The sequence below is a fragment of the Eublepharis macularius genome, chromosome 7, assembly GCF_028583425.1.
Source record: "Eublepharis macularius isolate TG4126 chromosome 7, MPM_Emac_v1.0, whole genome shotgun sequence".
In the NCBI taxonomy this organism is placed as follows: domain Eukaryota; kingdom Metazoa; phylum Chordata; class Lepidosauria; order Squamata; family Eublepharidae; genus Eublepharis; species Eublepharis macularius.
This window is the reverse complement of record NC_072796.1, coordinates 21,043,587-21,187,765: the sequence shown is the minus strand read 5'-3', so window position 1 is coordinate 21,187,765 and position 144,179 is coordinate 21,043,587. Positions and strand designations below refer to the sequence as shown.

The window sequence follows — 144,179 nt, the reverse complement described above, 5'->3', positions numbered from 1 at the left end:
GACTTCAAATCTGGGACTCCTACACCAACAAAAATTAAACTTGTATGATGTCACAGGCAGACTTGGTCTTGGGAAGCATGAGATCAAATTCCTATGACCCACAAACCTCGTTGAGTAAACTTGGACAAATCACTGAGCCTAGACCACCTCCCAGAGTTGTTGTAATGATAAAATGGTATAATTCCATCTATGTGCAGTCTAGAACTTAGACAAAAAGCTGGGAAACACATGAAATGAATCTAACAAGTATTGTCTACCACTAGGACCACTGTAAGTGATAACTGCTTTGCAATATTACTACTGCTCCTTACTAATACTCCGGACCACAGCCAAAAGACGGATGTAACCACATTATCAATCAAAGGCACAATCCATTGAGACATTTCTTCAGCTGAAACCTCAATGAAGTTCAGAGGAGCTGTGCCACAGGAGTACAACAAGCCCATTTCTTTTCAGTGGGACCAGGACTGTTGAACTTCCTGGATAAATTCGATGACACCTACAAGGTTTTGACCTCAAGCAAGAACTCTAAAGCTGAGCATTTACTGAAAGTGAGTTAATGATGTAGTTAATTATTCACCATTCCCTTTTCTCATTCATTCTTACAAGAATCGTCAAGGCCTTTTCGCTCATGCTGCTCTCTGCCTGCTAGAGTCATCAACTGCCCAGAAAAATGGCTCGATGTGCCCTCATGCCATTAGCAGCATTGTCATGTGCAGGAATACATACACGCTGGAATGCCTGAGTACACTCTTCTGCCATTCTTACCAAAGGAATATCAACTGTGCAATCCTGTGCAAAGGTATTCCCAGTCTAAGCCCATCAAAATGACTGGGATCATACTGGGGAAACTCTGAAAAGGATTGTATTGTTAGATAAACATTTGAACCGAGATTCAGTGATAACCAGAACAAAAGTTAAACAGGGCTAAACAAAATGCTAAACAGGGCTGTTTTCATACACACACATGTAAGATTGCGTGAAATTCACTGAATGAAGAGTCTTCCTAGCGTGATTTCCTGGCATGATCTCTTTAATGGTGCGATGATATCAGAAACCATGCCATTAAACGGAATTGTGCCAGGAAATCGTGCTAGGAAGACACTTCATTCCTTGAGTTTCACGCGATCTTCTGGAGGCTTTGGCCGTGTGAAAACGGGTGAGCTTGTTCTGTTACTTATTTTAAAAGGGCTATTTATTTTGCCTAAGATAAAGTTAAAAAATTAAAAGGCACAAAATGATCAGAAGCATGTTGGCAAATCTTTTCCACTTTGCGTTCAGAGTGAATTTCCCCCCCAACAAAAAAGGGGGGACCACCTCCTGCAATAAATAAAAGCCACTTTCCTCTGAGGGTTTTACATGGCTGTACAGTGACAACATGTGAGAATTTGATAGGCCAAAAATATCCGCTCACTTCTCAAGCAACAAGATTTGCCTTATGCAGCAAGTATGAAAGTTTGAATCTGCACATTTCCTGTAATAGAACAGAGTGAAACGATGACAGAGGAATGTTATTTTGCAAACACACGTGCATATATACACTAGGTATGCTCAATCCTTTGGGTATACTTAAAATAACTCTTTGGATCTTGACCTCAGAGTCCTATGTGAGCTGGAGTAGAGATGGGCTCGAACCGAAATACGAACCAAAATTAAGCACGAACCACGCCAGTTTGTGGCGCATGAACCACAGTTCGTCAGATCCCATTTCTGATGAACCGCCACGAACTTTTAGGCCAGTTCATTTGGTTCATTTTTTGGTTCATCACTGCAGACAGCCTGGTGCCAATCAATCAGTTTCCTAGACAACAGGGAATGGACTTCCAGCAGACCTTCTGCTGGCCCGGAAGTGACCTTCTGCTGACCCGGAAGTGATGATTTTCTGACCTGGAAGTGACATTTTCACGAACCAAATGAGTCAGTTCGCAAACCAGGGGCAGGTTTGTGAAAGTTTGTGGTTCGTGAAATTTGACTAACCACATGGTTCGGGGGGGTTTCAGTTCGTGCCCATCTCTAAGCTGGAGTAGTAGTGGCAAGCGTAGATGGCCCTCAGGATATGTTTCTTACATTCTTAATTCCTAGAACTAGTTTGCTATATCATGCCTCAACTGATTAATTTTTGCCAACGTGATTTTTTTGTTGACATAAGCTAACCCCTTGGTTATTATCTAGAAGAGAAAGGCAGGATATAGGTTTTGAAAAAAGAAATAAATTGAGACTGCTCTGCTAATGCAAGGAGAAGTTACTGAGCATGCCTAGAGTGTCCTAAAACAGAGTCAGTCCTGTAGTGTCTGAGGGCCAAGCTACACATGACGAATGACACTTGAACAGCAAGTGTATTTCTCCCTGTTCACTTGCCCTCCACTCAATCCACTTGCCGTTCAAGTGTCATTCGTCATGTGTAGCTTGGCCCTGAGATTCCAGGGTTATGTTTCCAGGCATGTTTCTGCACCAGCTGCTCTTTTTAGAGATCAAAAATGGCGGCTTCTACAAGAAGGTATCTGGCCACCTTGGCTTCCAAACAGGAGTGAGTTGGGTTTTTTTTTAAAAAAAATCTTTTTTTATCTTCTACACATGCAAAAAAACAGTGCAGTATGTCCGGGGTCAGCAGCCCAGCCCCCGGACTTGCTGACAGGCAGCGGCAGGGGGCAGCCAGGAGACAGCAGTACAACCACTCTGTCTGGCAAACAGAGCCAGAACCTGCCTACTCCAGGGGGAAGGGGCGAAAGGCCAAAGCCTCAGAAGGCTGGAGGGAGCAGGGAGAAGCCAGCTAGTCCCACCCCCCAGGGGGAAGAGAGGGGGCTAAGCAGGCTAGAGGAAAAGGGCCAAGGCAGGGGGAATAGGGACACAGCAACAACCCAAACAGAGCCCTTACCTTCCAAGGAGGAGAAGCAGCCACTACAGCCCAGAGCCACCCCCTGGCTAGAGGACAGCAGCCTGGCTCAGGAGGTGCTAGGAGCCAAGCCCCTCCAGGTGGAGCTGCCACAGGCATTCTGGGGGAGGAGATGGGTAGCCCCGCCCGGCATCAGTGAACAGGCAGCACAGAAGCTGGCCAGGGCAGCTCCTCGCGAGCAAGGCCAGCCAGGCTCAGCAGCACATAAGCCGGCTGGGGCAGCTCCTCGTGAGCAAGGCCAGGCAGGCTCAGCAGCACAGAAGCCGGCTGGGGCAGCTCCTCGTGAGCAAGGCCAGGCAGGCTCAGCAGCACCGAAGCCGGCTGGGGCAGCTCCTCATGAGCAAGGCCAAGGAGACCTCAGCTGGGGATGGCTCGCATTCAATCCCACCCTGCCAGCAAGGCAAGGAAGCCAAGAAGGGATTAGTGGTAGGAGGGAAACACCTGAGGGAAGGCCCAGCTGGGCCAAGTCAGGAGATGGCACGAGCCTAGAAGGAGGGCGGAGCGGGGAAAGGAAGCCCTATATAAGGTGGCTAGGAAGAGCTCTGAGGTGGTGGGTGTGAGTGAGGAGTGATGATGTGGAGTGAGAGCAGTAGGATGCAAGGGTGGAGGCTTGGAGGAGAGTGCTGGAAGGAGGAGATGAAGGAGGATGCAGGGGGTAAGCAGGCCAGGTTGAGCAGGCCAGCGAGTGGACTGAGAGGGAGTCTGGGTGAGGTATACCGCCCCTCCTTCCACAGAGCAGGGTCCTGCAGAATCCCTGGCCCCCCTGTGATGTCAGGTGCAGACCGCCCAGTGCCACGCCCAGCGGCAGTCGCGGCAAGCCCTGACAAGTTGGTGGCCCGTACGGGGAGGGTCGTTCCCACACAGGCGCCAGGCGAGGGGATGCATCCCAACGCCACGGCAGAGCTCAGACCATGGCTAGAGGCACACCTGGATGAGATGTGGAGGAAGCTGGAGGCAACCTTCCAAGCAGCTCAGGTGGAGCTAGCACAGGCAGTGGAGCACCAGATGCAAGCCTGCACCCCTGCAGCCACCCCACCAGTGGTGTGCGCATTTGCGTGGGAAATTAACCCACCAGCCGGCAAGGCGGTGCAGGGTCTGTGCGCCACTGTGAGAATAGGACGGCAGACCCTACAAGCCCTGTTGGACTCAGGGAGTGCAGTATCAGCAATTCGTTCCCAACTCATCCCTGCTGACACCCCAGTGCACCGCTGGGTCCCGGTGACAGATGTGATGGGCCGCACCCAGCCGTACCCTATGGTCTGGATCACAGTGGAATACCTGGGAGCGCTCCGCCGCCTGGAAGTTGCCAAGGTGGCCCACTTACCGCTCCCTATGCTGCTGGGGAGAGATGCCCCGGGGTTCTCCAGGCTACTTAGGGAGGCAGCCGAGGGACTGGCAAACCCACAGGTCGCCCCAGCGCTGCAAGTGGAGGAGGCCCCCGACCCGGATGAGGGTCCCTCTACCAGACCAGGGGCAGGCCCGCTGGCCAAGGACCCAGTGGGACCCCCGGCCGACCGTCCCTTCTGCGAGGCCCAAGGGGCAGATGAGTCCTTGCAGCGCTTGCGGGAGACAGCAGCTCGTGAGGAGGACCGAGTACAGGATGAGCGGAGGTCCCAACGGCTTCCCCGCATTGAGAAGCAAGGAGGGGTGTGGGTCCGCCTAGCCCGTGCCCCAAATGGCCAGGGAGAGATCCGCCAGCTACTGGTGCCAGCAGCTTACCGGGCAGAAGCCCTCCGCACAGCCCATGAGCACGCTTGGGCCGGGCATCTGGGGCACCACAAGACCCTGAAGAAGATCCTTGAGCGGTTCTTCTGGCCCTCCGTGAACGCGGACGTGAAGGCACACTGCCGCTCGTGCCCCACCTGTCAGCGGGTGGCAGCCCGGCGCCCACCAAAGGCCCCCCTCTCCCCGCTGCCTGTCATGGAGACGCCCTTCCAACGCATCGCGATGGACTTTATCGGCCCACTGCCACGCACGCCCCGGGGCCACCGCTTTGCCCTGGTGATCGTGGACTATGCTACACGATTCCCTGAGGTCATCCCGCTTAAGACGATGCAGACCCCGGGGATGATACGAGCCCTGTCCAAGCTTTTTGCCATGGTGGGACTGCCTGATGAAATCTTGACAGACCGGGGGGGGCCGTTCCGGGCCAAAGCCATGCGTCAACTCTGCCAGAATTTGGGGATCCGGCAGGTATTCACCTCGGCGTACCACCCTCAGACCGACGGTTTGGCAGAGCGTCTGAACCAGACCGTCAAGGAAGCCTTGAGGAAGATGACACGGGACAAGCCTCGACAGTGGGACCTATACATCGACCCCCTCATGTTCGCCCTTAGGGAGACCCCGCAGGCGTCCACCGGCTTTAGCCCCTTCGAACTGCTGTACGGGCGCAAGCCGCGGGGGATGCTCTCTCGGTTGGCAGAACGGTGGGGTCCCCGCACCAGCAGCCCTGCTCCCCCCATACCGGAGTACATGAGCCAGCTCCGCGAGCGGGTGCAGCAGTCCCAGGCCGAGGCCAACCGCCAGCTGACCCACGCCCAGACAAAGCAGAAGGCGGCCTACGACCGGGGCGCAAGGATGAGGACCTTCCAAATCGGAGAGAAGGTCCTGGTACACCACTTGGTGTTCCCACGGGAGGAGGGGGACCCATGGAGGGGCCCTTACCAAATTCGGAGGGTGCTGGGCCCCACCACCTATGAGCTGCAGTGCGGGCCAGGCCGACGCCGACGCAGAACCCTGCACGTGAACCTGCTCAAGCGGTGGCATGAGCGGCCAGAGGACAGGTGCGTTTTGGCTGAAGACCCCTTAGACCTCCCAGACAGCGAGCTGCCATGGACTGCGGACGCCCCAGAGTTCGAGGAGCCGAAGGTGGATCCACAGCTCAACCCTGCTCAGAAGGCCCAGCTACAGGCCCTGTGGAGGCAAGTGCCCGGGGTCTTTTCAAGACGCCCTGGGGTCACGAACCTGGTGCACCATGCCATCCCCACCCAGCCGGGGCAATCTGCACGGGCAACCTGGCGACCCATCCCCCGGAAGCAGTGGGAGGCAGTGGATCGGGAGACGGAGGAAATGCTGCGCCTGGGGGTGATTGAACCGTCCCAAAGTGAATGGCGCAGCCCCATCGTGTTGGTGCCGAAGCCAGACGGGTCGACTCGATTCTGCGTCGACTACCGTGAGCTGAACAAGGTGGCCAAGTTCGACGCGTACCCCATGCCCCGGGCAGATGTTCTGGTGGGGCAGTTGGGGCCCGCACGGTACCTATCCGCCCTCGACCTAACGAAAGGGTACTGGCAGGTGCCAGTTTGCCCCGAGGACAAGGAAAAGACAGCCTTTGCCACCCCCCGGGGCCTCTTCCAGTTCCGCCGCATGCCCTTCGGCCTCCATGGGGCAGCAGCTACCTTTCAGCGACTGGTGGACCAAGTCCTGGGGGGCTGTCGGGACTTTGCAATGGCTTACATTGATGACATCGTCATCTTCAGTCCCGACTGGCCCACCCACCTGCAACATCTGGAAAGAGTCCTCACCGCGCTCCAGAAGGCAGGGCTGAAGGCCAACCCCAAGAAGAGCCACTTGGGGTTCCAAGAACTCAAGTACCTGGGGTTTGTCATAGGGGGTGGGCAGGTCCGCCCTCCCCCTGAGAAGGTGGCCTCCATCGGGGATGTCCCCCAGCCTCAGACCAAGCATCAGCTCAGGCGGTTCCTGGGGCTCCTCGGCTATTACGGGCGCTTCATTCCCCATTTTGCATCCTGCGCAGCCCCCCTGACAGACTGCCTGAGGAAGGGCAGCTCTAGTCGCCTCAGCTGGACGCCAGAGCGGACGGCCGCCTTCCAAGACTTACGCACCGCCCTGTCAGACACCACAAAGCTCTGGAACCCTGACTTTGAGAGGCCCTTCATCCTGGCAACTGACGCGTCGGCCTCGGGCCTCGGGGCGGTCTTGATGCAGGAGCGAGACGGGGAGAGGGTGCCCATCTTGTTCTTAAGCCGCAAGCTCCAGCCAGCAGAGCAGAAGTATGCCACCCTCGAGAGAGAAGCCCTTGCCATCAAGTGGGCCGTGGGGGCTTTGAGATATTATCTGGCCAATAACCCCTTTACGCTGGTGACGGATCATGCACCGCTCCAGTGGATGCACCGCATGAAGGAGCACAACCCCCGCGTCCTGAGGTGGTACCTGTCCCTGCTGCCGTACCGATTCGCCATCACCTACCGTCGGGGGGCCAACCACATGGACGCAGACTTCATGTCACGGCTCTTCGAGCCAGACCCCCCCGAGCCGACGTCCAGGCTAAGAGGGGGGTGTGTCCGGGGTCAGCAGCCCAGCCCCCGGACTTGCTGACAGGCAGCGGCAGGGGGCAGCCAGGAGACAGCAGTACAACCACTCTGTCTGGCAAACAGAGCCAGAACCTGCCTACTCCAGGGGGAAGGGGCGAAAGGCCAAAGCCTCAGAAGGCTGGAGGGAGCAGGGAGAAGCCAGCTAGTCCCACCCCCCAGGGGGAAGAGAGGGGGCTAAGCAGGCTAGAGGAAAAGGGCCAAGGCAGGGGGAATAGGGACACAGCAACAACCCAAACAGAGCCCTTACCTTCCAAGGAGGAGAAGCAGCCACTACAGCCCAGAGCCACCCCCTGGCTAGAGGACAGCAGCCTGGCTCAGGAGGTGCTAGGAGCCAAGCCCCTCCAGGTGGAGCTGCCACAGGCATTCTGGGGGAGGAGATGGGTAGCCCCGCCCGGCATCAGTGAACAGGCAGCACAGAAGCTGGCCAGGGCAGCTCCTCGCGAGCAAGGCCAGCCAGGCTCAGCAGCACATAAGCCGGCTGGGGCAGCTCCTCGTGAGCAAGGCCAGGCAGGTTCAGCAGCACAGAAGCCGGCTGGGGCAGCTCCTCGTGAGCAAGGCCAGGCAGGCTCAGCAGCACCGAAGCCGGCTGGGGCAGCTCCTCATGAGCAAGGCCAAGGAGACCTCAGCTGGGGATGGCTCGCATTCAATCCCACCCTGCCAGCAAGGCAAGGAAGCCAAGAAGGGATTAGTGGTAGGAGGGAAACACCTGAGGGAAGGCCCAGCTGGGCCAAGTCAGGAGATGGCACGAGCCTAGAAGGAGGGCGGAGCAGGGAAAGGAAGCCCTATATAAGGTGGCTAGGAAGAGCTCTGAGGTGGTGGGTGTGAGTGAGGAGTGATGATGTGGAGTGAGAGCAGTAGGATGCAAGGGTGGAGGCTTGGAGGAGAGTGCTGGAAGGAGGAGATGAAGGAGGATGCAGGGGGTAAGCAGGCCAGGTTGAGCAGGCCAGCGAGTGGACTGAGAGGGAGTCTGGGTGAGGTATACCGCCCCTCCTTCCACAGAGCAGGGTCCTGCAGAATCCCTGGCCCCCCTGTGATGTCAGGTGCAGACCGCCCAGTGCCACGCCCAGCGGCAGTCGCGGCAAGCCCTGACATAGTAGTCAAAACTATCTAAAATGCCAAGGAAAAAGCAGATGCTTCTCAGGATCCAACCACTGCGAGCATCTAGCATTTGAGCTTACAAAAACCAAGGTGATAGCTCACGATGGGTAGCCATGTTAGTCTGTCTGTAGCAGTACAAAAGAGCAAGAGTCCAGTAGCACCTACAAGACTAACAAAATTCACATTAGGGTATGAGCTGTCATGGTATCGGAAGAAGTGAGCTGTGACTCACGAAAGCTCATACCCTACCACAAATTTTGTTAGTCTTGTAGATGCTACTGGACTCTTACTCTTTTCTAAAACCTAGGTGTTTCCCAGAGCCTAAAGAGACAGCTACACCAAAAGAGAAACTTGACTGTCACATCACACAACCGCTTTCCCACTGCAATAATGGCATATCCTTCAAGTAAAAATTCTGAATGAGAGGGCCACTGCCTTAAAACAAACCCTGCCTTAAAACAAACACGGAGGTGAGATGAGTTAAGTAGGCATGAAACTTAAACATAGACGAACACGACAACAGTACAAGGTAGCTGGTTAGTTCACCCTATTGAGCTATGCCTGACTGAGGCAGTAATAGTACAGACTCAATTGCCTGGAGAGACAAAGGCATGTAAGTAATTAAAAGCTGAGCTAAGTAGGAATGTTATTAAATAGCTTTACACAACTCACAACAGGCTATTGTGAAGACAGAGCCAATTTATAGAAATCAGGAGAACCAAGCAGTAAAACTGTTCCTGTATTATACCCTTTCAGGTTGCAGGAGTGTATTTAAATGCCCTTCGGTCGCACCAAAATGCAGGTTCCTCTTGGCTTTCTCCCCGAATCTTTCTTTTTCCTATGCACAGTCCATTTTATTCCTCAGGAATCATTCAGAGAAGCAACCCTCCATTTGCTGCCTGAAATAGTATGATCCAGGAAAAATACCACTGGATACTGCTGAGTCCCCTCAGAGGTTACCTGGATAACTAGGGCCATTTCCAGATGGCTTACCTGCCACCGGAATGTCGCGCCACGTTGCGGGGAAAACGCAAAATATCGCGTTTTCTCACACGAGTTTTGCATGACGTCATGTGACGTCATGTGACGTCGCACAAAACTCGCGTGAGAAAACACGATATTTCGCGTTTTCCCCGCAACGTGGCGCGACGTTCTGGAGGCAGGTAAGCCATCTGGAAATGGCCTAGGTGTTTCATATGGAAGGGAAGGGTAGGCTCTACAAAGCATTTCTCTTATCTTGCCTAGAAACATAAATTAATGCTTCCCGTCTTTCAGAATTTCTAGGCCATCTCTCCTAACACTTCCGAAATCACTTCTTGTTTGTTCAGCTAAAAAACACAGTTTTTTGTTGGGTTCTCCTCTCAAGAACCTACAGAACAAGCATATACCAAAACACATATACACCGTTGTTTACACTGTTATATGCACCTATGTCGTTTCACTTACATGCCTCTTCAAACTACAAGGAGTTCGGAGGATCCTTTCCACAGTCAGCTGCTTTCAAAAGAGAGAGTGCCGGAAGCCTGGATAGGCCATAATTCAACTGAGGGAGCTGATAGGAGAACTTCACCTGCTGAATTGACACCTCTTACAAAAGTGTTAAAAGCAGAAGAACCTCGATAAGAGTGATCAAGAGATTTGGCTCATTCACAGAGCAGCTGTCTGCGAATCCTGCATTATCAGCTTGCTCCACCTGCCTATGGGTATCCTGTAGCCCCACAACTCTTCAGTCATATTTAATGTATGTCTAGCTGCTTCCACACGGTGCCATGAAAATGCACCCCTGTCATGGCAGGTGTGGGAGTGAATAGGGGCAGCATCCACACACCGCACTGCTCATTGCTGCTGCCCCCCCCACACACACACACCCATCCTTTTCCCTCTCATGCCTGAAGGAAAGTGCACCATGATGGCAATCACTCCAAGTCCACTGATTTATTTATTTATTTTATCCAGCTTCTATTCTGCCCTCCCCACAACACAAAACCTAATTAAATATGGCTTCATAAAAAAAATGTATTATAAAATCATCCAAATTGATACAAAAATTACAATAGTTTCCCCAGTGGCAGCAGTCACTTGTTAGTTCATTTTAAAAACATGCGCACAGATCAGTGGACAGATCTGATAAGGAGGTTTAACTCAGAGCAGAACTACAAGTGACAAAAGGCACAGGTTGGACACTTGTCAGCTTCCCTCAAGTTTTGATGGGAATTGTAGGCAGCTTGGCGGAATGTTGGACAAGTGACAGTTGAAAAGTCCATTGGACAGCAGACAGAGAGCCAAGCTGCAAGACCAGGACGCCTACATTTCCCATCAAAACTTGAGGGAAGCTGACAAGTGTCCAACCTGTGCCTTTTGTCACTTGTAGTTCTGCTCTCATTCACCTCCTCCTCCTACAAAGCTGGTAGAGACCTGGTCCAGCCTCAATAGGCTTGTCATTCCCCTCCGGGGGTGGGGGGTCCCCTGCTCCCACCTCCCCTCCCTCCACCCCCACTTATCTGGCCAGTGGGGGCGCCCCCTGGCGGTGCCCCCTGGCAGCGCAGTGCACCCCAGGTGGTGTGGTCCATTCCCGTGTCCTGCAGCAGTACACTCTCATGCCCTGCAGCGGGCCCATTTTGGGCAAATCAGGCTCTGCAGAGGGGCAATTCAACTCTTGGGCAAGCACAGGAGCACTCCCAAGCCTCCCTTTGACCCACATGATGATGTCACAGGAGAAAATAGGAGGTAGGAACTAGCATCCCAATCTCCCACAAGGAGAGTGAAGGGACCTAGCAACCCTCAGCCTCATCCATATGCCAGACGGAATATCTCTATCTTACAGGCCTGGTGGAAAGATAACAGATCCTGCTGGGCCCTGGTTTCAACAGACGGAGAGTTCCACCAGGTAGGAGCCAGGACTGAAAAGGCCCTGGCTCTGGTCGAGACTAGGTGGGCCTCCCTGGGGCCAGGGACCGCCAATAGTTTTTTCTCTGCTGATCGAAGCATCCTCTGGGGTTTATAGAGAGAGAGGCAGTGCCACAGATGTGCTGGTCCCAGTCTGCATAGGGCTTTATAGATTAATGCTTGAACTCCCACAATAACACATGCATCTGCATTTTGAGATCCAAAAGTCCTCCTTTCACCTCACTCCCCCCTCCCCCCGGTCAAATCACACTGTAACTCTACGATGTGGCTGAACAGGGAAAGCAGAAAAAGTCCTTTAAAGGGCTAAAAAAAGTGGGGAAATGGTGCACCTGTCCCATGCCATTTTGGAAAACACACACACGCCAACAGTGGCAATGAAGAGAGCACCCACACAAATATTTTCTTTGCAGCCACTCTGAAGACAGGGGAAAGCCTCAGGAACTCCACAAGTCATGCTCCCAATGAGCACAAGGTTGTGTGAATGTTCCCCTTTGACCCAGGAGGACCATGCGGTTCTTGCTGTGCACCATGTAGGGAAAAATCCCCATGTGAAAGTGGCCTGAGCCAAGCAGCAGGAACAGCAGTTCTGTGTAATGTATCTGGTAATATACTGTGCCACTTCAAAGAGCAAATACAGAAATCAGGAGTCATCCTACAGAATGCACATGGGAATGCAGAAATGACAAATGTTGTGAGGGAAGAAGATTCCATTCCTTCAAGTTCCGTCTTGCTCAACTCTATTCCCCTGTTATCTCAAAGCAGCAGTAAATTCAGTCCCTTCCCTCAGGCAATAAACACGTAGCCTTTTGATACACTGACCAATAATCTAATCAAAGAAAATGCTGATGTGCCCTTTATTTCTGCACATTTCAGCTCTTGCTCAACTGACTGGAAAACATTCCAGTGCTTCAACACATTCCAAAATGTGCCACTGTTTAGAAGCTGCAATTCCAACAGTTCGCATGTCAGGGCAAATGGGCTGCACCAAAGCCAGTCATGATGCAACCCTACCAACCTCCACAGAACTGTCCTACATTCCATTATACCAGAGGCTGTGCTGGTATGAAATTATGTCTAATATAACACATGCACAAAAATGCAAGGCAGCTCTGTTTCATTTCTGCCACGTACAAAGATTGACGCAAAGGCATTTTCTCTTTAGTCAGCTCATTACGGCATCAACCTGTACGAGCAATGGCAGGAATACTTCAACAAAAAGCCATACCAAACACGTTAACGTCCAATTAAAGCTGAAACATCACCCAGCTTCAGAGAGACTGTTTTTCCCATCACTCCCACAGAACACGCCAATTGCTCCACCTTGGAATGCAGACATCGTAACAAAGAACCAGAGACTGAGGGCCAAGCTACACATGACGAATGACACTTGAACGGCAAGTGGATTTAGTGGAGGGCAAGTGAACAGGGAGAAATACACTTGCCGTTCAAGTGTCATTCGTCATGTGTAGCTTGGCCCTGATTCATATTTATCTACCATTTGGTATGACAGACATAAGTTTTCATTAACGCCTCAAAACTTCATAAAGCTCTTTGCTTCTGGTAACTGTCAACATGTGTGCCTTTGTTCTGTATCCTTTTGCTACATCATAAGATGCATTTACAAAGAAACTGTGTGTGTGTATCAAGGCTTATGAATAGCCTCTCTCCAGCAGAAAGAACGAATTCTGGCAGCAAGCAGTTTTCAAATCACCCCTTCTGGGGTACGCGAGCTGTGTCTGGAGGCCTCATCCTCTCTAACAGTCAGACATGGGTTTCCCCAATAGGCCAAACAGCTGCCACTCAGCCATTTCAGATCGGGAAAATGGCACTCGAGAGTAAAACAGAAGCCCTCTCTCCACACACAGGCCATTTCCACACAGCTTACCTTGCTCCAGAAAACAGCAGAATCTCGCACGAAATCATGCGAGAAGACGCTGTTATCGCACAAGAAGACGCTGTTATCGCGCAAGAAGATGCTGTTACCGCACGAGAATCGCACGAGAATTTCGCGTGAGATTTTGCTGTTTTCTGGAACAAGGTAAGCCATGTGGAAATGGCCAATGTGCCATCCAAATCTGAATAGGGCCCCGCACATGGAGTCAAAGAAAACCTGTAATTCAGATCTGACACAAGACGAGGACTCCAGAGATACTCTGCAATGTGTGAACTGGCTTGTTATAAACTGAAAGTTGGTTCCCCAGTGAAGCTGCTGACTTTTGAGGGCACCCCCCCCCCAAGGCTGATGGACAGAGCTTGGAAGAATCAAACAGATCAGAAATAAAGCCAGGGCGGAATCAAATGGATCAGGGACAAAGATGTGTAGGAGATGTCTGTAGCCTGGTAAAATGTTGAGTTTTTCAGCCCCAAGTACTAATAACCTGGCACCTCCATCGAAGGAGAATGTTGCTGTTGCTGCGTCCCATTCAGTCTCCACCAGAACTTCCTTTTCTTGCACAGAGAAAAAAGGACATCATACCCCATTTGGTGTTCTTACCTAAAGATGGAAAGAGCATTGGGGAAGGAAGAGACAGGCATCAGCCAATAGAATAAGCAATAAAAACAGGTAATGATTTTACTTCATTATTCTCATAAAGGCTACCATCATGATGAGGCACCGTAACAAATTTCTTGTTGCTCAAAAAGTGAGGGTTGAAATGTGGCTCTTCACCATTCATACCTGTAATGGCTATCAAAATGGAGCCACTGCAAGTTCAAGGAGGCTTCTTTACCTCCTTAAGAGGCTACATTATGAACTGAGCTCTAGGGTAATTTAATTCCAACCCTGGAAGTGTGATACTTAATAGCAAATGTCAGTGTTAGGTATCAGCATATGTTTATGGGGGGCGGGGGGAGAAAGATTTCTAAACCAAGTATTCCCCATGGAAGAAAGCAAAAGACTTTATACAACAAATCTGCAGGATTAAGGCCTGCCTCCTGGCTGTGATTTGGGGCCAGTATATGAATGCATTTGCTTTCCTCTCCAAAGGCTGGCAGCCGAGACAATTCATAATTGTGATGAATAACAGAATGGTTCTAAGCTCCACTTGGGGACTGCAGTGAATGCTGGGAAGCTGAGCCACAGAAAAATGTGCCTCATGACTGAATTAGACTACCTTTATGAGTCACCTGACCTCAACACAAGAGCCGGCCAAGGCTGGATTATTTTTTAAAAAAAAATAACTTAAAAAAAGAAATCTGGCTTTATTGTTTCTCAGGTTTTTACACTGCTGAGATGCCATTCTAGAAAAGAACAATGTTCTTGACAAACAACATCTTCTAGGATCCTGCCAGTGGGTGCTCCGATAACACACCGTAAATGCCTTTGTGGCTAAATAAGCTAGGCACCTCCACAGTAAGCATTCGCAGAGCTTTGCAACTTGTTATTAGATGAATTGACGGCTTTTGTTTTCACACAGTCTCTAAAACCACTTATTTTATCTCAGGCACCAACACGGTGGAAGCAAGAACAAATGAATCAATAACACGGAGCTGAATTATGACCGTAAAAATTCCACTGCTATCAGGAAATGGCTTTGCTCTGGCCTGGCGGGTTATTAGCAGCTATGTATCCCTTGTGTTAATGGGGCACTGGGCTACAAAATACCCTGGGAGTTTTCCAAAGCTGTGTGACTTATGGGAAGGCTGGCTTTGCTTCCAGGAAAAGGGAGGCATTGAGGCATTATCTATTGACACTAATGAAGAAACACCAAACGTTAAATGGGGGCTAACAGTCTTCCAGAAAAAACGGAGGCAAGAGAAGAGAGTGGGGTTTTTTTTTTTAGCCCTAGCAACAAGGAGAATATTCGCAGTTTATTCACATCTTTCCTTATTTGTTAAAGAGTCCCCAAGTCTTGAGCCAAGCTTCAAGATATATACTAGCAATGAGTTTATTACAGAGGCATTCCTACAACTCTAAGTACTACTTTTCAGTTTCTCCCTGCCTTACTGAAATTCTTCAAAGCTGTTAAGCACTTTCTGGAAATTCAGGGAGTTACCAAATCTATCTAATGCTGCAGTAATACTCACCCCGTGTTTAAAAATTCTTTTCACAGTCATTTTATTTTGTACTTCTACTAAAGCAAAATCACACTCTCTAATCCTATAAAGGAAGCGGATGACTTACTGGCAAGCTGGGTTGGCACCGAGGGCAAGACGGAGTGGAGGCGGGATTAGAAAGGAGGAGGAGCATCCATCCTGCACTGGCCCAGCCGCATGGTCAGCGCCATTACACCTGAGCATCCGCAGGAGCAGCTGCTCACCCTCCGCTAATTCAGGACTATTGGGGGGGGGCACTGTCACAACTTTATGGGTTGGTGGTTTTTGAGGCATTGGGCCGGATCCCAATAGGGTGAGTGGGCCTTCGGGTCTGCTCACCCCAACGGATCTGGAAGCAATGGTCGCCAGGCAGGGCCGGCGATGGAACAACGTGTGCCGAGGTGCCAGCAGGAGGCTGGTGGGTGGTGCATCGGTCGGCAGCCAGGCCTACGATGCCAATGGGGATCCGTGCCCAGATGCCAGGCCAATGCTCCGTCCAGCTGTAATCAATAAAACTGTGGCCATTTCTAACCCAAGCAAGTGTCTGGTGCGATTCTTAGCCTCTACGCAGTCTGACATAGCACATAGGTGACAACATTGCATATGATACCAAGACACGATTAACTGTCTCTCTCATTTTTATCTGACCCTTCCTCCAAGAAGTTTTGGTTGTTGTACAGGGTTCTCCCCTCTTCCATTTTAATCTCACAACAGCCTCTTGTGGGGTACCTTAGGCTGAAAGAGATTGACTGGCCCAAGGTTACCCAGCAAGCTCCACGGCTGAATGGGGATTTGAATCGGCATCTCCCAGATCCCCATCTGACTCTCTAACCACTACACCATGCTGGCTCTTACAATCTGGATGTTTTCAATTAAAAACTGTGTTGGCAGCCCATGATGTTGGGATAGGGTTGCCAAGTCCCTCTTATCTCCGGACAGGAGGTAGGGACAGCTGGCATTTACCTTGTGCTGTTCACGAGGGTCCTCTTCACGTGCGCACAAAGCATGCGCCCCGGAGCTGACGCAATGTCATCAATTCCAGTAATGAGGTCATCGCACCAGCAGTGCGAGTGCTCCCATGCTCTGCATGGGGGTGATGCTGTCCATTTGGGGCCCAAATTGGCCCCCAAAGAAGTGTGGAAATGCTCCCGGGGCTGGCACAATGATGTCACATCCAAAAGTGATGTTGCCACACCTGTTGGGAGTACACGCATGGTGTGTGTTCCCAGGGTTCCTGCCAGTGGTGGGCAACCTCGGAGAGCTTGCCACCTCCTGCCGACCACCGGCAGGTTGGCGGGCAAGGTGGCAAACACCCGGGAACCCTATGCAGGGACCATCGACTTCACCGCTATGTTGCCTTACATATTATCTGTTGCTTTAAATATGTACTCCTATGTACTACCTGTTCTTCATGTTGCCTAATGTCAGTTCTAGAACTGATTATGTTCAGTTTCAGCATTTCTTCAACTCTGTATTGGATTCTTGCTAATGCTCTGTCTTTGTAAACTTGTATTTATTTACCCTATGGCATTGCTTATGGAAATGTCCTTGACACTGTATAATAATAATAATAATAATAATAATAATAATAATAATAATAATAATAATAATAATCAACAACAACAACAACAACAACAACAACAACAACATTTGATTTATATGCCACCCTTCAGGAAAACTTAACGTCCACTCAGAGTGGTTTACAAAGTATGTCATTATTCACGCCGCAACAAAACACCCTGTGAGGTGGGTGGGGCTGAGAGAGCTCTGAGAGAGCTGTGACTGACCCAAGGTCACCCAGCTGGCTTCAAGTGGAGGAATGAGGAATCAAACCTGGTTCTCTAAATAAAGGTCCTGTGCTCTTAACCACTACACCAAACTGGAAATGTCCTTGATACTGATTGTACTGATCACACACTGTATAATCCACCTTGAGTCTCAGCATGAAAGGAGGATTATAAATGACATAAAATAAATATAAATAAATAAATAAATAACTTACAATCACATACATATACAATGAACTCAGAGCCACATACATACACACTGAACACACTAGCAGAGCAAGCATGAAAGGGAAAACACACAACGCTAAAAAAAACTGAATCACAGGACTGAAAGTGACAAATTCATTTATTGCTTCCAAGAAAATGGAGTTTGGCACAGAATTCTCCATACAGAAACTCTTCATCTCAATCCTAGAAAGCCTATGATTTTCTAGATCAGTATTTCCCAACCTGTGGATCCCATCCCACCTCAAAAGTAGGTCATGAAGCTTGTGAACGTGGGTTGCAGGTTTTTGTAGTTTTATTTATTTATTTATGTCATTTATGTCTGCCTTTCTCACTGAGACTCAAGGCAGATTACATAGTATGAGATCAGTATGATCAGTAGCAAGGACAAGGGTAGGCATTTCCATACAGTGTCAAGGACATTTCCATAAACAGTGTCGTAGGATAGATGAATACAAGTTTACAGAGACATAGCATTAGCAAGGATCCAATACAGGGTTGAAGGATTGCGGAAACAGAACATAATCCATTCTAGGATTGACATTAGATAACATGAAGCACAAACAGTATATATGAGTACATATTCAAAGCAACAGATAATATGTAAAGCAACATAATAGTGGAGCCCATGGTTCCCAGCTCATTGGTGAAACATCCGAGACCCCCTCCCTACAATACCACCCTCCTATTTGAGTAAAAAGCCTTTTTGAATAATTCAGTTTTGCATTGTTTGCGGAAAGCCAACAGCGTGGGAGCTCTCTTGACCTCCTCAGGCAGGCTGTTCCATTGTTTGGGAAATAGATTTAATGAAAGAGATTTTATGTACTTTATGTGCCTTCTATCACTGTTATGCACTTTTACTATTTTCAGGAGCCAATGTAGTATTTGTAACACAACTTGAAAGAAAATGAAACTTGAGCCAAAAGACCAAAGCAGTCTTTTGTACAAGTAAATCACTGTGAGAAGTAAAATCAAAGTAGGGACCACCACAGAGAAGGCCCATGTACGGGCTGCAGTTGATTCTGCCCATGTGCAGGCAGGCACCTGCAAGAGACCGTGTTTGGATGAGCAAAGCTGCCATGGAAGGACATAGGGAGGGACGCGGTCCCGTAGGTATGTCGGGCCAAGGCCATGAAGAGATTTGTATGTAATAACCTGTACCTTGAATTGAGCATGGTAGCTGATAGATAGCCAATGGATTGAGTGCAGGATGGGAGTGATGTTCATGCTCCTGCTTGCACCTGCTAACAGTCGAGCTGCAGCATTTTGCACCAATTGCAGCCTCCTAGTTAACTTAGATGGGAGACCAATGTATAATGCATTACAATAGTCAAGTGTTGATGTTACCATAGCATGGATCCAGGTGGCCAGGTCAGCTGTGTCAAGATAAGAAGCCATCTTCCAAGTTACAGTGAGATTGTAGAAAGCATGTCATGTATTTTTTTCAACTGAATCATCATACAAACACACCACGGCCGTTTTCACATGCCTGTTAATGACTCCAGAAAATCATGCAAAACATGTGGCACGATGGTGTCTTCATAACGCAATTTCCCGTTTAATGGTGTGATGATGTCATTCTAATCATGCTATTAAGCGGGAAATCATGCTATGAAGACGCCATCGTGCCGTGAGTTTCACACGATTTTCTGGAGTTTTTAGCAGTGTGAAAACGGCCCCTGTGTCTATCTGCCCCCTGCCACTCATACACATCTTGCTCGAAGGGTATCCTGTGCCCTTCTATGCTGCCTAGTGCCAGGCAGTGGCAACACTGTTGGTAGCCTTGCCCAACATACAGCTTAAAGTATTAAGTAACCCAATGAATGCAAACAGTAAGAGCAAAAGGCAAAAGGTGTTGGCTATTCTATAGAAGTGTTACCAAGGATCCCACCTCCTTTGTAATTACAAGGAACTAGTTTTCCCTAAGCCTATATGTCTATTGATACTGTGAACACTAATCCTTTAGGGACAATAATTGTTCTGACCAGGGCTTTTTTTCATCTGGAACGTGGTGGAATGCAGTTCTGGCACCTCTTGAAAATGGTCACATGGCCGGTGGCCCCACCCCCTGATCTCCAGACAAAGGGGAGTTTAGATTGCCCTCCACACTGCCAGCGGCGTGGAGGGCAATCTAAACTCCCCTCTGTCTGGAGATCAGGGGGTGGGGCCACCAGCCATGTGACCATTTTTGCCGAGGGTGATTTAAACTTTTAAAACCGCCCCCCCTTGTTCCAGCTGACCCAAAATGATGTCATTGTGCGGTCCTGAGTTCCACCACCTCTTTTCACAGAAAAAAAGCCCTGGTTCTGGCATTTCTGACACTAGTCCTTTAGGGACAATGATTGTTCTGGCTACCGCCTACCCCAGAATAAGTCTATCGATGAAAGAAATCATGATGCTTTTAAAGATGGGAAGGATGCTATTTCTAAACAGGTATTAGAGCATACAACAGGAACCAGTGTTCCTTGAGTAGTGATGTGGAGGGAAGCAGTTTTAGGAAGCACACAGGAAAGAAGAGAGAGAAGGGCTTCTTTTTTAGTACTGAATGCTAGTAATTAAGCAAAGTTCCATTTTGCATCGTTTATAAAGCCTGCCACAGCAAGCAGCACACATACCCTCTATGTTTCCCAGGAGAGAAATAAAATTTCATGCAAGTGATGCATTTCATAACGACTAATAGAGAATTCTTTTCTTAGAGAACTGGCTGTTTTTTTTCTGTCTTGGTAAATCACCATCTTTAACTACAAAGGCCCATCGAGCCCCCTGCATCCCCAAAACACTGTTCGCTGCACTTCTCGCCTTGAATTGGAAACAACAGCTCTGGGAGCACGTCTACAGATCACAGAGACCGGAGGTATTGCTCAATAAAGCTTAGTCTCGGCAAGCCATTCCTGGTTCTTGTTTGAAAAAGATAAGGCTTTGTGTGCTTTATGCAGGGACAGAGGCACACAGCCACAATTACTCCCTCTGTATGTACCTTACACAAACAATACAGATGATATCTAGTATGATACCTACTTTTTCAGATACCAGAAGACTATCTTGTTCAGTGCTTGTAAAATTCATTTACAACAGTGGAGCTTTGCAATAATTTTTTTTAAAAATCCACCCTTCGCACACAGCAGCCTGAAGAGAACGCAATGGGTATAGTGACCAAGCTCAAGGTGGAGCCTAGAGTTGTCCTGAAATTATAATCAGTCACCAGATTACAGAGGTCAGATCCCCTGGAAGAAATGGCAGCTTTGGAAGGTAGATTCTATGGCATCACATCCCTGCTGGGCTTCCTTCCCAGCACCGCCCCCTAATCTGCTGGAATATGCCAAGCCATAGTTGGGAGCTCTAGCAAGGGTGGCAGGAGGCGCAGATGCACCCTGTGGCCTGTCCAATGACATCACTTCCTCTTTGACTTGGAAGTGATGGAGTTTCAGCTGGGCTGATTCTTTAGGAATTGGCCCAAAACACAGCGTTTTTGCTATGTTTTAGGCCCATTTCTAAAATATCAGCCCCACTGAGACTCCTAGTGATTCCGCACACATTGGATAATGCACTTCCAAAAACGGATTTTTTCGTGTGCAGAAAAAAAATCCACCTCAAACGGTTGATAAAGTGCATTGGAAGTACATTATCCAACGTGTGCGGAATCAGCCTGCGTCACATCCAGTTTAAATTGAATGTGATGTCATTGGGGAAGCCGTGTGCTCTGGCCAGCCTCCCCATACCTACCCCTGTCACTGGTCAGGTGAGTGGTGCCAGGAGGTGGCAGCAGAGGGCTGGCAACCCTATGCTGGTAACAAAGTAGACCTCTGTTCATTCAACCATACATAGTGACTAAACAAACTCCAATAATTGATGATGATGATGATGATGATGATGATGATGATGACGACGACGACGATGACGACGACAACGACAACGACGACGACGACGACGACGATGATGACGATGACGATGACAATGACATTCAATTTATATACCGCCCTTCAGGACAACTTAACGTCCACTCAGAACAGTTTGCAAAGTATATTATTATTATCCTCACGACAATCCCCGTGTGAGGGTGGTAGGGATGAGGGAGCTCTGAAGGAGCCGTGATTGACCCAAGGTCACCCATCTGGCTTCAAGCGAAGGAGTGGGGAATTAAAAGTGTGAGATGGCAAGTGTATTTCAGACATCTTCTCCAAGATCCATTTCAAATCTAATCTCAGACTTAAACACGTTTGACCCAATTCAAAATAGATCCATAATTGCTTCAAACCCTTTTATTACTTCTGATAAACGGGAGAAGGGGACAGAAGAGTCTCCCAAGAATGCCACGACAGAGCTTTCAGACCTGACTCATGACCAGTGCTATTCCTGTCCCACACAGCCAGCAAACTAATTTCAGGGAGGGAGTCGTTGCCAGTAACTTCTACCCGCTATTCTCACAGAATCATTTTGCTGCAACCCTATACTTGCATAACATAATACAATATTGCACTCATTAAACAAGGAAACAAGAAATTACTTGATTTTTTAAGGCAGTTAGATAGGCTGGGTGGATCATCTTTACCTGTCCTAACATAAATGATACTTTAGCAACACAAATTGGGCTGACCAACGCTTTTGGGCCAATAAGGACTGTGCATTCAACCTTTTTTTCTGTATATTGCCCACTTCATTTTTAGAACCTTGGGGGGGGGGTCACCTTTCTTTCTTCCTTCCCTCCCTATTTTTGTTCTGACATTCCTAAGCTAATTATCTCATCACTCTAAAAATAAACGCAAATGTCCAGCAATTACACCCCAGGCTGCCAAAGCTCCCTGTGGCTATAATGAGCAGGTCACCAAGTTGCTCAAACCAGCAGGCAAGATGGACGCAGAAGCTTTTATAGACATCAGAGAGCATCACGTGACCTGACCGGCCTATTAGTGCAGACAGGTCGGGTAATGACTCCTGTAAAAGGAGCCATCCCTTTAAGGACGTGTGGAAATGGTCAAATTCATGAAGATCACAATTAATGACTCGGATGTCATATCAACTAGATGAAAGACTTACTACTCTGCAAGCAGCAGTGATACACCAGATACTTCTTTCCGTCTTCCTATCTGATTTGAAAAAAATCTGCCTGTTTTCATTCCATTGTGTTGTTGCTCCACCATGTAATCTTGGGCGACATGGATGAGATCCACCAGAAGGTGTTTCCTCATTTCCTGCTTGCATTGAGACTTTCTGGGTTACTTCTTGAAGATGCACCGTACAACAGTCTCCTTTATTTAAAAAAAATCAAATACGTTCTTTATTTTAAAAAAATCAAATACGTTCATTGGCACTATAATTCCATTAAGAAATAGCACTATTTCTTGTCTCTTTTTTTTCTTTTTGCAGCCTGCAATTAGTGCAGTGACAACTGCTGCAGTCATTTTTTTAAAAAAAACATTAGGATGATAATGACATTAAGAAGTAATGCTATTTCTCCATATGTCACTTTTGAGATAAAAATTAAGTTCAAGAAAGAGAGCTTGGAGTTTCTAGCTAGAGTTAGCTAGAAAAGGGGTCCAAGCGTTATAGGGCGGTATTGTATATGTTTTCCCTGGAAATTGATTGCAGGTTACCGAGCTTGCTGCTTAATATTGATATGGTGCCATGCATTGATTCAAAAAAGGGTCTCCAGGCATGGAGGGAGGGAGGGGTGGAGATGGGAGGTAAGAGCTTTGTGGGGATCCTAGCGTATCACGCAACATAGTGACGTCACTTCTGGTTTTGTGCCCCCCCTACCATTAGTGGAAGGTGGGACATCTCTTACCATGGGAGACCTGGTAAGCCTAGCTCACACCCTCTTGCATGGACAGAAAAATCCAGAAGGTGAATGATTTTAAAGATGCAGTATTTAATTGGTTATTAGATTTATATCTTACTTTTTGACCATATGGTCCTCGATGCAGTTCGTAACAGGGTGGGTTCACGATGGTTCGACGCTTGAGCATCTATTTTGCATGCAGAAATGAACAGGTTCTGTCCCTGAAATCTCTAGTCGAAACAGGTAGCAGGTGACATGAAAGACTCCAGAGCTGCTGCCGATCACAGGGGACAATGTTGACCTTGATTGATCTAGGTAGGGTCAGAATCAGGGTAAGGCAGCTTAATGTGTTCAAAAAGAAATATTGTCTTTCTCCTACCATTCCTGCCTCCAATGTAATTACTTTGATGGGTTTTGGATTATAGATGCTGTCTGATATGCCCTCCAACTACAGATTTTTAATGTCCCGGGATCTAAGCAACAAGGATCCAGGGTGTATTTTAGAATGCGCCCTTATGTGAAAAGTTCCATGCAAGCAAACTAATAGGTTCTGTTACGACTCACCCCTTGTGCTTTCTCCCTGCTACTATGGGGGGGGGGCAATTTTTTGTGAGGTGTACATCAAAGATATAGAGGAGTTAGCCGTGTTAGTCTGTAGTAGCAAAATCAAAAAGAGTCCAGTAGCACCTTTAAGTCTAACCAATTTTATTATAGACTATGAATGGTTATCACATTACCACAGGTAACAGATTCTCTTTACAGAGGCGTGATCTGGGGGAGCCCAGTGACGCCTGGTGTGGGCTTTCGGGGACCACAGTTCTCTTTGTCAGATGCAACTGGCAGGGAGAGCTGTGGTTACCGAAGGCTTATACTACATAGGAATTGGATACCTTCACTGCTACAAACTGACTGCACACCAAAAAGGAGATGTTTACATTTCCAAGCAAAGGAATGTTTTGATTGCCTCTATGCTAATTGCATTCTGCCTTCTTGTGATTTATGCCCCCTTCCTTCCCTCTCTTTCCCCCTCCTCTTCTGTATCTGCCCAGTTTTGATCAGGCATCTGATGAAGAGAACTTGATTCTCGAAAGCTTATGCTATAATAAAATTGGTTAGTCTTAAAGGTGCTACTGGACTCTTTTTGATTTTGCATCAAAGATATGAGACACACCTCTGTGGTCTGAACAGATACAGTCTAAATGGCCACCAAGGATTCTGCCACCACTTTCTGCTGAGTGTATGGGCCAGGTTTTATAGGAAAAGGAAGAACTGGAGCAAACCTTGATGGGATAGTATAGCAGCTTCCTGTTTAAAAATATGTATCTTCCACAATTTGTGTTTATTTACATTATTTATATCCCACCTTATCTCCTCTTACTCAATATAGTCTTTCTGCTGTTTGTGTTAAAGGCAATTTGATACATTATTATAGGAGGGATTTTTAATATATATGTGAAGGGGGGGAGATATTAAAAATAGCCTTTCCTTCCAAATATGAGTGGTCATTTCCTTTATTAAATCACCTGTTGTCTTACACTTAATACAAACATTGTTTTACCCAGGGCTTTTTTTCTGGGAAAAGAGCTGGAGGAACTCAGTGGGTTGCCAGCACAGGGGGCAACTCTTAGTGGGAGGCGGTGCCCCTGGTACCACATGTGCACGCACAAAGTGCACGCATGCTCGCAGGGCCAATGACATCACTTTGGGTCAGCTGGAACAAGGGGGGAGTTTTAAAAAGTTTAAATCGCCCTCGGCAAAAATGGTGGCTCCGCTTCCTGATCTCTAGACAGAGGGGAGTATAGATTGCCCTCCGCACACGCTCCAGCGGCATGGAGGGCAATCTAAACTCCCCTCTGTCTAGAGATCAGGGGACAGGGCTACCAGCCATGTGACCATTTTCAAGAGGTTCCAGAACTCCGCTCCACTGCGTTCCAGCTGGAAAAAAAGCCCTGGTTTTACCTTTTTGAGGATCCTCTAGGGATCTGCACTGATGTTTTGCAGTAAAGGATGCCGTGTCCCTTGAAACAACTAATAAATCAAGCGCTTAAAAGCTCGGTAATTGATTAGACATTCTGATAGATTGACAGTTTCACTTCAAAAAAAAGTCCAAGAACCTTTCCAGATATGCCTCAGCCATATCTAGACAGTTGGACTGGTAAAAGCGAAACTGAAGAAATTCATGCTTCAGATCAGGTTTGATTATTTTAGCCACTCCTACAGGAATCATTAAGAGTATGCAGCCAAGCAAGTCTTCAACAGGACCCCATCTGTGGCTAGAAGATATTTCCCTGTGCAGCTGACCTGCTTTTTCTCAGCCTGGTATCGGAGAAACTGTGATGAACGGGAGTGCAGAGAATTTGACAGCTATGGATTCTTTACATATTTCCATCATGTTTACCCACAACATCATAAACCCTTTTGGCTAGCATTCTACAGAGGTCATATTGCCCATGACCTCAGATAATGATCTCAAGTTCCACCTTAACGTTTATCTTTTGAAAAGACACCTCGACAACCCACAGAATGTAGGTGTTTTCCAACAATGCATATCACAGAAAAAGAAGTCCCGTCTCCCCATCAATCAAGACCTCGTAGTTCTCATTTACAGATAGTACCAGCTAGGCTGCAAATAAATGGCCAAGCTAAATAGAGGGCTTTAGGTAGGCATGTTTGCACTCACAGTTTGTACAGCCGCTCCCCTGATCACTGATGTATATGAAGCATTAGATGGTAGTGGGACATATGTTACATGGGCGTGGAGGGATTGCATTGGTAAAACTCACTGCTCCACTTTGTGGTGGGGAGGGAATAGACTAGAAGGGAGATATCCCAAGGTGTGCAGGAAATCAATCTAACATAGAAATTAACCAAGGCAATGCTTTTTTTTTCTGCAGAGACGTTTTCATTGCAGAAATTCTTTTTCTTTTTGCTAACGCAAGCAGTGGGGGAAAGGGTATTGTCTCGAGAACTTGTTGGGTGAATTTACACAATCCGTTGACAAAGGGAGCTTTAACTCTTGAAAGCTTATACCCTGGAAATCTTGTTGGTCTTGAAGGTGCTACTGGACTCAAACCTTGCTCTTCTACAGCAGACCAACGTGGTTATCCACCTGCTACAATCAATTGTTTTTTTACACACCTTTGGATATTGGGAAACTGAGGGCTCAGGTAGAAGGGATTCAAGGGAAACCTCCGCTTTACACCACCTTACCTGAGCCCCCCTACAAGAGCATCCACTTGAAAATAGCCGCTGAAGAAATCCTGACAAAGGCTGCTTCCGCACACGTTGGATAATCCACTTTCAATACTCTTTAATGAATATTTGAAACTGATTTTCCATGTGTGGAACAAAAAATCCACTTCTAAAGGATTACAAAAGTGCATTGAAAGTGCATTATTCAACGCGTGTGGAAATGGCCAATGTATCATGCCAAAAAGCACGGTCTCCGAAATTGCTCCAGTTATTCAGCTGACCCTCATACCTAATGTATTTAGAAGGATGTAGGGTTCCATTTACTGTCACCCCTCCACCCAATTCTCCCTCATCTCCAAAAAATAGAAACTAGCCTTTCTAAATGCACTTCCCCTTCTCAGATTAAATGGGATAGAGGAAAGAAGCAGTCCACAACCCGCTTCAACAAACTGAGAAGGAAAAAAGAAGGTTTGCCATCTCTCGACACACACAGGCATAATAAGGTATCCCTAAGAGCATTAATGCAGACAAACGGGGGGTGGAAGAACTCATTTTCCCATTAGCGTACCACACTAGGAACTGCTGACATGCCGTTCAGGTTTTATAGAGCATGACTCGTTGCAATTGGCTCTCTCGGTCACATGCTAGAGCCCAGTCAGGTGATGCCAGATATGGAGGGAAACTGCAGCTCAGTGGGTACTGTTGTTATGAGCAGGCTGCAGCAGTTTGTCCTGAGGGTGTAGATTGAAAGGCTTCTAGCCCAGAATGGGATCCCAGTGAGAATCCCACTTGGGCGCCTTACAGAAGGCAATTTGCCTCTAGTGTTTTAATTCTCTGGCTGACATCTACCAGCGCCTGCTGGGAGCACAATATGTCATGCAACAAAACAAGTAGTGGATTATGCCGCATCGTCTTTACAATACTTCCGAAAGCTCTTTTCTGCTTCCATTGGATGTCTCATCCAGCTTTCTGAGGAAAAGAGTTTGCTATCATATAAATAGGTAACTTTCCTGGAAAAACCACCCACTGAGTAGTGCTTTTTCACAGACATATTCTGAACACTAGCCAAGTCAGTTTTAAAACTAGCTCTGTGGTGGTCACAGTTTTCTAAAAGCACATACAAGGCCGACTGACCCCTCAAAAGCACAGGGAAGGCACAGAACAGAATCGAGTTTGAGAGAGCTGAAGTTGTTTCTCCCTGCTTGCTCAATGTCACAGGCCACAGCCTTTACCAGATATGGGGTGCCTGAGAGCACAACACACTGCTTTATGATGACTAGAGGGTATTTTGTATTCTAAAAGTATTTGGATCTATTATAAAAAAAAGGAACTTCAGTTATCTTGAAACTGTGCTATCTACTTGTTACTGCCAGAGATATTTTTCTCCTTTATAGAGAAAATTCCCTCCTCTCAAAATTTCCCTCCTACAAATCATAATAGGATTATGTACTGACAAATAGCCTTTATATGCACTGCTGCGTACTTCTCCAAGAAATCGGGAAGTGGCACACTTTGGAAACCTTCCCACATCATTGTTAGTGGTTTGGGACTGAATCTGGCCTAGCTAGATAGCCAGCTGCCAGCAAACCCACCTAGAGAATGTATTTCCACTGCTCTGTGGATGTGTTATGTGCCATTATGTCGCTTCCAATTTATGACAACCCTATGAATGAAAGACCTCCAAAAGTGTCCTATCATTTACAGACTTGCTCAGATCTTGCAAACTGGTAATCATGGCTTCCTTTATTGAGCCCAGCCATCTCATGTTGGGTCTTCCTCTTTTCCCACCACTTTCACACCTTTCCTAGCATTGTCTTTTTTCCAATGAGTCTTGTCTTCTCATGATGTGACCAAAGTATGATAGCCTCAGTTTCATAATTTAAGTTTCTAGGGAGAATTCAGGCTTGAGTTGGTTCTGGAAAACTGTGGGCAGCCAGGAACCAGCAGAGTCAAGCCTTGGTAGCGCTACCAGTACCGAAGAGGATAGCGGCACCAACAATGGCAATGTGGCAGAAGGAAATAATAGGTACGCCAACACCTATTGTTGGTTTTTGTTGGCTAGGTGTGAGCCAATTTGCCTCTACAGTGTTGGCTTGTAGTGCAGCCAGGAGCCAGTTGGCTTGGCTTGTTCCTGGGCTCTTTTAAATTCCCATTCCACTCCTATGCCTTACCATCCTTGTTTGCAGCAGAGCAACCAAGAGGCCATGTGAGAGAATTCTGTTTGTATCCTCTCTTTCTTCCAGGATAAAGGGGCTTAACTTAGGTTCTTTGCCCAATGGCCCCTAGAATTCTGGAGCCAGCACTATCCCGCCATCACCAGCTCTACCCTGTATTGGGAAAGCAACTTGCCATTTTATTCAAAATAAGATGGCAAAATAATATTCAAAATAATGTGTGTTTGTACTACAGCTTCACTAAGATGTGTTTTCAGGTGCATATCGAAATGTTTCTTTCGACCCATTTAAATTAATTATTTTCCCATACAAGTTGTGTGAAAAATTTAGAGGAAAGTGTTTCATTAAACTGTGGGAATTACAAGGAGATACGGTCATCCTCCCCCCCCCCCCCCCGCGCGCACACACACACTTTTGTATGTTCTGGATTTCATAAATTATATTATAGTGAAGTCCCAATGGCTGAGTTAGCATGAAGGCATGGAATGTTTGAGTTTGTTGTTCTGCTCCTGTGAGGAAAGGGAAAGTTGTCAGTTTGTCTGAAGTTAAAAGCCCCCAAAGCATGAGGACTGGGAAAAGATTGAGCACAGTTTGTAGGAAGGAGCTGAGTAGGAAAAGGAGACTTTGAGTGTTGCAAGCCGGAAGGCCTGTGGGGTATATGACTGCAAATCTAGACCCGACAAGGAAATTGTTCCAGTTGTGGCTTCTGCTTTTACTGCAGCACTGTGACATTGCAATCCTAAAAGAACTGCAAGGTCAAAGAGGAGGGTGGGAAGGGCTGAATTTCATGTATTGATTTGAACTAACCAGCCAGTTCTGTGGAGGCTTCTAGTACGTGACTATTTAGAGACTGTGTGTGTGTTTATGGCCTTGGTTCCTTCCCTGTTTCAAACAAAATGCTTTCATGATGTTTACATATTATGTTTTCTACTGTCGACTGCTTGAATTGTTTAAAATGGTCAGTCGATCCCATAAAAATTAAAAAGTGGGGCTTTGAATGAATTCACTTGGGGATTTGAATTCTGTAGGGCATTTCCTTTCTATGTGTCAACTCCTTTGCCCAGAAAAGCACAAAACAAATAGCACACACAGCACAGATTGCTCAGCAGTCAGCACTGTCCAGGAGGAAGGGATTTTCCGGGGCATTTTGTGAGTGTGTGTGCACTCAGTTCATCATGGCATGTTGGCAACTGGCTGTGCCACCAGTTCTGCCCAATCAGCACATGCACTTCTTGAAGGAGGATCTTGCCCATTATTGCACAGGCGTGCATTGTGAAAGTTCACAGCTCCGTGCCAACCTGCTTGAGGCCAATGCTCACTTTCTTCCTAGCAACAGCTAATAGGCAAGTTTAAGTTTGCCAACAGCAATGGAAAATAATTATCATTCTGGCAAAAAAATGTGAAGGTGATCGCCGCAGCATACACGGCATCTGATCTATTCAGGGTGCAGATCAAAATTGGGTTTTGCTTGAGAGGATGAAAACAAGAGCAACACAGAGGCCTCTGTGGTTTTACCCAGTTGTCTGCTTGGGATTTGGTGAACATGTGAGAAAATACGTTTGGGCTCCTGGCTGCTCAGTTGAGCAGAGACAGGGATCTAAACTTTTATGGTGCACAGCCTACCCTTGGTCAGTAATACCACAATGGTGCTTTGGAAGTTCCGTTGTTAGGGTTCCCACCCCTGCACCAGCAAATGTTGCAATATTGGGAGGGAGGGGTATATGGGGAGGGGGGATTTTCAGGAGAATGTGTCACTTCTGCATGACAATCTAGGAATTTCCCTAGATCTCCACGGTTAAGACCACTGAGACTGGGGAAATTCCTAGAGCATCACCATCAATGTCATTTCCCTCCATTTTTCTCTCACTGCTCCAACTGAGGGGGTGGTAGGGGATTGCCCACTGCCAGCAGGCAAATAGGAAGCCTATTTGTTTTCTGTTGTGATGGCTCATTTGCACATGAACATTACCAACAAATTTAACACAAATGAAGAGTTCGCCAATGCTGTTTGTAGAGTTGGACTACTTGATTGATGACTGGTGTTTACTACATGCTTCTAGAACAGTGATCCCCAGTGTGATATCGCTGGGCACCAAGGCACTCACTTATGTATTTCCAGGTGCCCCTTGCTTTTGCCACCCAGCTTCTCTTGCCCAAAGCAAGGAGATAATTTTGGATTTCGGCCAATTTGATGGTGTTTCTGAAGAGCCCAGAAACCCTGGAGAACACACATTCAGACAGATCTGCTTCTGTCACAGAAGAATGCTCGGCTTGGAGCTTCTTAAAATTTTGTTGAACCTCCTAACGTTTTATCATTGAACCAAACCCTGTGGCAGCCATTTTGTGATGGGTTCCGCCCCTCATGGCAGTCATTTTATTGTAGCATCCACTATCTATTTTAAACATTCCCCAAGTGCCTAAAAGTTCCAAAAGGTTAGGAGCCGCCATTCTAGAAGAGGCAGGTGATACCTACCAGCTGCAGGTGAGACTGACGTCAGTTTGTTTGGAGAAGAAAAAACATGCCATTTGAATGGATGCAGGAAGAAAGATGACGTTTTTTTTCAGCTGGCTGTCAAGAAGCAGTCTTGGGGAAGCTGCAAGGTGTGTGCTGTTGCATGGGGAAAGCAAAGCTGCTTGTAAAAAAACACCTCTCTGCACCCAGGTGCCTGCTGGCTCATCGCATCCTGCTTAGTTTGTACAGTAAATAACTAGAGGAGTTAGCCGTGTTAGTCTGTAGTAGCAAAATCAAAAAGAATCCAGTAGCACCTTTAAGACTAACCAATTTTAATTATTATAGCATAAGCTTTCGAGAATCAAGTTCTCTTCATCAGATGCCTGATCAAAACTGGGCAGATACAGAAGAGGAGGGGGAAAGAGAGGGAAGGGGGCATAAATCACAAGAAGACAGAATGCAATTAGCATAGAGGCAATCAAAACATTCCTTTGCTTGGAAATGTAAACATCTCCTTTTTGGTGTGCAATCAGTTTGTAGCAGTGAAGGTATCCAATTCCTATGTAGTATAAGCCTTCGGTAACCACAGCTCTCCCTGCCAGTTGCATCTGACAAAGAGAACTGTGGTCCCCGAAAGCCCACACCAGGCGTCACTGGGCTCCCCCAGATCACGCCTCTGTAAAGAGAATCTGTTACCTGTGGTAATGTGATAACCATTCATAGTCTCTATTCAGTCCCCGCTTGACAGAGTCAAATTTGCATATGAATTCCAATTCAGCAGTCTCCCGTTGGATTTTGTTTTTGAAAGGTTTCTGTTGAACCACAGCGACCTTTAAGTCTTTGGTGGAATGTCCTGGTAGATTGAAGTGTTCTCCCACTGGTTTTTGGACGTTTCCATTTCTAATGTCAGATTTGTGTCCATTTATTCTTTTGCATAGAGGTTGGCTGGTTTGTCCAATGTACAGAGCAGAAGGACATTGTTGGCACATGAGGGCATATATCAGATTGGAGGATGAGCAGCTGTAAGAGCCAGAGACAGTGTAGTTGATGCCATTGGGTCCTGTAATTGTATTCCCTGGGTAGATATAGGGGCAGAGCTGGCATCTGGGTCTGTTGCAGGGCTTGGTACCTGTGCTGGTGACTCTGCTGGCCGATTCATGATTGTAAGTGAGAAGTCGTTTAAGATTGGGGGGCTGTCTGTAGGCAAGGAAAGGTCTTCCACCCAGGGCTTCTGAGAGAGAGGTATCATTTTCCAGGATGGGTTGTAGCTCACTGATGATACGTTGGATGGGTTTGAGCTGGGAGCTATAGGTGACAACCAGTGGTGTTCTGTTGTTAGTTCCTTTAGGTTTATCCTGGAGCAGACTGTTTCTGGGTACTAGTCTGGCCCTGTTAATTTGTTTCTTCACTTCATTTGGTGGGTACTGTAGTCCCAAAAATGCTTGTTGTAAATCTCTTAAGTGTGAGTCTCGGTCGAGAGCATTGGAGCAGATACGGTTGTAACGTAAGGCTTGGCTGTAGACAATAGACCGAGTGGTATGTTTAGGGTGGAAGCTGGAGGCATGTAGATATGAGTATCGGTCTGTTGGTTTCCGGTATAAGGTGGTATTTATTCGTCCATTATGTAGTTGTACAGTGGTGTCCAGGAAGTATACCTGTTGTGTAGAGTGGTCCAGGCTTAGGTTGATAGTAGGGTGAAAGTTATTGAAGTCCTGATGAAATCTCTCAAGGGCTTCCTTCCCATGGGTCCAAATGATGAAGATGTCATCCAGGAATCTTAAGTATAGTAGTGGTTCCAGTGGATGGGAGCTGAGGAAGCGTTGCTCTAAGTCCGCCATGAATATGTTAGCATATTGTGGTGCCATGCGTGTGCCCATGGCTGTGCCATTAACCTGTAGATATAATTTGTCACCAAATTCGAAGTAATTGTGAGTGAGTACGAAGTGGCAAAGTTCAGTGGCGAGGTTTGCTGTGGTTTTGTCCTGGATAATATTCCGTATGGCTTGCAATCCATCTGCATGTGGGATATTGGTGTACAAGGCCTCCACATCCATGGTTGCTAGGATGGTGTCATCTGGTAGGTTGTCAATGGATTGTATTTTCCTGAGGAAGTCAGTGGTGTCCCGTAACTAACTCCCGTAAATAACTAGACTTTCCAACAAGTTCTCATAAGACTCCATGGAGTAAGGGTGTGTGTGAGGGGGAGGTATTTGTGAATTTCCTGTATTGTGTGTGTGGGGGGGGGTTGGACTAGATGACCCTAGAGGTACCTTCCAACCCTACAATTCTATTATTCCAGTCCTTTCAAATTAGCTCTGTAAAGGCATGCTCATTTCCCCCTTCTCCACTTTAATAACAACAGCCATATAAAGTTGGTTAGGCCAAGAGAACATGTTTGGCCCAAGGTCACCCAGCAAGCTCTCATGGCAAAATAGGTATTCAAACCTATGTCTCCCAGATAACCACTATACCACACTGGCACTCTGCCACTCAGGGAAATGGGGGGGGGGCAAGAAACCTTCCTGAAACCCAAACAGGCTTCATATTTATCTTCATTCACTTCCAATCAGTGACATTTGAAGGGTGTATGATTTTGCTGTAAATATTCCATTCAACTCTTCCAAATGCAGATGATGAGAAACTGTCATAAAATCCCCGTAATCTGTCATTAAGTCTGGGGTTCACACTGCAGTAATTAACATGCCGCAAGCAGTTACAATCCATCTCCGAATGCACCAGTAATTAGGTCACTGCCGAGGCTCAGAACATTGTTCTCTGGCATTCAGCAATTTGTTGTTATTTATTATTATGTACAATTATATTTCTGAAAATCATGGTGTTGGTGTAGTGGTGGGAAGTATCTTATTACACTAAAGTGGAGGTTAAACCTTGGATTAAAACCTCCTGGTGATAACATCTATGTTGTTCTGCAGACCTATCTGAGTGTTCTGGCAATTGAGTGAGAGGACCTTCTTTTCTTTTGCTAACAGCTGAAGCTGCTCCTTTAACTGAGAGTCAAACCACACGATACAAACTACACGAGACTGAGTGAGTGTCAGGAGTCCTGTCTTACCCCAAATGCCATGTCCAGCATTCTATCGATGAGCACGTGTCCTGGTCCAGGCACGCGTTCAAAATTTTCTGCTCCAGTGTAGCTGCAACGGTGCATGTATGCGGTCACGATCAGTAAGTCGGCAATGTAGAGCATCCTTATTTCCTATATCTTCCTATCTGTGCAAAGTGGAGATGAATGATGGGATATCTTGGAGGTAAGCAGAGAAAACCCATGCCACCGCCAACACGGGTTTGATGGAGGTCCTGCAGTCCTGGCGCGTGTAGTTGAAAACAACATTGGAACATATGTAAGTAGGTTTTCGTGTCATTCGAGTGTAATTTGTATCGTGTGGTCTGGCTCTGAGTGCAGAGGGCTATTAGCTAATGTTAACTCCTTGCTTGGGTAAGAGCATGTTGAAAGAGAGAGCCTGTGCAATGCGACTTTGTACCAAACACATTAGAACTCCCCAGGGGTAGTATAGCTAGTAAGCTAGTCAGATCATATTCCTCTGTACCCTTCCTCTTGTCCATTCAGCTGCTGTCCAGTCCCTTTATTTACCCAAATTGCTATTCTCAGGGAACAACTTTCTATTATCATCTTTCCCTCCCTCTCTGACCTCCATGAGTAGGGTTGCCAACTCCAGGTCGGGATATTTTTGAAGATTTTGGAGGGGAGCCTGGGAGGGCAGGGTTTGGGGAGGGGAGGGACCTCAGCAGGGTATATTGCCATAGAATCCACCATCCAAAACATCAATTTTCTCTACTTAGTTTGGAGATTCGTTGTAATTCTGGGAGATCTCTAGGCCCACATGGAGGTTGGCAACCCTCTTTAACAACATGTGCTCTCAGAATCTCTTGCCATCTTCACTTAGACAGCTAGAATGCCTAGAATGCCCTTCTGATCACTGTAGGAATACCTTTAACAATAAATAATACATTTTCTAAAGCAACAAGCCTCATGTTGACTTTGTTCCAAAAGCAGCCTTCCCCTTCTGCTAGTGCACAACCAGCTCCGGTAAAGAGACCCAAAAACCTTTTATATCAGGCTTTTAAGGACCGTGTTGGACTGCTTATGAAGGAGGGAGTGGGTCTGATACTGCTTTAAAGCCAAGCCCTGTAGGGTACATCTTTGTGGTTAGCATTTCAGACTATGATCTGGTAGATCCTCGTTTAAATATCCACTATAGCATGAATAGGGTGGCCAGCCCCTCGGTAGGAGCAGGGAGGGAGGTGGGGAAATGGGCCTCCCAGTCCATGCTCTCAGCATGGTACTTTGACATCACTCCCAGGAGTGATATCGTTGCATAGGCCCTGGGAGCACTACCCCACTTTGCGTGGGGCTGCGTTGGGTCCCAAACAGGCCAATTCTTTAAGAATCAGCCCGGTGTGAAGTGCAGGAGCATCCCCAATGCCTGTGCAATGATGACACTCCTGGAAGTGATGTTATTGTGCTGTGCTGGGAGAGCATGAACTTTGTGCACGAGAGTCGAAATTCCAAAGGGGAGTGCTGGGTCCCCCGTGTTGCAATGACAATCCTAAGCATGGAACTTATTGGGCCATCTTGGGCAGTTGTTCTCTTGTGAGCTCACCTACCTCATAGGGTTGTTGTGATGGTAAAATAGAGGATGGGGGAATGATGTTTGCCACCATACACTTGGAGGAAGAGTATAATAAAAATGTACCAAATAAATAAATAAGCCAGTATACAAAAACACAGACTGTGACCAGGGTCCAGCATTTGTTCCTTTTAGAGAGCCAGTTTCCTCAGAAGCCCGCCCCCCGTCGAGAAACTGAGGAACAGAAAAACATTATTTTACTTATTTTAGATGGGATGGCAGGTGACGGACTCTATGGTATAACACAGAGTTCAGGAAAAATGGAAGCCCTAGAGTGATGTCACATTCCTTTTGAGCTACTTCCCTTCCCCAAACTCCATTCTCCCTAGTCACTGCTCACAAATCTCCAGGAATTTCTCAAGCCAGATTTCACAAACCTAGCTGGAACCAGTGACAAAATGGCTGCCATGGGGAACTAGGGAAATCACAAAATGTTCAGAGGTTGCAGGGCAAGCATTCCCTTATGATAAAAGTAGTGATTTTGGAGTTGGTGCTCCCTGCAGACCGAAAGATGATGCCTCATGGGTCCTTCTGAAGCACCTACAGTTCCAGTGAAGTGGAAGAAAGCCACGAATGGCTGTTTGCTTTGGGGGAAAGATGGCTTTAAAAAGAAGCAAATGCACACCCCAAACCCCATCAGCAGACACGGTGAGATCCACGGGCATCAAGTTGGAGATCACTGCCATAAAGTAGGGTTGGGAAATTCCTGTAGATTAGGGGTTGGAGCATGGACAGGCAGGGTTTGGGGAGAAGAGGGGCCTCAGCAGGGTATAATGCCATACAGTCTACTCTCCACAGTAGCCATTTTCTCCAGGGGAACTGATCTCTGTCACCCTGGAGATCAGTTGTAATTCTGGGAGATCTCCAGCCACTACCTGGAGGTTGGAAAGCCTAGTCTAGAAGAAGCTGAAGTCCTAGAGTGATATCACATCCCCACAGAGCTCCCTCCCTTCAACAAAATCCCCCTTCCAAGGGACCACTCCAAAATATCCAGGAATTCCCCAAGCCAGAGTTAGCATCCCTACTAGAGATAGGCACGAACCTGAATACGTTGGGGGTGGGGTTTGTGGGGTTTGGGCCATTTAAAGAGCCCTACCACTTGCAAGTGGCAGGAAATGGCCCTTTAAATGATTAAATGCCCCTTTCCCTGATGCTAAGCAGCCAGAAAGGGGCATTTAAACCTCACAAACTACGAACTGGTTTGGGAACTTGCCCCAGTTCATGGGAGTTCGTGGTTCCTGGTTCGTGGAAACCCATGAACCATGAACCACATGGTTTGGTTTTTTTGTGGTTCATGCCCATATCTAATCCTTACATAGCACCCACTAATGAGTTTCCTGGTGCCCATTTGCTTCTTCTCCCAGTTCTCTCTTCCTCAAAGTAAATAGCCTGATTTTCCTCTAACTAATTGGAGCAGGAGGAACTTCAGAAGAGACCAGGAGGCAAAACTTTTCTGTCTCAGGAGTTACTCATTAAGCTGCCTCCATCATAGGAACTTCACGACATTTGCCAATTGGTCCCAGTAACCTATGGCAGCCATTTTGTGTGGCCACGTACTCCTAAGAACATAAGAACATAAGAACATAAGCAAAGCCATGTTGGATCAGGCCAGTGGCCCATCCAGTCCAACATTCTGTCACACACAGTGGCTAGAAATCCAGTGCCATCTAAAGGACTGTCAGTGAGGCCAGGACACCAGAAGCCCTCCCACTGCCTTCCTTCCAGCACCAAGACAACAGAGCACCACCTCCCCACAAAGAGAATACCATCTATCTCCTGTGGCTAATAGCCACTGATGGACCTCTGCTCCATATATTTGTCCAGTCCCCTCTTGAAGCTGGCAATGCTTGTAGCTGCCACCACCTCCTGTGGCAACGAATTCCATGTGTTTATCACCCTTTGTGTAAAGTAGTATTTTCTTCTATCTGTTCTAACCCGACTGCTCAATAATTTCATAGAGTGCCCACGAGTTCTTGTATTGTGAGAAAGGGAGAAAAACACATCTTTCTCGACCTTCTCTAACCCGTGCATTATCTTGTAAACCTCTATCATGTCTCCCCTCAGTCGTCTTTTCTCCAGGCTAAAGAGCCCCAAGCGCCTCAATCTTTCCTCATAGGGAAAGTGTTCCAACCCTTTAATCATTTTAGTTGCCCTTCTCTGTACTTTTTCCAGTGCTATGATATCTTTTTTAAGGTGTGGCGACCAGAACTGTACACAGTACTCCAAATGAGGCCTCACCATCGATTTATACAGAGGCATTATGATACCGGCTGATTTGTTTTCAATCCCTTTCCTAATAACCCCTAGCATAGCATTAGCTTTTTTTATGGCAGTCGCACACTGTGCTGACGTTTTTAGTGAGTTATCTATCATGACTCCAAGATCTCTCTCTTGGTCAGTCTCCGCCAGTTCAGACCCCATCAACTTGTATTTATATTTTGGATTTTTGGTTCCAATGTGCATTACTTTGCACTTGGCTACATTGAACCTCATTTGCCACATGGATGCCCACTCTTCTAGCCTCGACAGATCCCTTTGGAGTGCCTCACAATCCTCTCTGGCTTTCACCACCCTGAACAATTTCGTGTCATCTGCAAATTTAGCCACTTCACTGCTTAATCCCAATTCCAAATCATTAATAAACAAGTTAAAAAGCATTGGACCCAATACTGACCCCTGTGGCACCCCACTGCTCACCACCCTCCACTGTGAGAAGTGCCCGTTTATACTCACTCTCTGTTTCCTATTAATTAGCCAGTTTTCGATCCACAAGAGGACTTGGCCCTTTATCCCATAGCTACTGAGCTTACTTAGGAGCCTTTGATGAGGAACTTTGTCAAAAGCTTTCTGGAAGTCAAGATAAACAATATCTATCGGGTCTCCCTTGTCCACTTGTTTGTTCACTCCCTCAAAGAACTCTAACAGATTGGTGAGACAAGATCTTCCCTTACAGAACCCATGCTGAGTTTTCCTCATCAGCTTTTGGTCATCAATGTGCCCACTAATTTTATTTTTGATAATAGTTTCCACCAACTTACCCGGTATTGACGTCAGGCTGACTGGCCTGTAATTTCCCGGATCTCCCCTGGAACCTTTTTTAAAGATGGGGACAACATTAGCTACCTTCCAGTCCTCAGGAACAGATGCAGAGTTTAATGACAGATTACATATTTTTGTGAGGAGTTCTACAAGTTCACACTTGAGTTCTTTCAGAACTCTTGGATGTATGCCATCTGGGCCCGGTGATTTATCAGTTTTTAAATTATCTAGCAGTCGCATAACCTCCTCTCTCGTCACCTCAATGTGACTCAGGTCTTTCAAAACCCCTCCCAAAGTCAGTGCTTCCGGAGTGGGCATGCACTTCTTATCTTCCACAGTGAAGACAGAAGCAAAGAACGCATTCAGCTTCTCAGCCATTTCCCTATCACCCTTTAGTAATCCTTTTACGCCTTGGTCATCCAAGGGCCCCACTGCCTCCCTAGCTGGTTTCCTACTTCTAATATATTTAAAGAATTGTTTATTGTTTTTCTTTATGTTCTTTGCAATATGCTCCTCATATTCCCTTTTTGCCTGTCTGATCACAGACTTGCACTTTTTTTGCCACAGCTTATGCTCCTTTTTATCAACCTCACTCCGACTAGTTTTCCACTGCCTAAAAGAATCCTTTTTACCTTTTTACTCCTCAGTCTCAAAATTCCAAAAGTGCCTACATGCTCAACAAGATTCAGGGCCCAGGTTGTACGCATTTTGCTCAGTTTGTAACTGGTGAGCAAAAAGGTTCTCAAGCCGCTAATGGTCTTTTTACCTTATTTGAATTTTGACGAATCCCACTGAGGTTTTAACAAATGGTGACAAAGTACTGAAATAACAGTATCAGAAGTTACAGCCCTTTGAAAGGTTATTTGGGTCTAACGGGCGTCTCCATTGTCCTTTTATACCTTTCCAACTGTGAGCTACTGTAGTTCACTTTTTCAAGCCAAAAAATGCCAGCGTGATTATATGCCCTTTTATTTCAGAAAGAAAAAATGAGGTACAGCTGACCAATTTGGGCTAATCCAACTGAGCAATGAGGCTTAAAACAACAATGTGTTTAGCTCACAGACATGTGATATCTTTTGAAATCTCTTCAGGGACTTGTCAGTTTGTTATGTGCTGTTTCAGAACCCAGGGTTATCAGAAAATAAAAGCATTGCTCTTTTAACCTCGTGCTGATACGCATCAGCATAGGAGTCGTTAACCTCTGCTGCACGCTCTGTGCTAACATTTGACTCGTGGAGTGAGCAAAATCTCTCCAGATCCTCTCCCAGTACAGTGCAGCTAAACCACATTACTAAGGGCAGAAAAGCAAAAGCTAAGAACAAGAAATAATCCACCCACTGTGTAGATAAGTGGTTTGTACACTGTCTTCAGGAAAACCTTTCCGTGTCAATAAATCCACTGAGGAAACTCCTCCAAATCTGCCATGGAACCTCTGAATGTAATATTGTTCTAGAATATGCTTACTTTTCATGCAGGCTGTCCTGCAAGATTTCCAAGTACTCCAGTTTGGAAAATTCCTGAAGATTTGGAGACGGAGCCTGTGGAATAAGGGAAGGGGCGGGAGCTTGAGCATGGATTGGATATAATACTCAGAGCCAGTGTCAATATCCCCGGTACAGCACCTTCAAGGGCTCAGGGCTTCTGGGGAGGCCCACTGCCATTGACCTCCACCTTAGGGTTACTAGGTTCCTGGGTGTCAAAACAGGGGATGGGAGGGCATGGGGGAGTCACACGGGGGGTGCTTTGTGCATGTGCGCTCTGGAGCTCCCCACGTCGTGCCAGGAATGATGTCATTCCTGGCATGATGCAGAAGTAATGGGTCGTGATGGGGGCCAATTGAGTGAAAATCGGCCCCAAACATTAAATTGGGGATCAATTTTCACTCAGTTGGCCCCCAGCATGACGTTACTTCTGCGTCACACCAGGAATGACATCATTCATCCCCAAACACTAAATCTGGGGGCCTTCCAGAGCAATGTAGCAACACTTCCTAAAGAAGATGCATAGTAATTTTTAATTGGGCATGAGATCAAGCTTCCCAAGACTGAAACTCCATACTTCCTCCGTTTGAACCACAAGGAGAGAAGACCTTTGTCTCTGATCTTTGCACAAGAGAACAGTGCGAGTTGGGGGATTTCCTCCATTTGACACACCTTCCTGTTCTTCCGTTTCACAATATTTGCTCCATGTTAAAAGTTTTAAAAACATTGGCAGGGTCCAGAGCTGTGTTTCTGCAGGCGCAAGGATTTCTGCCCTTGGAGTCTGATTCTACATGCTTCCTCCCATGGCAGCCCAAAATGTTCCTCCAAATTCTGAGGAGTTAGCCGTGTTAGTCTGTAGTGGCAACATCAAAAAGAGTCCAGTAGCACCTTTAAGACTAACCAACTTTATTGTAGCATAAGCTTTCGAGAATCACAGTTCTCTTCGTCAGATGCATGGAGGGCAAGAAGAAACTGGTCAGATATAGAGGAGGAGAGGGGAGGGCGGAGTAGATGCAAACAGCTCCTTCTGATATGGAGATCAGTTTGCTTCTGTTGAGGAAATCAGTTACCTCTGATAATGAGATAACCACTCATAGTCCCTATTCAGTCTCAGCTTGACAGAGTCAAATTTACATATGAATTCCAATTCAGCAGCTTCCCGTTGGATTTTGTTTTTGAAAGGTTTCTGTTGGACTACAGTAACCTTTAAGTCTTTGATGGAATGTCATGGTAGATTGAAGTGTTCTCCCACTGGTTTCTGGACGTTGCCATTTCTAATGTCAGATTTGTGTCCATTTATTCTTTTGCGTAGAGGTTGGCTGGTTTGTCCAATGTACAGAGCAGATGGACATTGTTGGCACATGAGGGCATATATCACATTGGAGGATGAACAGCTGTAAGAGCCAGAGACAGTGTAGTTGATGCCATTGGGTCCTGTAATTGTATTCCCTGGGTAGATATAAGGGCAGAGCTGTCATCTGGGTCTGTTGCAGGGCCTGGTACCTGTGCTGGTGACTCTGCTGGCCGATTCATGATTGTAAGTGAGAAGTTGTTTAAGGTTGGGGGGCTGTCTGTAGACAAGGAGAGGTCTTCCACCCTGGGCTTCTGAGAGAGAGGTATCATTTTCCAGGATGGGTTGTAGCTCACTGATGATACGTTGGATGGGTTTGAGCTGGGAACTATAGGTGACAACCAGTGGTGTTCTGTTGTTAGTTCTTTTAGGTTTGTCCTGGAGCAGGCTGTTTCTGGGTACTAGTTTGGCCCTGTTGGTTTGTTTCCTCACTTCATTTGGTGGGTACTGTAGCCCCAAAAATGCTTGTTGTAAATCTCTTAAGTGGGAGTCCTGATCAAGAGCATTGGAGCAGATACAGTTGTAACGTAAGGCTTGGCTGTAGACAATTGACCGAGTGGTATGTTTAGGGTGGTAGCTGGAGGCATGTAGATATGAGTATCGGTCTGTGGGTTTCTGGTATAAGGTGGTATTTATCCGTCCATTATGTAGTTGTACAGTGGTGTCCAGGAAGTGTACCTGTTGTGTAGAGTGGTCCAGGCTCAGGTTGATAGTAGGGTGAAAGTTGTTTTTTGTTTGTTTGTTTATTTTAATTACTAACATCAAAACTACAAAACTACAAACTACAAACAGAAAAAGGGAAAAAGAAACAAGGGGGGAAGGAAAAAACAACATAACACAGACTACAACTACAAGTATTGAATTCCCTTCATAATACAATTATTTAAAGTTAAACTTTCTAATATGCTATTAGATTGTTAGATCTTATAAGATACGAGCTACAGTCAGGATCAGGTCTTCTTCCCCCCCCCCTGCGTCTCGGTCTCAGTTCTCTTTGAACAGCTACAATAGCTGCGCTCACTCCCTCCTTCCCACTCCCCCCTTCAGATTCTGGATCTTCTTCTTGCTCGAACTCTTGATGATTAAGCACAAAATCCCTCAGCTCTACTTCCGATATTATCTTGTAGGCTTGGTCTTTATATCTAAACCAGATACCTTCTGGAAATAACCATTTGTATTTTATATCACGCTTTCTCAGAAGAGCTGCAAACCTTTTGTATTTGAATCTTCTTTTCCGAGATAGAAATGGAACGTCCTTCAATATCTTAACCTTGTTGCCAAGAAAGTCCAAGTCCACGTTAGTCGAATTATATAAAATGGTGTCCCGAGTCTTCTTAGATGAAAAGTCAATAATAATCTCGCGAGGCAGCTGACGCTTCGTTGCATATTTTGAAGATGTCTGATGGACTTCCAGAATATCGCTTTTTAACTCTTCTTTAGTTGCCTTTGCGAATGACGCCAAAAGTTCCAACACCAGATCCTTTAAATTTTCACTTTCCTCCTCCTTCACATTCTGTAAATGCAATACCGTCTGAGCACGATCCACTTGTAGTCCTATCAGTTGATTCTCCAAAAGCTTTACTTCTTTGTTTGTAGCTCTCATGAGTGTTGCATTTTCATGAGTAGATTTCTCTGCCTCGAGCGCTACATCTTTAGTGGTTTTCACTTCATTTTCAACTGAACCAACCCTTTGTCCGATTTCATTTAGCCTATCAACAAAGGGCTTCATAGCTTCAATGACCAACCGTTTAACCACCTCTTCAAGAGTCTCTCCCTTCCCCTGCAATGCAGCCAAAACCGATTTGCCCACAGCAGGGCTCTGCTTTTTCGTCGCCATCTTGGGGGGGGGGGGAGTCCGCCAATTAAGTTCCAAAACTCAATGAAGGGGAAGATATCCGAACCTTCTTAAGCTTCAACTCCCACCAACCCTTCGCATACGCTTAAAGTAACAGAAGGGATCCGCTTACTTACTGGTTTTCACCTTAAATCTGCTTGTTGCCGTTCTCCATGGCCCGGCAGCACGCGATGTGCTGCGCAAGTCTGCCGGCCTCCATAGGAGCAGACGGGCTATTTACCCCCTGGATCAACTTCAGGGGGCTCTTCCCGCAGTGCTCCGGACCCCGACCCCCTCACTGGGAGTCCTGGGGGTTAACCCTCACAGGTCAACCACCCGGTCAGGCTGCTCGGGCGCTTCCTCCCAGACCTGCGGAGAGGAACGTCCGACATGGCCGGGAAAACGAAACCGAATCCTATAGTAGGGTGAAAGTTGTTGAAGTCCTGATGAAATCTCTCAAGGGCTTCCTTCCCATGAGTCCAAATGATGAAGATGTCATCCAAGAATCTTAAGTATAATAGTGGTTCCAGTGGATGGGAGCTGAGGAAGCGTTGCTCCAAGTCCGCCATGAATATGTTAGCATATTGTGGTGCCATGTGTGTGCCCATGGCTGTGCCATTAACCTGTAGATATAAGCTGTCACCAAATTCGAAGTAATTGTGAGTACGAAGTGACAAAGTTCAGTGGCGAGGTGTACTGTGGTTTTGTCCGGGATAATATTCCTTATGGCTTGCAGTCCATCTGCATGTGAGATATTGGTATATAAAGCCTCCACATCCATGGTTGCTAGAATGGTGTCATCTGGTAGGTTGTCAATGGACTGTATTTTCCTGAGGAAGTCAGTAGTGTCCCGTAAACAGCTGGGTGTGCTGGTGGCATAGGGCCTGAGGATAGAGTCCATGTATTCTGAGACTCCTACTGTGATAGTGCCTATTCCTGAAACAATGGGGTATCCCGGGTTACCTGGTTTATGGATTTTGGGTAGTAGGTAGAATCTTCCTGTTCGTGGTTCCTGGGGTGTGTCCGTATGGATGCATTCTTGTATGTCCACAGGGAGAGTCTTTAATATTTTATTGAGTTCTCTTTTGTATTGCTCCGTAGGGTCAGAAGGTAGTATTTTATAGAATGTTGTGTTGGAGAGTTGTCTTTCTGCTTCTTGTAGGTAGCTTTGTTTGTCCATGATGACAACTGCTCCGCCTTTGTCAGCTTCCTTGATTACGATGCCAGAATTATTTTGGAGGCTATTTATGGCATCTTTCTGCATGGCTGAGGTTCTGCTTTAGGTGGTGTTGTTTGTCAATTATCTCAGCCTGGCTACGTCGACGGAAGCATTCAATGTAAAAGTCCAATGAGGAGTTCCGGCCCTCAGGGGGTGTCCATGTGGAATTCTTTTTTCTGGAGTTTTGTAACGATGATTGTGTATTGCTGGAGTTTTGTAACGATGATTGTGTATGGCTGGGTTGGGAGGGTGATTGCTGCTGTGATGGGTGTCTGTTCAGTGCTTTGTTCATCATTTCGTTCAGCAGAGTAGTTGAAGAATTCTTTCAGTCTTAGGCGTCTAAAATAGGCCTCCAGGTCTCCACAAAGTTGTATGGTTTGTGTGGGTCTGGCTGGGCAAAAAGATAGTCCACGTGAGAGGACAGATTCCTCTGCTGGGCTCAGTTTGTGGCTGGAGAGATTGATAATGTTGCTAGGTGGATCCAAAGTGTTCTTGTTCCCTGTTGCATGCAGGAGTTTTGAGAATTTCTTCTCCTTCTTGTTCTGTAATTCAGTAAGTAGTGTGCAATAGATAGTGTCTCTGGTTTTGGTAAACATCTGCCAGTTCCTGGTCTGTGCAGAGGGGTTGTTTTTCATGCAAGAAGGAGCTGTTTGCATCTACTCCACCCTCCCCTCTCCTCCTCTATATCTGACCAGTTTCTTTTTGCCCTCCATACATCTGACGAAGAAAACTGTGATTCTCAAAAGCTTATGCTACAATAAAGTTGGTTAGTCTTAAAGGTGCTACTGGACTCTTTTTGATTTTGCCTCCAAATTCTGTGGCTGCGGGGACCTTTGCCCACCAGGAATAGGATGAGTGGGGCATTTCAGGCCGCAGTGGGAGACAATAGTAGGATTCTCAGGCTGAGCTTGGAAACCAGCAGGACGGCTGTGGGTGAAGACCTGGGGGGCATGAGAGGTTGTTGATGTTGCCAGTGTTGCTAGCCAGCGCAAGTGTTATCCTATATAGTAAGATCTTTCCAACTGGAAAAGCCTCGGGATACGGGTTTATCTCTTTGGACAATGTATCAAGTTAAGCCAATGTAGAGTCTTGTCATCTGCCTCATGCAAAGGTTTCAAATCCTCCTCAAATGTAGTCAGATGGCAAACCTCAACAATATGTTATATTTTCTCTTGTCCAGAGTCCCAGCCAAAGGGATGGCAGGCACTGGCAGGTAGCCTCCAGGGACGGATTGCCCAGATGGAAGGATTGTAGCAGATTGGGGAGCTTTAGAGTAGCCAGTGGCACAAAGCTGACTCTCTGGAGTCCCTGATTGCCAGGCTGTGGTGCTAGAATCATGCCTCAAACAACCAACTTGCATGTTGCAAGGAGCTGTATCTAACCTGTAGGCAGGGGTCATTTCATAGAAAAAGAGCTGGAGGAACTCATTAGCATAACTCGTTCACATATGCCACACCCCTTGACATCACTGGAAATGTGTCATTGGCATAACTGATTTGCATATGCCACAGCCCCTGACATCACCTATCCTGGTTGTTTTGGACCCAATCCGAAATTGGGCCCAAAATGGCAAAAGGGGGCTGGGAATGGCCAAACAGGAGCCCAAAATGGTGAGGATCGGGCCGCTGCTGAGCAGGAGAGTGATCCAACACCTGTCAGAGGCCCAATCCAGACTGTTTTGGCCCCAATCCAGGCCAAAATGGACCCAAAATGGCTGAGTCAGGTGGACGGGGCCACCTGACATGTGACCTCTTTGGGAAACTGCCGGAACTGTGTTCCTGCACATTCCCCCTCAAAATGAGCCCTGCTTGTAGGGCTCCTCTGCTATTTTTCATGTTAAAACAGTTCCAAAACTACTCCAGGCATGAAGATTTGGAGGGTGTGTCTCATCTGGACTACAATCCCAAAGGGTGCCTGCAACCATCGCACAAAAACATACACACGCCTTTGTTTGCAGAAGCACTGTCCAGGATAAATTTATGAATTTTGGCTTTTGGGGGGCGCAGTTTAAAACTCTGTGAAATCCTGCAAAACTTTGACTAGGGAAGAAGGTGGGACACAAATAATGAAAATGTGTTTCTCAGCAGTGACTTTTCACATCCACCTCCAAGTATCTAGAAAGCTGTCATTTGTAGACAGTTGTGTATTTGGAGGACAACTGCTGGTGGCTGCTCAGTTAAATCTGGCCCTAAGAAGGATGCCTGCTGGCTCCATAACTGTCAATCTATAAGGGGAAAAAAATGGATGGTCTTTCAAGGGGCAAGATTTATGTCCACTATCCCTTATACACTTTGCAATCCGCTCAGAGATTTTGAATTCCATGCACAGCTAAAGCACATGTGGTCTTCAGGGATATTTCGAAGCAAAACCAACAGAGCAGTTCAAAGAATGTTACGGCATTTCATGCCCCATTCTTCTTGTTGTAATGAAGGTATTAGCTGAGTGGGTGCCAGTGAACGACCTGTTACCTAGGAGGAAAGGCCGCAGGCCCCTTGACATTCTCTAGAGGATTGGTTTAAGAATTGCACTGTAGCTGATTAGTGAAATATTCCTGGCAGCAACACCAGATGGAGACTAAGAAAAAACAATTGATACCCATTAGTCAAGTCCTGCTCCCCTTTATTCCTTTTATTGTATGTTTCCTTAAAAGGTATGAGTTCTTTACTCATATGCCTTCAGAGAAAAAGGAATGGCTGTGCTCGACAATTCTGTGCTGCATGTTTCGAAGCAGTGATAATAAGGGTTACTGTAAGGTTTACAGCTATTTGGGGAAGAGGAGCTTGTGATTCAAAGGACTATGGTCCAGGTTACGGTATTGTATCAGCCCTTGAAGGAAATAAAGGGGTGTTGTAGGCCAGCCCAATGGATCCATGTAGTTTAGCATTTTGTACACTGATAGTACCTAGGGAGACAGTAGCAAGGCACCAAGTTTATACAGCTTGAAGGGAATATCCCTCCCTTGCTACAAATCCACAACAGCTGCCTGTACAGGCACATTCTCTTTGGTGGCCCCTACCCTGTGGAACGGCCTGCCTGAGGAGGTCAGGAGAGGCCCCACTCTCCTGGCTTTCCGCAAACGATGCAAAACTGAATTATTCAAAAGGACTTTTTACTCAGCTAGGAGGGCTGTATTGTAGGGAGGTGATCTAAAAGAGATGCTTCACTAACGAGTTAGGGACCATAGACTCGTATGTGCTACCTATGCTTCAAGTATGAACCTACTGGGTGGTTTTATGTGTCTAATGCCAGTCCTAGAATTCCTTGTGCTCTGTTTCAGCATTTCTTCAACTCTAATTAGATTCTTGCTAATGCGACGTCTTGGTAAACTTGTATTTATTTACCCTATGGCATCGTTTATGGAAATGTCCTTGATATTGATTGTACTAATCTCACACTATGTAATCCACTTTGAGTCTCAGTGAGAAATAAATAAATGGACTTTGTTGTTTTTATAGGTAGTGAGGAGGAGTGCAGACAAGCCATCCTTTTGCAAAATTACCTGCTTCACCTGGGATACACACCATTTTGCAGCTGACATAAGCGTTGATTTCCTTCAGGATGACTTGTTTTCTGAACCAGGGTTCTCGCAGGGGCCTCCTTCAGTTTCTGTCTCTAAATATGTATTTCCTTAGTTATGAAACAGTAAGAATGACCAAAAAAACCCACCCAAACCCATGTGTATGCCTATGCACACGATGAAGATTTCGTTCTCGACTGATCCTATTAATCTCTGTGAGGTGCAAATGACTAGTGCCAAAATATACAGGAATGAAGCCATGAGGACACACAGGGCCTCTGTTTGTTATGTTACTAGAGGCGAGCGATCATCCTTCCCTAGTCTTGAAGAGCTTTTCATATTTAGAATGACTTCAGAGATATGTAGAGATGGGCATGAACTGGGGGGGGGGAAACGAACCATGTGGTTCGTGGTTCATCAAATTTCACGAACCACGAACCACAAACTTTCACAAACCAGTTTGTTTGGTTCATGAAAACATCACATCCAGGTCAGAACACCATCACTTCCGGGCCAGCATAAGGTCACTTCCGGGTCAGCAGAAGATCTGCAGGAAGTCCATCCCCTGTTGCCCAGGAAACTGATTGACACCAGGCTGTCTGCAGCGACGAATCAAAAAACGAACCAAATGAACCAGCCTAAAGTTCGTGGTGATTCATCAGAAATGGGATCTGACGAACCACTGGTTCACAAACCACAAACCAGCTTGGTTCATCATGCATTTTGGTTTGTATTTTGGTTCGTGCCCATCTCTAATAATATGTGCCTTCATTTTTTCATCAGTTGGCCTTAGACGTGCTGTGGAAGACCACACAGCTACAACAGAGTTGGACAGCCAGAACTACCAAGAGCGGAGAGGGTACCAGCATTACAAAATTCCAAGGCCCTGGTTACCCTAGAACCCCTTGAAGCTGAACATCTTTTTTTCCCCCTTTATTTACACTGGATCTGGGTGCTGTGACAGTGGAATACCATAGGGAATCTTTCTTGGAGCCCACAGCAGCTCCTGGCAGTCATATACACATCTCAGAGAACTTGTGATATGGCTACTTCCATCTTCATGATTACTTGAATGCATCGCATTACAACTATAGATTAGCAAATCTTGTTTGACCTTTGATATTTTTAAGGCAAACAAGCAGCAAAACAAAATTGGAAGTAACAGTTTTGTTCATGCAAGATCTGTGGGCCATCTTTCCTCTGAAATAAACCTGTTCTAAATGTACATGTGTTACTCTTGGGTATTCAAACGTTTCACCCACCTTCTAAGTGAGGGAGTGTAATATGAATCGGCACCCCCATAATCAATGAAACACACTCAGTTAGTATATTTCAGACCTTGAGAGTGTAATTCCCAAAACTACCTTTCAAACATCTGAAATGGCCAAAATCAAGCACCTACTTATCACAGCCTACCCTGCAGTTCTTGGCAAGGGATGCTGAGTCTGTGCCGTTTTGGAAGGTGTATATTTACTTCTGGGAGCGGATCTCATAGCATTTAAAGAAGCAGCTCCATATCATGAACAGCCCTCATCTGGAACTGCTGATATGTGTCTGTGTACAATGGAAGATAAGTTACATGTTTTTTACAGTAGGGAAGGTAGAAGGAAAGCAGCATCCATGTAATGTCAGCCTTCACCAAAAATTTTTACTATTAATATTCATGTTATTTCATGATCACATTCCATGCTACTCCCTGCTTCTGAAGCTCATCTGTACCTTCTCTGCACACACAGTGACTGATTTGTTTGAAAGTTTATGTCAAGTCATAAAACCTCTGCACTATTTTCCTTTTGGAACAGCTCAGGACTTTGAGGGGAGAGAAGGCAGCATGGTATAGCAGGATTTCATTAGATCTTGGGATCTAAGCAGGGTTGGTTATTGGATGGGAGACCACCAAGGGAGACTCTGCAGAGGAAGGCAATGGTAAACCACCTCTTATTCACCTTGAAAGCCCCAGCAGGGGTTGCCATAACTCAGTTGTGATTTGATGGCACTTTACACACAACCAGACAGACTGTCAAGAAGACAGTTTTTCCATAAAATTATGTGCATGCTCTCCTGAATTAGTAATTTCTTATAAACATTGACCTGAGGATCATCTAGTTGGAAGCCATCCACGAAGGCAAGATCTTCCATTCCAAAAAGGTTAGAGCTACTGATGTGGGTCAGAGAGATAATCTACCCAAGTCCACAGTCCCGGCTACTGTCCATGACCAGGCAACCATTTCAGGAAACTTCACAAACAGGATATGATGCCGACATTCATCTCCTGAGGTTAATCCTTTCACTAGATCATAAGCCACAAGCAGACTGTGGGCCTTTGGGGAGCTAGTCAGGAGCTCTACTGCTGAAGCTTACTGGAATGTAGACTCATCTTGTGAAAAACAATAGACTTCATTGGGACCAAGTAATTTCATGAACATTTGCCTTGCTCTCTCCTTCACTGCTGTGTTTATGAACTTCCCTTCCATGCAAGAAAGCACCTACTGTCCATTCTTTGCTTCTTGTCAGCAAGCTTTCACCTAGGCCATTTCCACACTACTCACCTTCTTCCAGAATGCTGCGAAACATGGCGAAAAAACCACGGAAGATAGCATCTTCCCGTGTGAGTTTTGTGCGACATCTTGCAAAACTCACGTGAGAAGACACTATCTTCTGTGGTTTTTTCGCCCCGTTTCGCAGCGTTCCGGAAAAAGGTGAATAGTGTGGAAATGGTCCTAGTTCCTTGATCTTACCAACCTCTCTCTCTACACCCCACCTGGACTAATTTTGGGGACTACATTGCCTCTTGGTTAGACACCTCAACCCCACTAGTTTGTGGAACAAAGCCCCACATTGTGGCGATCCAGACCATCTACTGTTCTTAAGACAGAAGGATAGTTCCTGCAGGATATCATGGGATTTCTATAGGGTGTGACAACCAAAATTTTATTGCCAGAGGTATATGATCTCTGGGGAAAGAAGGCTGCACTTTTGGTTGCCATGACCACTGACAAATATTTTGCACTACCTGCAAGCAAGATGAGTTAATCTAAATAAATCTGCAACCACTAACGCCTTAGATGTTTTTAAATTATTTAACTTTTATTACTGTTGCACCATTTATACAATTACATATAATTTCAATGCATCCATTGTACATTTTGCTTTTTTATCTGTTTTTTTTTCCAATGAGTGGTGTATTGGTGTCTGTGACACAGAATGGAAGAGAAACTGGAACTGCAATGAACGCAGACTTTTTTTTTTTCATTTTCACTGACCAATAAACAGAACTACAGGTGCACCCAACCACGGACATGCATTAAACTCGTCATGATAAATCTAGGTAGGCTAAGTAGGATGAAGAATGCTTTTTTAATATTTTTTTTAAACTCCCAAAAATATTTGGAGAGGAAGAAGAATCAGAGGATTGGCGTTGAGAAAAAATGTGGACAGCTACATGAGGTTTTTTTTTGTCTGAAAGTTGCCATTCATTCACTGCATAAAAAAATACAAAATAATAAAGACTGTAAATTAAAAAAAAACCAACAGGAAATACTGCTTTGATAAAGATCTGATTGGCGTGGCACTGGCCTGGAGGGCAGAATCAATTATATCATCACTCCCAAACCCCTATTAGAGAAAAAGGAACAAATCGAATACATTGGTGGAGTGCATTTACAGCAGTTCAGATACAAAAAAAAGAGAAAAGAGTACTGTACTTTCAGACATTGGGGCTGTCTTCTGATTTTAATATCTGATTGAAATACAGGACTTTGTAAAGTTGGCAGAAAGTATATTAGATATTTCCCCCACAAAAATACTATTTGGATTCCCACCCCACCACCCCACCACCGTCACAACCCGTTCCCACCCTCCCTCCCTCTCGACTGAATGGGACAATCCATTATTTTATTTTATTTTTTATTTTTTCCTGGGCAATACATATTTGTTATTTCAGATCTGAAACGAGTTAGTAGAGCTGGGGAGAAAAGGAAATTAAAAAAAAGACACAGGTTGTTTTTTAAGTGGTTAATTTTTGTTTGTTTGTTTCCCAACAGGCTGTCCAAATTTAATCTTTCGCTGCTATGGTTTGATCCGAATTAGTCGCCGGAGCTTCAGACGGTTTCGCTTCCTCTGGTGGGGCCGCCGGATCTGAGCCCTTAGGAGTTGAACTAGATGCTTCTGTTGTTGCTGGGGTCTCCTTGGAAGAGGGCGCAGCCTCGCTGCTGCTAGGTTTTGAGTCTGAAGCCACTTCACTTTTAGTTTCTTGGGCTGCAGGTACTGCAGGAGCCTCAGTCTTTTTGGCATCCCCGTCCTCCTTGCCCTTGTCATCTCCTTTACTAGCGGTGACTTCTGAAGGCTGGGAAGCTTTTGCATCGCTGCTGGGCTCCGAGGGTTTCGGCACTTCACTGCTGGCTGGAGGAGCTGTGGCAGAGCTGGGCTCCTCCTGTTTTGGTGCCTGCTGCTCGTTGTTCTTCGGGGGCTCTACCTTGGCATCGACCACCGCATCCGGCTTCTCGGGCTCCGACTTCTTGGCCTCTTCCTGGCCTCCTGCTTTGTCTTTCTCCCCTTCTTTGTCATCCGTCTTGTTGGCAGCCACCTGGGCTGCCTCCTCGCTCTTCTTCTCCTCCTTGTTGTTCTCCTTCACTTCGGCCGTCTCTGTGGTGGTTTGTTGGTTCTGCTCATTCTCTTTTGGAGCCTCCCCTTCCTCGGCAGCTGCCCCCTCAGCCTTCTTGTCCTTGTCTTTTGCCTTTTCATCATTCACATTGTAGCCCTTCTTCTTCTTGCTTAGTTTGCCTCCCATGTTGGAGTTCTGGAATCAAGAAAAGAGGATAAGGTTACCCCCAAATGAAACAATCCCAGTTGGTATCACCTATGAAAACAAAATGAAATTAGTTCATGCTTTTCCCATAAAAGGAGGAGTAATGCTGGGATTTGAGTGGGAAAGAGTGTACAACTGAAGAATACACATGCATTTACAGCACAGATTTATATTGCTTTTATACTTGTCTCAGTGTTATGGGTGTCCTTCGTGATGTTAAAGATGGAGAGCCAATGGGGTGTACTGGTTAAGAGTGTTTGACACTCTTGCTTTGAAGGAACCAATGTTCAAATCCCCCATTTTCCCATTTATTTCGTTATTTATACTCTCGTTTTCTCCCCAGTGAGGACCCAAAGTGGCTTATAACATGATTCTCACCTCCTCCATGTTATCCTCACAACAACAACCTTGTACAGTAGGCTAAGTTAAGCGAGATTGACTAACTAGATATGTATTACTCCTTCACGGAACATAACTTCTGCAAACACTATGATCCACTTGAGAGCAGTATCCATTGCCAGTTTGGTGTTGCAGTTAAGAGCAGCAGGACGCTAATCTGGAGAATTGGGTTAATTCCCCACTCCTCCACTTGAAGCCAGCTAGGTGACCTTAGGTCAGTCACAGCACTTTCAGAGCTTTCTCAACCCCACCCACCTCACAGAGTGATTGTCGTGAGGATAATAATAATAACACACTTTGTAAACCACTCCAAGTTTGGCATTAAGTTGTTGTTATTGTTGTTATATGTCTCTTTTCATAAGAATCTCATCTTCATCTTCTTCCACATGCCATTCCAATCATCATTATAATACTTGGAGGAAACTAATATTCTCCTACAGTCATCAGCAACAGTATTAGGAGAAATTACTAATTTTTTTCAAGGAATACAGTTACATTTGAATAGAGATGTGCACTGTCCCCAGTTAATTTTAACTAATCCTATTAATCTTTTAAAAAATCCATCATAATTCCTACATATATTTTTCTTCGGCAAGATTCTCTACATTTATGTCAAATTTTACTTTTGGCAAAATTTGGTTTGAAATGTTGAGTTCAAATCAAAGGCTTTATATGAAGGAACTTTAATTGTTTAGCTCTTACATGGTAGCTCACACTGTACATCAATAACTTGACATAAGAGGCTGGAATTGTGGTGCTGAAAAAATGGTTATCTAAAATATTAAGTAGGCCTCTTGTCACTTTTTTTAACACATTTTTCTAACAGCCCTCACAGGGATGGGAAGATATGTGTCAGTCACTACTATAATAAAGTCTCCCAAATAATTCTCAGCTGAAGTATTAGATGCAAAATTCAAATAAAATGTAGAAAATTGTGAAATCCTCTTTTCTTTTCCACACTTAACAATTATTTGCCTTACAAATGAAATTCCAGACATTTTTTTATCACACCATGATTAAAATTGTGGTGGAAAAGTGGCCTATAAATGTTTTAAAATAAAATAAAATAAATACAATAAAACTGAGTAGAAACATGAAAAGTGAAAGAAAATTCCTTTGCGGGTCAGGGGCAGACCTGCCCACCAGAAAGCAATACGTGTCCCTAACCCTTACCTCAGCCACACAGAACTAATGTCCCCCTGGGCCTTTTTCAAGTCAGGAAAATTTATTTAGTTCACTCATATCCTGCCTTTCTCCATCGGGGCCCAAAGCTACTTACATTGGTCTGCTGTCCTCCAATTTATCCTCCCAACAACCCTCTGAGATAGGTTAGTCTGAGAGTGTGTGACTGGCCCAAGGTCACCCAGCCAGCTTACATGGATGAGTGTGAATCCAAACCTGGGACACCAAGAGCCTAGTCTAACACTCTAACTACTACATCACACTTCCTCTCAATGGTTAAGAGTAGAAGGCTGAAGCTCTAATCAGGCACCAATTCACATGTGATGGTTGCATCTAACACAGGATGGGGACACGAGACCTGCACACTCGGTAATGAGCGAAGACTAGGTTTCACTGCAGGCACAAGGATATCGCTTTATGAAGCACAGCGGTTTTGTTGTTGCAGTGGCACTCAAACTACCTGTACTGCACAACAGTCCGTTCACAGGCAGAGAAATTACTCCTCAAAGTCAAGAGTTGTGGGAAAACCAGCTTCCATGAAAGCTCCCAAATTGTACAACAGAACCAAAATATAAGCCACCCCAGTCACGAGGCAGGACATCGTCCCCCACTTTAGTCCAAGAGCTCAGTCACCAAAGTCTAAAAACATCAGAGCCAGCCCAGTTCTCATAATTCTCCCATGTAGGTCGCTCTAATGCTTATTATATAAAGGAAATGAAGTTTTCATGCCCATCCAGTCACATTGCACTTCAGAGCAGTTTTGCAAATCAGCAGGAACAAAGATTTAAACAATGGTGAGAGTATATTTGCTTCCAGATAGCCAATCCCCAATTAAGCCTCTATTTGTTTGCCTGGCGATGCTTGGATAACACAAGCATGCTTTTGTTCGAGGTGCCTCTTTATTTTTTCCAAGTTTTCGCTTTTTTTTACACGCCTAGCAAAATGCCTGCAGTTATGATGGGGGAGAGGGGAGAGACTGAGGGAAAAGGAGAGGAAGGTCAAGTGTATCTTCTTGTGCCGTGAGAGAAGAAGGAACAAAAAGTCTCTGCGCTCCGTACAGACGCATGTTGCTCCCTCAGAGAGTCCCTGTCAGTGGGAGCTGGCAGGCAGTCAAAGTGTCAGTGGAACAGGTTTTCTCATTACTACAAATGCAGCATTTTAGAATTTTCCAAAAGAGCGAATGGCAGCTGTACACTTACTGGGAGAAAGAAATTTCTTGGAGGCATTGTGGAGGTGGGAAGGTATCCACAATGTCCAGGGTCTTCTCTGCTCCCCCAACCACAACCCTGATTGTTTATTGCACATATGGCCTCTGGAGAGAGAGCCTATACATTCCTAAACGAATAAATAAATTAGGTGTATATTTGGACAACCTGCTCAAATATAGCCCTCGTTGTGGCTAACAGCAATAGTCTAGAGTAACCAGGTTGCAGGTAGGAAGTGGAGCAAGGACATGGAGCTTTATAGTAAGAGGGGTGATCAAGCATGATTTTCAACAGAAGCTCCCAGCTAGCTGAATATGTGCTTCCACCCTAAACAACAACAAAAGTATATGATCACATGCATCTGGTGAGGTGGACCATCAAGCCATCTAATCCAGCATAGTCTACTTTGATCAGCAATGTCTCTAAAAGGCTAGGGCTGACCAAACATTCAAATGTGTCAACTAACTGGTGAAGAGGCTGCTTAATATGTTATCAGGGTTAAATGTAGACAAGCATTCCATGAAGTCAAGAATGCCCCTGTGTAACCGGAAGACCAGTTGCATCATGGGAATATCTAACAACCACGGCAGGGTCCTTTGTTCCCCAACTCAGAAGCAATCAATGTTACATACACACAGCACAGTTTGAGTCCAGTAGCACCGTAGACACCAACAAGAGTTTCAGGATACACGCTTTCGAGAGTTAAAACTCCCTTATCCAAAAGGAGCTTTGACTCTCGAAAGATCCCAGGCTGAAAATCTTGTTGGCCTCTAAGGTGCCACTGGGCTCAAATCTTGCTGTTCTACTGCAGAGCAACATCACTACCGATATACACACAGAATCCTCATTTAAGAACAGGCATCCTCTGCCTGCTTCTTTCAAAACATCGTGTTTTCATAATATACCCAAGTGTTTTTTAAGGAAGAGTTGTTATGCTCAAATGCTAAAGTAGAGCTCTTTCCTAGCTCTACTACCTGAGTTCCCTTTCAAGGGAAAAAGTGCAGGAACCCAGCGCCAGATCTAGGGTCACCCGCGCCTGGGGCAACCCTGGCCGACCACCTCGTGCGTGCACACAGCGCGCATGTGCTCCCCGCACTGCGTGATGACGTCACTTCGGTGATGTCATCACGCAGGGCAGAACGGCGGAGGCAGCGTGCGGGACTGGGAAGCCGCCTGCGCCATTCGCCTCCCTGCAGGCGAATGGCACGGGCAGCCTCGCAGCCCCCCACGCTGCTTTCGTCTGCCCCGCAGGACAGGGGGCGGGTGGCTTGACGTGCACCCCCTGCCCTGCAGGGCAGGCAAAGGGCAGCACCCCCTGTTCTGCGGGGCAGCCGAAAGGCAGCATGGGGGGCTGCGAGGCTGCCTGCGCTGCTGCCTGCGCCCTCTGGCAACTGCTCCCGGAGCCCCCTCCCTGGTGGCGCCAGGAGCAGACTACCCCCCCTGCCCCCCCTCAATCTGGCCCTGCAAGAACCTGTATGGAAAATGTTTGGCAAATGTGTGCTCTGCCTAGCTGCAGAGTAAAAGAGATTCCTTAAATTAAAGGCATGATTCCCCAAACAATGCCCAAGTGTGACTAAACATGATAACAAATTAGTCCCTCTTCCTTAACTCATGAAAAATAAAATGTGTAATATTGCCACTCCCCTCCACCACCCACTTTGCGCATCCACATAGCAGTGTATCGGGGTGACCAGATGCAGGGCAGGGTGGGGGGAGTCCTGTACTTTTTGTTGTCGTGAAGTTCAAGGAAAGTTGCAATTGCCAAAATAACCCCTTTCCTGCTTGGCAACAATTAGTGTTGAGATTCAATTTTCCACATGTTTGACTACTGTACTTAGAAATAATGCAGTATAATCTGAAGTAATACACATTTGTGTCTTTTAATTATGTTTCTTTTAAGTGGTATACTCTAGCTCAGTGCTTTTGAAATTGTTTTCTGGAGAACCCCGAGGTTCTTCAGAAACTTATGAGAGATTCCTCATAAAGCTTCCCTAATGTTATTGACTTTCCTCTGCAATCTGCAGTTGCACAGAAGTGTATTGTGGATAACATTCTCCGTTCATTTGGGGCAAAGATGGAGTCAAGCCAGTCCTCACATCTGTGCCACAGAACTTCTGTGGGCCACAGGCAAGTCCTCTTTGGCTTCCTCAAGCCACACCAACATCTACCAGGCAACCCTGGAATGTTGACATGGAGTGCCCACATTTTGCAGAGGATTCTGGAATGTAACAGCCAGTGTAGTATACTGTTTAGAGTAAAATGAAGAAGGCCTGGCTTCAAATCCCGATTCTGCCATGAAATTGGGTGGCCTTGGACCAGTCACTTTCTCTCTCTCCCAGGGTAAAACAGAGGGAAGAACCTTATATGCCGCCCAATTACATTTTTATTCCACTCTTTCCACAAACAGTTCAGGGTGGCATACATGTGTCTCCTTCCCTGTTTTTCCCTTACAATAGCTATTAAAATTTGTGAAGTTAAGTGCGAAGAAAGAGCACTCTCACGCTCCACCTGCCCTTCCATTGGCAAACACTACAATGCTGAAGGAGGATGGAGAGACAATGGAGTTCAATGAGATATCTGGATGCAAGGAATTGGCCTTGCTATCCTTCTCTTGAGCTTTTTCAAGGAATGCTTGGCCAAATATCTCCAGGTGTGAGAAACTTGTCTGAGCAAGAATCCTCAACTTAAATTGCAGTTTCTCTAGTCATAACTAAGCAGGAGACCGATGGCACCTTAAACACGAACAAAATTTATTCCAGCATCAGCTATGAAAAGTCAGAACTCACATCAGCAGATGCATCTCTTCATAGCGTTAATATAACAAGATACAAAGGCCCCACCATTTGAAGGCATAAAGTCTGAAAAGTCCACTGACCATTCTCACTTCCCAGGTGCTTAGGAGCCATTTTGAATGTCGTCTACGGGCAGCTATCCCAGCACAGTGATATAATTCATTCCCTGTGCTGGCACTGCAGTTATAAATTAGCCCCTCCAGGTGTTGCCTTTAGATCTCCCAGAATTACAACTGATCTTCAGGCAATAGAGATCAGTTCCCCTGAAGAAAATAGCTGCTTTGGAGGGTGGACTCTATGCTGAAGTCCCTCCCTTCCTTAAACTCCACCTCTTCCAGGCTCCACCCCCCAAATCTCCAGGAATTTCCCAACCTGGAGCTGGCCACCCTACTCCCAAGCTTAACCCAAAAGATCTGAGCACTTGTATCAAGAGTTTAGAGTATAAATTGTTGGATTTAGGGCCCGTGAGCTTGCCAACACAGTGATGAGGATGTCATCAAATGCAGAAGGTTATGAAATACAGAAGTTCACAAGCATATCAGTCCATATCTTGGAAACAATTCAGAGAGGAAAGTTTAGATTGGCGTCAGAATGGCAGGCCAGAGATTCACACCAAAATTATGCACAACTGAGGCTCTCGGAGTGGAATTCGTATCGGGGCAAGGTTTCTGACAAGCTGTTCTGATAAAAGCGAACAAAGGATGTGGCAGTTTCTTACTGGTCTTGAGAAATCACCTGACCACTCTCACTTAGCAACTTCGTCTTCTGAGGAAGCATTCAGTGGGGGCAATTGAGGTGGATCCCCTTTGTAGTACAGAGGATAGGATTTCCTGGCATCTGATAGCCTGAGTGAGAGGGCACTATAGTCTTCACAAGTAGCCAGCCATAACAGACAAACACAACTGAATAAAGAACTGGCAGAGAAGAATTTATCGGGTCAGTAAAAACAGAACAGTAATCTAAACCTACAGTCAACAACTACGCCGCTGGAAACTGGAAAATTAAGAAATAGCTTCTTCCCCCTGGCAATTCCCTGACTTCCTTTTTTTTCTGGCTGCTGTCACTTTTTTCTTGTTCTCTTCCCGTAGCGCCTCTGTGAGACCACATTTCTCCATATCCTCTTTCACTGTTTCGTTACACACTGCTTTGGTTGTCTTCTTGGTTTCCCTCCTGTGCACTTTTTTCATTTGCTTCCCAAAAGAATCAGGGCCACCCCTTTCCACACTTCGAAACTTTCTCAGTTCTCCTCATTTCCCCATCTAGGAGTAACTTTCCCTATGCCACCTCATCTCTGGAAAAGCCTGATCTGTAGATACGAAAATACTCTGAAACTTTAGCTTTGCACTCTTTATGGAAGGTACAGCATCCCTCCCTCCCTCCAAGCTTCTGTGTATCCATTCCTTTGGCTGTGGCAATTGCACTTTTCTCAGCCACGAAAAGACTGATTAAACAGTCCGATTTCTTTTAAGTGGCACTATACATTTTTCTGCAGCTGCATTGCCCTCTGCAACTGCCCCTCTCTGCTTCTGTTTCCGAGAGTTATAGCACAGAGAGGTTATAAAGAATTCTCTGCCATGGTTCGGACTAACAGCAAACAGTGGCTCCATAGACAGTGATTTAGTCCCCATTTGGATTTAACAGAAGGGGCACACAGACACCTTCCCCCAACTTGGCACACAGGCACATAGAAAGTTACTTCTGCTTTCACAGCAAACCACGGTTTACTGTTAAATCCAAATGGGGACTAAATCAGTGTCTGGAATCCTGGTCTGTAGTGAAAGCAAAGGTAACGGAAAACCGTGATCAGCTGCAAAAGCAGAAATAAATAATTTTTAAGATTAAAAAAATTACTCAGGATGGGGAGTGCAAGAAAGATCTTACTGAAAGAACATTTGCAGCAACTACCATTTGTCTTCCTGTCCTTGCAGGTACTTAAAGTTTGGGTGGGGCTGGCAGTAGGCAAACCAAAGGGCAAGAGCCAGAGAGATCTTAATCCTTGGCTCTTACCTTGGTGTAGTGGTTAAGAGCGGCAGGACTCTAATCTGGAGAACCGAGTTTGATTCCCTACTCCTCTGCTTGAAGTCAACTGGGTGACCTTGGGTCAGTCACAGCTCTCTCGGAGCTGTCTCAGCTTCAACAACCTCACAAGATGATTGTTATGGGAATAATAACTACATACTTTGTAAACTCCTCTGAGTGGGCGTTAAGTTGTCCTGAAGGATGGTATATACATCGAATGTTGTTGTTGTTGTTGTTGACTCAGAGCCTCCTCCTCAATCAAGGCCAGCCTGTGATCTGTATCCTTTGCTTACTTGCTTTTGTTTTAAGTGTGTTACTTGGAAAATGTGTATTTCTTTAGTTTTCTGCAAGCTGCTTTGGATCCCTTTGGGGAGAAAAGTGGCATGCAAATGTGCTAAATAATAAATAATCTCTCACACCGAACAGAAGATTTGATACCTTATGCCTGCCAAGAATAACAGGAGAGGAAAAAGACTGAGCCCAACAAAGATAGTCTCTTCTGCTCTCTTTCCTTGTCTAACTACACCATTCCTGTAGTACAAGTTCAGCAGGCCTAGTCCACTATCTCATTCCATTAAAACAGCAGCTGCTGGGAATGGTGAAATGCCAAAAAGGGGACCACCTATTCTTCATCTTCCTGCCCTTCACTCTGTCATGATGACACTCAGATCATCGCCACACCAGTCCAGTCCCAACTTTCTGGATGAAATACTTGGCTATCACCAGCCAGTTATATTGTGCCTGTTTCTGTGGCTTTGGCACATCCCTATCTTAAGTTCTTTGCACTGATACTCTAACATCATTTTTTTCAGTGTGGAAAACACCAGATTCAAATCTATTTGTCAACAAAATATAAAAGCTTTTTTCAAAGATGCAATCGATCTTCCCTAGCCACGTTTAAGGCTGGTCACCCAGGCATTTATACGTCTCATTTCTCACTAAGCTTCAAAATTCCAGATTAAAAGCAGCAGGCCTACTAGATTTACTAGGGACAATCCCAACCTCTTCTCCCTTGCTCACAGGATCTCCCACTTACTGGCAGCCTGCCCACCTGCAGCGTCGCGACCAGGGCTTTTCTTCAGCTGGAACACGGTGGAACAGAGTTCCGGAACCTCTTGAAAATGGTCACATGGCTGGTGGCCCCGCCCCCTGATCTCCAGACAGAGGGGAGTTTAGATTGCCCTCCGCACCGCCAAGCGGTGTGGAGGGCAATCTAAATTCCCCTCTGTCTGGAGATCAGGGGGCGGGGCCACCAGCCATGGCCGATTCCAGACGACTAACCTGAAGGCGCTGCATGCCACCATGTTCCGGATCACGACGGGGAAAACGCGAAATATTGCGTTTTGTCGCGCGAGTTTGGCGCAGAAAACGCGATATTTCGCGTTTTCCCTGTCGCGATCCGGAACATGGCGGCATGCAGCGCCTTCAGGTTAGTCGTCTGGAATCAGCCCATGTGACCATGTTCTCCGAGGGCAACCCACTGAGTTCCACCACCTCTTTTCCCAGAAAAAAAGCCCTGGTCGCGACCTATGCTAAGATCCCTGTTGCTGTTTCTATTTAATGTTATATGGGGGAGGCTTTTATTTCTGATATTTTTATTGTTTCATTTCCACTGTATACTGCTTTGACATTTTAGAAAGTGGTTTAGAAATATCACAAAGAGATGGATAAAGGCAAGGCCCAAAGTAGCTGCCGTTCTAAGGATTATTGTAATAAAATTAATTGTTAAGACAGTAACATTGGAGTCTGTGTGTCATGATAATGTCATCCTGGAAAAGCCTGATCTAAACGGGTCCTAGGACTGAATTAGCATGAAAAATACTTTTCATAAAATTGCTCTGAGCTATCAGGCATGTTATAAAAAGGACTGTGCCTTTAACACACAATTTTTACAATTACAGGATGTCCCCAGTGATTTCCTAATGAGATAAGGTTTTGTTTCCCATAGCTGTCTGGGACATGCCTTTCATTTTATGACCCAAATGCCAAATGTAGTGCTTTTTTGCACCAGTGACTGTTGCTGTCTGTATGGCCACATTTGCCTAGTAAACCGCATAATATTTTTTATCTCAGCATTTGGAAATGTGAGGTAAGTACATGGGTGACCAACAATTTATAATAGCATAATTTAAAGCCTCGCATATTCTACAAGGCTGCAATCTTTAACACACCTACAAGAACTTAAATTGTTTACACATGTGTAGTTGAGTCACTTTGTAACTGATTATGGGACTGAGGCAATTATTTTTTAAAATCCTGAAGAGATCCTAAGAACCGAAAAGTGGCACTTATGCTACACATCAATCCATCATGCTTTTATATATAGACATGGAAACCTGCAGAAAAAACTGTTGCCCCCCCCTTCCCCCCATCCACCCCGAGCAGCCCTGCCCAAGTTTGTCCTACAGGGAGAACTGGAAAAACAGCTCTATGAAATATTTGCTCTCTGGGTAGTCCACCGCTGTAGCAAGCAAATTTATAAACTGGCACTGAACCCAGCATCCTTCAAAGGAAGGAAGGAAGGAAGGAAGGAAGGAAGGAAGGAAGGAAGGAAGGAAGGAAGGAAGGAAGGAAGGAAGGAAGGAAGGAAGGAAGGAAGGAAGGAAATTTTGTAGCTCTGTGGCCACCACTGCAAAGCTAGACTTGAAAATATATGAGCTAAGCCTGGTGAAAGCTCAAAAAGAGTAGATTCTTGGCCTGAGGGCCATATCATGGCTTCTTCCCATGAACAGATGGAGAAAAATCAAGTATGCACATTATATTTCTCTCTCTCTCTCTCTCTCTCTCTCTCTCTCTCTCTCTCTCTCTCTCTCTCTCTCTGTATGTCAAGACTGCAGATTTGAGTTATCAATACACATTAGGCAACAGTGATTTCAGATTGCCCGAATGCACGCTCATTGTGACAGGCTTTTAATGACGTAATTAAATGGTATCTTCTAAACTTGATTCTCATGCTTATTGTGGGCAATCCATGCTCACGTTAAGGAACAGGGAAATTATAGGGTTTGGAAGCATGAGACTAAGGTGAGATACCGACAAAGGTGGGGAAACTGTAACAGATGTGTTTGGCGGACTACTGTCTGGACGAAGAGAAGAATCTGATGCAGTGATTAGATTTGATTAGATAATGGTTTGAGAGCCTCATGTGACTCTTTGACATGACACCTGCTGCTCTTCTGAAAACTATATCCCATCCAATGTGGCACCCATCCCATGTGCCAAGTGGGCATGGCCATTGCTCAGATGGGACAGGTGGTTCCCATCTTGACACATCCGCTGCCAGAGGAATAGAGGATGAAAGAGCTAAAGGCCTTGTGGATGCAACCAAGAAGACTATAGTTATATATTTTATTATTGTGTGTGCATGCGTGCGTGCTGGGGTGGTGTACAGGACGCGCAGTTATCATGTGGCTCTTTTGGTTGATGCTAATTGTTAATGTGACTCTCCACAAGCCATGGAGTATCAATGATCTCATGCAAACAGGCCCAGAGAGCCATTTGTTATGAGCAATGAGGCATCCAAGGATAATAAGCCTAACACTGTAAAAAAAAATATCTTGGCACTCGTTAGCCAAAATAAGCTTCACTGTTATGTATATAGACCCAGCAGTAGATACAGGATAATGTAAACAAAAGAGATGTCCCTGCCCCAAAGAACTTCCAATCTGAATTTTGACGAATGGAGAAGGAAGGGAGGATGTGACAGAGGGACGAAAGCTGATACAGTCTCATTTATTTATTTATTTGTTTATTTTATATTCCACCTTTCTCCCCAGTGGGAGACCCAAAGTAGTTTATAACATTCTCCTCTCCTCCATTTGATCCTCACAACAACCCTATGAGGGAGGTTAGGCAGAGAGTGTGTGACCGGCCCAAGATGACCCAGCAAGCTTCCATGCCAAAGGATTCAAAACTTCAGCCTTCCCCAGTTCAATAGCAACCGCTAAACCACATTGGCTCTCTAATGTAGCAAAATTGGAACCATAATGGTTCAATTTAAAAAAACAACAATGGTGAACTGACCCAAGGTTTCATCTCAGTTTTACAAAACATGAGTGTTCCAACAAGAATGGCAGCCATCTTATTAAGATGCATAAAAAATATGTTGCAGCTATGATATAGTTGTTAAGGGGTTATGCTTGGAATCAACACTCTGCTGGTTTGAATCCCACTCCTGCCATGAACTCAGCAGGTGGCCTTGGGTAAGTCACTCCTCTCAGCCCCAGCTAGGGTTGCCAGGTGCCTTCAACCTCTCAGCGGGCAGTTGGGAGGCCTGGAACTTACCTTGTGTGATCCTCTTTGCATGTGGGCTGAATCAGACATGACTCAGCCCAATTTGAGCCAAATCAGGCTGCTGCAAAGTGCAGGAGTGTACCGCGCTGCCCAGGGAAGCACATTCCCCCTCCCGTTGGCCAGGTAAGTGGGGGCAGGGGGTAAGGTAGGGGCAGGGGATTCCTCACCCCTGGCGAGAGTCTGGCAACCCTCTACCCAGCTCCCCAGCTGTATTGGGGAAATAAACATAAAACTGACCTTGTTCACCACTCTTGACTGGGGCACTCATTTATCTAGAACAATGGTATGTAAGTGCAGTTGTTGTTGTTGTTATTTATTCGTTGCATATTCTTTTGGACTACCTTCTGAACTTCGGGAAATTGTTCTTAAATTGCTAGCTTTCAAGGCCAGATTCTATCATTTGAATGGGGGAGAGCAAAGGACATGTTTAACTCTCCTCCGTTAAGATAAACAATAGAGCTTAAAACTGTTCAGTCTTGGTTGGAGGTTAAAATATGATAAAATATCATTTATACAAAAATATATTTTATCATTAAATTCTATCACTTAAAACCTCTTCTTACTGTAGTGCACTACTTTTCTGTACCTTGCCAATAATGTCAGAAGCTCTGAGCCATGGTCAAGGAGTATATTTAATAGTTCCTCTGCATGCCAGTTTCACTTCCCCAGGAAACTGAGAACATTTTAGCTGCAGTGGGGTCTTTTCTCACATGGCCTGAAGCTTCTGATGTTATCCAAGTAGCACAGGAAGCCGTGGTTTCCACAGTGTTGAAGTAATTGGGGAGACGAAGTATTTTACTGATGGAGCTTAGATTCTGAGTAGAGATGGGCACAATCCAGGAAAAAAAGGAACCGTGCAGTTCATAGTTCGTCACATTTCACGAACCATGAACTTTCACAAACTTGCCCCAGTTCGCGAACCAGTTCATTTGGTTTGTGAAAACGCCACTTCCGGGGCAGTAGGAGGTCACTTCCGGGGCTGCAGAAAACCCATCTCCCCAACTGCCTAGGAAACTTATTGTTCGGCGCCAGACTGTCTGCAGTGACAAACCAAAAAATGAACCAAATGATCCGGCCTAAAAAGTTCATGGCAATTCATCAGGAACAGGCTCTGACAAACCACCAGTTTGCAAACCACAAACTGGCCCAGTTCATGATGAATTTTGGTTCGTATTTCGGTTTGTGCCTGCCTCTAATTCTGAGATAACCTCTTCCTTTAGTAGTTACAGACCATATAATATATAACCATTCTTTTCCTTTGGGGGACGGGGACGGGACAATAGCTCGTTTTTTGTTTATTTTATGCACAAACTAGCTTTGATACCCATGCTTCACTACGGTATTTAACTACTTTAACTTTTTTTGTTTTGTTGAGTTGGTAACCCTAGTGAACTTTTAGGGGGAAATTAGGAGGTACATTTTACCTCAGGACACATTCAATGACTCCCAATAGCAACTACATACTGTTTAGAATGTGGAGGAGGGGTGAGGACCAATCAGACCGCATATGCAAATGACCTCTGTATTCCAACTGTCTCGGGGGGGGGGGGGATGAGGTGTGGAATGTTGTGAGCCCTAATCAGCCTGCATATGCAAATGACCTTGAAAGGCTAGCCCAATCAGGGAAGAGTGGCCGAGCTGGCAGTGGGAAGGGGTGCAAGCAGGCAGTAGCCTGCCAGCCACACAGGGAAGCTGTAACCCTTTGGGGAAACACATTTTACCCCTTTTTACCCCCTTAGGGGGCAAATTTCTTAAAATCCCTTCTTTGTGGGTATTTACATCATGAAAGAAATGTTCTCTCCAAATTTCAAGGTCCAGGGGTTTGGGCTGGATGTTGATGAGTCAGTCAGGAAACTTGTCTTTACATATATAGATTTTGATTGGTTTCCAGTTGTGAACGTGCATCCTCTCCCCAAAATAAAGAAGGCCCTTGGGGGGAGGGGTACATGAAACTGAAACGTACATTACAAAATGTTAGGGTAGCCAGCTCCAGGTTGGGAAATACCTAAAGATTTTGGGCTGGAGCCTGAGGAGGGCAGGATTTGGGGAGGGGAGGTACCTCAGAGGGGTATAATGTCCACCCTCCAAAGCAGCCATTTTCTCAAGGGGAATTGATCTCTGCAGCTTAGAGATCAGTTGTAATTCTGGGAAATCTCCAGTCTCCACCTGGAGGTTGGCAACCCCACAAATATTAAAATATTTGCTGTATCTAAGAGATGGCACAAATGACTTGGCTTAACATGACAAAATTAATGCACATGATCAAAGGCGCTGATTTCAAAGGAAGAGTTTGGCATGTGTCCTGCCCTCCCCCCCAGAAATAAAAAGGACTTTAAAGGACTTAACATTGGCTGGATCATGCTCAATATTTGGATATTAGACTCAGCACATCCAAAACAACTTGCTTTCCTTAGGATTTAGAGACTCCGTTCTGGGCATGGTGACCAGCTGTGCAGCAAGAATGTTTATATGTCGACAAAGTAAACACCATTTAAAAAATGCTTGTTTACAGAGAACATTTGAATGGGAGTGGCTACACCAGAGGAAGTTCCAACCAGCTGAAGGCATCTAGCATTAGCACAACGTTACACAAATTAGGAAATCCAGAGCTACGGTTCTGCAGTTAACAGTGACATCTCAATACTGCGTGTACAATGAGGCCGCCCTTTCCCTGTAAGATGTGCTGGTAAGGTTGCACCATGCTTGCTGTCAAGAAGCATTTCCTTTGAAACACCCAAGTTTCTGCTTTTGCAGTTTGAATTACTAGATTCTTAGCAGTTCAAAGCAACATTGCTGTAAACATGCCATGGAGGATTTAACTCTGTTTGAAGTTGCATTCTCTTTGCAGCTGCCAAACAACAGACTCCTTCTGCTCTGAAAATATTTAGTTTCAAGCAGCCTAGCTAGTCCTCGCACAACTTCCATTTTAAGAAACTTTTAAGTTTTTGAGCAGAATTCAGGGATCTTTATATTGATCCTACATAAAGAAATATCTAACAGTCTAATCCTAAACAGAGTTAAACCAGTCTCAGCCTACTAAAATCTATGGACTTAAACTGGCCTAACTCTGCTTAGGATTGCACTGTAAATTTGTTTGAGCAATAGGGGCATTGAGCAATGCTTAATGTGACTTCCCTACTCAAATTCTGGGGATGGCTTATATCTTCACAGTGATATTGTGACATTGTTGAGTAACAGCTGTGGCTCACGAAAGCTCATACCCTACCACTAATTTTGTTAGTCTTATAGGTGCTACTGGACTCTTGCTCTTTTCCACTGCTAGACAGACAGACTAATACGGCTACCCACCTTGATCTAGCTCTAGAAGTGTAACATACACAGTTCAGTCTCCACCACACTTTTCACTCTTCCCCTTTAGATCGCAGACATGAAGAGTTACATAGGCAGCTCTACTGGGGATTCGTAACACATAATATCCTTCTGAAACCAAATAATTTTTAATAAGCCAAAAAGGTCTACATATGCCAATGCCAGAAGCCCTTTTTTGGATGAAACACTTGGGGTATTCAACCATGCATATAAGGAACATGTACTACCCATGATCCCTTGCTGGCAAATACGCACAGTGGCTGTTTCAGACAATATCATGAATTTGGGTATTGGGAGGGTTTCAGGTAGTACTCTCTCCAGGTACAGGCAGTTAGATACCCCCAAAACAACACCTCAAAAAAGCAATCAGTGGATATGAAAAACTTTTTACTTTGGTTCTGACTTGCGGTATGCATTAGCCTCCGCAAGTGATGGGAAACAATGCAGAGAGAATGGCCAAGTGGCTATAAGCGAAGATCAGTGGCTGCCAAGCTGCCAAGCCGTCTCTAGTGCAAAAATTGGCAAGTGTTTTAAATCAGAAAAATGAGACCAGCAGGCTGAAGTCCCAAAGCAATAATAGCTTGTTGGCATGTAGATGGCTGTAACCAAATGTCCATGCCTTGTGCTGCCCTCATCCACCTATGATTGAATCTGGGACTGCAGGAATGTATTGCATGTATACATGGGTTGCCTTAGGCCAGTCAATCTCTTTCTGCCTAAACTACTCCGCAAAGTTGTTGTGAAGATAAAGGGAAGTGAGTAAGGTTGCCAATGTATAGGAGGGGCCTGGAGATCTCCCTGAATTACAACTGGTCTCCAGACTATGGAGATCAGTTCCACTGGAAAAAAATGGCTGCTTCAGAAAGTGGAGCGAGCCTATGGCGTTATATTCCCCCCTCAAGCCCCACCCTCCCCAGGCTCCACCCCCAGGTCTCCAGGAATTTCCCAGCCCACATCTGGCACCCAAGAAGTAAGAGAAAACCGCACACTTCCCTGAGCTCATTGGAGGAATGCATGGTACACATCTAATCAATACAAAGAAATCAACTGAATGGTTGTATAGATTATACCAAATTACCCTTTTATGTACAGCAAGGCAAATTCCATATCGTGTTTTCACGGCATGGATTTGTTTACAATATCAGGATAATTCCTTCCTGTTGGTCAGGGCGACAGACGTTTTGAGAGAGGAACTGTTCATCGCAGGGCTGTTCCAATCTGATAAATTCCAACGCCGGATAAGCTCCAATTAGCAGAGCACGCATCTACTGGTTAACAGCACCCAGATAACAGCTCAGCAACCGAATGAATCCCGAGAGCTGATCAGCAAAAAAGAAACATCGTTTTATGTACTCATCGGAGGCCAAAATGAATCATGCACGCTGGATACCTGCCTATTGTAAGAACAAAGCTTATCATTTGTCTCTGACTGATGTTTATCCAGTAGCTCACTGGGTGTGAGAAGGGATATCAAAGCATCTACAGAACCCACGATAAAAGGCTTCTGCATTCCTAAAACGGAATAAACACAATGACAAATTAGTCTCCGAGACTAATGGGCCATTTTGATAAAGGAGGGAGAGGGGCTTGTCTCAATGCTTTCCTTAGCCAAGGCCTTGGTAGTGTTCTCTGCCCATTCCCTGGTGAATCGTCAGGGAGGGGAGATCAAATTTCAGATGCACCAGCCTACAAACTGCTGTGACAAACGAATGCCTTAGCAACTTACTACGGGTTGAATCGTCAACACTGTGTCTGCACCAAGCTTAGCACATTTCATTTCAGTCCTAGCATTAGGATTGCCAGGTGTCCGGTTTTCACCTGGACAGTCTAGTATTTTGGTTGTTGTGGGTTTTCCGGGCTGTATTGCCGTGGTCTTGCCAAGACCACGGCAATACCAGCCCGGAAAACCCACAACAACCATCGTTCTCCCGGCCGTGAAAGCCTTCGACAATACATCAGTCTAGTATTTTCTTGGACTATCGGGGGGGGGGGGGAAGAAACAAGAAAAACATTTTTGTTTTTTAAAAAAGAGAGAAACAACAAGAACAACAACTGCACTTATATACCGCTCTTCTGGACAGATTAGTGCCCCACTCAGAGCGGCAAACAAAGACAGTGTTATTATTATCCCCACAATACAGCTGGGGAGCTGGACCTGAAGGGAGTGGCTACTCCAAGGCCACTTGCTGATCTCATGGCAGTAGTGGGATTCAAACCTGCAGAGTGCTGATTCACATCCCAGTCACTTAACCACTATGCTACATCAGACACCTGGCAATTCTCCAAAACCTGGGTGGGTGAAGGACTGGGGAAATGGAGCTCCTCCTGCTGAGTAGCTTGTCCGCTGTCCAGCTCTTCCATTCCAGTGCTTCCTGGACCCTCATTTCTTGTGGGCTGGCTCATCTCCTGCCCCCCTTCATGTCCATGGAGGACAAAGGTGCATGGACTTCTCCTCCCTAGTCCTTCACCAACCCCCTTGTAATGGAGCTCCACAGGGCTCTCGTACCATCCCCATTCGCTCTGGTGAGCTGCCTGTTGGAGGGGTCCAGGCTGCCTCCCTGCTGCAGCCCCTCCCCCCGTCCTGCATCTGTACAGTAGGACTGGAGGCCACTCGCTCCACTCTGCCCAGGAGGTAGCAGTAAGTTGAGGTCAGGCCTGCCCCTGCCAGGCCCACGGCTGAGCGCAGAAGGAGGGGGCACGAGGACACTCTCTGTTGCCATGGCAACATCACTTCCAGAGGTGGGGGTGTGTGTGCAGATATTTCTCCTGGGGAGTACCGGGGGCCCCTCTCACCTCTGTGGCAACCCTACTCAACATCTTGTATCTTAACACTCCACCTGGTTGGGGTGCCAAACAAATCTGTCTCGGGAAATTACTGAGGATTCGAGGACAGTGGCTGGGGAGGGAAGAACTGGGGGGAGGGAAAGGAGCAAGGATATGATGCAATAAAATCTACTCTCTGAAGCAGCCATTTTCTTCAGGGAAAATGGTCTCTGTAGCCTATTTACTCAGATAGAAGGGCTGTACTGTAACAAAGTGGTCTCAGAGGGACACGGACCACAGACTTTACTCCTATGTGCTATTGTGTGTCGTCTGTCTCTTTGACCATGATCCTACTGGGGAGTTTTACGTTGTTTCATGTTGTTTCATGTATCATTCTTAGAACTGATCATGCTCTGTTTCAGCATTCCTTCAACTCTGTATTGGATTTCTGATGGCTTTAAATCTTGGCAAATTTGCATTTACAGACCCTGTTACATTGTTTATTGAAATGTCCCTGAAACTGACTGTGCTGACTCACACTGTAATCCGCCTTGAGTCTCAGTGAGACAGACTATAAATAATGTAAATAAAATAAATAAAAATAAATAGAGATCAATTGTAATTCCAGGAGATCTCCAGGCCCCACTTGAAGGTTGGCAACCATATCACCCAATCAAGTCTGATGCCTTCCTCCAGCCTAAGGAAGTTTCTTCCAACTCAAGGGGCAGAGAGGATATAGGCCAGCTTTTCTCTGGTCCAGAGTCATTTTCACATACGTTTGCACTCCTCCTTAACAGGGGTATATGAACAGAGTTGGTTATTCAAAATCAATAAATGCCAGGTTGCAGTACTGTACCCTTGCAAAGACCATTCACCTCCCAACAAGTTTAATACAGCTGAAAGAGGAGGGGAGGGAGAGGCTGGAAGGAGGTAGGATTGTAAATTAATTGGCTTTCATATCCAGGGGTGTATCCAGGGGTTTCATTTCTACCAACAGATAACATTAAACCAGGAGTCTAGATAAATGGGAGCATAAATTGCTATGGAACACATTCACACACACAAAAGAGAAAAGAGCTTTGATACTGGAGGACTACCAGAACAATGGTTAGAATGAGGAACGACAGCAGACTATGGTATATGCTAATCTCAGACTTTTCTCTTTTGAATGAGATGCATAATATAAAGCCAGATGTCCTTTTAATTCCTTTGAAAGTTAATAGCGTTGTGGAGGTGGGGGTGGTTTTGATTGGCAAAATAGGCTTTCCAACTTCCAGGTGGGGCCCAGAGATCTCCTAGTATGACAACTGATCTCCAGCCTACAGAGATGATGATGATGATGACGATGACAACGAAGATGATAACTGTGCTTATACACCTCTCTCCTAGACAGATTAGTGCCCCACTCAGAGTGGTGAACAAAGTGAGTGTTATTATCCCCACAATACAGCTAAAGAGTTGGAGCTGAGCGGGGTGACTTACCCAAGGCCACCGACTGAGCTCATGGCAGTAGTGGGATTCCAACTAGTACAGCGCTGATTCACAGCCCACCCACTTAACTACTATGCTACACAGCAGCTCTCTGATCAGTTCCCCTGGAGAAAATGGTAGCTTTGGAGGGTGAAATCTTTGACATTATACCCTACTGAGGTCCCTTCCCTCTTCAAACTCTGCCCTCCCCAAACTCTAGCCAAACCTCCAGGAATTTTCCAACCTAGAGTTGGAAAACCCACATGGGAAGAAAGAGTTGACCCATCTTTTCCTTTTCCTTGGTACCTATTGATATCAGGTCACCACGCAGCTTCTATTCATAATTTTAAAACACTGGAAGGCTCCAGTGATGTGTTTCCCAATATCTTAACTCAGGGGTGGGGAAACTGCGGCCCGCAGGCCACATGTGGCCCGCTACAGAGTTTTTTGTGGCCCGCCAAGACAGTCAGAAAAATCCGCCTTGAACTGAGATTTCCTTCTAAAATTAAATGTGCTTGCAGCTATAGATGATATGAAATTAGCACAATAAATAAATTGAATAAAACTACCACTATTTTATTTAATTTATATTTATTGATTTTTATGATACAATTTATACCTTTTCTGAAATGCAAAGTTAACTAATGAATGCAATCATTTTAAAAGGTGCGGCCCTCCGCTAACCTCCACTCTCACAAAGTGGCCCCCGAGCCAAAACAATTGCCCACCCTGTCTTAACTGTTTTAGTAACAAAATATCTCAACTGAACACAAGAAAAGTTAATGCAGTTTATCCCCTTATTTTCTGTATGCGTCTTGTACTATCACAACCACAAACTATACTTGAGATAGTCCAAAAGTGTTGCCGTTAGCTACATTAGCACACACATTAGAGAATGGAGTGCCATAACTTGATGGTACTTAACTGAAGCATTTGGTTTTAAGACAAGTGCCTCTCAAAGACTACAAAGAGGGAAATGCTTAAATTCTTTGTGGTTGTCAGGAGCAATGTGCAACACTTAAACACTGAAATCCCATGTGTTTCATTTGGATCTCAGCACATTTGTTCCGGATTGTGCCCACTGGTGCTCCCATCCTCAACATCTCAGCAGGAAGAAATAAAATCGATGGGACCTTCATAAAAATAACTGAGACTGGGGTGTAGGTCAGAACAAATCCAAGTACTTGTGGATAATTGGGTTGGGTTGCAAGTTATCCCATATGAGATCTTCAGAAAGAAATGATCCACTTTTAAAGAGCCAGGCAAGAAAATAACAGTTTTCTTTGCCGTCCCTTTATTGTAGTTTAAAGGAAAAACAAAATCCATTCTTCCTTGCAACATAAGCTTTAAAAAGATGTGTGGGTGGGCGGAGTGGGGTGTTTTTTTCTCCTATCAAAACTAACTGCAAAACCAACATGAAAAATGAGAAGAGAATGTCAAGAAAGATGAACTTGCAGATTTTTAAAAAAGAATTCTGAATCTCATCATCAAATCATCTCCCAATGAATCTTGCAGACCGCCCTGTTTCCTAACACAGGCTTGGATCCTAAGGTGCCATTTCAACAGGGCTTCAGGCAGAACAGCATTTCCATTTGCAGAGGAGGGGCAAGCAATGTTTGCCAATTACCCTTTCCGACTGCAGACTCCCACTTTGTGTGGGGTTACCGACCTCCAGCTGGGGCCAGGAGATCTCCCTGAATTACAACTGATCTCGACTACAGAGATCATCTCCCCTGGAGAAAATGGCTGCTTTGGTGGGCGGACTCTATGGCATTATGCCCTGCTGAGGCCCCTCCCCTCCACAAACCACCCCCTCCCCAGGCTCCACCCCCTCCTCAAATCACCAGGAATTTCTCAACCCAGAGTTGGCAACTCTGTTTTGCCCCAATAGTGTTCCTGGGGGGTCTACGGTGTAGGAATACTATGAGGGGCTGCTGTGAGAGGAGGAGGCAGGGAAGTTGCTGGATTCCAGCCTCTTTGCGGGCTAATGTAAAGTGTTGGTGCTGACTTTTAAAACCTGGGACTGGGGTATTTGAAGAATTGCCCATCAGCTGAGATTATTCACCACCCATCTGTTTGCCTGTTTTCAGAAGTTAGCCCACCAGAGACAGGGCCTTCTCTACAGGTGCCCCCCCTTGCGGAATGCTGTCCCCAGGGATGCTGGACTAGGGGCATCTTATACGCACCAGTCAAACTCTGCCGTGTTTACCCAAGCCTTTTAGGTAGTCACAGTTTTGAGGTGTAGTTTTGTTAGTTCAACAGTTTCACTGCTGTTCTTTTTATTGTTAATGTGTTTTTATTTTTTTGCTTTTATATATGTACACTACCTTGCATTCTCTTTGAGAGAGTAAGCAGGCATATATTTTTAAAATAAATAAATACATAAAGTAATCATTTACCAGATGAATGAAACCCTCATTACTTTAAATCAGTGCAAGAGACTTCTGCAGAATAAAGAATTCTGCAAAATTCCACGTATAGAAAAGAACTTTTGCAGTGTGTTAACTGTGGGGATTTACTGGCTTAGAGTGCAAATAGGTGTTGCAAGTACACAAAAAATACCCTTGAAAAATGATACTTAGGTGTGCAAAATCGGCCCAGCTTCTCCGGGGGCCTGTTTCCCTAGGCGAATGAAGCTGTTTCCCTTTCAACTAGAGCTGATCTGGCAGCAGTATCTTGAGTGAGAGAATGTGAGGGTTTGTACTCAAGATCCACTTGACATGAATAAACTAACACTTTAATCATACTTTTGTATACAGTAAGATCAGGACGGTGAAAGGAAGGAAGGGGGGCATTTAGAGGTTTCAAGCAACTGCTGTACGGCTCTAATCTCCAAGTTTAGATGTTATTTTTCTCCACTTCAGAGGTTAGGAAGGACGGGCAGATTTGAGGAAGAGGGAGTCACTGCCACTGAAACCCACCCTATACCGATCCTTACATTAGACAGACAGTGCTGTTGCCATCAAAAAGACAGACTTTGTGTCCCTCCTAACTAGCTTGGGGTGGAAGCAATTCCCCGCTGACATTTAGATCAAGACCGCAAAACCGTTTAAGAAAGGATTTTGGTGGTGAGGTTAAATCCCCTGTCTTTGTCCAGCTTCTCACACACTTGACCTCCTCATCAGTCACCTAGTCACCAGGATAGTGTTAGAATGGGTCCCTGCTATTAGGTTGGCCTCACTGCACCCCTGAGGCATTGTTTGGCCTTGGGACGATCCCTACAGGCACAGCTAATGGGTATACAGCAATGGAAGGACATCCATAAATAGAAAAATCATGGATGTTTCCAATAGTGTTGTTCCTTTCTTCACCCTCAACGAACACATGAAGTTGGGTTCTACTGAGTCAGGCCATTGGTCTATCAATGGTGGCCTTGAGAGACAATGGTCTATTCTAACTAGTAGCAGCTCTCCAGGGTCTTGGCCAAAGATCTTTTGAGAAGCTGATGGCCCAATCCTTTCAAAAACTATAGATTGCAAGGACTGAACCTGCAACCATCCACATGCAAAGCAGATGCTCTACCACTGAGCCACGGCCCTTTTCCAATGGCTCCCCACGTGTTGTTCCCTTTCTGTTAACCTTCCCCATCTTAGCCAGTACTCTCCTCCACCCTTTTTTGTTCCTTATTCTGATCCACACTTCCCTGCCCTTTAGGCTCACTTGCCTCTACCTGCTCTACCTGGTCCCTTAATACTCCCTTGCAGCAGCCAGACTACCTCTCAGTTTGCTTTCCTGGGCTGCTCACAGAGCCCAGTCACCGGAAGCTGGACTCGGGTTGCTCTGTTGCGCTTCAGCTCTGACCTGTTGTTGCTATGCACTGTTCTTTTCAACCTGTTGTTGCTAAGGCCATTCTTAAACCTAAAGAATGGCCCAGGGGTCTCAGCTCTGTCAATGAGAGGAAGGTGTCTCAAAGGAAAAGCTGGATAAGAAGTACAAGACATGGAGAACCTGAGAGTCGGAGTGAATGTTCTCATTTCGTAGTCAATTTCTGAAAATAATTGCCTATTTGTTTAGTAAGAACAGACGGAGGAGACACAGTATGAAGTAAAGCCCTCATCAGCTCTTTTCTCTTTCCGTTGTGATATCGAGCAGCAATTGTATTTATTGTAACTCTTAGTATTTGAAACACAAATGTGAAAAGAGGCAGTTTGTTATACATGAAAAAAGACTGGAAGACCCAGGTTCATAGAACAACAACAATGTGCTTATATACTGCCCTTCTGGACGGATGAGAGCCACACTCAGAGCGGTGAACAACGTCAGTGTTATTATTATCCCCACAATACACATGGGGAACTGAGGATGAAAGAAGCGGATTACCCAAGGACACCTGCAGAGTTCAGGGCAGTAGTGGGAGTTGAACTAGCAGAGTGCTGATTTGCAACCCAGCCACTTAACCACTATGCTACAAACTACCATAAAGCCAGTTCCACATTCACATTCAGAGACAGTAAACCTCTAAATGCCAGAGCCAGGAGACAACATCAGGGGAAGGTTTTGGCCTCTATGCCTTGTTGGCCCTTCAGAGTAGCTGATTAGCCACCGTGTGAGACAAGATGGTGGACCAGATGGCCCACTGGTCTGATCCAGCGTTCTTACGTTCTTGTGGCTGGGTGGCCAGTTGCGCACACTCAAATCTAGCCCAAGAGGTTGTCGTTGCAAAGACAAAATGAGGCAGGGAGAATCAGGCATGCTGCCCTAAACCTCTTGGAAGGAGGATAAAAATTGATTGTGCTTAGAAGTCCAAAAAGTATTCTTTCTAAAAGGGGGCTGTTGCTGAGGGAATCCACTTCTTCCCTGACACAGCCAACTTTTTATTCCATGCACTACCAACATCCTAATATTCACATTTCAGTGCAAGCCTAGGGGCCAAGCTACACATGACGAATGACACTTGAATGGCAAGTGGATTGAGTGGAGGGCAAGTGAACAGGGAGAAATACACTTGCCGTTCAAGTGTCATTCGTCATGTGTAGCTTGGCCCTAAGTATTTTGCACTCCTGCTGAGTTCCTGTGTGTCCAGGAAGCCCACAACGCTCTCGGCCTTCCTTTGTATTTCAGTTTTCAATTACGCATGTCCTCAAATTACAGTGCAGCTTCAAATGCCAGGTTTACCTCTGGGTTGTGGCTGAAACCACTGCTTGGTTGGTTACTAGCCTTCCCTGACAACAGCAAAGAACCAGTTCCCGTCTAGGCTAAGGAACTGAGCCAGAGTTTCTTGCTTACATTGAAACCAGGTGATTTTCTCTTTGTCCCTCGGCCGTCGACAGGAGATCAAATCCCTTTATTCTATTCTTCTTTCCCACATTTGTGTATGTTAGATTAAGGTGCATAGTCATCCAACTGGTATGGACATTGTGAGTATTGAATATCAAATATATTACTGCTAACAAACACACCTGGGCAGTAGAAGGGAAAGCCTGGGAAAGTGTAAGAGATACATAAATTTTACAAAGGCGTTAAATAGTATAATAGTTTCTCTCTTGGTTGCAATGCTAAGTGGTGCAGAAGGACCGTGGGTGGTGGCAACACCACTGTGCGGATGACACACCGTTCCCCTTAGCAACCACACAGCATCACATGGCTGCTTCTTGAGCAGACTACCCTCCCCCACATCCTTTTAGTCCAAACAAGGCTTATTTCCCAAGCCTTTACTAATAGGTCTGGTCATATTAGTAAAGACAAGAAGAAAGACAAGAAGGTGGTAGAATGCTGAGGAGTTGCGCCATTTCAGACTGCAAGGTGTGGATTCTAGTATGGGGAGTTCCTTTCCATAGAAACTCCAAGCCAACAGAAAAACTAGCCCCACAGCGAAAATGTTTCTCCCTACACCCCCCCCCCCCAGTTTGCTGTGCCAGTTTTCTCATTGCACGGACAGTCTGACACTGGAAAGCATTTTAATATGCAGCGCTTCACCAGCAGCCTGTTTAGTGCAGACAGGATTGTTACTACCACGTCTACTCCCACCTGCTGCACCCCAGCACCATTCACCTGGCGGGCAGTAGGGGGAGGTTGGCTGGCAGTAGGAGGCGGCACAGAGGGAAAGCCTGTGTGAGCTCCTGTGCAGGAGCTGTGAGTAGTACTGAAGCTGGATTCATTAAAAAGTTGCACATTTGGAGGCGATTTTTAATGAATCTGGCTTCAATATGATCCACAGCTTCTCCATTGCACTGGAAAATGACATCATTATCTGGCATGATGGCGGTGTGTGGGAGCACGTGGGAGTTAAATACCCTGCTGCCCCCCAGTCCTAGGCCCCTGCCTCCCCCAGATTGGCTCTTGAGTAGAGATGGGCACAAACCAGAAAAAAACAAACTGTGTAGTTCATGGTTCATTGCACTTCACGAACCACAAACTTTCACGAACCTGCCCCAGTTCATGAACCGGTTTGTTTGGTTTGTGAAAACGTCACATTCAGGTCAGCAAATCGTCACTTCCGGATCAGAAGAAGGTCTGCAGGAACTCCATCCCCTATTGCCTAGGAAACTGATTGATTGGCACCAGGCTGTCTGCAGTGATGGACCAAAAAAAGGAACCAAATGAACCAACCTAAAGTTCATGGCGGTTGGTCAGAAATGGGCTCTGACTGAACCACTGGTTCGCGAACCACGAACCTGCCTGGTTCATCATGAACTTTGGTCCGTATTTCGGTTCATGCCCATCTCTACTCCTGAGTTCTCTGCCAATCCTGAGTGCTGACTATTCTACCACTTCAGGTCTCTGCCACCTCACTGACCTGCATACACAAAACCAGGCATAACTCACTCTGTGGGTTGAGAAGAGCCACATTCATAATTACCATTAATCAACAGAGCCACATTTACTTCTGTTCCTGGCATGAGGCTTACATCTCAGGGAGCCTCACAGCTTTTCTGTTCCTTTGGTGGCAGCTGTGTAAAGGTTCCCACCAGGCAAGGGCCTTGCCCACTCTCCTGAAACATGGAGTAGGTGCCACATTGGAAATGGTACTTAGAAGAGCCACAGGTGGCATCAAAGAGCCACAGGTGGCGCCCAAGCCCCTAAGTATCACTGCCTCATAATATTGGGCTGCAGGGCCTGGATGTGGGAAACCCACTTTTTATTCACTGCTCAGCCATAAACTTCATTGAAAATGGAAGTGGAAATCCTCAATCAGAGAGGCTGCTACTGGGACTTCTGGGAGTGTTCTTGTTCAATGTTACACTGCTCGTGCAAGTAGACCGCTCACTTATGTGAGCAAGGAGTTGTTTCGCGCAAATGAGTCAGAGGAAAGAATGTGTGGCTTGGCTCTAATCTACCTCATACAATATTATTCCTGTCTAAGCCTACTGAAATAAATTCACTGTAAAATTCTGGTCAGAGTGACTTAGAGAAATACAAATGTAACAAAGAAACAAACTCACAGTTGCAGCAAGATTAGAACAAGTCCAGTAGCACCTTTAAGACTAACAAACTTTATTACAGCGTAAGCTTTCGAGAACCACAGCTCTTTTCGTCAGATGCAACTCACTCTATGGGATGCATCTGACAAAGAGAGCTGTGGTTCTCGAAAGCTTATGCTATAATAAAGTTTGTTAGTCTTAAAGGTGCTACTGGACTCTTTACTATTTTGCAGCTACAGGGCCAAGCTACAAGTGACGAATGACCCTTGAACAGCAAGTGGAGGCCAAGTGAACAGGGAGGAATACAAGTGAGTCTGTTCACTTGCCGTTCAAGTGTCATTCGTCACTTGTAGCTTGGCCCACAGACTAACACAGCTAACTCCTCTGGATCTATGAGCAAGATTAGAGTACACTTTTAAACCAGAAAAGGGGAAGAATGAATCTGTTTCGACTTGAAGTATGGTATCTGAACAGGGTTTAGATCAAGACAAATGAATATTGGACCAGCAAAGTAGTAGATGTAAGTAAAATATATAAATGCTTTCACTACTTAAGGGATGAAGGAGAGACTGAAGACCTGGTATTGTAAAGGTGCTAAGGAAGCAGCAAGAGAAGGAAGGAGAAAAAGAATCTTGTGGGCTCAAAGATGGGTATATGGTGGGCAACCAATTCTTATATAGAATTCACTTCCATAATGTGAGGGGTAGGTCACTAGCTCAGATCGTTACTTTAAAGGACTGGATAAATTCATGAGTGGTAGACCTATCGACAGATATTAGCCGTTATGTGTCAGAGCCTCCAGGATTAAAGGCGCTGTATCTCCGACTGCTGGGGGCTGGCAGCAACAATGACCTACCACTTCAGTGAGCAAAGTTTTGAAGCCTTCCACTAGCCTAAGGAGCCTTCCTCCAATAGAAGAGCCACTTAAGCTGAGGGAAGGCTCCTTAGGCTGACGGAAGATCGTCTTCCTTGAGCTTCCCATGGCTTATGGCTGGCCGCTGCTAGAAATGGTACTAGATGAGATGGGCCATTGATCTTAAGCAGAAAGACAAGATCTTATTATGAAGTGGCCCGTAGAGGTGTGCAGACATCAATGAAATGAATGAGGCAAGCGAGGAGACTCCCAACCAAGGGTAACTGGCTAGCAAAGCTGCACCCATCTGCTTTTCCGCAGAGGTCCCGAGTTACAGAAAGGGCAGGGTGAAAAGGACTGTGTCAATGCTTGAAAACCAGCACAGGAAAGCATAAATCAGTAAGGGAAAGGTCACCAATCCCGGGAGCTCCAAGCCCCAGAGTGAATAATGCTGCCGTTTTACGTTTTCCCCCTAGGAGCCCAAATGTCCTGGGGCAGCCCTACTTGCAAAGAAAGCTCCTTATTTCCTCTAAGAATTTACTTTCTAATTGAATGGGAAACAGCAGTCAAGACAAAATACATAAAACCCAGTTAGAGCGTGTGGACAATCCGGCAGTGATCTCCACTGAGGAGAGAAATGCACTGATTTCTGAGCACATCTGTTTTATTATTGTTGACAGTCATAAATGCATGAATTCATCCCTCATTCATTTAAAAAGGCTGTCCTATTCAGTTTAGAGGGCACCTGGTGACATAAATTCAGTGGAACGTAACAAGTATCCGATTATGAATAGTCAGATCCACATTTCCGGCAAAAGCTTCCATGAAGTCACTATTTCTATAAATGAGGACTGTGTTATTAAACACGGTGATACCTTAAGATAGAAAGCTTCTGAGTTGTAGAAGGGAACTTGGGTATTCCAGTCCTGGCCAAAATTAATATGCTTTTTATTTGTTTAAGCTACTATCAGAGCCAATCAAAGAGCAGGCGGGAGCTGTGGGGAACTGCCTTTTAAAAAGCTGCAGGGGCTCAATTCTGCTCAGGATTGTGACATGGGGGGAGGAGGGGCTTTCCCCCCCCCACCATTTTCCTGAGTGAAAAATGGCTCCTGGGGCCATTATTTGCTCTACTTTGTACCTGCGTGTACAGTCTGATTCTCTTTTAAAGGCAGTTCCCAGCAGCTCCTGTGTGACTGCAGGGAAGGACAGTTTGGTCCAGGGTCATTAAAAGTTGGCCGTTTCCACACATCCTTAAAGGGACGGCCTACTCAGCAAATGCTGGCGGCTTTTCTCTTTCACTCCACAAGTCTCCGATTTCAAAGCGGTATCAGGCTGTTTGGCTTCTGTTTTTTTGACGACTTTTCGGGACCAGGAAAGTGCATTCTCATAAAAGGCGCCAAAAAAACAGAAGCCAAACAGCCTGCTATCGCTTTGAAATTGGAGACAGGTGAAGTGAAGGAGAAAAGCCGCTGGCGTTCAGTGAGTGGGCTGTCCCTTTAAGGATGGGTGGAAACGGCCGCTGTAACATCAATTAGTTATGGAATCAAAGTATATAGAGACAAACTTACTTTTTTCCAACACATGCATGGCATAATGGTAAGGAAACCAGGACTGGCTCTGGATCCCTTGTAGAGTGGCAAAACTATATTTCCTACCACATCATGTCTGAAGAGGCCCTTAGCCCTAAGCCTAAGACTCAAGAGGAATGATACAATGAGACTTTTTCAGAGGTAGGGTTGCCAGCTCTTTGAAGGGGCAGAGTTTGGGACAAGGGCCACCCTGCCAATACAGTCAAATTGGGTCAAGGGCCAAAGCCAATAGAAAATACTATTTCATCTAAGGTACATAGCTCTCAGTCTCATATCTGGCAGAGGAGATGTCCAGAGGGAAATGGAAGGAAAAAAGGGCTGCCAAAGACAAGAGTGATGTGTAGTGAAGCTGCTTTTGAGGTCAGAAAAGTCTGGACTGAAAAAGCAGGTTAAACAACAACTGCAAAGACGTTAAGAGACATAGCACGGCATATTCCTTTGCTTTAAAAGGCACTACAGTTGGTATCCCTCTTATTCCCTCAATAGTCATGCTATTGGGAAACTAATCACAGCCCTTAACATTTGGAAAAATGGATTGTGTCGGGACATGTGAAATGCAGACATGTGAACTGTTTGAATCCGACAAGTTCAAACAAGTAAGCATGTCTATGACTTGACTGCTGTCTGCTTGATAAGATCCGGGGACTATTTGGACACTAACTTGCTCAGCCTAGTAGCAACAAGAAATCACTGAAGGCTTACTTGCCCTGACCATTACTGCAGATTGAAAGTAACATCTAATCAAGCTATAAACTGGGTTTCATTGAGTCAAGAATTTTCCTGTTCATCCCCGAGGTGAACTACGGTCATGGATAACATAGGGGAACTCAGATACAAGTAAGCTTAGAGCCAAGCTACAAGTGACGAATTACATGGGGACTGCACGTGAAGGGAGTCACAATGTTAGCCGGGAAGCTGATTTTAAAAGACATTGGCTTTGTCAATTTCCTCTCTCTACAGAGCCAGGGAGATCCCTGCTCAGAGGGTATGTTAATTTCCTCTTTGCCTCTGGAAGGCTCTGTCAGTTTCACCTCCCCTTCTAGGAGGTGAAGAGGAAATTAACAAACCCTCTGAGCAAAGATCTCCCTGGCTGTGTAGAGAAGGGAAATTGACAAAGCCTCCTGATCTCTTTTAAAACTCAGCTTCCCAGCTAACAATGTGACCCCCTTCACGTGCAATCCTCGTGTAATTCGTCATTTGTAGCTTGGCTCACAGTATTCAGCAAGTGACAGGTTATCTTCTCACCATGGTGGTAACAGGAAAACAGGAAAAGCAGATGTAAGCCCAAAACAATCATTTTTTTTATCAAGTTGAGGAAATATGAACCAAGTAAGTCCCCAGCAATGGTCTTTTGCCTCTCAGAGCGGAACTACAAGTGACAAAAGGCACAGATTGGACACTTGTCAGCTTCCCTCAAGTTTTGATGGGAAATGTAGGCGTCCTGGTCTCGCAGCTTCGCTCTCTGACTGCTGTCCAATGGACTTTTCAACTGTCATTTGTCCAACATTCCGCCAAGCTGCCTACATTTCCCATCAAAACTTGAGGGAAGCTGACAAGTGTCCAATTTGTGCCTTTTGTCACTTGTGGTTCCGCTCTCAGTTATTTTTCCACACTAAAATGTTTGAAGATAATTATGTATTTGGCTAACCTCTTTTCTTCATTTACAGTTCTTTGATTCACAAAAGCTTATGATGGAATAAACATGGCTACTGTTAAAGGTACCACCTGATTTCTGTAGTACTCCCCAGTATGAGACTGTATGTGCTTAAATCACTTTTATCCCTATCTCTTGTTATTTAGGTGAAAATCTGGTATTTGTTTACATAGAAGGAAAGTATTTTAATGAAAGTGAGCTAATGTAGGTCCTACAATTGCATTATAAACCAATTAAAGCATGAACCACTGGTTGAAGTATGAACCACCTCATGTGTGAAACTTCCCTTAGTGCTTTTACATTAAGCTCACGATGGATTATCACTTAACCATAGGGTTGCCAATGTTTAAACTGGTCCCTCTAGCTGTCCCTTTCATAGTTTGCTTGGCAAGCAATTATCTGGTGGTATTACTTAATATCATGCCATGAAAAGCTTCAACTGCCCATTTCCACATATTAAACCTCTATTAATGGGACAGGATTTTAAAATAATAATACTTAAATAATATTATTTAATTTATATATTGCCCTTTGAGACAATTTAATGCCACACTCAGAGCGGTTTACAAAGTGTGTTATTATTAGACATGGGCAAGAACCGCATTACGAATGCAAAAAAACCATGAACCGCCTGATTGTCTGTTCACGATCCAGCAGTTCGTGAGTGTCCAAGGCCAATGAACCAGCATTCGTAAGAAGCCTGGTTCGTTGCGTCCGTCTGTGGTTTGTGAAGCCAGACAGTCAGGCGCCATCAATCAATTCCCTTGGAAACAGATCTGGGGGAATGCCTGAACTCTGTCTGTACTCCTTCTGTCACCCTGGAAACCTAAATCGAAGCCCAGCTTACCTTGATCGGCAGGTCTTCCTTCCAACCATGGAGCTGCAAAGTGGTTACAACTTGGGAGAAGACACCTGGGGGAGGGAGGGGGAGGGGGTGTTCTGTAGCCATGGTCACTCCAATCTCATCCCTGCAAACCCTTCGAGTACACCCCTTGTACACTGGGCCAACGTCAACTGGTGGCTCTAACTGTATCGAGTGTGAATGTCCTGGGGGCCTCAGATAGGAGAGGGTATAACTCCAAGATCCCTATTGCAATCTTGACCAAACTGGGGTGCTGGCTGGAGGAGAGCCTGCTAAACACTCCCTGTGAATATGGGCTCTCTAAGTCCAACAGGGGCCGTTCTGACCCCCACGAACCATGAACAGGTTCGTCAACGGGAAATGTTCATTGCGGTCCGTTAGTTTGGTTTCGGTGGCGGCACTGAACCACAAACTGCAGGTTCATTATTTTTTTTCAGTTCGTGCCCATGTCTATCCTCATGAAAAGCACCCTGTGAGGTGGGTAGGGCTGAGAGAGCTCCGAGAATGCTGTGACTGATCAAAGATCCCCCAGCTAGCTTTAAGCAGCGGAGTGGGGCATAAAACCCAGTTTTCCATATTAGAGTCCTGCCTATCTTAAACACTACACCAAACTGGCTTTGTCCAGTTCGCAAGCTTACTTAACCATCATATGGCACCATAGAAACCAGCCTCAAGCTGGTTTACTTCCTACTCCCCATACTCTGATACGATTAATTTCTTCCTGGTTAGTGCATAGCTAGGGCGGCCAACTGCCTGGAGAAAAAAACAGTACAGTCCCTTTAGCAGAGGTTTCATGGGATGTTATTTACCAGCATGCCATGAAAAGCTTCAACTGCCTCATTAAGCTCCATTAAAGGGACAGGATAGTTTTCTCCAGGACTGCTGGCAACCAAACTTGTCCTCCAAGCCGGGATTGCCAACTATAGTTTGAAGGGCAATTCACACCATAGCTGGCCCATTCATATTTCATGAGAAACAATAATATACGCTAAATAGGAAGTCATTTATTGACTGAGGGGAGGAGTTTGTGAACCCAGGGCTCATTCTCACAGCTCTAACTATAGTCTGTCGTTACAAGTTGGTTTATTCCAAATTGGTTTATTATGATCCTGCTAAGAATTATTTCCTTCAATAAACAAAACTACCTGATGCTAAAGCAGTCCAATGGTCCATCTAGACAGTGGCTCTTCCAGATCTCAAGAAGAGGTGATTTTCCAAGGCCTGCAAACTGAGAACTTTTAAACTGGCAATACCATGAGTTGCGCATGAAACCATATGTGGGCAAGGCATGTGCTCTACCACTGAACTATGACCCCATTGTTTGTTTTGTCGTTGGCCTTTTTTTCATTAAGGTTACCAAGGGCCTGGACAAGAGGGAGTGGGCATCCTGACCCTTCAACAGAGGTTTAATGAGTTGAAAATGGGCTACTGAAGCTTTTCGTGGAATGAAGTTAAATAACATCACCTTATAATTGCTTACAGATCAAACTGATACTAAAAGCACAACTAGTTGGCAAACCTGTCCAGAACCTAGATGCTTCTAGAATGCACCCTTCAGCAAATGGATTAATTTAACAGAATTGTCCCTGTTTCTTCCTTTCTATTCTGATTTAAAGGGGTGGGGGAACCAAGTTGAAACAGGTCAATCAACCTCTCATTCTCAGCATTCCTACTCATTTGATTTAGGCCAGAACTGTGCACCAATCCATCATGCACAGAAACCACAAGAATGCCATTCCAATCTTAGCGCTTCCTTTCTCACTTCCTTATCTGATTTTTATGGGCTTGATTTAATGTGTTTACGGCCATTTCTGAGAGGAAAATATAAATCTTATATTGGCATCAGTACAGTTTCTTCTATAACCCTTAAAAAAAGGCAACATATAGTGGACTCACAAGATTAGAAGGTTCACGCGCTCCTGTTGTTTTTAATAAAAAAAGAGTTCTGTTGGAAGAGGATTAACTTTAAATTTAGAAACCAGGCACAGATTTGGGCTTGAATGGTGAAATTGTCAAAGGCCTCGTCCTGAACTTTGCTGACAGAGGACTACAGTGCTCCCGTTGACTTTAAGAAGGCCTGCGTGAGCAGAACACAGAACAGAGTAGATTTTCACAATGTGTTCTTCTTGTTGATCCTTCATACTGAAATTATAATTAGAAAAACGGTACCCACTCTTAAGATAGGCCTACAAGGCAGAGCCTTTGTGCTCCCACTTTACAGATTCAAAGCTGAGGCCATGAATTGCTCAAAGTCATTTCGTGAGTCCAGGGTAGAGTTGGGTACCAACTTTTCCTGGTTGGAATCCTATGCCTCTAACTCCCATGTTAGTTTTAGGCAGGGCTTTTTTCTGGGAAAAGAGGTGGTGGAACTCAGTGGTGGAACTCAGGACCGCACAAGGATGTCACTTTGGGTCAGCTGGAACAAGGGAGGAGTTTCTTAAAGTTTTAATTGCCCTTGGTGAAAATGGTCACATGGCCGGTGGCCCCGCCCCCTGATCTCCAGATAAGAGGGGAGTTTAGATTGCCCTCCATGCCGCTCCAGCAGCACGGAGGGCAATCTAAACTCCCCTCTGTCTGGAGATCAGGGGGGGTCACTGGCCATGTGACCATTTTCAAGAGGTGCCGGAACTCCATTCCACCATGTACCCGCTGAAAAACAGCCCTGGTTTTAGGAAAGCAGATGGTTCCCAGGTAGTCTCCATCCAGATAGTCAGCCTGCTTAAGTTTAGCTGAATGTCAGAACCATACGCCTTTCTGGGTATTTTCTGGGGAGATATCCTTCTCCCTGATTTACATCAAGATCACAATATATGAATGTGGTTTCCTTTAGGGTTGCTCCCCTACAGCATATTCAGATTAGGACCTAGCCTACACATAGGCTAGGAGGTGGGAGGCAGGGGACTTGGCACTTACCTTTTTCCCAGCCCATGAATCTTCTGGGAATTGAAGTCATCACACAGAGTGCAGCAGCGTGCATGAGCTTCACAATGAGCCAAATTTGGCCTCAAATGGGCCACAGGCCTGTTTGTGGTCAAAATTGGTCCACTGCAAAGCACAGGAGCACTCTCAGGGGTGCGCAATGATGTCACTCCCGGGAGTGATGTAGTCACACCATCCCGAGAGTGTGCCCGGGAGACCCGTTCCCATGCCTTCCTCCCCCACTGGCCAGGTAAGTGGAGGCAGGGAGCAGAGGGTGAAAGTGGGGGACCCCCTGCCCTCACCGGAGGAATGGGATCCCTACCTACACATGATAAATCTGAACATGAATCCTAGACTGGCATAATTTCAGACTGTATGTAGGGATCAGTTGTTAATGCTCCCTTATGGGGCGGGGGGGGGGGGGAAGCTCCATGTAGAAATTACCACAGCAAGCTAAGAACCAGCTTAGCACCCTTCTGCCTTGTCCACTTGTGTTTGTTGCTGTTGTTATTATTATTGCTGTTTCTAACTTGGAGTGAGTTTTTTAAAGAAAATAACCCATTCAAACTGTGATTCCCACCTACACACAAAAGCGGTGAAGTTTACTTTACCACCTCAGGATCCTAACTATCTTGTTCTGCTACCAAGGTAGCATAGGCTTGATATTGTCCATGAGGTCAAAGGGGCAGCTCACATAACCTCCTCTCTCTTTTTACTTGGCTGAAGCTTTCTGGGATTATTTCTGGAGAAAGGAGGCACTTTTTGACCACTGACCTTTCCCATTGGTTTGGAAATTGTCACTGTTTTCCTGTCTTGGGCATAAAATTGCTGCCAGAAGGCTGGAATGGTTGGAATGTATCCCAAATCATGGTGCCCTGGGGAAAAATCCCTAAATGCAACTCCTGCTACTGGGGGAAGGTTAAAAAGAAAGGGCAGCAGCGCCTGCATTCCAAGCATTCTGAGACCAGCACAGTGACTTGCAATAGGCATTAAGTGACACATTGCTCTAGGAGCAGTCATAGGCCTTTTATTGAAGACTTCCCTCCTCAAGGAAAATGTGGAAGAAGCAGTAAGAGGAAGAAGCAGTAAGATAGCAGTAAGAGGAAGAAGAAGAGAGTAATAGGTGCAAAATGGAATTTCCAAACAAAGACAGGAAACCCAATGCAATTCAAACTAGAACGTGGTCTTATCACAGAAAGACTTTTCACAGGAGCTGTGCTTTGAAAAACGGATTCTTTTGAATGGAATAGTGAGTCTGTGTTTGTAGTTCGTTTTCACACACCCTACCTGATCTGAGTTTTAATCATTTAAATAGCACTGGCTAATTAGCATAATTATTTCTAACCTTTTTGCAACTTAACAGCTGCTCTGTGAAGTAGCAAAATGGCAAAGAGTCCAGTAGCACCTTTAAGACTAACCAACTTTACTGTAGCATAAGCTTTCGAGAACCACAGTTCTCGTCAGATGTTTTGCCATTTTGCCACTACAGACTAACACGGCTAACACCTCTGGATCTGTGAAGTAGGTCATTACAACAGGTTTGAATCCAACAGAATCTGTCACATGGTTGTGTGTGTACCCTGTACAAGATGCATGGGGAAGTGCTCATAACTCAGTGGTAAAGCACATGTTTTTTTTCCTCCAGAAAGTCCCAAGTTTATTTGTCCAGTGCGTTTTTATCCCCGCCCTTCTCCAGAGAGCACTAAGTGGCTAGGTGGGTCCTCTATTGTTTTCCTCAAAACAACTCCGTGAAGTAGGCTACACTGGCAGAAAGTAACTGATCTAATGTTACCCAGAAAGTTGTCATGGCAAGCAGGGGGGTGAACTTGGCTCTTCCCTATCCCAGTCCAACATTCAAACCATCTCTAAAGACATTCAGTCTCAGAGAACTCTGGAGGACTAGGAATGTCTACTAAGGGTAAAGTTTAAATTCGGGTCTCTCAGGGCCAAGCTACACATGACGAATGACACTTGAACGGCAAGTGGATTGAGTGGAGGGCAAGTGAACAGGGAGAAATACACTTGCTGTTCAAGTGTCATTCGTCATGTGTAGCTTGGCCCTCAGATTCAACGTGTGCTTGATTAATGGACTCTTATCTGGTTTCCAAGATAGTAGCCATGTTATTCTAGTGTAGCAAAATATCGAAACAAATTTCATATTGAAATAAACGTTAGTTTTTAAGAAGCGACTGGATTTTTGCTTTATCTTAGCTGGTTTGCAATGAAAAGACTTCCAAAAAATAACAACACACATATCTAAGCAGGATTATTTTGTCTTTGGATTTTTTTCCTTTAAAATTATTTATAAAAATTAATGTGGTCTTAGGGTTTCAAAGCTAGAGTGAGAATAAGAGTGAGAACACCTGAATTTCGCTCATTCATGGAGCCCCTTGTGAATGTTTTTAATATGGGACAGAAAGCGGTCCCATTCTAGCCAATGTAGGTTTCACATTACAAACCAATTCAAGTAAAATCTGATCTAAGCCTTACTTGATTGTGCCTTTGAACTGACAATCTGAAAAATTAAAATAAATATCGCCAGATTACTGTCCGTTTCTCCTCAAAATATAATATTAACTATCATTCAGTGGAATAGGATTTTTAAGCCATCCTCCTGCCTCTACCTGCCAGCCCCCACCAGCCCCCGCTCATCTGGCTGGTGGGAGAGAAGCATGGGTGGAGAAGAAGCACTTGCGTGCGCTACTATACTCCCCTGTTGTGCTGGGGACAGAAGAGCCATAGGTCAAGCTGAAGTCCAGTTCACTAAACGCCCAACTGGAGGAGATTTTTATTGAACTAGGCTTCAGTACACCTCGCAGTTTCTCTGTTTCACTAGAAAATGATGTCATTTTCTGGCATGATGGTGGAGTATAGGAGGTAAGTACCCTGCTGCCCTCCCACCCTCCAGCCCCCGTACCCCCACTTTGGCCCCCTGGGGCCCCTGGCACCCCTATTTAAGCCTTGTATTCCCCCAAAAATATTTCAACACTTTTGTTCTTTCCTCAGAACATACGCATAAAGGCAGAAAGACTCAGGTAATAAATTAAATGTTTTTCAGTTTATTAACTTTGGTTCTGTGAAACAGGATGCCAGTGAACTAAAATTAAGCATTTGAAGTATCTGCTGTTCAGATTTAGGCTACCAAAAAGTGTCAAGAGAAATACCAGCTGACATCTACACGTCATAGAGAAAGAGGAATTAAAAATGAGAGTGTTTTCATAAAAGGAAATTTTGCAAACCGCATATGTCACGTGGCTCATCGTCTCTGCAGAGTGCATGTGGGTTTGCTCCAGCAGTGCCCTCTGCAGACACTGTGGCCTGGCAATGGCAGCTGAAGGCTTACTTTTATACACACCTCGCCTAGAACTTGAAGACAAGCACAGGTTAGCTCATGCTATCTACCAGTACAAGTCACAGGAACACACTGAAAACTTATGCTATTAGGGGAGCTCCTAATGTCCAGGTTGCCCACTTTGTGCTGTCACCACTTGATAGGGCTGCAGGGGACAAATTGGCAGGCCAAAATGGCATCCCCTCATGCTGTGATGTCACTTCCGGCTGCATAACTGGAAGTAATGTCACCACATCATGGGAGGCTCTAGGATTCACGCCAAGCTATATGATTTTTACCATAGAGTTTGGGGAGAATCCTATAGGGGCTTGTGACACAGTGACAGCACTTCCAATTACGCAGCTGGAGGTGAAGATGTAGCATCATGGGATGTTGTTTGTGAAAGACCACCCTCCTCAGGGTCCTGGAGGTTGCTAGTCATCAGCTGGCAACCCTAGTCTACTGACCTGCCTATGGCTCCCCCTCAACTGCTCATATTCCAGGATTTCTGCAATCCAAAATAGGAAATCATAATTAGCTGTCACCTTGTTTCTGAGCTGCCCCCACCGCAAATTTAAAAGATATGGCATATAAAACAAATCACCATAAGTAGATGGCATATTAATAGAGCTATTTCAAGATACAGAAATGGAGTTCATCAAAACCTTAACAACAATATGGCAACAAATATGGGGGAGAAATGACTTACTGTCTGGAAATGTTCTATCTCTGGAGAAGAGGCTACTGTTAGGACACAATATGGAGAAACAGAATGGTTTCCATCTGGCAAATATGTCAGACAAGGATGTGTATGTTCAACTTATATGCAGAACATATCACATGGAAAACTGGATTAGGCTTAGATGAAGGTGGAGTGAAAATTGGTGGAAGGAACATTAACAAGCCCATACACGTTCTTTCTCTGTGGTGGCCCCTACCCTATGGAACAGCCTGCCTGAGGAGATCAGGAGTGCCCCCATCCTCCTGACTTTCCGCAAACAATGCAAAACTGAATTATTCAAAAAGGCCTTTTTTCTCAGCTAGGCAGGTGGTATTGCAGGAAAGGGATCCCAAATGTTTCGCTAATGAGTTAGAAACCACACATTTCACCATTATGTTGCCTTACATATTATCTGTTGCTTTAAATATCCTACCTGGGCTTTATGTTGTTCAATGTAAGTTCTAGAATTGATTATGTTCTGTTTCAGCAATTCCTCAATCCCATACTGGATCCTTGCTAATACTATATCTTTGTAAACTTATATTCTTTTACCCCATGACATTGTTTATGGAAATGTTCTTGAAACTGATTCAATCACCCTATGACATTGTTTATGGAAATGTCCTTGACACTGTATGGAAATGCCTGCCCTTGTCCTTGCCACTAATTGTACTAATCTCACACTATGTAATCCGCCTTGAGTCTCAGTGAGAAAGGCGGAATATAAATATCATAAATAAAATAAATAAATAAATAAATGTAGATGATACTACAATACTGGCAGAAAATAATTATGACTTCAAATGACTACTGACGAAGGTGGAAGTACCAAAGCAGGATTGCAGTAGATACAAGAAGTAGTATCAAGAAGATACAACTGAGGGCCAAGCTACAAGTGATGAATGACACAGGTTGGACCCTTGTCAGCTTCCCTCAAGTTTTGATGGGAAATGTAGGCATCCTGGTCTTGCAGCTTGGCTCTCCAACTGCTGTCCAATGGACTTTTCAACTGTCACTTGTCCAACATTCCGCCAAGCTGCCTACATTTCCCATCAAAACTTGAGGGAAGCTGACAAGTGTCCAACCTGTGTCATTCGTCACTTGTAGTTTGGCCCTCTGATTGCTTCCTTTGACTCTCCTTTTTGCAAACTGCTGAAGCAGCTGATCCATGCTTCTCAGCAGTTGGAGGGAAAAGGAGAGCACCGTTCTTTTAAAAGATATTCCTTATTGCTCACATTTGGATTGCTAAAGTTTTTGGATTGTTGGTCAAGAAAGGTTAGCAAATGCAGCAAAGCTCATCTCAACACAGTAGGTCTATGAAGTATGATTACACAACCATTGATTGAAGAATGATGCTGAATTAGCAAAGGTAAAGGCTAGAAATGGGGGAAAGTAGGCACAGAGTGCAGAAAGAGACACCACACAGGAGTGGGGGAGCAGAGTCCTTCCCCCATGCAACTCCCACACAGAGCTGTGGAACAGAAATGGGATTTTGAGGGTGGATCTACGGTACGAAGAATACAGGGCTGTCACTGAAAATGGCAGCCCCACATCAAGTTCCTGCCTTTCCTCTTCCAATAACATCAACTTATCTCATGTCCTGATATTATGATGCAGTATGTCCTAATATTGTTGTGTGTGCACCATCCCAAGACATTGGTTGCTGCTTCAGGGACAACAAAACACATTTCTTTATGGTCGCGTGACACCATGTAAGGTAGGGGTAGGGGTGCAAAACTAAAGCAATGAGACAGAAATACACACAGAAGTCACTGTTTCGTTTCGTTAAAACAGCTCCCAGAATACTGAACCAAATCAAAGCAACCAAGTTATAATGACACCCTCACACAAAAGTTTGCATGTTTTATTTCAGTTGTTACCGAATAGTGGCAATAGCAGACAGGCAAGCACTGGGCCGGCATGCAGCATCTTGTTTTCCTTAACTGCATTCACCAATCGGATCCCAAAGGGAGAGAACCCTTACATTACGTTATACCATCTAATTAACTCGGTTGGCGGGAAGGGAGAATATGCACATGCAGACGGGTCCATTTTTTTCCCCTCTGGTACTACCCGGGCAATGCCACCACCTAATTAACTCTGTTGGTGGGAAGGAAGAATATGCGCAATGCACATGAGTGCATTTGGGGGGGGGCACTACCCAGGCTACTGCATTTTCTCCCTGCCAATCAGGTTCTCGAAAGGAGAGATCCCTCCCTGCCTATCAGCTTTGGAAACGTTCATTTAACTTCATTAGAGGGAAGGGGAAATGTGAGTCGGGGGGTTGTGGTGCAACCCAGGTACTGGTCTGTCTCCCCCACCCACATCAGGGCACTTGGACGGTCAGTTGCTGTGAGTTAAAGTACTACTGGATGGGGTACAAGTGGTCTATTCAATTAATCAGACTTGATAAATGCTCCGGAAGACTTCAATCATAGGCCGCAATCCTAAAGACACTTCCCTGGGAGTAAAATAGTAAAGAGTCCAGTATCACCTTTAAGACTAACCAACTTTATTGTAGCATAAGTTTTCAAGAACCACAGTCCTCTTCATCAGATGCTGTGAGGAAAAGTACTACTGGATGGGGTGCAAGTGGTCTATTCAATCAATCAGACTTCTGACAAAGAGAGCTGTGGCTCTCGAACACTTATGCTACAATAAAAGTTGGTTAGTCTTAAAGGTGCTACTGGACTCTTTACTATTTTGCGACTACAGACTAATGCACCTAACTCCTCTGGATCTATTCCTTCAGAGTAAGCACTATGAATAACATGGGACTTACATCTGAGTAGACCTGCTTAAAGGGGATGTGCATCTTGGTGCTGTTAACTGTAAAAAACAGCTGCACCAAAGGTCTTACTGCACAGAACAGGGCCGAAACTCATGATAACCACACAAAAAAAATCTGAGTCGAACTGGCAACACCCCTCTTGGAAAACACCAACACTAAATAGTTCATCCGAAAACCCTGGATTCAAAACTGATATGAAGATTTACTAAGTGCACACCTCTAATATAAGATGAACTTGATGATCTAAAGAGGGGCACTTGGCACAGGGTTAATATTTTAGGCTCAGACTCTTTTCTTTGTAGTGTGTATTTCCACATCCAGAATACAAAAAACATGTTTCCCACCCCTCATGAATTTCAGTGGAATATCGCCAAATAAATGCATAGAACTGTTTGATTCTTCTGCTCCCTGTATGTATACCAAGCTGAATACAGCCTGTCCACTGTAATTTGAAGGGTGATAAAGTGGTCCTTTGGTAGTCTCAAGTAGGAAGCAAAAACAGGATCCCATCTTCTCATGTTTCTAGTTTTATGTCAAAAGTAGTCCTGGTGCGGTATTTCCCTCAAAAAAAGAAACCCTTAATTGACAAAATTGTCACTTTTTCAATCCTGTTTGCTACCATTGTTTCCCCCATCTGTTGCTACTTTGGCACCATTTTGTTTTGTTCTAATTACTTCAGCTTCTTTCTGGATTAATCACATTGGCAACCCCAGCCAACCCCAACCAACAGAAGATCACATGGTGAACCCTCTGATATTTCAATTCTCCAACAGAATTTGCCTACATGGCAACACTGCTGAGAGAATGTGAAATTAATTGAGAGAGAAAGCAGTGCTTTCTAGACCAGTCAAGCAGGGGATTCCAGCCAATTGGGGATTGGGTAATGAATCGGAGGACTTACATGACTGATTGTGCTAAGATCACTGGCAGCCCAGAGGGAGGGTGATGCTCCCTGAATAGATGAACACTATCAAAGCTCTAATCAAAAAGCAGTGAAAAGAAGATGGCGGTACCAATGGAAAGTTAAAAACCATTTTTTCCCTACTGAATAAACAACTCCACTCAATCAATCTCAGTTCAAATTTTACCAAGTTTCTAGGGGCAAAACTCGTGCTCTTCAGATGTTTGACTTCCACATCATACTAGCATCCAATGCTCCTTGCTCAGCCTTAGGAATTTTATAAAGTGCCCTGCCAGCTGGCCATACATGGCTAGTGGGCCACACTTAGCTCGTGGTTCACAATTACTCACTTTACTGTTTGCTTCTCTTTTTTCTGGCACCAAAGGGACTGTATCGCCTTTTAAGTTTTAGAATCAATGATTTCTTGTCCCCATGCAAAGGATCATTGAACAAAAAGTTAAGTTAATATTAAAACACACATTGATTTTTTTATATATATAAATATACACAACTCAAGGTCCTGGCATGCAGAGGTATTTGGCAACCATAACAATGGCTAGACAGCAATTGATACATTTAGACACCCGCAAGGCAAGGACACAAAACAGATCTCTCCTGTTTTGAATTCTGAGTTGCTTTGCTACTGAATTTGCAGAGCAGGTCAATGACCCGCGTCTGGATGAACAACATGAACCACAAATAAAAAGAATCACAAGGCATAGCTGAACAGTAAAACCTAGCAATTCATTTTGGGCTTAAAGACATTGGGCTAATCCAAAACTGGGCTAGCGGGCTCGTGGAAAATAATAAATCAGCGTCAAAAGGCTTTGCCTAACCTCCACGTTTTGGAAATGTTTAACATAACCCAAACTCACATGATTGCTATGCATCAAAAGCTAACTCTCTTCCCTAGCAAAACTATGAGTACAACCCACCAGGAAATTCTTCAGCGGAAGAGCCAATTGAGATGGATGGGAGTCTACAGGTGAGGTTAGAAGATCCTGGGCTTAGAGTGAACCCTGAGTAGTGTTAACCATGGCTAATGACCGTGTCAATGTAACCCTCACTGCATGCAGCAAGGGAAAATTGGACTTGAGAAAGGAGGCATGGGTGGAAGAATGAACCCATAAGCTTACAACACATTACAGATCCCTTAACCATGACTGAGGGTGAGGACATGCTTATTTTGCACAGGCCCTGAGAACAGGTGATTAGGAGACATGGACTTCAATGGATGTATTTATGATACTATGTTTAGAACAGCCTCTCCGCCAATCTTGAGTTAATGACATTTTCAGGCTTTCCTCCACCGTAATTTTTCTTAAAATAAATCACTGAAAATGTTGAGAACAAGTCTGTTAGTCTTAATAGTGTTATCCTAAGCAGTGTTGCACCCTTCTAAGTCCATGTGAGCTTAGCATAGGCTTGCCAGGTTTCTTGCTATGGCGGGAGGTCTCCTGCCAGCAAGTCTTGTTGCCTACCACCACTCCAATCAGGAGCAGAAGAAAAATAAAATAAAAAATAGTGGTGTTGTTGATGTTACTACATCGCTGGGTACAACCCAGAAGTGACGGAGGGAAGCTCTAGGAATCACTGTAAACTCTATGGTTTTATCACAGAGTCCCAGTGATTTCTAGAGCTACTCTTTGGCACTTCTCAGTACAACCTGGAAGTGACATAGCAACATCAGCAATGTCACAGACATCAGATATACACCCCGTTGTCTCCTTCCTCCATCCACCCACCAGTTGCCAGGCTCTGGCAATGCTAGGTTAGAAGGGTATAACTGTGCTTTGGATGGCACTGTCAGCATTATAGAGAAAGCAACAAAAAATGTTAGTAACGTTCTCAAGACAATGCTTCAGCACATGTCTTTTAGGGAAAGCCAAGCAACCCAAACGAATCAAAGAGTTTTACAGGAATAAACATGTCTTTATGTCCCTCTAATTGGGTGGACACATCAGCCCTTGTTAGAGCACCTCATTGAATCATTTGTTGTTTATTGAGGCATGCACGGGAAGATTTCACTGGCCTCCTTTCAAGGGTCAACAAGGAGCCTTTTCCCATTGGAATTTTAAAAGATCAAGTTGTCTTTAAAGGGTTTTTTGATCAGCAGTGTTGCGTTTAACCCACAGCGGCTGGCTGCAGACTTTCTCAAGATTTTATTTGGTCCTTCCAGGAAGCTGAAAAAGGCTTTCTTTGCAATAACTAATTAATAGATTTACACTTCTTTGGACAGAAATGTAATACAGTTGATTTAGGATTACCCACCTTTTTATTTTTTACTGGCTCCTGTTACTGTGCCTTGAACAGTGGTTTGCTCTGCAGATGTTGCCCTGAATCCTACCATTCTGCTTAGAACAGTTTGAAGGCTCCCTATATCCTAAGGGGACTTCGTCTAACTTAAGTGTTTCTTCCTCCAGCAAAACAGCCGCTTGCACTGGAGACAGGTTCCTTAGGCTCCTGGATTGTCTTATCCATATAAGATTATCCAGAACTGAATTATTAATATAGTGCAATGTCAGTGCAGTACCCAGCAATGTCTGGCTCTACTCCAAACTGCTTTTTACCTATGGAGGGCTCCTCCATAGCCTGCCTTCACAGGGTCTGCTGAGCTTAGAAAGTAAGACAACATTCAGAAGTAAATGGAGGAGATGGAGGCTGAATTATGTAATGGTAGGACAATGGCAGCTTCAGTGACCGCTTGCTTCCATGAACATCTCCTCTACTTATGGAAAACCAAGGGGATGGGGCCGTGATTCAGCAGTTCAATCCCCAATATCTCCAGGTAAAGGAATCAGGTAGTAAGTGACGTGAAAGACTTCTGCCGGAGACCCTGGAGAGCTGCTGCCAGTCAGAGCAGACAATACAGACTGTGATAGGCCAACGGCCTGAATCAGTATTAAGCAGCTTAATGTGTTTAAATGCATGCTGACTTGCTGTCACTAGCCAGCAAAGAGAACGGCTTTTGCTATAGCTCTGGCCTATGGCCCGCCAGATTATGGTAGGTTCCACCTCCTGACTTGCCCAGGATTCAGCCAAGTACCAGAATTACGGAACTCAAAAGCTGGCGAATCTGCAGTCAGCATGTCCCTTATTCTGGTGTCTTCCCTCCAGCTTCAAGCAAATTATTCTGAAACGAACCGAATGAGGGCCACAGGATCAATGGATTGTGTTGGAACCAGGGAAACGTTGTTTTGTGGAAAGCAAAATTATACATTAACAGTACATGGAAGTTTTCCAGATTCCTACCTTTATGACAAAACACTGTAGCACATATCCAAGTTCTCCCAGAGGGACTGCTTTTGGAAGCATAAATGTTTAGACTTGGAGCTTAAAACAAAATAGTTGCCGCTACTGCTGCTCTTACAGTTCTGGATGGTAAAGGATGCTTTTCTGTAGGCTTTCCATTTCCTATATGATTAAATGCTTTGGTCTCTGGGAGATGAAGTAGATGACCATTTCTCGAGAACTATGCCGCTAAGCATCTTAAATAAGGAAGCAAATGAAAGCTCTGACTCAGGGCATTTCACACCAGATGTTTACGCAACAATCACAGCTGGAGTCTCTTCATTCCCCCCTCCCCCCCAATCTCATTCCGTTTGAACTAAAAATTAGATGTGGGAAAGCTAAGACAGTTCAAACGTTTAAGTCCTTATATTTTGTTGCCAAATGGATTAGTAAAAACTGTGCAAGATGGCAGCGTTCCAACCCAGCTGAGCTTGTTCCCCTGATTTTAATCGGGCTCAGGAAAACTTCTCCCTAAATCAACAATGAGGTTCACTCGTGTAGGAGATCAGTGATCTTTCCTTTTCAGGGTCACAAACATCACAGGACGTGGCAGAGGAAAGAATAAAGCTCTGACAGACCTGCTCCTTAACGTTATTTGTATTCATTTGTACTGTAGGGGCCTGTTCATATATCATGTGGTTTTCACATCTCTGGAGTCGCAGGAGAGCTTGGGGAGGCGGAAATAGGGTTCATTAGGCATTATTTTTCACGAGGAAAGCTTTCTCTCAATAGGTCTGACAGAAACTGGTAAATGTGAACCAGTGGCAAGTGTGTGATCACCTCAGTTTATTATTGTCACCCCATCCATGCCATTATTGTCACCCCATTCATGCCATGCATGAAAATGTTGGAATGATACAGCTGATTCACCACTATACCCAGCAATTTGACTGTAAATATTTTGTACAGGAAAACATGATATAAATTCCATGCATTCATAGTGAGGAGAGTTCCAGTTTACCAGTAATTTAGAAATGACCTTCACAGGCTGAAGGCTTAGCCTGAGAAGTAAGTAGAAGAGCTCAAGAAGATAGGAAGAAATACACATGAAAAACACAAAACCTGCAAAGAGGGGGAAAGAACCCAACTTTGATGAACAGCGCAATATATCCAAATATTCTTTTTTCTTTTCTGGGAAGGCCTTTGTCAGATATGATCTCATCAGAAAGTCAAAGGACTGTGGAATCCTAAGTAGGTTTTATCAAAAAGAGTCCAGTAGCACCTTTAAGACTAACCAATTTTATTGTAGCATAAGCTTTCAAGAATCAAGTTCTCTTCGTCCACGAAGAGAACTTGATTCTCGAAAGCTTATGCTACAATAAAATTGGTTAGTCTTAAAGGTGCTACTGGACTCTTTTTGATTTTGTTACTACAGACTAACACGGCTAACTCCTCTGGATCTAAGTAGGTTTTACTGTCTTTAATTTTCCTGGGTGAAACATATACCAAGTGGTAACATATCAACAAACTGACACACGGAGCAATCCTAAATGGGTCTACTCAAAAGTAAATCTCACTGAGGATATACTGTTAATTCAGTCCACAGCCATAAATACGGAGACGGTGGTTGGATTCTGCAGAATCCCACCAAGTGACAAGTAGATTTCTGCTTCCTTTCATTCCGATGTGGTACGCAAGTGTGTTAAAATTCTCCTCGCTGTAAAATACCAAGGGATGGGAGGCTCATTCGCACACACCATAATCCTGAACAAAGTCACACTCTTGACTTCAGTGAGCTTACAAGGATATTACTCTATTTAGCATTGCATGGATGGTTGGTGTCTGACTTATCTGGATCCACCCTCTATGGCTACAATGCTAAGAGTCTTCCTGGGAGTAAGCCTCACTGAATAAAATGGGACTTTCTTTAGAATTGCTCCCTCAGGCAATTAATTGGGCACCCCAAGACTGCCAGAGCAGGAACAATGCTAGTGTTTTCGTTATACGTTTGCACCTGTTTATCTTGGCGAGTCTTACCCCAGGGAACGTCATGCCTTCTTAAATATATTTGTTGTCCCTATGTGGATTGTTCTTCCTGGGAGGGATGAGGGAGTGAATCAATTTTTCCCATGGAATTAAAAAGAAACCAATTTACTACAATGGATTAAATACGATCCAGGAGCACCACCCATGGCTATAAAATGATTAAGGATGACGCTGGCAACCGGATCAAGCTTTTGGGCTAGTCGCCTGCCCATCTCTGCATTGTGCTTCCACAGTCGAGTTTATGTAACAAGATAATCCAATTAAATTAAAAGTGGCTAAAAGGCTGGTAGGAGAAATGTTTAGCTATTATGTGAGATGTACAATACAATTTTCACGGGCCTTATAGAGAGCGTCTACCTGCGAGGCTCTGTAAACTGCCCACCCTCTCTATAACAGTCTACTTTCATCGTCCATGTATTTTTTAGCAGTATGTTCCATATAAAGGAAAGGGGAGATGAAGATGGACATGGGATGAGGTTGATCCCCAATGGAGATTTAATGGAAGCATCCACTGGCTTTTGAATACAGAAGATGCCTGAATACTCAAACGCCACGTTCCATGCCCCGCCATGTTTTCAGAATTTCTATTGTTTCATTCTGAGGGTGCCTACCGTTGATTCCAAAGAAGAAATGAGGTTAAAGAGCCCAATTAAGTGTTTATAAATATCAATGCAGTAGACTAGTATCACTATTTGACTATTTTGAGAGGGGCACTGATGCTAACAGAAAGAATGAGGTTATGGCTGGCAAGCTTCATTACTGTGATAATACAGAGGACCGTCAAAGGCTAAACTTGCTTTGTAGCTCACTCTTGTACCCCTGTCCCTGGATTCCCATCCTCTGAAACACTGTTCATCTGGGCCTGTTTTTCTACCAATGACTGCCACAACAGAAACATTAGGAAGGCAAGATCAGAGCACATGGGAGAGAAGATGACCTGGAGATTGTTAGCCCGGTGGCAGGCAACCATTTTGGCCTGTGCCAAAAAAAGTAACATCGACCTGTGAAGATGTTTTAATTTTGGTAAAAAAGAGAGGAGGGTTCTCCTTTAATCACCAAAAAGGCCATGCCGGGGGTCTTGAAGAAAAGCCACGTGGGATGTAGCAAGGAGGGGAACTGGGCAAGATTTAGTGGAAAAGGTGGATGGTTCCCTTCCCACTCTCTGCCTTTAATATTGCTAACATGGCATGGTAGCTAGTGCTCACTTAAACAGTGTCTCAAGTTCAGCTGAACTAAAACTACTCTCAGTTTTCCCATGAGCATTTCCAGCTGGGCCAAGGAGGAGAAACCTTCCCCTTTCCCCACAAAATGCTCACATCCATTTAGATCACCCTCTCTAAGCACTCAGTAGTGTCCCCCCCGCCCCCTAGCCTAACAGGACTAGCGAAGCAACCATTTGGCATCGTCCTATTCATTATCCTTGGTTAGGAGGGGTCATCTATGTGAATATTTGAGAAAGGATTTCAAAAGACTGCCAGGAACTAAATGGCACTAAACAAGATAAACAAAGGTAATATCCACATGGTCTTAAGTATTTAGGAATAAAATTTCCTCTTGGCCATCCTTCCTAATTCCTACATGCACCAGAATAGAGCTTTCATGAAACATAGTGAAGAATCCAGTAGCACCTTTAAGACTAACCAACTTTATTGTAGCATAAGCTTTTGAGAACCACAGCTCTCTTCATTAGATGCATCTGATGAAGAGAGCTGTGGTTCTTGAAAGCTTATGCTACTATAAAGTTGGTTAGTCTTAAAGGTGCAACTGGACTCTTTACGATTTTGCTAGTACAGACTAACCGAGCTAACTCCTCTGGAACTTTGTTCATGAAACATGTAATTTTGTGGATCAGGCCAGGTTGGGAAAAATTTCCAGTCCCAAAAACACCCTGCAGATTTTCAACAAGCAAGCAAAGGCAGGCATGAAGGTTAACTAAATACCATATCTTCTTCTGGGACAAAAGGAATACAGGTTAAGCTAGCTGTGTAATGCTATACATCTACTAAAAGAATTGCTCTGAAACTGGGGAGCTATCATTTGAGTAGTCTGCCCACGCTGAAAGCTGACCGGGCAAAGGTGTTTGTATTGCCAGATGTTCAGCCTATTCAAAAGTATGCACAAATAATTTCCTTCTTGCACCAAGCTGTGCCTTCAAAGCAACTGGGGCCACTGCTAAGTCTGGCCAGCCATGTCTTGCAAATGTTTACATAATGCTTCATTTTCAATAAATCTGCTTCTCCATGGATTGCGTGCAAGTATATTTCTTCTGTCAGATCGGAGTAAGTACATGCTGTTGCTGCCATTTTAAACTATATAAGCAGACTGGCAGTCAGACACACCAGGTCTGACATGGTAAAGTCAAATGAGATTGTATTCTAACCCAAACCTTGGGAATAAACAGTGTGACTTAAACACCTTTGATAAAATGTAATACAATCAGGGCTTTTTTTCTGGGAAAAGAGGTGGTGGAACTCAGTGGGTTGCCCTTGGAGAAAATGGTCACATGGCTGGTGGCCCCGCCCCCTGATCTCCAGACAGAGGGGAGTTGAGATTGCCCTCCGCGCCGCTTGGCGGCGCAGGGGACAATCTAAACTCCCCTCTGTCTGGAGATCAGGGGGCGGGGCCACCGGCCATGTGACCATTTTCAAGAGGTTCCGGAACTCCGTTCCACCCTGTTCCAGCTGAAAAAAAGCCCTGAATACAATCATATAAGGAACTTATAATGCTGAGTGTAGGATGTAATTTCCATGATTCCTTTGCAACGTGATAGAAAAAACATTCTGTTGCTGTATATTTTTCTTTAGTGCTTATTATGAATGGCTTACTATTCCTGAAAAAAATAGGGAAATTGTTTGCCAGCTAACCATGACTAAGGGCCAAACTAGATGGAGAAGCATCTTCGTGCCTGCCACAAGGACGCCGCCACCATTTTTAAGTCATTTAAAAACGCCACAAGAGTCTGGTCAGGCCCACAGAGTGGAGCTCTTCCCCTTCCATCCATGCATTTTCAAGTGCCAAAATAGCTGTGGGGTGTGTGCAGCCACTTCTGCACTTGATAAGGTGGATGGGGGCGGGAGGAGAACGATACATCCCACCATGCTGTGGGCCTGGACCCTCACCGCATTTTAAAATGATTTTAAATTTCTTACGGCATCCTCATGACAGCCATGAAGATATTGTCATGTCTATTTTAATCCTAAAATAATGATAGGAAATGAGTCTCCTTACAGAGATATAGTTTTGAAAGAAGATGTGAGCTTAAATCCTGCCCAGCCCTCATTTGGGTTTACAAGGCCAATTCTGTGTCTTCTCCCTCATCAATGTAATGTGTTTATGTGTGTATAGATCCAATATATATTGATATATTCCATTTTTCACATAGGTTTCGACATTTCCTTCCCTGTCAAGACACCATCAAACATACTGGAAGGTCCCAAATGACAAAAATCCCTTATCCTTTCCATTTGCATGCTCAGGTTTGATTCTCGGTATGTCACTTTTCATGTGGTAAAAATCCTCACCTACTAACTTTACAATGTCCATTTCATTTGGTTAAGCACTGCGTAAAACAGACTTCACATGGAAAAACGAAGAATTACCACATCAGAGAAGAATTTTCTCTGAAGTGGTCTAAGTTTTTCCTACATAGAGACTCAGAACAATATATGAGAACAATGTGGTAAAACCACCACATGAAGCCTTTTACCACCTTTAAAAAAAAATCAATCTCGTTGCTAAATGTTCATATCTCAGTGCATACCAGTATGGCTGTGAAATATTTTTCTCAGGCATATTATACCTCCCCAAACAGATAATGCTGGCAGGCAAATGCCAATGAGAAATACAAACTCAGCTGTCTTTATACCAGGGATAAGCAGTGGACACACAAAGCAAGTTCCCTCATAGTAGCCTTGCTCACGTTACAAGGAACACACATATATCCTCCATGTACATCCGGCTATCAGAAAGAGGAAAGGTGTGTTCACTTTACAAATGAAACCAGGAACCAACACATGGAAAAATGTAAGTCCATTCTACCTCCCTGTGTGGTAAACACATAGATAGGTCCAGGGCTTTTTTTCTGGGAAAAGAGGTGGTGGAAGTCAGTGGTGGAACCCAGGACCACACAATGGCATCACTTTGGGTCAGCTGGAACAAGGGGGGAGTTTTATAAAGCTTAAACAGCTCTCGGCAAAAATGGTCACATGGCTTGTGGACCTGCCCCGATTTCCAGACAGAGGGGAGTTTAGATTGCCCTCCACGCCGCATGGTGCAGAGGGCAATCTAAACTCCCCTCTGTCTGGAGATCAGGGGGTGGGGCCACCAGCCATGTGACCATTTTCAAGAGGTGCCGGAACTCCATTCCACCGCGTTCCCGCTGAAAAAAAGCCCTGGATGGGTCTAATGGATAGCTGTTTAAGTCTATCTGTAGCAGTAGGAAAGAGCAAGAGTCCAGTAGCACCTATAAGACTCAGAAAATTTGTGGTAGGGTATGAGCTTTCATGAGTCACAGCTCATGTTTTCAGACTCACAAAAGCTCATACCCTACTACAAATTTTGTTACAGGTGCTACTGGACTCTTGCTCTTTCCTACTGCACGTAGATGGGTCATCTGCATAGGTGGAGGTGTATCATGGGCCTTTCCCACACGACTTACCAGCCTCCAGAGCACTGCGCAAAACACGCGGAAGATAGCGTCTTCTCGCGCGAAATCGCACCAGGAAGATACTATCATTCAGGAGTTTTGCGAGACATCGCGTGTTCCTGGCACAATTTCACGTGAGAAGACGCTATCTTCCACGTGTTTTGCACAACGCTCCAGCAGCTGGTAAGTCGTGTGGAAACGGCCATGTTATATGCTACCAGTTCGTTTATCTTGAGGTGCCAAGAGTTGAACCTGGGACCTCCTACATGCCAAGCGTGTACCTAGTAACAATAATACTAATAATACTAGAAAAGGTTCTATTTACATTTCAAAAGCATAGTGGCAATCAGTAGCTGGAGGACTGAACGTCTGCTGTTTACGTATTACATATAGTGGCCCTGCATGGTGGATCCAGAGTCTGAAACAATGCATCCCACAGCAGATGGACTTGGCGTGTGCAAGAGGCACCCTCCTGTGTCCTTGACATCTCTGGGAAGACTCACATCCTGAGCTATAACACTGAACTGCAAAGGACAAGACTGTCAGGGTATGTGTGTGTGTGGATAATTGCACAAGAACATTAGTAGGGCAGGTCCCATTTATTTTAGCAGTGATTGTGCATGAAACATTTCCATGGTCTCCCTTTTCTCGATACCCAGAACTGGGCAGGTATAAAACCACAGGAACACAGGGTACATTTATTAGTACCCAAGAATTTACATTGTTTGTTTTCATTATATCTGCCAGAGTAATTTTTTTGTTCAGGATAATGGGATATTGAAATCAGCGCTCTGTCTTTCACTACGGCCGCTGCCCTGAGGTACAGAACCAGTTCCTGTTTGGGACCAGGCCAATTGAATCACACGTGCTTACCTCTACCTGGGGGCAAGACGTATCATTCTTCCTTTGGTTTGTTCATTTCCATCCCTCAGAAGACAGAGGGATGGTGACATTCACTACAAAATGGTCACTATACTATCACCCCATCCAGTACAGAGGATATATTCTAATTGGGCATGATGAAAGTGTGCCAAACAGTTCAAGGGGGTCTGAAATAGCTGTGCTGCTGCCTGAACTTGCACTCTTAAAATCCAAGCCAGCACTCTCTCCTCCTCCCCACCCCAGGACGTTAATGAATGTGCAATCTTGCAAAGCCGCTGCTTGGCAAAGAAAGCCTCCTGCTTTCTGCTGGGCAGGCAGTTTTGGACAGCGTTTCGACAGCCGCTGCAGGCTGGGTTATTTGCAATTGCATTGTTTTTTTTTTTTTTGAAAAATTTTTATTGGGTTAGACTCCATTATTTCCACATTTACATTCAATTTTCCCCAATTTTTTCATCTCTAACCCCCTCCCTTTCCCCCCCCCCTTTTTGTTGACTTCCAACAGCTTTCCAACCCTTTGTCCCCTTTCCCTTACTTTTATTAGCTTCCTCTATCTAAAACAAATATATATTCTCCATTATTCTAAGCAGTACATCCTTAACTATTTTTAACATTATATGCCCAAACTGTAAGCCTTTGTTTCCATCTTAGATAAACAATTTATCCCAATTTTTCAATTTCAGGTATTTCTATATATCATAAACCATATAGATCATACATTCGTTTATATCAAACAATTTGACTTATTCTCTATATATATTACTCATTCTATCTTTTTATAATAGTTCTATATATCTCTCCTCACGTAGTCAATCAATTTGACCCATCTATATCTTCAGACATTCAGTTTGGTACAAAACTTGTCAGAAAAAAAAGAAAATATTGTTAGTTAATCGCTCCTTATATTTAGTCCTTATAATTAATTATTTTCTCTATGTTCTGTTTGTTAACCTATATATATCTATATATATGTCAATCTATTAATCTGACTGCTTATTAATTCACATTTATCTCTTCTCCCCCCGGTAAAGTCTCCCCCCTCTACTTCAATACTTCAGTAGTTCTCAAACTGCCACAGTTTTCCTCCCACCTCCCATTTCTTCTCCAGGTATTGTTTCAGCTTCTCCCAGTCTGTGTTGAACTGCCCTGAGTCCAGATCTCTCAATTTTCTTGTCATCTTGTCCATTTCAGCCATATACAGCAATTTGTAAGTCCAATCTTCAATAGTTGGCACTTCTTGTACTTTCCATTTTTGCGCATACAAAAGTCTAGCTGCTGCTGTCATATAAAATATCAACGTCCTGTGTTGGGCTGGAATTCCCTCCATTCCCAAGTTCAGTAGCAGGAGTTCTGGGTTCTTATTAATTTGAAATTGTAAAATTTCACTCATTTCTCTTATTATTTCCCCCCAGTACTGCCTGGCTACCTCACACGACCACCACATATGATAGAGGGAGCCCTCATGCTTCTTACATTTCCAGCATTTATTAGAAGTATTCAAATTCCCTAGCGCAATCTTCTTTGGTGTCATGTACCAACGATAGATCATTTTATAAATGTTCTCTTTGATATTAATACATGTCGTTGTCTTCATTGTAGTTTTCCACAAGTATTCCCATGCCTCCATTGTTATTTCTTTATTAAAGTTTATAGCCCATTTCACCATTTGTGTTTTAACTATCTCATCCTCGGTATACCACTTCAACAGTACTTGGTATACCTTGGATATTCTTTTCTTATCTTCTTTAAGAAGGGTCTGCTCTAGTTCCGAATTCTCTATTCGTATACCTCCCTTTACAGAGTCCGAATTATATAAGTCTCTGATCTGTCTATACTGGAACCAATCGTAGTTAGGTGATAGTTCCTCTTGTGTCTTTATTCTAAGTTTGGATGCTTCAGTTTTAGTTATTTCTTTATACGTTAAACATTGTTGTTCATTATCAACAGCTCTCGGGTCTATCACCTCATATGGAACCACCCACAAAGGGGTTTTTCATAATTGTTTTTGAATAGATCTATGTTCTTTGCAGTTAATTCGACTCCCAAATATTTCACTTTACTTGTTACTTCACAATCCGTTGTTTCCATTAACAATTGTTGTTTCTGCTTAGTCATATTTTTGCATAATATCTTTGACTTCTTTTTGTTAATGAAGAAACCTGCCAAGTCTCCAAACTCCTTGATCTTATCTATCACTCTTGGCATGTTCTCCAATGGGTCCTCTACAATTAACATTATGTCATCCGCAAATGCTCTGACCTTGTATGAATAGTCCTTTATTTTTATTCCACGAATTTCATCATCTTGACGTATTTGTATCATCAGAATCTCCAATACTAAAATGAACAACAATGGAGATAACGGGCAACCTTGTCTTGTTCCTTTACTTATCGTCAATTTCTTGGTCAATTCATCATTCACCACAATTGCTGCAGTCTGGTCTCTATAAATTTCCTTAATTGCTCTGATGAATCTTTCTCCCAATTGTAGCTTTTCCATAGTGGCAAACATAAAGTCCCAGTTTAAATTGTCAAACGCTTTTTCAGCGTCAACAAAGAAGAAACCAACCTCTTTGTCACAATGCTTGTCATAATATTCAATAGCATTGATCACTGTCCTTAAGTTGTCTCTTATTTGTCTGTCTGGCAAAAAGCCTGCTTGTTCCTCCTCTATGACTTCCGAGAGCCACCCCTTCAATCTCTCCGCCAATATCTTCGCAAAAATTTTATAGTCATTGTTGAGTAGCGATATAGGTCTATAATTTTTCACATTAGTCAGGTCTTGGCCCTCTTTTGGGATCAATGATATATTCGCTTCACTCCAAGTTTCTGGAATCCTTTGATCCCTTAAAACCCCATTCATCACCTCTTTTAGGAATGGTGCCAGTTCATTAGCCATTGTCTTATAGAATTTAGCCGTAAGTCCATCTGGCCCTGGCGCCTTTCCTAGATTTGCAGATTGTATTGCCTTACTTATTTCCTCATCAGTTACTTCACTATTCAACTTATTTCTCCAAGCTTCCGAGATTTCTGGAAGTTTGGTTTTCTCCAAATATGACGCTATTGATTCTTTGTTTACTTCTTTTTTATTATACAGCTTAGCGTAAAATTTATAAAAGGCTCTACTAATGGTAGCCTGCTCCAAATACGTTTTGTTATCTTCGCAAATTTTATTTATTATCTTCTTTTCCCTTTTCTTCTTCAATTGCCATGCCAGGTACTTCCCAGGTTTATTAGCGCCCTCAAACGCTTTTTGATTCAGTCTTTTGAGATTCCACTCCAATTCTTTATTGCTCATTGCTGTTAGCTGTTCTTGAAGTATTTTAATTTCCTGGTATACCTTCTTTTTCCCTGGTCTCTTTTTTAGCTGTATTTCTTTGGCTTTTATTTTCTCCTCAATCTCTTGTCTTTTCTCCTCTTTCTTCTTTCTTGCTCTACCATTTAAGTCCATTAGTATGCCCCTTACAACCGCCTTGTAAGCATCCCAAACTTTATTGGTTGGTACTTCTTTATTCACGTTGTATTGTATAAAAAACTTTGTCTCTCTTCTCAGTATTTCCATATTCTCTCTTTCCTGTAACAAGTCCTCATTTATTCTCCATGCTTTCCTTTTTCTCTTTTTTCCAAATTTCCACATAATTGGGTTGTGATCTGAGCCTACCATAGGCATTATTTCTACCTCCTTAGTCCATAATGCTAAGTCTTTTGAGGCCCAGATCATATCAATTCTTGATAATGTAGAATGCCTTGCAGAATAAAAAGTAAACTGTCTGCTTTTAGGATATTCTCTCCTCCATACATCTTCAAGAGTCTCTTGTTGAATCAACTCAAAAAAAAGCTTTGGTAATAGTCCTCTTTTCTTTTGTGCCGTTGTAGTCTTTTTGTCTAGTTCCAAGTCTGTCACTCCATTGAAGTCTCCAGCAAGAATTATCTGGTCGTATGCAAGATCGTCTAAATGCTTCCTTAAATCCTCAAAGAAGCTTTCTTTTGCACCGTTAGGTGCATAAAGTCCGACTACCAACACTCTCTTTAAATTCCAAATACATTCCACTGCTACAAATCTAGCTTCCACATCTCTCATAACAAATTTTGGCTGTAGCTCCTCTTTTATGTACAACACCACTCCTCTTTTTTTCTTGTTGGAGGCCGCTACATATTCTTTGCCCAATTTTCCAGATTTTAAATATTTTACATCCTGCTTTCTGATATGGGTCTCTTGCAAACAAACAATGTCACATTTTTGTTTTAGTAGCCAGTGAAAAGTATTTTTCCTCTTATTCGGTGAGTTTAGTCCATTTACATTCCAAGATAATACTTTACACTCCATACTCATGATCTTGTTGGTAAGTCTTTTTCATTGTCCTTAATAAATCGCTCCATCTCTCGCTCAGATCTGATGCGTTTTTTGGCCCCTCCAAACTCAAAGGACACTCCTTCCGGTAACTCCCATCTGTACCTGATTTTCATGTCCTTCAAAATCTGAATTAGCACTTTATATTTTTTCCGGTCCAGTAACACTGATCTGGGCAGTTCCTTCATTATAATAATCGTCTTGCCATCAATCTCCAATGGATCTTGAAACTGTTTTGTCACAATCCTCTCTTTCATATTTCGTGTTGTAAACTGCACAATCACATCTCTTGGTAGTTTCCTCTGGGTTGCTATTCTCGAATTCACACGGTATGCCACATCTAGGATAGCCACAACTTCCTCCTCCTCCTTCCCCAGGTACTCAGCCAACACCTCAGTCATCTGTTCTTGCGCTGACTTTCCTTCCACTTCTGGCAAGCCACGAAAACGTAGCTGCTTCTCCATATGTTTAGTTTCTGCAACTGACATTCTCCCCTTCACCAATCTCATCTCTGTTTGTTGCGTGTCTGCTAAATTCTCCATCGCGTCTTCTACTGTTTTAACTCTCTGCTGCGTTCCTTGTAATTCACTTCGTATTGTTTCCATACCTTTTTTCACTTCTGACAGCTCCGATTTTACTGTCTGTGTAACCTCTTTAACCTCTTTTATCAGCTCCAATTTCGTGTCCTTAAGTTCTTTAATCATATCTAAAAGTTTTTTGTCCAGGTTTTTATCCAGGTTTTCTATTGCCGATTGCCACTCTTTTTTTGACATCGTGGGGCTTGCTTTAGCTCGCTCCCACGAATCCGCTCTCTTCCTTAACTCCGTGGCGTAAAATTTAACGTTTTTCTATCTTAAATGTCCCGGTCTTCTTATAGAAATTAAATTTTAAAGAGTCCAAAATGTCGGGCGTCTTTTCTCTATGGTTTCTCTATGATTTTGTAATCCAAGATGGCCTACTTCCTCTTCTGCTGAAGCCGCGACCCTTCCCCTTTCAAAAATGGCGATTCCCTACTTCCTGCCCTCCAGCAAGGGCCGCTTCTCTCCAGCCACTCTATTGTTATTACGCACTTCCTGTCTCCCGTCTTCCCACAGCAGATCTCGCGATGGTGTCTTTTTCTCACAGCTCCAAAGCCACAGGTATTCAAAACAATAGTCCCATTTCTTTAATAACTTCTTTAAACTTAGTCTCTTTCTAAATTCGATTCCTGCCGAGTCTTCCCCTCCTTTTCACTAGTCTGTTGCAGTTTAAAAATCTACTTTTTTTCCTCTCTGTTTTTATCAATCTGTCCCGTCTCAGAAGATAATGATCTTTACCTTCTCTTCACTTTTCTCGGGTTGTAATCGCTGTTTCGATTTTAAGTTCTCCTCTCAGCTTCTTCCCCCAATCGATGCTTGGGTATGTAGGTCTTATGCCAGCCGAATTGGCCCCAAAACTGCCGCAGAGATTATAGCCGACCCGTCGCAAGGTGGGACCTCAAGGATCGGGGGGAGACTCGTTGTGTAGAGCCCCCCCCTCGTCCGAGATCTAGCTCACCCTAGGGTCTTGAGCGTTCTTTGCCTGCTCCCCGCCTGAGAGCAGTCGGCCGCGGGCTATTTTCACCCCGCCGGCCGGTTAAAACGGCAGTCCGGTCAGCTCCGCAAGTGGAGCTGCGTTAGACCTCCATGGATCCCAAACAGGAAGTCGGTTATTTGCAATTGCATTGTGATTGCTTTAATATACTACAGAATTGCACAGGTGTGTCTTGTGGAGTAGTAGACCTTGTCGGTTTCTTTAAGCATCCATATGCCAAGAAGGGCAGGCCTGACCCTGAGATGAATTGGCTATTTGCCCCGAGAGGAGGGAAAGATCCGCTCTTGGACATTAGGAACCGCAGCAAATTGTCCGTGATTCTTATTCCTGCTGATCTGGATTCCTTGCAACATTTTTTCCCCACACGTATGTCCCCTGCCCTGAGGAGCTCCCCCCCCCCAAAAAAAACACGATGAAGGCGGAGTGGAATTTCCCGCACCAATTCCATAATTTGGGCTGCAGCATGAATTGATGGCCTTGCCAGTCCTTTGGACTGAAGACTAGAGTAATGATGACCCGGTCAGAGATCAGTAATGTTCCTGCAGGGATTCAGTGGCACTTGAATGTGTGTGCATGAATTTAGAGAAATCCTCCATCTGGAAGCAACTGAAGAATGGGATGAGATACTCTCTTTATCCTGGGTAAAGCCTAAATAAACTATGTTAAGACACCATCTTGGGGTCGCATGCGCTTCACACTGAAACAACAGTAGAATGTGAAGGTTCCAAATGGAAGACAAACCCCATGATTTAAATGGAGCTGAACTGCACTCGATGGACATGATGACGACACCCCAAAATTAAGCCTTCTTAAATCTCAATGGTTTTGATTTTTAAAAAAAGGGAAGCACAGCTTTCTTTCACTGAAATCTATTGGACACACCAAAGATTGCCTTGCTTGAAATATTTAAAAGTGTACAGGTGTACATAAAGACTGCAGCGCTCTAGGAATAGAAGGTAGCATAGATTTACCTAACTGGAAGACATTATATTTCTATAATGAATCCCATTATGTTATTCTGTAGAGTTTTACATGTTATTTTGAGACAAACAGCTTAAATCTGCTACATGCTATGCAGTCCTGGAGTAGGCTTGGCAATGTGTATGCCGCAAACACAGGGCAAGATGGGTTCATGGCCTGCAAACATTACCACATGCCAGCCACTATCTTGACACATGTTTACAGAATACAGACAGGACACCATCAGCCATGGGTCAATCCTTAAGGAGCTGATATGGAAATTATTTCAGTCAGAGGTGCCATGATATTTTGGTGCCTGAGGTAAAAAAAGTCATCCCCACCCACCAAATAATTGCTCATCTTTAACGGTCTCCCATATGTGCCTTTCTGAGGTGATCTTCCTCACCATATGTAATGATAACCCTGATTGAATCCCCACTTTGTTATGGAACTTGCCACAAGTAACCTTGGGTTCTGTCACACTCCAGTAGCCTAACCCTGATTGTAAATATAGAGCTGGCTGTCCAGTTTTTGTTTTGGTTAGGTTTTGGGTAGGGCAGGAGTCTATCTATGGGTAGGGCAGGAGTCTATTTGGTTAGGTTTTGGGTAGGGCAGGAGTCTAGGGAACTAAAACTTGTCCATATGGAAATCCTGGCCACGTTATTTTGTATTTATTTATTTATACCCAACTTTTCTCCCCATAGGGGACCCAAAGCAGCTTGTACCCCCTGCTTAAACTTATTCCCACAACAATCCTATGAGGCAGGTTAGACTGAGAGAACTGGGCTTGCAAGTGTGGGACGAGGACTTGGGACAAATGGGTTTGAATCCCCACTTCGCTATGGAACTTACCAAGTAACCTTGAGCCTGTTACATTCTCTTCTCTACTGAAGTAATTATACAAAAGATAAAGACAGGCAGACAGACAGACAGATAGATATGATAGATATGCAGGCATTAACTACAGAAGCCTAGACTCACTCTGGTGGGGGGGGGTGGAGGAATGGAGAGTTCTAAGTCCCAAAAGAGCAGATTTATTGGGCAGGAAGAAGCTGATACGGCCGAAACAGGATGATAAATTAATTTGGCCATCCTTTGCAATTCATCACATGGATATCCTCTCTTAAGGATGGCATTTATCATATTTTGACACAATTGTAATACAGCCCAAACTAAAAACCACAAAGTAGCAGGCTGCATTCCTTTCTAGCACTGCTTAGCATTACATTTATCACACACATCAAAATGGAGTCAAACAACCTGATTTTCTGCTTCTTAGAGAATATGTGCTAGTTTGGTGTAGTGATTGAAAGTAGCAGGACTCTAATCTGGAGAAGCGGGTTAGATTCCCCACTCCTCTGCTTGAAGTCAGCTGGGTGACCTCGGTTCAGTCACAGCTTCTCGGAGCTCTCTCAGCCCCACCCACCTCACAGGGTGATTGTTGTGAGGATCAGGGCTCATTTCAAGGGGGAACGTGCAGGAACGCAGTTCCAGTAGTTCCCCAAAGAGGTCACATGACAGGTGGCCCCACCCACCTGACTCTTGGCCATTTTGGGCCCATTTCGGCCTGGACTGGGTCCGAAACAGCCCGGATTGGGCCTCTGAAGGGTGGTGGATCACTCTCCTGCTCAGCAGTGGCCCGATCCTCACCATTTTGGGCCCCTTTTGGCCATTTTCAGCCCCTTTCTGCATATTTGGCCCAATTTCAGCCCTGAATGGCCAGGATTGGGTCCAAAACAGCCAGGATAAGTGATGTCAGAGGGTGTGGCATATGCAAATAGCTATGCTAATGACACATTTCTGGTGATGGCAAGGGGTGTGGCATATACTAATGAGTTTTGCTAATGAGTTCCTCCAGCTCTTTTTCTATGAAATTACCCCTGGTGAGAATAATAACAACACACTTTGTATACCGCTCTGAATGTGGCATTAAGTTGTCCTGAAGGGCGGTATATAAATCTAATATTATTATATAAAATGCTCCAAACTCTTTGTCTCTCTGTTCAATGTACACAAGCCAGCCAATGTTAAACATCATGCAACTGATTTCAAGACGGGCTTATCTCCCTGCCATTGAAATCAATGGAACTTAAATCAGTTTAACTTTGGCAGCATCGTGCCCAATATGAGCAGGATGATGCCAAAGTTACACAGATTAAATCTCATCTATTATGAAATGAGGAACTGTATGCTTTGAACACTTAAAACTGTCTATCTATATAAATGCTAAGTATCAGGGTTTTTTTCTGGGAAAAGAGGTGGTGGAACTCAGGACCGCACAATGACATCATTTTGGGTCAGCTGGAACAAGGGGGGAGTTTTTAAAGTTTAAATCGCCCTTGGTGAAAATGGTCACACGGCTGGTGGCCTCTCCCCTTGATCTCCAGACAGAAGGGAGTTTAGATTGCCCTCCACGCCACTCCAGCAGCGTGGAGGGCAATCTAAACTCCCCTCTGTCTGGAGATCAGAAGGCAGGGCCACCAGCCATGTGACCATTTGTAAGAGGTGCCAGAACTCCTGCTGAAAAAAAGCCCTGCTAAGTATTATGGGTGCATTGAAATCCATTGGCATTAAAAGTTACTAACTTTGGCTGGATTGTGCCTTATGCTCTCAATCCCATAAAGTACTAACTTTGCAGAAATTCCATTAGCTTAAAATCACTCAGATCTAACCTAACCGGCCTGCATGCAGTAAAGCCTATTCTGGTTACCTTTCAAGAACATTCAGATGTTTTTGTAAAATCCAATTAGACCTTTTAACTGTTGTATGAAGAGAAAAAATGCATTGTTATCCCATTTCTGACAAATGCTTGAACAATTCCCCTAGAGTGGTAGAGGTCTTCTCAGAGCCAATCAGGACTGAAAACCACATCGGCATCATCTAAATGCCATCTCCTTCCTTAGAGAGCTATCTAACAGTGATGGCTGAGCCTTGTTTTAGAGCAGGCCCACACCTGATCCAACCTGAACTTGATTAAAATATCCATGTATGGTGGCCCACGGGACCTGAAGAAACCTATAGTTCGACAGACTTAATAAGACTGCCATAACAGCGGACTGTCAAATATCTTGCAAGTTAGGTTAACAGAATAAAATCTGGAGACTAGTATCTGAAGAGGCCATGGAAGCTCGCTGGGTGACTTTGGGCCAGTCACTCTATCTTGGCCAAATCTATCTCACAGGGCTGTTGTGAGGGGAAATGGAGGAGCAAAGAAGCATTTTTATGCCACTTTGTGTTCCCATTTGGGACAAAGGTAGAATATAAATATCTAAATGAATAAGTTGTGTAGGCCTGTTAAGAAATGTTCTGAGTTTCATAACTGTGCAAGACTGGGAGGTCTGGTCACTTGTAACTAGACTTGTAACCAGACTAGAGATGGGCATGAACCTGGAAAATGGTGGTTTGTGGCAGGTCATGATTTATATCACGTTTCACAAACCACAAACTATGAACTTTCACGAACTTGCCCCAGTTCGCAAACCGGTTCATTCGGTTTGTGAAAACGTCACTTCCGGGTCAGCAGAAGGTCTGCAGAGAGCCCACCCCCCACCCCCATTGCCTAGGAAACTGATTTATTGGTGCCAGGCTGTCTGCAGTGACAAACTGAAATACAAACCAAACGAACAAGGCTAAAATTCATCACGGTTCATGAGAAATGAGCTCCCACAAACCGCTGGTTCATGAATCATGGACTAGCCCGGTTTGTGACAAACTTTGGTTCGTAATTCGGTTTGTGCCCAGCTCTAAACCAGACTTGGAAGTTTAGTCACATAAAACAAACTCTGATTGGGTCTCTGTTTTTGGGACTGGCACTTGGCTCTTTTCCACTGCAACAAACCAAACCCTTCGTCATTGCGTTGATGAATTTCGCTTAGCCTTGTCTACCTTCTGTCTGTGTTCCCAGTTCTTCCCATCTTCTCTCTTCTCCACTGAATCTAGTATTTGCTTTCTGTGCTATTTTTTATAAAATTGGTTCCTGCTTTATCTCCAAAATTTCTACATCCTGTACCAGGGCCTTTCCTGATCCTTAAGGACAGATCTCCTGAATTTGGCCCTTTACACTTATATGCTCCTGGTCAGCACCAAGTGCTGTTGGAGACATATTTTAGAAAGATTGAAGAGGCTACAGGGAAAGGAACTAACTACCACCCTTAATGCCAAATTGGCTTTCCACTAAATCCTACTGCCTTTTATCTCTGGACTTGGCCATTAAGAGGCCAAATGGATGACAAGAGTTTCACATTACACACAGGGATTACTCTTATTTATTACTCTTATTTATACCCTTACCCCTCTGGTTTGCCATGGTCCTGATCCTCTGCTTGTCCTATCCTAAGCAATAAGTAGGCAATAGTTTAGCCCAGCTGAAATGACTATGGCTCTGTTTCCCACAGACCTTGCTTCTGGCCAAGATCCTGATGAGATCATCCAGACTTCAGCTATTCCCAGGTCCATATCAATCACTGGTCCCAATAACATTGCAGCACACATTCTGTTCCCCAAACTCTTCAGTCCATTGGGTGGGACCCTCTGGTGATTCACAAAGCTCCATGTGCTGGGCCTTGGGCTCCTTTTTGAGCTGCCACTTTTGTTGCTTTTTGGAACAACCTGCTTTTAAGATCCAAAGGCTTCCTGCCTTTCCTTGCACACACATGGAGCTGAGCAGTAGGACCACAAGCCAGGGTCACTCAGTGCTGGAGAGAATGCCTTTTTAGCACAGGCAAGTTCACAGATTTTGGCTCCTCCTTTTCCTGTCATGAGACTCTGATGTCAGTCGTTGGCCACTTCAGGGGTCCTTATTGCTACCCAGAGGTTAAAGATGGGTCTTGGGTCCCAAAAGGTTGCAGTCCATCACTTTGAACCAAAATAAAGGATATCATTATACATATTGGCTGGAATTGTTCTTAATCATTATGCTACCTTGTTTAATACTTTTGATGTGATCTGCTCCAAGCCTGTTTTACAGGGAGAGCGGAATATAAGTAAATAAATTTAAAACAAGGAAAGGGTGGGGGGTTTTTTTTGCAATTCCTTTACTCTAATCGTTCTTTTTAAAAGTGGCTCTTAAAAAGATATTGTATCTCTTTTAGAATATGGCCCCCCATTTCACATTCAGTTTGTCGGCTTGATATTTAAAGAGCTACAGCATAGCAACCTTGTTCATGGTGTACTCACACATGACATCAAACCCAGTGTTATTACCTCAGGACTGTAAGTCTAACAGCCAAACAGAAAAACTGTACAAACGCTAGCGGGGTGAGTTAGTGCATCCACATTACTTGTGTGCACATCGTAACTTCCCTGATACCGCTGGCCGTTTGTTGAGCAACTATCACAGTGGAAAGGTCAGTGACTTTTCATGCTCAGTCGAGATGGTGTTGCCAGAGACATGCGCCCTGGCTGTGAACTTGAGGGCAACTGTGTGAAGGCAGCTGTCATGTGGCAAACATCCCTTGGGGGTTACAGCTTAAAATGGATCCTGAACCACCACGCTTTATCTCAGTATCTGAACAGATACGACACTGGAGTCCTTCTTCGGAGTCAAGTTGATCATCTGAGTCCAGTCCTCCGGAGAACCTGTTAACCTACAAACCAGAATGGATCAGCACCCAGTGTTGTCAGTCATAAGGAATGCATGGTTTTCTCTGGCTACGAGAGCAGGTAAGAGTGCTTTCAGAAAAGAAGCTTGGCAGGAAGAAGTGTTAATGTTGTGCAGCCAAGCTCAAGAGCTTGAAGACAATTACTGCCAACCGCAGAGACTGGCCTTCAGCTCAACAGCCTGGAGACGTGACTAAGAGGGCAGTATGCTTAAACAGAACTCATCAATACAGTGCATTGTTCAGGCGAAATTCTGCGTTGCCGCAAAAAGCCCCGCAGTTCAGTTGCCATCACTATCAATAATTTGTTTAGAAATCAGTTTGCCAGAGAGACTGACTCATCTGGAGAAGTACATGACAGCTGAACTCTCAGTGACCTGGTAATTATTCAAATGCCCGTGAAAAGTGACTGTGCCTCACATTTTCTGGAGACCTGCAGGAGTCTTTATTCAAGGTTCTATGAATAGAACTCCCAAAGCATGTTTGACTGAACCACAGTGCATCAGCGCCCTTGCCAGACACCCTTGAACGGAGCTTCTGAAACAATTCTATGCCCATGATGAGACACAACTTTGGAAATAAGACCAAGCTTCCTATGACCGTCTTTCTTGATGTCCTTTATACTGGTACATCTTCAACGACTGCATTAGGACACATTAAAACATTATGCCTGATCTATGGTGGCTTGTACCAGTGGTACTACCACCATTTTTCTCTGGTTTTTAAAGAGGCAAGAGAGGAGAAAATAAGAAAGAAAAAAGAACGGAATGGTTGGGTGCCGTGGCACCAACAACACCTTTCCGAGTGCATACTAAGCGTTTTTTGAAAGTGGGCAGGGCCAGATGGAGCATTTATTCAGCAGAGCTTTTGAAATATTGCTTTGGCAACAGGTGCCACCACTGCACGAGGCTCTTCATTGCGCGAATAAATGTAAGCTGCATATATGCAAGAAAATATTTTATAACCATATGTTCATTTTAAAAGGCATCCTATTAAACAGAGCTTCTGCCAGACATGCTTAAAATTTACTATTAAAGTTATGCATAACTTCACTCCTTGATTTTTTGTGGTTAGCTCTACCTTCCACACCAGCATTTTGTGGTTGCACTCACCACCCTGTGTCAAATTGCAAAGGTGCTCGCAGGCTCAAAAAGGTCAGGGGCCCCTGCAACAGAAGATGACAGGCACGTGCAATAACAAAAACAGCCAGTCCCATGTTGCAGGTTGGGGTTATAGGAAGGATGGAAAAGGTGACTGCTACTGCTCTAATTGACATTAAAGTTCTCCCCTACCAGCCTCTTGGGATAGGCTGGATTTCCAAGAACACCATTCATCAGTTCATTCAGCCATTTGGATTTACCGGGATTTTTTTTTTTACTAGCTGGGCTTGCATCCCCCTTTTTGTCTATAGCAAAGCAAGCAACTGCCTCTTCTGTATTATGCAATACGCCTGCATTGTGGCACTGCAGGAAAATGTTACACATTTTGATGGGATGGTTCAGACATCACACACCATGGGCTGACTCCAACCAACTTTTCCACCAGTGAATAAGGGAGGAGGAGATTTCCTTGGACCATCTAAAATGTATGCTGAGGATCACCGGACCTGCAAGGACAAAAGCCATGTGGGACAAGGGCTGCAGTAAACAGAAGTAGTAGGTGAGATTGAGTGGAAAAGCCGGCTGGATCCAACCCCATAGTGAGACATTATGGAAACAAGCTTGAGTAGGGGGGAGAATCCATGGGTTCATACTCCCTTCTCATGCTGTTTGATAAAGAAAGATTTTCACCTTTGCAGGAAACCAAAGTTTGTGATTATGCATGAACCAAAATGACGGTTTATTTTGTTCTGTCCAAAAACCAGGATCCATTGCACAATTTAATCCTGGTTGGCAGAAAAGAGAGCGAACCATTGCTTGAGATTCTAATAACAATTTCCTCAGAGCAGTGGAAGTCTTTCACTACTAAGTCATGCAAAGAGGGAAAAGTACAGAGAGCACAAACTCAAAGACCACCCCCACCTTCAGCCTTAGTCTCCTAATGGATTGTCATCACATGTTTATCAATGTTTATCAATGTGGGCTTGACAATTTACGCCTGTGATAGAACATTCAGACGATCAAAGTGTGCCATAGCCAAAATGAATAAAACAAGCTTTACAATGTGCATGCTCTCAGGCCAGAACAACTGTGTTAACTGAGGTATACAAATTATCTGTATTCACACTGTCTCAGGTTTGCATTGGGAGCTCGCAATGGGAATTTCTATCTTATGCTCTGCTATGTATTTTAAGATAAAGCAGGATTCTTTAGCGCAGGAGAGAAATAAGGGAACATGGAATGATAAAAATAAATACCCCCGACACTTTGAAATCTCAAACAAGAGAAGATAAACATTTGCACCTATACCGGCATCCTGCTTGATTGACCTGCTCTTGGGAATAGAGCGTAACAGGAAAATTCATAGTGCTGAAACTGGGAACTAAATATGGTACCAGAGCAGTCAATTGTAAGAGTACACACAGGTATATGTTACATACACAGCTCCCCACTCCACCCACGTGCCATAGGGTGGATTTTGCCTCACTGAACTGGAGAGCTGGCATCATGAAACCTGGAGACAGGTTGGAGTAAAAACCTGGCTCTGTGCCATAGCCAAACCAGTTAGCCCTTCTGTGCTTTTCTCAAATTCCCTAGTCTTCCACATTTATGTTACATTTCAGGCTTGCCACACAGGGTATAAATGTATTAAATCCTATAGTGTCTCTTCTTGGATTACACAGAAAATGTGTATTCTGTTCTATGCCAAGAAGGGGTACCATCACTCTGTACCCCGCGGTCTGCTTGAATAGTCAGGGTCTTAATTATGAGTGTAGAAAATAAATATGACCTGTGGTTTTTATGTTTATCTATGGGGTGCAATTTTTGCTCTGCAATTTGTAATTTTGTCTTGATAGAAACTAGCTATATGGAAAAGATGGTGCTGACTGGCACTACGGCCAAAAAAAAAAAAATCCCCAAGCCAACAGAAGATGCTAGTTTTCGGCAGAATTTGGTGAATGGGGATAAAGGTCATGAGGCAACAGGGAGTGGTCAATGAGCTTAACTTCCAACCAGGTAAGCCGAGGCTCTGAGGAACACAATAACCAGTTCTTTGTTTTGGGCACATTTGCACAGCTTGTGACCGGCTAAGCCAAATGCAGCCTCATTCTACAAAGCTTTGGAATAATGAGAAAGCATGTGCCGAAGCTCAGAAGAAGAAAGAGGGAGCGAAGGACTGAAAGTACACCCTTGCCGTTCCTCGTAAAGCTAGACTCAAGCTTATAAAACCCCTTTAACATTTCGATTTCAGTCAGCAAGCACAGAGAAGAACCTGGTTCTTGTTGAAGGAGCATTGGTTAATCTTTGGGGTATTTGCTTCCTGAATTTCAGTAGTGTATCCTTCCGGCTCTCTGCCTGTGGTTTGATCATGGGTTCCACACTTCTATTATGTAAGCTAATCTGTCAGGGATGTTTTGAGCCCAGCATTTCCTGCTTCAGTGCATGTTACTGGGCAAAATGACTGCTAAGGCCCCTTCCAGCTATCATTCTAGAACTGTGCTTGAATCAGAGAGAGTGAGAAAGAGATTCTCGCATTTGCTGAATTACCTCAACTACATGCAGAAAAATGTTAAAATGGGCATTATTTTTAGACTTCTCCCTCTGTTTTTCAATCAAAAGATCTGGAGGAGGCTCAGAGAAATACTGAGGTTTAGGCTATTACGCTCACAAGAACAATGAAATACATTATCTTATCAACTTGAAATAACTTTCCTAGGAAAGGATCATAAAAAGAAACCCTGAGGTATTTAAATGGATGATTATTTGACTAGAAGAGGATCCACAGCAGTGCTTCTCTGTGGTGTACTAGTCAGAATGTTGGACTAGGATGTGAAAGTCCCAAGTTCAAATCTATAGTCTCTCAAAGAAGCTCACTAGGGGATTTTTAGCCAATCACTCCTACCTCAAAGACTGGTTGTAAAATGGAGGAGGAAGACAATGTTTTGGCCACTTTGGGTTCTCATTGGGGAGGAAAGTGGAGTTAAATGATCTACATTGAAAAAAATATTGTGTCCATTTTGTTGTTATAGGTTTAGGCTGTAGCTCTCAATTTTTCTTATCCTTTTTCTTTTTCTTATCCTTTGCTATGACACTATTTATATAAATGTACTAGGATTACCAATACACAGGTGAAATCTAGAGTTATACAATTATACAGGGCTTTTTTTCTGGGAAAAGAGGTGGTGGAACTCACTGGGTTGCCAGCACAGGGGGCAACTCTTGGTGGTACCCCTGGTATCACATGTGCACGCGCAAAATGCATGCATGCTCCCAGGGCCAATGACGTCACTTTGGATCAGCTGGAACAAGGGGAGAGTTTTTAAAAGTTTAAATCACCCTCGGTGAAAATGGTCACATGGATGGTGGCCCCGCCCCCCTGATCTCCAGACAGAGGGGAGTTTAGATTGCCCTCCACGCCGCTCCAGTGGCATGGAGGGCAATCTAAACTCCCCTCTGGAGATCAGGGGGCAGGGCCATCAGCCATGTGACCATTTTCAAGAGGTTCCAGAACATTCCACCGCATTCCAGCTGAAAAAAAGCCCTGGAATTATAACTGATCTCCAGAAAGCTCTTCCCCTGGCACAAATGGCAGCTTCAGAGGGTAGATTCTTTGGAATTACATCACCACCGAACTCCCTCCCTTCCCTAAATTCCACCATCCCCAGTACAGTTGCCAGATGGCTTCCTCTCTTCCCCCCCCCCCAAAAAAACCCCAAACAGGGGTCCTGAAACATTTTTTGTGGTTTTGTCAAATGCCAGAACCAAGCCAATGAAGTACAAATTTATAAACAGGCAAAGAGGATTTGTTGCTATTTTTTCGATTACCACTGATAAGGAATGGAAGGTCTAAGAACTAGTATATGGATGGCTGAAGTGTAGTTGGAAAATATTTGGAGTTTCATGGAATCTCCAAAAAACTCTGGGACCTGGAGTTTAGCAAGAGAGCTGAGAAGTTTTAGAGATCCCTAATTAATCTTTGAACACTGTGGTTTTGTCTTTGGGGAGGAGGAGCTCCAAATTCATGATAATTTTTAGTAGGCACATTAACTGTTCACTGAAACACAATGATTGAGGGGCAACTAGGAAGAAATTACACTAGTCAAAACAACTGCTAAAATATAAGGGAGGGGGAGTGTAACAACAGGAGAAGAATCAAAAGGGCAGATTTTTGGAGAAGTTAAAAAAGAAGAAGCAGAATTTAGCAACTGTCTAAAAATTATGAGGGGAGAGTAGAAATGGGAAGACCTGAAGATGCCATCAAATGTCGAGTGCTATGGGGAAGCAGGAGGAGGAAGAGAGGATCAAGATACCAAATAAATTTTTTTTAAAAAATTAAAAATATATATTGAGCCATATTGAGGTTGGGATGGCAGCTATATGCCTAACAGGAAAACCAAGGCAAAAGGGTTAGACAATAAAGGAAGAACAAGAAATAAAAGGAACAGAAGATAGCTGATGAGTTTTCATGATACACTTAGTTTTATTCCCGCATTAAGTAACAACAGAGAAGTAATATTGTGGTAGGGGGGCTGGTTTCAGCTGCAAAATCAAAAAGAGAAAATATCATGTAGAAAACCGCTTAAATGGCTCTTGGACAGGCAATGGAGCTCTAGCGGTCTAAGCTGATATTAATCCAGGATTTCCAGATATAGTGGCTAAGAGGCTGAACTGTGAACCAGGAAGGTCTTGTTCAAAGCTCACCTCAGGTGGTAGGTGCAGTTGCCAACAACCTGGAATAAAAATGTAACGGAGCCTTATAGTGCTATCCTAAGCAGAGTTACTCCAGTCTAGACTGGAGTGACTCTGCTTAGGATTGCAGTGTTAGCGTGATGACATTTATCTGATGAAGTTATTTGGTTATTTACATCTCTGCCATAAAGAAGTAAACTGCCCATTTCCACCATTAAGCTCCTTTAAAGAGGCAAGCCATTTTCCCCCCCAGGCTGTTGATGCTCCTATTGGGAGGTGACCTTAGATAAGCCACCAGCTCTCAGCCTCAACTGCCTTTCTTATCTGCACCATGGACTATTGTCTGCACTGAGCAGCTGAATGAAAGATTTAGAGCCTTAAAAGACATTACAAACTTCATGAGTTCACCACATAGGGCTGCCAGGTGCCCCATCCTGGTGGGGGATCTCCCAGCCTCCACCCACAGCACTCTCCTGGCCAGGAGAAAGGTGAGCAAAGGCAAGCTGGAGAAGATTGCCTGCAGGCTCTATAGGCTTCATGATGCCATTTTAAACTAGAAGTGATATGAGCTAAACAAAGCCTGCGTGCAGCCTGCTCTGGTCTGCCTCTGCTCACTGGGAGAGGTGGATTGGTACATTCATACCCTCCCACCCCCAATTTTTTGGTGGGGGGCCTGGCAACCTGATCACCACAAAGACTTACAACTATATTGCAAGTGCTGGTTCCTCATGGTAACTTGTGAATAAACACATCGAAGGGCCCAATTTGGATTAGGAATGCTACATTCCCGCCGCCGCCTGCTCTCGTGGTGTGGGAGCACACCCTCTACCTGGGGCGCACCACCCAGGGAGGGGGCGCACCACACGGGGAGGGGGCGCCCCAGGGAGTGCGCCCCCCCACCAGCTAAGTAAGTAGGTGCAAGAGGAAGTGAGGGATCAGGGGATCCCCCACCCTGGGCAGGGGATAGGGTTGCCAGCTCCAAGTTGGAAAATTCCTGGAGATCTGGGGAGTGAAACCTGGAGAAACCTGGAGGAAGTAGGGTTTGGGGAGGGAAAGGACCTTGGCATGGCGTAATTCCATAGGGCCTACCCCCCCCCCAAGTAGCCATTTTCTCCAGGTGAACTGATCTCTGTGGCCTGGAGACCAGTTGTAATTCCAGGAGATCTCCAGCCACTACCTGGAGGCTGGCAACCCTAGCGGAGGAATGGGAACCCTAAAATAGAGCTCTGCTGCACATTTATTCACAAGTTGCCTCCAGGAAGTAGCAGCTATAGTATAGTTGCAATTCCCTGTGCTGAACTTGTGCAGTTTATAACATCTTGTTAGCCTCTTGCAATACAGTCCTAACTGAACAGTTATGGACAGAATTCTGTGAAACTCTTTTTGAACATCTGAGAAGTGCTAGACAAATGCAAAGTATTATTACTGTTGCATTGGCGATGTGGACAATGTGAAAGCAGCCTTCTGTGCAGGCTTGTGTGATCCATATATTTGGCATGTGAATGCAGGAGAATGGAAGATAAGTTTCTAGGGCTGTGATACCCATATACTTACTGTGGAGTATGCCCCACTGAGCTCAATAGGGCTTACGTCTGAGTAAGCGTGCTCAAGATTACACTGTAATAGCATAAGGACAGCATCTGCCATTTGCTTAGTTTGGTGATACACATTATTGCCTCTAAAAATGATCTTCTCATCTGAGGAAGCGTGACAGGAGCTTCATCAAAATAGCTGATAGTCTATACAACTGTGCTTCACTGAAGCATCAAACTGCTTTGTACACTTGGCCTATGGTTAGTCACACTGGCAAACTGCCAGAATCTATTCTGCCCAAAAGCACCTAAAGTGAGAAAAGTGAGAAAAGATGTATGTATTCCAGCTCTGCTGGGTGACCCCGTACAAAGCGTAAGAAAACTCTGGTTGTGTGTAGTATAGCCAAATGAGGAACTTGGTATTTGATGCAAAAATGTGAGGAGAATCTTTGTTTTATTTTGTTCTTTTCATACATTACAGTTATGGAGACTGATGTGAAAATAATCAGCACTGTGAAGAAATTGTTCAGAATTCCCAGAGAGCTTTGGACAGCACTTCACTATCCTTCACAATTTTTCCTGGGGAACCATTTCATTCATTACATATCATGTCAGTACACACTGAAAGATCTTGTATGTGTACATATAAAAATGTAAACTGTGAACATGATAAACACACAGCTGTAATCCCATGTATTGTATAGGCACTGGTTGAGTACACATTAGATTAATAATAATAACAACATTCAATTTATACACCACCCTTCAGGACAACTTAGTGCCAGCTCAGAGCGGTTTACAAAGTGTGTTATTACTATTCTCAGGACAATCACCCTGTGAGGTGGGTGCGGCTGAGAGAGCTCTGAGAGAGCTGTGACTGATCCAAGGTCACCCAGTTGGCTTCAAGTAGAGGAGTCGGGAATCAAACCCAGATTAGAGTTCCACCACACCAAATTGGCAAACTCAGATCTGCAAATGCCCCATGCATGAAAGGATATCTTAGTCTCTTCCTGTCTCTTCTCCCTCTTCCTTTTTATATTCCAGAAAAGACTTTCTCCAGAAACACACATTTTAAAAATTTTATTTATGTAATTTATAGTCTGTCTTTCTCACTGAGACTTAAGGCGGTATGGCAATGCAACTCACTCTTGCAGTCGAAATACCACACTGCAACAAATTAAGACAACTTTGCTACAAAAATGGGGCTGTCCTAAGCAGACTTACATCCTTCTTATCAGTGAGCTTAGAAAGGTGTAACTCTGTTTAGGATTGCACTGAAATCAGTTAGTCTTTAAGGGTTGCCATATATCTGCTTGGAATTGCAGCAGAAGAAGAAAAAATAAAAGACTTACCGTCTGTGATTGTATGACATCACTTCTGGGAAACCCCAGAAATTACATTATGCTCCTCTAGGAATCACCAAAAACTCTATCGTTTCACCATAGAGTTCCCAGAAATTCCAAGAGAGATGAGATATCACTTCTGGGAAAACCAATCATGCAGTCATCCCAGAAGTGATGAGACTGTCCCCCTTGTCCCTGCCCACCCCCGGTCTCCCAACCCTACCCAGCACCCTTCTTGTGTTGTTGTGATAACAGGCTTATATGATTACCACATCAAAATTTGCAATAAATTCATTCATCCAAACAGTCTAAATTTGCAGACCCATTCCTTTATGTACACAGACTTTGTAAATTATGCATGCAAAATTTATATTTTTATATTCATGCAAGCACATATGGGCTGCAAAGACACTGCTACACTTAAAGACACTGCTAAACCTCCCTAAAATTTGTATTTAACTTGAGTGAGCAATTTAAATTGTTTTGGCAGCTGCTGTCAACACAGAACCACAACTTGCGAAAACTATCACTAAATTAACTGCTCTTGCTGTAGGGAGGAGGAGTCCATGTGATCTGGCATGGTGTTCTCTAAAGCTTCTGGGAGGAAATGGATTCCAGGAGTCTTCTAGATGAGAATAGTTCATATCATTTATCTTGCTTCTGTGCTACTATTCTGATACATTAACCCTTTAAAAGGGATGCTACTACTTGAGACCCCTTGACCACAAGTTTCTGTTGTTTGCTTTCGAGTGGTTGAATGTCAAACCTTCCTCCAATTTAGTTCTCACTAAGGCCACAAAGTTATGTCTGAGTTGTTGGGTCTGCACGAGGGAGCTTACTTGATTTAATACTCCTCCCTACAAACATTCCCTTTGCACAGAAAACCAGATGTCACAGAGAAGAGTTCTGATGTCATTCTCTCCTTGACACATTAATGTTCCATGTGCAAGAAGAGGTTTTTTCATTCCTCCATTTTTACTAGCTCAGCAAAATTTTCATTGCTCCAGGAAAATAATGATTCTATAACCCAAAACTTGTTAAAGTCATTCACAGTGCAATCCTAAACAGAATTTCAGCCTTCTAAATCCACTGAAGTCAATGGGGTTAGAAGGGTGTGACTTTGTTTGGGATTACACTGTCAATCTACTTGTGTAAAAATTGTGTAACCTCTTCCATGGAAATAAACAGGGACCTAAGCCTTCCAGCCTAGATTATGTCCTAAATTTGCTCTAGAGGAATGATCCTATACTATACCTGATGCTTTTGTTTTTATAATGCAAAAATCCTAAGTATGATAGATGTGAGAATCGTATGCTTTTTACATAGGCTTCCCATCCCCCACCTGCCGGCCCTGGCCCTGCTCACCTGGCTGGGGGGGTACCCACATGGTAGAGAGAAGCATGTGAATGCGTTCCTTCTCTGCAGAGGAATTCCAGTGCAGAGTGACTGAAAACTGGCCCTTTGAGCATGCACACATGCACTGCAGCTCCTACCTAGACATGGGCACGAACAGCATTACGAACAAAAAAACCCCATGAACAGCCTAATCTGCTGTTCTCAAACAAGCTGTTCGTGAGGCCCCATTCTAAATGAACAGGTGGTCATTGCAAGCCTCATTTGTTGCCTTCAGCAGCCCTTGGACAAGCCAGACAGTCTGGCACCTGCTGCAATCAATCACCTTGGCCACCAGAGGCAGGGAGGGACTGAACTCTGTTTGAACTCCTTCGGGCTTTCCTTCTGGCTTTAACCCTTCAAAGTACTTCCAGCAGAGAGTCCCGTTTTTGCCACTGTGAAGAGAAAATAACAGCCAATGGGGAGACCCGTGGATCATGCCTTTCCAGGGGTGCAATCTCTGAAACTTGGGGGGGTCTTCAGAGGACAGTGAGGACTATGTCCCCTGCAGATTTGGTGGGTATTGGACATTGGGAAGGTCACTTTTGTAACCCCTCAAACTAGCTGCCGGCAGACACTGCTGTTTTTGCCAGGACAGGGCCCTTTAAACTATCAGTTGGCAGGCGGCAGGGGGGAATCCCCCCGCTGTCTGCCAGCTGATAGTTTAAAGGGATCTTTAAAGGGCCAGGTAAGTGGGTTTGAGGGGAGGGGGCAAAGTGGGGGGGTGGGAGGGGGTTCTGGCCCCCACGATCAACGAACATGTCCAGGAACAGTTCATGTTCGTCCATGTTTGTTGTTCATTGTTCGTGGATCGCAACGAACAACGAACAGGGTGTTCGGGGTTTATTTTTCCGTTCGTGCCCATATCTACTCCTACCTTCATCTCCTTGAAAAATTAGTGGGATGGGACAAAGGAAGGAGCTGTGGAGCATGCGTTCATGCTCAAAGTGAAAACTGCCTCCAAAGGGACGGTTTTCATTTAGCGCGAGCATCAAACTTCCTTTACAAAAGGGGAGTGTGGGAACATGCGCAGACATAGCTTGCACCAGGAGGTAAGTGCCCCCTGTCCTCCCCCCCCAGACACCTGCACCCCCCCCCCCTTGGGCCCGAGACTCCTGGTAACCCTATTTTTACAAGTTAAAAAAAAGTTATAGGACAAAATGCAACATGCTATATCAAACCAATCAAAAGAATTTTTAAGAACTTCATCTGTGGTTTCTTTTTGAAAGATAAAGCAAGACGGCTTTCATTTTTCAAAAAAAATATAGTGCTCAACACAGTCAAAAGCAGGGCATTTTACAGTGAAATCGTTAACATATATACTCATGAGTAAGTCCCACTGAGGTCAATGGAACTCACTCCCCAGTAAGTATGCTTAAGATTGCAACATTAGTCCCCTTGGTTTACATGAGTTCCCATCCATCCCACTGAATGTTATATGGATGCAACATTCGATACAAATGAAACAGTTTCTGTTTCAATTTGTTTCATTCACTCCACAAAACCTATAGATACCGTTTGTTGCTGATTTCAAATATCTTTCAAGAAATAAGATGTTTAGAGGCAATCAGTATTTGGAGCTCAAGAAAGTTGTGGCATGTCAAAATCTTAAAATGCTGTAGGGAGAGATTGATCTTACGTACGCTTTCCATTCTCTGAGGGCATTTTTTTCCTTCACATACCGTATCTTGAAAGCTTCTCTTAATGCATTAAGCCTCCGTTACGTTGCATATGGTTTCTATTTTCAAATCTCAGATGCTTTTAGGAATTTGTTCCTTGACTTCATTCATTGTTGCCTAACTGCTGTTCAGAGTGACTGATGAGAAAAAGGCCATCCGGCCCTCTCTCACACTCCCCCTCACCCAGTTTTCTGCATCTCAAATCATCTCAATAACTTAATCCAAAACAGTCATCCTTTGGAAAAGATTCACCGTCTGTGAGGGAGACATCTTCTCTAGTCAGTTCCTCTTCTTTCCCCCCACAAAATGGAGTCGTTAGGAAAGGATTGATATTGTTTATTTTATCAAGGGGGTAGTGCTATAATAGGATGCAAATCTGTTAGGTTTTTATTGCACGTCATATACTTTTTATGCATCAGAAGCTGTGCTTCTGCATTACCTTCAAGCATTACGGTTGCCAACTCTAGGTGGTGCCTGGAGATCTCTTGGAATTACAACCGATCTGCAGAATAAAGAGATCATATCCCCTGGAGGAAATGGCTGCTTTGGAAAGTGGACCCCACTGAGTTCCCTCTCCTCTCGAAACCCCATCCCTCTCGGCTCCATCTTCTCAATCTCCAGTAATTTCCTAATGTGGAGTCGATAGCCTTTCTAAGCAGCAAGTTACATATACAGTACAGATACCAACAAATCCAATGAGGACAACAGCTGAAGATAATGGCATGATATCATCGTAATTCCCAAACTGGCACATGAGTGTGCCACTAGAGAGTTCTCTGCATGCCACAGGAAATAAATTAATTAATTAATGCACCCACCCAGCAAGGAGGTTGGCTTCCATATCACCGCCTTGACTCTTTCCAGTCAACTTGCACAGGGTCTGGATAACTCTGGCTCGTGTTTGCATGGGGAGTAACCTCAGACAAGGCTGCCTGCTGCATTTCTGAGTAAATCACTGCTCTGAGTTTGTCCTCTTCCTGTCAAAAGAGATGTCTAGAGCAATGCAGTTCTAAGCAGACTTGCATTCTTCTAAAGGACAAGCTAAAGTGACAAGTTACACTTGAATGGCAAGTGAACAGACTCACATGTATTCCTTCCTGTTCACTTGCACACCGCTCGATCATACACGTGAATATGTTTGCCATTCAAGTGTAATTCGTCACTTCTAGCTTGGCCCTAAGTCCACTGAAGTCAATCGACTTAGAAGGCTATAACTAGGGTTGGAAGTCAGCAGTTAGGAACTGGAAGAAGTCTGGGGAGGGGCAGGGATATTGGGGGAGGGGTGCCAATGGACAACAACATGACATCACGTCCAGGAAAAACCCAGAAATGCTGCCACAGCTCTCTAGGGATCGCCAGGAATTCTACGGCAAAACCAGCCATTTCTAGAGCAGACTGATGTCATGTCATTGCGCAACAAGCAGCATTTTCTTCATTGTTTTTCTCCCACCAGCTACTGGAGCAGCAGCAGGAAACAAGAGCAGGACAATGGCAAGCTTGGGTTTAACTCTGCTTAGGATTGCTCACACAGAGACACAAGGTGTTCCCTCCATTTCCAGCAGATCATTCTTTCTGTTTCACACTGTAAAAGTAAACCTCTTCCAGCGTAAGAGTGAAAAGTGACTCTGATTTTAATTCAGGGGAGAAACATGTGCTCCAGGCGCCAGGATTTTGACTCATGGGCATACAAATGGTGTATTCTGTTACCACCTCAAGCATAGAGCTGCCAGGTTTCCTAACCTCCCAGCAGGGGGGAAGGTCGGAGCAGGGGATCCCCCGCCCTGGGTGGGGGAATGGCACCCCTACCTGTGAGTGATGTTGTCACACTGCACTGGGAACCTGCCCTGGAGGCCTCTCCCCCCGCTTTTCCCCCCTGCCAGCCAGGAGGGGGGTGATGGGGGGTGGAGGCTGGGAGCGGGGAACCCCCTGCCTCCACTAGTGGACTTGGCAGCCCTACTCCAGCAGGTCTTGGTGAGCTGGCCTACACGCTTGCCATTTCAAAACTGTCACTCAAAGTGGCTTTTCCCTGAGAAAAGCAGCTGTTGGGCTTTTGTTACTGGGAGTGTGCAAAACACAACAAACAAGCCAGAAACACACCCAGAAACTGCTCTTTCGTTTCATTGAAGTGGCTTCCGAAACAGTGAATCAAATCTGGGAAACCAAGTTATAACAACACCTTCCCACCAAAAAGCGCATGTGTTTCATTTTGGTTCTTCCTACACATCGCTGGCAGATGGCACCTTGTATTCCTTAATGGCATTCTACCAATTGGATACCAAGGAGAGAGAGCCCTTACGTAACTCTACTGGAAGGGAAGAGGGAATGTGCACATTAGTTCATCTGTTTGTTTGTTTGTTTGTTTGTTTGTTTGTTTGTTTGTTTGTTTGTTTGTTTGTTTGTTTGTTTGTTTGTTTGTTTGTTTGTTTGTTTGTTTGTTTGTTTGTTTGTTTGTTTGTTTGTTTGTTTGTTTGTTTGTTTGTTTGTGTGGGTTTTGTGGTGCTACCTGGGCACTGGTCTTTCTCCTCTTGTCTTTCTCCTCTTCTCCCAACAGCACAGTTGGGCAGTTGGTCACTGTGAGAAAAATCTACTTCAGGTTTCCAAACTACTGCAAGACACTCCCCCCAATCCGGCATCTGCCAAGACACTTCCCTGGGAGTAAGCACTATGGAATAACACAGGACTTACATCTTAATAGACCTGTATAGATGGCTTGCACAGTCTTTCAAGGCTCTCTCTTTTTCTGAGTCAAATGGCAAGCACAGACCCCAATGAAACTTCAGCTCCTTCACAGTTCCCACCTACACATCAACCAATCTGGTTTTCTCTTCAGGTTTCTCATCCTACTACAATGCCGTCCCCTCACCATCTAGCATCTGCCAAAACATTGTTTTTTTAAAAAAATGAATCTTCACCATCAAGCTTAACTTAAGCCCCCTGCAAGCAGGGGCGGCAGGCCTATTGAGGCCAGGTAGGCGGTGGCCGCAGGCGTGGGGTGCCGGAGGGAGCGCCGGAGGAGGCTCGGCGGGCGGGAGTGCGCACCACAAAGCACCAGCCTCCTATCCCTCCCACCCCGCGCCGCTGCCGCCACCATCACAAGCCCCTGGCCAGGCGCAGCCACCGCGGGCAGGCATCTGCGGCGGCGCAGGCAACCGAGCGGGAGAGCTCGGAGGCCGCCCGCCGCAGCAATCGGGGCGGCGGCGGCGCGTGCGCTCCCGTGATAACGTCACGCGTGACATCATCACGCAGGCCGGTGCGCACGCGCGCTCGTGCGCGCGTGGGGGCGCCCAGCTGGCCAGCCGCGAGCGAGGTAAACCCTTGCTCCGCCCCTGCCTGCAAGCCCCTGCCCTACTCCATCCTTTCAAAAACAACCCTGCCTGCTCCCACAGCAAAGGAAAAAATCATGGGGAAACATGGGTCTGTTTGGACAGCGTGGGGGATTCAGTCATTCTGCCTGCCTCCCTGCCTGCCTGCTTTGGGCAATGGAGAAGACTGGGGCAATTAATGTGAGAATGCCCTATTTTGCAGCGGAATGCTGAGCATCAAAACTACAAAGCACAAGGAAATATAGCAGCAACAGGCAACAGCAGTACATAAAGGTAATAAAGCAAAGGTAATAAGAACAAAAGTGAACATGAAGCAGAATTGTTTTTAATGTTGCTTCACTGCACTGGTTGGAGCACTCTCCTGTGTGGGAGCTGCCGCACCACCACCCCACTACACCTTTGCCACCCAGTTTCCCACCATAATGTATGCCCACCAATACTCGCCTTCTTCAGGGTCTGTTGTTGTGCGTGTGTGTTATTGTGCTTGAGAAAAAAACTTAGTTTAGACTAGTGAGTGATGCAGGTTTTGGTTAATCTGCCCCAGAGCCTCATTTCCTCAACTTGCCCCCTTAGAGAGAACAGTGTGCATGTGTGCAGCCAGCCTTGATGCTTTCTCCAAGCATTCTTTGGGATCCATGAACAACGAACCCCATTGCAGTGTGTGCTCAAACTTGGTAGACTGGTAGTTTAGAGGCAGGACTGCATTCTGTGCAATTTCTGTGCCATTAACTGCAAAAAAAAAGCTACCCAAAAGACTCTGGAAGCCCTTATGATAACAAGATCAACCAAATGGTTTAAATCTGAACCGGCAATGCTCCACTCGGAAAAAAAACAGTAACAGTACATAGTTCATTCGGAAACCCTGGATTTGAAACCAAAATGGAAATTTTCTCAGTGCACACCCCTATTGCACACTATCACACGTATGTGTTGCTAGACCTCCTGCCCACGGCACTGTTCGCTGCATCATGTGCTCTGGAATGTTTGTCATCTTTATACTTAACAGCAATAAGTACTTTGCTAATTTCTTTCAACTGCAATTCTTCAGGCAGGGTTCGTTTCTTTCAAACTTAGTTATTGCACTGTTCCTGCTGTTTGAGGACTTCATAAATAATAAATATTATTGTCAAGGTTGCTCAATGAGATTCATGAGTGGGTACTCCTTTCCTCGAACCTGTTATTCAACACTGAGCCACAGAACAGAAGGCTGCTTGCTGTAGTTGAAGAATGCCTATATTTTACCTTGCCTATACCTCAATTTTCCTGACACAGTGAGTTTTCTTCCTTGCCTGGTACCATTCCCTGGCCCATGCTGCCTGATCTGGCCCTCAGAACAACCCATCAGACTTGGGAAGTTATATTTTCTATAGAGATATCAGCAGAAATGCCTCCCCTCTCCATTTCAGGTTCTCAGTTCCTGTGCTGTAACACTGATGGCCATTTATCCCATGAGATCTCCACATTCCTGACAGCTACTGCTTGTGGTATGGGGACTCACACATCCTGGCAGTGTGATAAAATACTTCTAAATGAGGTTTGGAAATCTTTGGGAGAACCTACTGGGAAGGATGCTGATTTTTGGCATCATCCCTAACAACTGTAATATGTGGTATAAACTTGGCACTAGGCATCTTCTCATTATCTCAAAGAAAGCTGATGGATATGCAGGGCTTTTTTTCAGCCAGAACGCAGTGGAACGGAGTTCCGGCATCTCTTGAAAATGGTCACATGGCTGGTGGCCCCATCTTGTGACCTCCGGACAGAGGAGAGTTTAGATCACCCTCTACGCATGGCACGGAGGGGGATATAAACTCCCCTCTGTCTGGAGATCAGGGGGCGGGGCCACCAGCCATGTGACCATTTTGGCTGAGGGCGATTTATATTTTTAAAAACTCCTCCCCTTGTTCCAGCTGACCCAAAGTGACATCATTGCGTGGTCCCAGAAGCGTGCACACACTTTGCCCATGCACATGTGGTACCAGGGGCACCACCTCCCGCCAGGAGTTGCCCCCTGGGCTGGCGACCCACTGAGTTCCACCACCTCTTTTCCCGGAAAAAAAGCCCTGTGTATATGTATACGTATACTAGCTTGATACCCATGCTTTGCTACTATATTTAACTACTTTTAGGGGAAGACTGGGAGGTGCATTTTACCTCAGGACACATTCAATGACTCCAATAGCAACTGCATACTGTTTAGAATGTGGAGGGTGAGGACCAATCAGCCTGCATATGCAAATGACCTCTGTGTTCCCATTGTCTCGGGGGGGGGTGAGGTGTGGAATGTTGTGAGCCCCAATCAGCCCACATATGCAAATGACCTTGAAAGGCTGGCCCAGTCAGGGAAGAGTGGCCAAGCTGGCAGTGAGCAGGGGTGCAAGCAGGCAGCAGCCTGCCAGCCACACAGGGAAGCTGAGAAAACACATTTTATCCCTTTTTACCCCCTTAGGGGACAAATTTCTTAAAATCCCTTCTTAGTGGGTGTTTACATCATGAAAGGAATTTTCTCCCCAAACTTCATGTTTCTAGGTACAGGGGTTTGGCCTAGGAGTTGATGAGTCAGTCAGGACACTTGCTTTTATATATGCATATGTGTTGGGTTCACCGTGGTGGGAGTTAAAGGAAAGAGGTAAGAACCAGCCTGCAGTGATTCTATCACTGCTTGAGATCACTAGAGAGAGATATGGAATCTAGCGCCATGTTCAGGGAACAACTTCTGAATATATAAAGCCCGGGGGGTGGGGGGAGGCAGGCACTGATTCAAATGGTTACTTTCTTTTTTTTTAAGTGTAGGGGGTTCATCCTTCCATGGAATCCCCAATCCCTAATTCTAGATGTATGCAGGCTAAACTGAGTTGTGGGAAAAAGCAACGCTCCATGTTTTTAGAGGCAACTTATTGTTCATTGACAGATTTTGATGCAGAACATAGGCTATGGAAATTACATTCACGGCTGAACTCTCATTCAAATGAAAGATTCTCAGAGCTTAGCCATATCTCTTAAAAACTGCTATTGCAGTTATTATCCAAGATATTTCACAACACATGGTGCAATCTTGATAGCGGAGGTTTCAGAGAGATAGCAGTACAATGAAGTCTTAGGTAGGTAGGTGAGTACTCAGTATTTTAACCGGCATCCATGGATTGCAGTCTCATAGGACACAATGCATCTCTCCTATTTTGGAGACATCTGGCTACTTGTTAACTTAAATTTGTGAAGCTTTGATCTAAAAGTGGTTTGTAAGTGAATTCGTATCACATGGCAGATGACATCAAGCCTAGGTGAGCAATACTCTGTGCATGAGAACATGTCCAGCTAAGGACATAAAACCCAGCACTGTTCTCAATGATACACTGCCAAGCAACGAGGTCAGTATGAGTCAGCCAAGACTCACCAACTAGCTGTTAGGGACACTATCAGGGATCCATCAAGGCTGGTAGTACTCCACACCAGAAAATCCCAGACTTCGCATTCCAATTAAATTACACAGTTCCTTCAATTTACATATATTGGCTTGAGCAGCATAAGATATTCTAATTGTATTACAATTCACAAAATTCAAGTAATCAAAATTCAACAATGGGAAGGGCAAATAATAAGGATGAAAGGGAGCCCAGCATATAAGAGAGACGGTTGGAGCAAAGAGATGAGAAATACAACCTGGGGAGAAACGGACTGCTGTTGGCCCCCAGGAAGCCCCAACCAAAGATCCATAAACCCTGCAATACTAAGCAGAATTATATGCTTGTCAGCTGATTGAAGTAAATAGGCTTAGAAGAGAGTAACTTTGCTTGGGCTCATACTGTTGCAGTGTGATCCTAAGCAGAGTTACACCCTTAGAAGCCCATTGATTTCAGTGGACTTAAAAGAGTATTACTGTTTAGGATTGCACAGTTAGTTTCTGAAGTTTTGATGCTTGCATAAACTCTTCTTGGAAAATATATGGGCTAGAAACATGCTCTTTTAAACTTTACAAAAAAGCTGGACCTTTGCTAAGTAATGTTTTCTGTTATCAGAAGCAAGCCCCTGGACATAAAGATTTATCAGAGTAAGAAACTAGTTACCCACTCCCAAAGAAATTCTCTTGGAAGTAAGCCCCACTGATTTCAACATGATGTCTTTCCAAGTAAGAATGCTTGGAAGTCTGCCCTATACACGCTTACATGGAAGTAGAGCCCACAGTGGGACTTACTTCTGAGTAAGCACAGACAGAGCCAAGATACACAACCCAAAGGATCTTTTCGCAAAAATAAGTTCTGTTGAACTCAATGGGAGCGGGGCAACATCTGTTTGAATTTCCTTTAGACCATGGAAGGTTGCTGGGTGCCCTGGGCAAATCAGTCTCCCTCAGCCTAACCTACCTCACAGGGTTGTTGTGAGGGTAGAACTAAGGTGATGAGACCAATGTATACTGCCCTGAGGTCCTTGGAGGAAGGGTGGTATAAAAATATACTGTAGTGTACCATACTGTACCATCTTCATCAATTCTAAATGCATTTGGTGGCAGTAAGTCCCATTGAGATGAACTTCTGGTTGATATACTTAAGAGGTGATTTTTTTAAAAAGAGAAACATTTTAAAAGTAACCTTTTTTAAGATAAAAAGAACGGAAGATGTGAAAGCGTTCTGGAGAGGAGTTTTGTATCTTGAGTTTCACCAAATAAAAGCTTCTGTTTTCTAAAGAAGATACGTCTTTCTTAACATAACCGCACAAAATGTCCACTCGGCTGATCACAATCGCATCAGCAGTAACAGAACTGTCACAAAGACAGAAAAATGAAAGAAACGTTTGAAAGGACATTTTATTTGTAGTTTCCAGGTGTACTTGTTAAAAGTGCCACTTTTACGGACGGCAAAGGTTTCAGAGAACTAGAAGGAACTAGAAAAGGGCTCCTAAAAGTTCATTCCAAGACTTCCTACTAAAATCAATTTTTTCTTTATCATCACTATCTAAACACACCAGATTTAGAGGAAGAACAAAAGGGGAAGCAGGGGAGAGCGTAACATTCTTACAAGCTAGCCAAGTCAGAGTAGTTTAATGTCATTTCAGCAACACTGTAATAGGATGTTATTAGAAGACGTGCTCTCAGCTGGATGCGTTTTTACCAACGTGTGGGGTGCTTCCCGGACAGTTATTTCATTAACAAATTTCCTGAGTTACTCAATCAGCTGTTTTCACACGTTAACATGTGCCAAAGCAAATGAGGAAAGGGGACGTCAGAGGTTTCCACTTGGTGCTTGGACTGCACCTGAAACTAAAGCCCTCTGCAGGCCTCCACACTTATAGTGCAATCCTAAGGAAAGTTACACCAGTCTAAGCCCATTGAAGTAAATGGGCTGAGACTGGAGTAACTCTGCTTAGGATCGCACGGTCAGTTCTGCAACAGAACTATCATGCTCAACCACTCGCTGTGCTGTTTTGGGAACTTGCATGTGGCAGCCCCTTTATTTGAATACGATGAAATACGGAAACCAATTTTAGACGTTTTAAATGCCAAAGGAGTCATTCCCCCAATACAACCAAGTTGAAATGCTTGTTTATTGTAATTCTTGGGTTTTTAACAATTTGCCAAGAGTAGTTTTGATAATGTCTTTTATGGCTTAGTTTTAATCCCTTTCTTGTTTGTGCTGTACGGTTTTATCATTTCTTGTATTAAATTTGGATTAAATTTTTTTTAAAAAAATGCACAGCCACTCACAGGGGCCAACGTTTCCCCTCCCATTATCCCCCCCCCATCATGCTCTTCTTCCAAAACTCCAGTTTCTATTTCCTTTCCCAGTATCTAGACCAGGGATAGCTGTTAAGGAAGGTGGACCAACATTACCTCTCTCACGACTGAGCACAAGTCATATGTGTTCAACACGCTGAGGGACGACTCAGCCTATGTGCTAGGTTTGTCAAATGCAGAGATTCCCTTTGTTTTAAAAGGTAACTGTTTGACCTGTATTACTAAAAACGATCACATCAAACGCTTTTAAGATTCGTTTCTCTTTTCTACGGCAATGTAACGGGCCTTTTAAACATGCTGAAAACCTTGTCCTGCCACACGGCCAAAGTGTCTTATGCTCAATCTGTGCTTGATCCCCGTGGCTTCCAGAAAGATTCTGAGGCTAATTTGTGATATAACTCAGTGCCAACGCAGTAAACTGTTGATTCACTGATTCCGAGGTCTGACACAGACTAACCTATTTGGTCTTTCAAAAAGACAGCAAAATCTAGTATTTGGCTGATCCAGCTGTGGCAACATTTGGATCTGGGAATGATGATTTTTTTTTTACGCACTAAGCAGTTCTTCTATTCTAGCAAACACATGATCCATGCCTGGGTGAACCTGAGCATTTATCTAGCTTGTTGCTTGCTACTGTATTTCCTTTCCACTGTGGGTGGGCAAACAAACCTAAGGGCCTTTGTCCTTTGCACGAGTATCTCCCATGTGATTAGGAGTCTTCTAGCATGCATAAAGTAAGGATGCGTGGTGTATTGTATCCAATGTTCACCCAATGGGTATAGAATTTTTGTACTTCTCAGACTGTCGTATCTAAGGAAATGTTGTAAATATTTCCCCCTAGGCAACTCATACCAAAACCGAACAAGGACACTCCCAGAAGCTACCGCGATGTAAACAATTTCACCAAAAGCAGAGAGAATCAGCCTACACGGATAACCCCAGGGTGAGCTGCATCCTCCTCTCAAGCGATAAAGAAAATTTTTACCTCACACCGTTTGCCAACCTAGGGCACAACATGTGTTAAAATGGCTGTCTGCAGCGACCCTACAAACCAGCAATCTAATGTCTTAAGAGGAGAGAGGAGGAGAAGAGCGGGTGGGGAGAGGCGAACGGACTAACTAGATGTCAAAGAGAAGATCTCCAAATAGGCCCCTTTTCAAGAGAAAACATGAAAAGAGGGGGGGGGGGGAATACAGGAGCCTTATGGTGGAGAAACTTGGCATTCAGTATCAGCCCCAGTGCCTCCTGTAGTAACAGTTTCCTTGTAGTATCATTCCACACAGGAATTGAATTGTTACGGGCATGCTCGAAGTTGCCTAATTGTCCTCGGCTAATGCATCCGCCGAATTAGCGCAGCTTGTCTAAGTATCCCTTCACATTTGCAAACAAGATGGCCAGCGCAGCAGATACCAGACAGGGAAGGGAGCCATGTGCTGAGAGGGTGGCTCCTCTTCCCAGCCTGTCAGAAGCCCATTTTTTGCCTGAGAAAGAGTGAAAAATCTGCCACAGCCCACACCCAATTCATGCGCTTCTTCACCCTTCCACTTCCAATGAATCTAAATGGGAGCTCAAAAGCATCCCCCCCTCCCGTAAAGGCTCTGCCACCGTAATGGCGTATCCATGGCAATCTTAATTCCATATTCAACATCCCCTCCTTAATTCTGATCTACATGGGATTGCAAATGTGATGCGTGATGCTCTCCCCACACATCCAAATCGGGGGCGCCTTTAACAATGCTGGAGGGGCAGCCTGCAAAAGGGCTTTCGTCCAAGGCTGCCCTACAAATCTGGGGCGGCTGTCCCTTGCAGCCGCCTGCCTTTGTCCCGCCGCTCCTGAGACGAGCCTGACGAACGACGGCCAAAGGCTCGCCTCGTACCTCTTCCACACCCTGCCGCCCTACGCATGCGCGAGGCGAAGACAAAGGAATAGGTAATTACAGGGGAGTTTCATTCATTTCCCCTGCAGCACTGCAAAAGAGGCTCCAGACCCGAGGGCTTTCTCGCCTAGATCTTCCCACGGGGCAACCGATCCCCGCGTGTGCGCGCACGCGGGTTCGTGCACGTTTGCGTGCACGCGCGTCCGCGATTCGAGATGGCCACTTTAAAAAAAAAAAAGCACCCGAAAAGCAACAGGGGTATCAGGATGCTGGGTTTCTATGCAAGCCCGTTTTAGGATCAGCGATACAGAACGGATGGGGTGGAGAACGGAACCGAACTGCAGCGACGACGATTGACCAGAAGCGCATTTGATGCGGGGGAGGGGGGGAAACAGTGGGGAGGCGAGGTGGAGTGGGGTTTTTTTTTAATTCATTTCAAAAGCCAGCCGCTGGGATCAATGCAATGTTACTTGTATAGAAGATGCTATAGATAAAACAAGCCAATTTTAAAAAAAAGAAAACCCCAGATCTGCTTCGCAGCTTTTGCCAGGGCGCAGCCAACCGTTGCGGCGACGGCTGTCACCTCCCAAATGCCCACCCGCGACTGCTACTACCAAGCCCTTTTCTTTGCCGTCGCCAACGCGAGAACGTCCCACAATGGTGCGAACGGGCGGATGCCCACTGACAGCGGGCTGAGCCCGGCGCTCTGGACGCTCCCTTTGACCAAAAGGAAACCGGGACGGAGCTCCCCCCTCCCCACATTTTTTCCATCTCCCAGTCGAGCCCAGTTATCCTGCCCCGCTCGTCGGGAGCCTTCTTCCCCCCACGGCTCCACGGGTCAAAGCGGCCAAAAGCTTCGCCTGCGAGCCCGAGCCCGAGCCCGGCTCCCCCTTCTCCTCCACCCTTCTGCCAGCGTGAACATGGATGCACCCCCCGCCCCACACACAGCGCAATCCTACGCAGAGTCACGCCAGCCTAAGCCCATTGATTGCAATGGACTTGGGCTGGGGTAACTCTGCATTGCACTGCACGGACACACACGGGCGTGCTTCGCGCACATTTTCCTGAAAAAGCCAGTAATGCCCCCGAAAGGAGTGTTTTTTAAAAAGCCAGTTCCAACGCGCTCCCCCCGCCCGGGCGGTCTCCCCATGCAGGCGCTCCATTCACACAAACGCTTTCACGCGTCAGAATGCAGCGCTTCCTCCCTTTTCGCCGGGAGCGACTCCCAGATCTGCCTCTCCCTCTGCGGCTAATTTTATATATATATATAAATGCATATATACGTGCATTAGAAATATGTACATTTGTTTCAAAATCTCTCCCGCCTGGTCCACCGCGAGGAACCGGGAGAGAAGAAATCGCCTCGCGCGGGCGGCGGCTCCTACCTGGTGCCTCCGCGCCCTTTGTGCGGGTGTGGCGTCGGTGCGGGTCACGAAGCGCGAGTCCCGGCTGGCCGCTGTGCCGGCGGAGTGGCCGGAGATCTCCCTGGTTCGGCGGCTGCGAGCGGAGTGGCGCCTGCGAGCGGGCTGGGCTGAGCGGAGCGGAGCAACGCCGGCGCCGCCGCTACTGCTGCTGCCGCTGCTGCATTTCCCTCGCGCCCGCCCGCGTCTCTCCGTGACAGCCTGTGGGCAGTTCAAAAGCCGCCCGGGCGCGCGCTGCGCATGCCCGCGCCAGCTCGACGGCTCCGTCGGGGTGGGTCGGAATTTTTTTTTTCCGCCTGCCCCTCTCCGAGCTCTTCTGCAGCGGCGGTACGCCTGCTCGCCCCTAGGGGGCGCCCCCAGCCAAGCTTTTAAATAAAGGCTTTGGCCGCTGCGAGAGGAGTCGGTTTGGGGAAAGGTGCGTTGACGTACCTTTCCAAACCCCCCAAGTGGAAGGGATCCCAGGACAGGTGGATTCGCCTCCTTTGCCAGGGAGATTTTATCAAACACGAGCCTCCGGGGCTCTTTTGGACTGTCTCCCACCCACTTCGCTTAGTTCCTTGAGGGTGGTCTCTCTTATTTAATTGCACTCTTTTCGGTGACTCGTGGTTGACTTCCCCGCAGCACCCTTGGCCACTACTGGATCGCAACCCGAGAGACAGACCCCCCGCGCCTACACGCTCCCGTGGATTCTTTGGAGGAGCCAAAGCTCGCTGGCAGGACAACAGACGCGGATCAGAGAGGGTTCAGACGACCACTTGCGGGACGGCTCCAGCGCGCTGGGAACGTTGGCTTTCTATTTGCAAAGCGGCCGGGAGGCTTGCCTCGCTGTCCCCACGTCTATGAGACTTTTCAGTCTTCCCTCTGGGGAAAAGGGCATCTCTGAGGAAGAGCAGAGAACCCACCGCGCTGCCTTTCGTCAAGGAATCAAACCTGCCCTTTAGAAAGCGGACGAGAACGAGAAGAATGCGAATGGACTGGCGGGTGAATGTTTGTGAGGATTCTTTGGCATGCTGGCTGGCGGAGATTGTCTGAGAGAGCAGTTCTCCCTGGTGCTCCTTTCCCCCCCTGTATTATAAAAATCGAATAAAAGTTCGAGACTTACAAGGCCTTCTGATGTTTCTTCTACAGCGTATGATGTGAGGGTGACAAATTTTATTTTTCTGATGGAGCCGTGTGACTGCGGGCGTATTGCAAAAGGCAGACACACACACACACCCCCCCAGCTTTTATTCTTAAGGCGTGGGCTTTTATTTGTAGTTCTGTAACTCCCTCTGCTGTTCAAAAAATGCATTACATTGTTTTGTAAGAATGAAAAAGAAACTTGATCAAATATTAAGAGCAAGATTTGGGTCCAGTAGCACCTTAAAGACCAACTAGGCTTTCAGGGTATGAGCTTTAGAGAGTCAAAGCTCTCTTTATCAGATATTTTCGACTCATGATTGTTCATAACCGGAAAATCTAGTTAGCCTTTAAGGTGCGACGGAACCTGAATCTTGCTCTTCTACTGCAGACCAAAAGCCGAAACTTGCTCAAATGTAGTGCTACAGGAGTAGCACAGTTAGCAGCAGTTAGCAGTGCTACAGTTAACAGCA

General features: G+C 45.0%; 1 protein-coding gene across 2 annotated transcripts; it reads right to left on the bottom strand.

The window, feature by feature from the left end:
- Nucleotides 1-51,047: 51,047 nt before the first annotated feature.
- On the bottom strand, nucleotides 51,048-143,765 carry BASP1 (brain abundant membrane attached signal protein 1). 2 transcript variants are annotated; one of them, XM_054986070.1, is made up of 2 exons: nucleotides 143,690-143,765; nucleotides 51,048-52,779 (listed from the first exon to the last, which is right to left on the bottom strand). In XM_054986070.1, the coding sequence occupies exon 2, from the start codon at nucleotides 52,768-52,770 to the stop codon at nucleotides 52,036-52,038; it is 735 nt and encodes a 244-aa protein (XP_054842045.1). In that variant the 5' UTR covers nucleotides 52,771-52,779; nucleotides 143,690-143,765; the 3' UTR covers nucleotides 51,048-52,035. The 2 variants fall into 2 exon arrangements, with proteins under 2 accessions (XP_054842045.1, XP_054842044.1); XM_054986069.1 differs by lacking the exon at nucleotides 143,690-143,765 and adding an exon at nucleotides 142,552-142,804.
- Nucleotides 143,766-144,179: the final 414 nt, after the last annotated feature.

Coding starts and splice junctions, on each gene's coding strand:
- BASP1 (XM_054986070.1), bottom strand. CDS start 52,770: ATGGGAGGCAAACTAAGCAAGAAGAAGAAGGGCTACAATGTGAATGAT.